This window comes from Patagioenas fasciata, chromosome 1 (genome assembly GCF_037038585.1).
Source record: "Patagioenas fasciata isolate bPatFas1 chromosome 1, bPatFas1.hap1, whole genome shotgun sequence".
In the NCBI taxonomy this organism is placed as follows: Eukaryota; Metazoa; Chordata; class Aves; order Columbiformes; family Columbidae; genus Patagioenas; species Patagioenas fasciata.
This window is the reverse complement of record NC_092520.1, coordinates 174932541-175060521: the sequence shown is the minus strand read 5'-3', so window position 1 is coordinate 175060521 and position 127981 is coordinate 174932541. Positions and strand designations below refer to the sequence as shown.

The window sequence follows — 127981 nt, the reverse complement described above, 5'->3', positions numbered from 1 at the left end:
CCTCTTTTCAGTAATTAATCCAAGAGAAGGGACTATGTTATGCAGCAAACTGAGCACACAGTGACGGTCAGCCTCTATTGCTCATTTTGAATTCATTGTTTCCTCTACCTTTGCAAGTCAGTCATGTTGTTATTTCACTCTCAGTGTGCCTTGTTCCGTTTTGAATTTGGCTCTGCTCAGGCTCCTCCATTCAGTCTCTCATAACCTGCTTGTACCACAAAGCATTATTCCGTGTTACCTGGAGGGAACTGAGCTGATCATAATATTTAATGTTTCAGGAAGTTTTTAGAGCTCACCAGTATCAAGGAAGAACAATTTGCATTCTCTCCTTTATTATGTGTATTACTTCTTTAAAAGAGTATTATTTACCTACCAAACGGCAAATAGGAGCGTTCTTGAAATTGATACTTCTTGCAGATGTCATATCCTCTTCCCCCAGCTTTGAAATTGTTACATAAATCAGATTATTGAAAACATTTTTGGATCATAAAGATCTGGGCAAAATGGAAGTTGATTCCTTATTTCTATTTTTTTAATTCAAGCAACACATTAGAATACAAATTGTATTTCATTTTATAACTGCTTAATATATAAAAGTTCTAAAGTATCCTTTTTCACTGCTCCCAGGTATAAAAACACCTAAGTAATTGAGATGAGACTGGTCTTGAAGTTACCTGGGACGTTCCAGTCTCTACAAGTATGATTTCTCTACAGTCTGCTATTGTGTATCATACGCTCAGCTGTATATTCATTAAAAGTCCAACTGAAGTATTGTTGAGCCTATGGAAATGGGAACAAGTGTTTTCAGTGGTATTCGAGCAATGTTCTGGTTGTTAGGACAGGGTTTCTGCTCCTATCGATTCCAGTCCTGGTGGAAGTGACTGATGTTCTCTGTCATACTCTAATGAATATTGGAAATGTTAAGTATTAACAATGCATTCAAATTATGGAAAAAATTTCCCCCAGCTCATCTGGCCACTCCTTTACTCAAAAGACTGTTCCCCGTGGTACTGCTGCTGTACCAGTTGGATATAGCGAGACTACAGACTCTGCGTGAGCTTTTGCATATAGGGCCAGAAAGAAACTCCCACTCCATGAGAAAATAAGTTATTTTTTGCCAATCTGCAGGCATGTGCAGCACTAATGGCAGAAGCTGCAGTTCCTCTTTTAATTAAAATACTCAATGTTATAAGAAAAAAATATACTTTCTTCATTTATTCGGCAATTTTGGAGTAAAAATAAACCAGTGCAATGGGTTTAGCCTCATGTAGGGAGCGGTCATGGAGAAACGCTTCATCCACTCGTTACTTGGGCAGTTTATATCTTCTTGGGAAAAAAGACTTGAAAGATTTGATCCTTAGCTACTTTGCAGCAGTTTTCTGTGCATCATAGTAAATAAATAGAAAATGGTTGCCTCTTTTTCATACTCTTCCCCTGACCATTTAGATAATGAAATGTCCTCTCTCTAGAGTCAAAGCCAACACACATACACATGCCGCCTTGTGCACCTAGTCTTTTCCATGTAATTTGAATAAAGCATGAATATTCAAACCACTACAAGCATCTGTGCAAAAATAATATAAAGACTGTTGTTCACAGCCAATCCAAAAGAGTTCTTTGAACTATCATGAGTGGTCCACTGTGTAGCCATAATGTTTAGAGGATGGAAAGGCAATTGTACTATCCACATTCAGGTTCCCTAAACTTAAACTCAGGGTCAGTTTATACCACGTGGGATGGACAACTCGCTTTCATCTCAGAGAAATACATCCTTGAAAATTCTGCGTATGCTTTGGTGACACATGCCTGTGAATCAGGAACAGAGAACAAATTTTAACCTTGCAAATTTGTCTACATCTGTTATTCCTGGTCCTGGAAACAGTTTGATTTTTTTTTTTTAAATATAGTTTTGGATTTGCAGAGACATGGTTTCTACAGAGTACCCTGGTGTTAGCTATATTGGCATTTTATAGGCTGCTCATGTAAACTCTTGAGCTTTCATGGCTCTCAATATTAGCTTTTTAATATAGCAGTTCATATTGGCTTTTATTGATTTAGGTTGGGTTTTTTATGTGTCTCCTAAGCTGCAGGGAATGTGGCCTACACTTGCTTGAAACTTTTCTTCTCTGTGTAAACCTGCTATTTATGTCCTTTTTTTCTTGCATATTCTAACAGTCTCTAAGAGCTAAACTTGCCTGTATTTGTTATGCAGATCAATTACTGCACTAGCAAACCCAGAGCTCATATTGCAGGTGGGAAGCCAGAAGTTTTAGATAGTAACTGAAAGTCTCTCCTACTTTTATACCATATTTTGGTTCTTCCACAGATATAGAAATCCGTAGCTGAATTGTATAAATAAATCATTCTTAGCAAATAATGCCTCTTATTCAAAGGACACATGCAAATAATTCCTAGCCAAATGTTAGTTATTGGCTTCTAAGTTAATATACTTTTTGAAGTGACCTAAATATCACTCTTCTCTTCTGGGCATCTGAAACTGTTTAAAGCAACATGTGGTCTCTCACCCTTCTATAAGAAAAAGGCAATTTCTAAATAGGGTAAAGAAAAATGTAATTTAAATAAAAGCATATGTTATTTTCAATATTCATGTTTATAACAGCAAGTTCTCTCTCAACAAAGAGAGAATTTTCTACCTAAAAAGATCTTTCTCAGTAGTTTTTATAGATAAATTTGTATGAATGATTCAGATAGTTTAAAAAATTCTGTATGAGATACTGAGAGAGCAAATCTTACGTATTCACAAGTCTTATGAAGAAAGGATGTTCTTTCTTGTGCATTAACGTGTTTCATCAGAATTCCTGGGAAGCTGTCCAGCTATACATAGTAAATATTTCACATACCAATAAAGTGATTCCTCAGCAATTCAGCCACTCAGCACAAATGAGATTGAGTTTATGTCGAATATCTGCACCTGTTAAACAGCGAAACAGGCTCCTGACATAAGTGATCCTTTTATGCTGTTATTTATATAATTTTTAAAGATCCTATCTTTCCAGATTATAATCTTTTGAAGATCATAATCATAATTTCAAGAACATTCCCAGGCTTGAATTTTAAACTTTCATATTGAAGAAGAAACGTATGTGCTTTTGAGCTAAAACATATGTATGTAGGGTTGAGATCAACACTATCAAGGGAAGGCATAAAATGTGCCTATTACTGAATTAGGTATTTGTTTTGTATATCTAATGACAAAATCAATACGTGGCTCCATCAGAGGAGAAATCTGCCAGCCTCTATCTTGCTAGCGTTCAATCAAGAGATTGAATTTGGAAGCTTTGAAAGGGAGAAATGTTTCCCCCTCTTTTGACAATCCATATTACACTAATTCAGACAGCTTTTACACAGAGCTGCACCAGTTCACTTGGGCGCTGCTTCCAATACATTTCATTAAATCAATGCAAAAGGTTGTGTTGACCTTTAAAATATATATTTAAATCTGATCAGTGGAGCTTAAATTGATTAGGAACTGATTTTAAGACAACTCTTAAGGCAAATAAGTGCGTCCACATGGGGTTCCTCAGCTGTTCAAAGAATTTATGTGAAATCCAATTTAAATTAAGCTGCTGTAAACAAACTACTGTTGTGTTGTATGCAAGTCCCAAGTGTGCTCTCCAGGTTCTTTGAGAACTTTCTTTTTAAGTTGAACAGAGAACCCCAGGGAGATACAGTTAATGGAGAGAAACCTGCTCATCTTCCATGCCAGGAAAGGAGGGGTGACTATAAACCCTGGTAAGAAGCTTCCAGACAAACATCCATGGTTCAACTGAAAGCTGCATTTATTTGTTCACTGTCAAAGGATGGGCATTTTAACCTCTTTTCTCTTGGCAGCTGTAACTGCCGTGAATGAGACAGGTGGCACCAGTAATGCCACCACTCACCAGGATCTGGCAGGAGGAGGCCTCCTCCATATCCCACAGGCTAACAAGATATGAGGTGAGTTGTCCTGGTTTTGTTAAAAAACAAGTTTCTCTTTTAGTGAATTTGCCTGTCAGCTAAAGCCTTCATATTAGCTGCATTTTCCTGGAGAACCAGACACATGTTTTGGTAAACATAGCAATGGAATGCAAACTTATTGATAAGGACAGATTCACATCTTACAAGAGGGGCAACAAGAAACAGGTGACCAAGAGACTGACCAACTGTGTATAACATTCCATTCACGTGAATACTTAATATAAAAGTGGGAGATCACAAGGATCTCGTCCCTTTTTCCTTATGGCCGACATTAGGAGAGGACCTTGATGGTCGTCCCTGTGAACAGAGGCCTAGTGAGAGACTGAATCCAGCTCCGGTGGCTGCAGAGTCCAATCCAGGGCTTTGGGTGCTGGCTCTGCAGTGGCTGAGACTTTCAAGATTGGTTTTGTATATTTTGTATTATTTTCTCTATTCTTATTAGTAGCATTAGTAAAACACTTTTAATTTTTCCAACTCTCTTCTCTCTGTCCTTCTTTTCTTCCCAATCACCTGTCCTGAGTGGGAAGGGTGAGAGAGAGGGGCAAATGGGGGAAGGAGGGGGAAGAGAAGGTTAACAATACATCTGCCAGGGTTTTATTGTCACCCCGCAATCTAAACCCTCGACATGAGTTTAAAGGAAATCCCCACACTTGTGCTTGCTGAGGATTAGGACACCTGAGGTATCCAAACTTTTATCTTGCCTTCACAGCAGCTCTGGTGTCTCTTCTCTCCTAGAACCTCACCAAAGACTTTTGCAGGACCAAAGAGAAGCCCCTTATCTTCATAGCCCATAAGTCTACAGCGGAATTGCAGAAACTTTGCTCTCGCAGAAAAGAAATGGGAGGTGCAAAATGAACCATACACCATTCTGATTCATAATGCAAATAAGATGGAATGAAACAGGTGTTTGTAGAAGGCAAAGATTACTTGATAATTTCTACACACCAACAAACCCACAATCTTGTTTTTAGTGGTTGAGTTTAAAAATACAGTCAAATCCAAACATAGAATCATACAATAAAATACACTGTGAGAGAAAATGGGTGAAAGGAGTAAATAGAAGGGAATAGTGAGATAAATTGAGTGGAAAACTGGTTTAGCATAAGCAGCTACCTTAATTATTAGTCAGGTAACATGGAAATGCAAGTTGCACTCATGAGCTTCTGGGGGATATTGGTCCTTCAACCTCCCCCATCCCACTCTTACCCAGATAAGTTGTCATCTGCTCTATTTTCCCCATTCTGAAACTAAAGAGAAAGTGAAGAGTTTTCCTTATATTATCCAAAATGTTTTAATCAATTCACAGTTTTTCTGTATGAAAGAAGGAAGAGTAACAAGGGCTCTTCCTCACTTCAGGTCCCTTTCTAACCAAAGGCTGAAGTTTGAAGGGTATTTGCAGAAGCTGCCCAGCAGGCCCATCAGGAGAAATGTATCTAAATGCAAAGGTAGGTACTTTGTCACTCATTGTACAAACAAAGGAAGGTAAGAGAATGGGGCACTGTTTTTCCTCCTCCAAGGAACAAAAAGGGTCTGGTAACTGCTGATGGTTTGTATGTGTGTGGTGTTGTCAGATTTTTAGCATCTTTTTCCAGCTTTCCCAGTTCTTCAAATTTATTTATAATATTCCCATTGAGACCTGTACAATCTGTTGTCTTGAATGACTACAGACTTGCAAAAGAGGGTTATGGGATGTGAGTGAACTTGAACAGAAGGATCTTCCATAATAAACTTATGAGTATTTCTATGTATTGAGGTAAAGAATCTAAGTCACATTCCTTCGTATCTTGCCAAGATTAAGTGGTATAAAGTTACTTATTTTTTTCTTTTTTTTTCCCCCCAAATCACATCTGAACTCCAGCCCCAGCCCTCTCCCAAAAAAACAACCAATGAACTAAAACGACATTGGATTTGGATTTTCACAATTTTCAATTCCCAAATGGTACCTTTGCTATGACTCTGCTGGGCAGGGGCTTCAACAAAATGCTTTTACTGGCAGCAGCATCTCTCCTATTGTGACGAAGAAATATAGCAAAGGCTAATTAATTTCATCTTATTGAGCAGGGCTGGCTGTTAGGGACTTGATTCAGCTAGCAGAGACCTCTGAAGGAATTTTGGGATACCATATTTTTTTGGAAAGAGGACAAAGAATGAATGGGGGAAGACAAATGCAAAGCTGTAGCTGCTTGATGGTTCCCACCTCCTCTCAAACAGCATCAAAGCACTTGACTCAGTGGAGGTAGCTTCTAGACTTCCCTTTGTTGATAATGCTTTTTTCTGATTTTAGTGCTTAATCCCTCTCGGTGACTCTCTCCCCACATTCAAGACTGTCAGGAAGAAGTTGTAGATAAGAATATCTGCAAACAGTGTTTTAGTGTCTCCCACACAACAGTCTGGAACTGCCTCTTCCTGTGTTACTGAAGGTTCATGGATTTCCCAAATCAGTAGGAGTTCATTGATTTATATGCAGGCAAGCTTCTGTTACTACTTTGCTTACTCTTGTGGGTTTTTGTGGCTACTGTTAATTAGCCTGGCAGCATCTTCCCATGTTGCTTACATGCAGTAGCAAAGGAATATGACTACTTCTATTGAGCTATCTTTTTTCTTTCCTCCTTTAAAGGATAAAAGGCACTTTGAAAACCCTTTTCTAAGCAATGAAGAAGATCCGGACTATGACCTGGTGCTCAAATGATGTCTCTAGTATGGTTAGTGGTGCTGTCTCCTGCACTTCAACTATCCCATAACCTCTTTCCTATTACCCTCTGAAAGACTTGCCCTCCTGCTGAATTACAATCTCAGCCTCTGCCTCTGACATCTCTTCAGGATCCGAGCTCAGGTTGAAGGATTCTTTCTCTCTCAAGCCCTCACTCTTTCCCACATGTCCATTTTTTATCTTGATTGTTGCAGGCAGTCTCACCCTCCCATCTCTTCTTCAGCTTTGCGAATAAAAGAGGAGGCCAGGCTGCAGCTGACCTACAGGTATGGTGATTCTTGGGCCCATCTCTTGTCTCCTCAGGGTACTGGAGACACGGAGCCCTCCCGGGGGACCTCTGCGCACGCTGGCTGCAGAACATGTCCTCTCCTCTGAGCAAAAGCTGAGATGCTGGTTTCTCTCGGGAGGTGGCAGCATAGCCAGATGCGATCAGCATCCGCAGTTCAGTCCCCAGAACTGCAAAGGAGATGGCAGGGAGGAGGTGGCGTTGGCGTCGGATTCCTTCTGAGGTGGAGTTCCTTAGCTGGGGGCAAGGATAAGGATTGGGAGCACGGGGGTGCTGATGCATAGGAGGGGTGGCTTCAAACCTGGTCCTGAGCCAGAGCAGAATCAGCCCAATATCCTCACTGTAATGCACCAGGCTCTGTCAATTCTCTGTATCATATCAGCTGCTGTTGATTGTCAGGTGTGCCGTGGGGCTGCGATGCCCACTGTGGGGACAGTGTCATTTATTGAGCCACACTCCAGCTGCTCTTTTTCACGTGTGGGGAAAGGCTCTCTGCAGGAGAGCGGGCACAGGCATTAACTATCACGGGTTTTGCAAGTACCTACCTACCTGCAGGCTGGTTTTGAGTCCTGATGGTTGTATGTTATTTTATCTGCAAGTTATCAAGCAGCTTTAGGTAAAATAGCATGAGAAAGGAAGAGCAACAATTAGTCACCATCCTGTGAAATGGTACAACCTGCTCCTCTCTTACTATCTCATCTGTTCTTCTTAGTCAGATTGTTGGGGACTGGAGGCCTCATTTCTCTCCTGAGGTTTTAGTAATGGATTGCAAAGCCAGGGGTACTATATGGGGTATAATGTGACCATCATCTGGAAAACATGTACAGAGGCAGGGGGTTGGGTTTCTGCAGAAACCAAACACAGACTGGTCCAAAAATCTACGGGATCTATTGCTTAATCTACCCCTCTGGCTCTGTTCTTTGAATTTGTCTTTCCTATGCCAAGCACACTGATTCAGCTGGGGATGCTACAGAGCCTTGGTGGGAGGTTGTTTTCTTACTTCACAGACTTTGAGAAGTTTTGTGGCAACATGGAAAGACAGTAGATTCAGTCTTGCCCCGATAGTCATTTGTGAATGCTGTCTGTGGGTTTGGGCATCCAAAAGCAAAGAGTGTTAGAAATCTTAACTTAGTCAATTCAAATGGTTTTAGTAGCGTCAGCAGCTGGAGGGCAACCTGCTAGCCCTATAGTTCTTTACAAAGTAATAAAATCTGCTTGATTTTTACTCTTTGGTTTGCAACCACTGAATAGAAACTAGTCTCATATACCAGGTAATTCCTGCTTGAAGCTGCTTAGGGCACCTACACCTTAAGCATGTAGCACTGAGAAGGTGAAGCACAGAAAGGCAGCAGAAAGACTTGAGGTTTGCAGGCACTTAGAATGGGGTCACCTCCCCTTTTTGCCCTGCTCTTTGCTCCTGGTGGTTTTGGAAGGCCCATCCCGACTCTCAGGACAGTACAGTAAAGGTGTTGCTCTGAAGACTGTTTGAAAGTGTCGCAATTCTCTCCTCTCTTTCAGGACAGTTTCATTCCTGAGAGTGACCCAAGTGCCCCAGAGAGATCCTGTGACATTGGCGTTTGCGCCGAGGACAAGCCGTGACAACGGAGGATGTGCCACTTGGCTTGTCTGCGGGGCTGGGAAGGGGAAAGCAGAAGGCTCAGACAGCAAGGACTGGAAAGCAAAGCCACTTTTCCTGTGTGCATTTTCTTTCTGACTCAGTTCTGGGGAATCCTCCTCCTGCCATGTGGATCCCTCTGTTGTGGTACCTTGGAGGATCGAGTTTTGTCAGTACTACCACGAGGCTCTCTGCCAGGCCCCTGTGTGGGTTCAGCTGTGGAGAGCCAGGGCTACAACCAGCTGCCCCTCCATGAGCGGTTCTACAGCACCACACACTTTCACAGGGTGCGTGTATGGGGAGGAATAAATCCCGTGCAGGAAAGTGTCGGTGGCTGCAGAAAAAAACACACCAAGAGAAGGTAAAGCAGAAAGACAATGACTGAAGTGCAAGATACTGGTTTTGGAAGGTAATTGCACTGGAGTCACCAGGTTGTAGGTACTTTGTGTGTTGGAACAGCTTTTGACAACTGGGAGAGGGAGTTACCTCATTTTAATTGGGACAGACCATATAGCAGTTGCCATGTGTCACCTCATCTGTCTGTCCCACTGCCTTTTCAGCTTGGCAGTCTCCTCTTTTTCACCTGCATGCTCTGGTAATTTGAAAAACAATCCATTCTTTGAAGCACCCCTGGTAATTTGGACCACAGTGTTATATTTATTTTGAGGCTGGTGCTTTTCAAAGCTGCAGCCTTTCTTTCTGCAGCAGGGACTGACACCTTGCTATAGCATACAGCCCTAGGAGGGGGAAGATAGGTCTGAGGGGATGCACTTTTCCTAGGAGGAAACAAATTAGAGGTGGTGTTAAAATAATCAGAAAGTGTATTATTTCATGCACCGCAACAATAAAGAGGGTAGCTCAGACCTTTTTATGAAGTGCAGGACTATTAGGGAATACTATCACTAATTTCACTTTGTGAAGCACATCAGAGATCTCTTGATGCACTTCTGGGTGTTGGTGTTATATATCTGCATCCATGTATCAGTAAATACTAATTAAATAAGCATTCAGATGTATCTTCTATTCTGCACTACGCTTTCTGAAAACACCATTGCCTTTTTAGCAAGACTTACCTCAAGATCTGCATTGCTATTTTCTTTTTGCTGCCAGATACAGAAAGATCATGTGATTGCTGGCTGCATGGCTTTTACCCACTGACAACCATCTCCTCGTGGTGACATCAGCTGAGGTGGGAAGACTATAATTTTATATTGCACTAGTCATTTAAAGTGAAAATTAATGTTCACATTTCTCCAATATGTATATGTTTATTGAATGTCCAGGATTCCTACTGAGTAATGCCCTACTGGGAACACCACCATACAAATTTAGGGTTAAAATTAATATTTCTATTAAAAATCTTACAAATTCTGCTTTGAAAAAGAGCTATTTTCATGAAGGGGAAAAGATCAGTTTTCTTAGGCACTCATCTCTCATTTTCAGAATACTCCTTTGCAGCGGCCTTCACACTGCAGTCCCAAATAATGAGCAAGAGGACAAAAACCTGAGCCTGTGCAGTTTCATTTTATTGCTGCCGATAAGAAATGCACCATCACTGAGCAGCATCTGGGGAAAGGGGCAGTTCATTGAAATGGAAGCTTTCCATGGAGATAACCAGGTGTTAAAGGGTGTATAAATGAGAGAGGGCATTTTTCTTCTTCAAACTTACCTTTACTGTGTGTGCAACTTTCAGGCTAAACCTGACCCTAGAAATGCTTAGGTATGTGCTTAACTCACGGCACAGGTGTTACACACCTTTCAAATATGAATCCCATTGAAAATAATTCCAAAGTATCCAATGGCAGCATCATCTTGTTCTTACTGCAGGCCCCTCCTTTTTAAAGTTTATTCAGACACTTGTAAACATCCTATTGCAGAGGTCAGTGGATTTCAGGTAAAAACTGGATGCATATAACAACATGGTTATGATGGTGTCAGACTGGAATGGTGCTGCTTGGCCCAAATGCTTATGATAGGCACAGTATAGATATTTCTTGCCTGTATATGTGCAAGATAATGCCCTTTCTATGCTTCTACAGCCTTCTCCTTCCTGCATCCATGCAGCAACACAGTATACAAATTGATTTAAAAGGGTTGATTCTGCAGAGAGATAGCACATCTGCAAGGACTTGTGAAGCTTGGTGACATTTCAAGACCTGCTGGGGAGCATTTTGCCCTTAGTTTCTGCATCTTGGGGAATACTACTACTGACTTTCTCAGTAAAGCACTCAGTGTGTTGTTGGATAGAAGTTGTTCCCAGTCCTGGCTCCCATGCCTGTTGTCTCCATCTCTGCAACAGAATAAACAGGGCTTGGGCAGCTCCAGCAGGACAAGTAAATCCCATGTTAATTATAACAATTGTTAGCCTAATTTGCCTGCTAAGAGGAGCAGTCTGGACAATATGAATTCTTGCTCTAGCAATTCTGACATTTCATTCAAAAAAAAAAGGTACTAGCAAACCAAAGGGCTACAATAGTAACACCAATGACCCTACCTCATTCTGCACTGGCTGGATATCAATCAGGATGCAAGAAAATGAGCAAAAAGATTAGGAAGGGCTCATGCCCTTCACAGTAGCACAAAGAGACAAATCCCAAGTGATTTTAGTGAAACACAAAACAAGAATGAGCGCCCAAATATGCCAAGCAGCTGTCGGGGTCTGGGGTTGTACTTAAAAGTGACCCTGCAGACAGGGAGCCAGACTCCCCGTAGGCTGCTGCCTCACCCAGCTGTGCAGGAGCCAACCTCGCCTGTGATTATCATAGAATAGTTTGAGTTGGAAGGGACATTCAAAGCTCATCTAGCCCAACCCCCTGCAATGAGCAGGGACATCTTCAACTAAATCAGGTTGCTCAGAGCCCCATCCAGCCTGGCCTTGAATGTCTCCAGGGATGGGGCAGCTACCACCTCTCTGGGCAACCTGTGCCAGTGTTTCACCATCCTCATTGTAAAAAATTTCTTCCTCATGTCAGGCCTGAATCTCCCCTCCTTTAGTTTAAATCCATTACCCCTTGTCCTATCGGAACAGGTCCTGCTACAAACTCTGTCCCCATTTTTTTTACAGGCCCCTTTTAAGTGCTGAGAGGCTACAATAAGCTCTCCCTGAAGCCTTCTCCAGGCCGAGATGGAGCACACGGGCACCGGGCAGCCCTCGCCGCAGGTCCCGCGGTGGATCAGGGCAGTTTCCCACACAAGCGCCCGTCACCTGCCCCATGTCCCTTCCTCCCCTGCCGCTTCCCGGGCACCGCTCACCCCTCCACGGCCCCGCACCTCTCCCGGTCTTTCTACCACCTCGCTCGGCCCTTGCGGAGGCCGGGGACCCCCCGCCTGAGGCGAAACCCGGCTCCCCTGCAGCCGAGCCTTCCCGGGGGTTACAGCCGGGGGTTACAGCCGGGGGTTACAGCCGGGGGTTACAGCCGGGGGTTACAGCCGGGGGTTACAGCCGGGGGTTACAGCCGGGGGTTACAGCCGGGGGTTACAGCCGGGCCAAGCAGCCCGGCCCGCGGCACCTCCTCCCAGGCTGCGGTCATGGAGCGAAGCGGGCGCAGAGCCCGCCCGGCCTCACTGTTCCTGCTCCCGCGACTCGGCTTCCGGGTGTCAGAGCAGCGGGCGGTAGCCCCGCGGGTGCGTGTGCCTTTAAGGGCCCCTCCCCCACTGGCCTGTGGCGCGGCCCCGCCCCTCGGGTTGTGCAACTCTGAGGTACTGCCGCGCGGCCACGCCCTGAGCGGCCCATGGACGCGCCCTCGTCACGTGACTGCGAACCCGCCCTCCCCCCGCGGCGCGCACCTGTTAGGGACGGGGGGGGCGAAAGAGGGGGCGTGACTCAGAGGGAGCCCCGCCCACTCCTTCCGCTCACCGCCCCCGCGTCCCTCTCTGTCGCGCATGCGCACGGGGCAACACGGGCGATTCGCGCATCCAAAATGGCGGCCGCGATGGATGTGGACACCCCTAGCGGCACCAACAGCGGCGCCGGCAAGAAGCGCTTCGAAGTGAAGAAAGTGAGGCCCGCCGGCGCGCTGCTACAGAGAGAGGGAGGGAGGGCGGGCCGGGGCTGGGCTGCTGGAGGCGAGCGGGGCGGGGGGCGACATCCTCCGATCCCCTCACGGAGCCGGGTGCCTGGTTCCGCACCGGCGCGGCGGGAGGTGAGGGGCGGTGACTGCGGGGATTCTTGGCGTGCGTCCGGGCCAATGATTGGGGCGGATCGCCGCACGTGGAGCGGAGGCTGACCATTCAGTGGGCGCGGCTGGCACAGGCCGCGCGGGCCAGCGGAGGGGGGCCTGAGCGGGCTGCCCCTGTCAGGGGCTCCGCTGCCCCGGGTGCTGCCCGTTTCCCGTCCGCAGCTGCTCTGTGCCTGCCCCGCCTGGGCCGCAGTATGGGGAGCTTCCGGGTAGCTCAGGCCGACGAGCTGCTGCCTCCTCTGCCCCGGCCACTCTGGCCAAGTCACCCGAGTTGCCCCCTGTGCTCTATAAGATGCTTTACACAAAGTTGAGTGCCCGCTTTTTTTTTTTTTTTAACTTTTACGTCAAGCCACAGTAACGTGTGTATACTCTTTGGTCACCCTGGCTTTGTTTGCATGCCAAAAACAGCCATAGTATTGCTCCTCTGTCCAGTGGCACCAGTTTGTCAGCCAGATCCTGGCAGCAGTCCTGACCTGTTGCAATGAGGGCACAGAAGAGAAGCTGTGTGGGCCTGCACTAAGGTAGAATTTGAGGAAAAATGACCCCTGCAGTCTGCGATGGGACATGGTGTCCATCTAAAATGGACACTACCTCATCAGGTTGTGCCAGGGGAGGTTTAGATTGGATATTAGGAAAAATTTCTTCACAGAAAGGGTTGTCAGGCATTGGAACAGGCTGCCCAGGGAAGTGGTGGAATCACTATCCCTGGAGGTGTTTAAGACGCATAGATGAGTTTCTTAGGAACATGGTTTAGTGCTGTTCTTGGGTTAACAATTGATGATCTTGAGGGTTTTTTCCAACCAGAATGATTCTATGATTTCCAAACAGTGATCTCACTTCAAGGTTGGTCTCCAGGCGTTGTGTGTTGGAAATGCAGCTGCTGTCAGTGCTGATGGAAACCTCTAGCTCTGTATAGGGCTGCAGGTCTGTGCAGAAGGAGGTGTTTGGATGACGTGATTGCCTGTTCTTTGGAAACAGGGACAGATATAATAGTGCATGAGAGAAGCAGGAAGCGGTACCTCTGGTGTATCAGTGGCATTCCTCCTCCCCAGCAAAGTACCAAGGTGCATTTGTTGCCTATATAACTCAATACAGGTCTGTGGGTTACAAGAGTAGCTTATGTTGGGACAATAGATTAAGTACCTGAGAGTGTGGGAGAGATAATGGTGCTGGGAACTTCTATCCTAGCTGCCTTAAAGTGTGGCTGAAGTCCTTGGGAGATGAGTACCTCAGCCAGGAGCTTGGCTAGGCTTCAAGTTAGAAGATGGGGAGAAAAAATGAAATCACTACTGACCCATTTCCTGAAAGATCTACTTTTTATACTGGTATTAATGAAAACTGAAGTGCCTATTAAAATTGACACTGCTTAACAATACTTGACAGCCTGCATTCCTCCTTCAGCATCCTGAAGTGAAGGGAGGCAATGTAAACATTGTGATGTAAATGGGATAGAGAAGATTTACTGTAGTATAGTAAATCATATGCTGAAAAAAATGGAAGGAGACAAAATACCTAGACTACTTAAGTAGTAGATTAAGATTATCCTGGCTAGCAATTTGCTGTCCAATTGCTTTGAATATTGAAGGCAAGCCCATTTATTGCATGAATTTACAGAAGACCTGCGTTTTCTTTTTTTGGAAAGAATTAAAATGTGCTATGCTTTTCTGCGTAACTTGTCCTAAAGTCCTCATTATGAATCGGTTTTCTAAAATTATAGTGGGAATCCTTCCCCTGAAGTAACATGGGACAGAGATATTCCTTTTTCATTGTCATTTTTCTTTTCTAAACAAAGTCTTTGAAAGGTTCATTTGGTACTACTTTCAAATTTTTATATTCAGCCTTGCTGACAGGCCATTGCCTAGTAACCTTTTTGCAGAGGAGATTGCTCAGGAGTTAGCCAAGGGCAGCGTTAGAGATTATTTTAGTTCTTTGCCCCAGCTGCTCTGGGGGTGATTGCTAGAAGAACTGCTGCAAATAATGGAAATTCCCCTTAACAAAATGGCATCTGGATTGCCCTTTCCCCAAGACACTGTCCTTTCCATCAGAACTCAGGTTGTGGCAGGACCTGCCTCTGAATCTTGAGTAAAAATGCAGATGTTTGCATTTGTTTGACAAAAAAGGGGACTGTGGTAGTTACCTTGATATTTCTGAAGCTGGAAGGAGACACTGGGTCTGAGAGGTATGGGAGAGGAATGTACCACTGCTCTCTAGTACAACTTATAAACTCACAATAAAGAATTGCTCTGGACTTGTAAGATTTTTTTTTTTCCCATTTAAAAAATACATGGGATCTTGAGGAATAAAAAGAATTTCTGTGTGCTGAAAACTGATTAAAAACTATGTTTTTCTTTTTTTCCCTCTCTCTAGTGGAATGCAGTAGCTCTGTGGGCATGGGACATTGTGGTTGATAACTGTGCCATTTGCAGAAACCATATTATGGATCTATGTAAGTAAACATTGGGGAAGACACTCGACAGGTTTGACTTGTATATGATGCACAGTTGAAATTTCCCCTGTTGAGGGAATAATTCAGCTTTCGGTTAGGAGCTAAGGCTTTACAGTGCAAATACTAATGCTGAGGTCTTATAATCTATTTTTGTGACTTCTGTCACCAGACTACTTTTCCCTCACCCTTTTCACTTGGTACCACATCTACAGATGAGAGGATGTTGCTGAGTGTGTTTTGGATGCAACAAAGAGGAGAAGGAGTGATCATAAGGAGCCATGAGGAACTGAAATTATTCAGGGTGGACAGGTATTGTTCACAAAAAGAGGTATTAGAGTTTAGGGTTGGGAATGTTGCTATAGGTATTAACTTTTTGATGACACTCAACGGGATGAAATCTTGAAACACTTTCTGTGTCTGACTAGCCAGTGACTTCATTTGACTCCTCACTCCACAGAAAAGGAAAATAATCAAATGCTGAAATAAAAGATGAAGTTTTGCTAGTGTAGGTTTGAGCTTTTACTGTGTAATGTACATGGTTCAATTAACAAATATGCTTGCTATGTAGGAAAATACAGTGATAATGAAATGAAGTGTACAAATTTCTGTTGTGAAATAGGTCACGTAAATGAAGTTAATGGTTTCTGTCCTGTAAAGGATTAGTGAGAGAAGCAAGTGAGAATAGAGGTTATGAAATATGCCGAGGTCTAACCTGTACCATCTTGAAAAGTTGTTGAGGTGGACACTGGATTACTACTGAGTCTCTCCGATTTATGATAGAGAGGAAAGAATGTTACTGACAGGTAAAAAGATTTTTAAAGATATGTCAGAATGTAATTTACATTAATAGAATTTACAAATATATAGAATAAATGGATAAAATCCTGTAACTCAAGACAATTAGTCACAAAAAGTGGGTTGTGTTGTAAGATAATGGATGCTGGTGTGTTTCATTCTGTTAATCCGCCTCAAAATTAAGAATGCCGTCCATGGGAGACCCAATACAGTCTCATACATTTTCTTTATCTCTTATAAGTAGCAAATAGGACATGTGAGGATGAAGGAGAGACGTGGAGGAGCTGGAAGAAGAACGGACAGGTGTTATTTTCCAGTAGTGACTTTTGTGTGTCAGTTCTTTAAAAAAAAATCTTACCAAAATGGGGATGGGGTTGAGGGTGTATAGGTAGATTAGGAAAAACAGTGAAGGAGAAGGGCATTGGTTACTACTTCTTTTTTTCCTTTTTTTGAGTTGCTCAAGCATGTCAGCTTACTAGTTTGGGTATGAGCAATGTTATGAAAAGCCTGGACTGCAAATGACAGACCAAAATTGACAGTATACAGAGTAGAAGAGGTATCTAAATTGGTGTTCCAAGATCAATGTTGGCTCTGGATTTACTTACTTCCTTGTTACAGATCATTAATGTTGTTAAACAACACTTTAATCAGATTTTCAAGCATAAGATGTGAAGTGATGGGAAATTGAGGAGAAATTAATAGAATGTGCAGGGAAGAACAACATGAGATTCAATTTGACAAAATGCAGGATACAAATGTAATGTCTCCCTCTTCTAGTGATGAAGAGAAATCTTGAAAGGAAAAACATTAAAAGAGTGATAAGTAACACCAGCCATGCTAATGGAAGGTTGTTAACATTATAAAGTTAGGCATCCAAAAACTAGTATATAACAATGTTAAGGTGTTGTGCAGTTCTTCTCATGCATGTACATTTTGACTCAGTAATAACATGGTCAAGGATTCCCACCACCCTCAGGATGGTTTGTATTCAGTGTACAGAAGGAAAGAGGAGATTTGAAGTGTTTTGGTTTTGTTCTTCTCTGGAAATACCCAGGTCCTGTTTAGATTTTACTTGAGCTGTGTTCTTGGTTTCTTCAAAGGCTTGTTCTCTGATGCCTTCGTTGCAACATGGTAAATTGGGGAGTGTTAAGAAATGTTGTGTTTATTACAGTGGGTTATCTTCTAGTCTAAAACGTGGAATGTAATATCATAGTAAGGTAGATGGTACAGTTCTGAACTGTGTAAAACTTGACATCAAAATGCCATCCTCTTTCTTTGATAGTAAAATGCAAAGTAATGCATTTGACATTCCAACTTCGCAGACACATAAATTGCAAAGAATCCAATGAGGAATCTCAGGGTGCTTAACAGGTTGAATGATTTTGTATTTATGAGAAGAATAGAAGAACAGAACCAACACAGACTATTCTATGATTCTGTATAGTTTTCTAAGTCATTAGTTGGAGTGGGAGTTGATAGCTGTGTACAAATATTTTAAGAGTGTAATACTACCAGCAAATATTGAGTGTCATACAAGGGGGTTGTAAGAAGTAGAAGGAATCGTATGACAATACGATGGGGGCGATCTTAGGAAGTACTTAGTAAAATCTGCAGGTAATTCCTAAGAAACTGGAGTGGGTTGCAAGGGGAAAATTCTGAAATCCCTCTGAAGTTTGAAAACTAAATCAGAAAGCTCATTCTACGTTTTAGGGTTAACAAATATGCCTCGAGTTTGTTAGCCTAGTTATTTGGTTTTTTCTGACTGTTTTCTGAGTGAGTACATGATGCATTTTGTTAGCCAAGCAATGTTTATTGAATTATCTTCTTCCCAATAAGTTGATCCCTTCATGACATCATTTCAGAAGGCAATGCATGAAGAGAAAGGGGAACCCATACAGTGGTTACCCTTGCTAAAGCAGAAGCCACTTTGAAGAGCTCTTATCATCGAGTTTACCAGTGCAGTGGGCTGTTACTCTAGCTGCAAACAGAAGACATGTACTTTACTTCTGTTACCTGCCATTATGGCTACTCAAATCTTAGGCTATTTTTCTTGCTTCATAAATGTGCAGAAAGTTTCTGCAATAGAAAATGTACAGGAAGAGGGACGGTTCTTAATAGATGCCAAAAGTCAGAAGTTACTATTATATAATATGCATTTCTGTAGCTCCCTGAGTTGAAACATTTCCGTTGCATATTTGACAATTATTTACAGGTGTTTCAGGTTTTAGATGTATCTTTCTGCCCTCATCTCCACATACTCTGTCAACAGCGAGACAAAAGAAGAGTCATTCAGTATTCCTCCAGTGCCTGTTACTCTCTGACTTACTGCTGCTTTTGGGTCAGCAGACGGTAAATAGCTTCTCTTTCTTTCAAGAGCCAGAATCATCAGCTTTCATTCTCTGACAGAGATCGTTCATTTGGTTTATTTTTGTTGGGATATTGTCCTTTTCTGAGATGCGGTGAGTAGGAGACCAAAAAGTGCTTCGGTTTTTGGGAGGCCTTTTTTTGGCATCCAAAGGTGGTGGTGCCAGCAGTCATCTCCAGCCTGTTTGATGGGGGAGTTAAATCTGGGTGTCTTATTGGAAGGGCCTTAAATCACCACCAGAAAACTCCTTCTCAGCCATTTCTGCAAAACTTCATCTGTCCTCTTACACTTTTGGGACTGTCACGTTTCAGACTGTATTTGCTTGTCAGCAAATGTTTGAGTAACACTAAAATGAATTTCAGTGCTGCTTTTGTTCCCCTTTCTTCCCTCTCACTCCCAGTAAAAATACGTGGTCCTTTAAAACCCAAAAAAAAAAATGGGATAATGTTTCGAAAGCATACAGCTCGCAGGTTAGGGCCACTTAGAGAGGAAAATAAAGGAAAAAAAAGAAAAAAAGAAGACAAGACATAGAAATGGGCTAGATGGACTTAAGATCCTGTTTCCAGCAGGGAAAGAGGAGAAGAAACAACTGAAGTATATTTTGTGCTGGAATATTTGCTTTGTTTTCAGCAGAGACTTCCTGAGTTATGCTTACCAGTTGACTTGTCTTCCTTCAAATGAATTTTCTCTCCTGTTCCTACTACTGATCTTCTCTCCATTTTCTGTTAGTGTACAGACTCATGCCAAATATTTAAAACTTAATATAATATGCCCCTTGATACTTGGCAAGACCATGAGTCTATACTGCAGTAACAATAAAATTGTTGCAGCAATCTCAAGTGTCAACTTTTATACAAATGTCCGAAGCAATTGAAGCTCTTCAAGGTTCTTGAGCATCTTCCATTTTCTTAATCAGATTCAGTTTTATTGCTGTATGTATTGAAGACTTAAGGAACTAAAACATCAGACATTTCAGCTGCACTGGATTTTGCTCTATTCTACAGGCATGACAAGGACTGAGCTTTGGACTTCTTGCTTTGTATACCATATCTTGATGTAAACCATGTAATAAATCCAGGTTCATTCAAACCTTGCAGAACAGTTGTTGATACTGAGCTTCTTCAGACCTCAGTTTTGCTTTTAGTAGTTCCTCATGACCAAGGTTAACTGATCTCTCTTGCAGGAAAAATGGGCCTTTCTCTTATTTTGTTCATCTCCACACCTGAGAGTGAAGAATGGAGGAAGGGATGAATAAGACGGAACAGTTAAAGATCAGATTTCTCAGCCGGATCTGTGGAGTTTGAAAGTTTTTGAATCTTTGCTTGGTGAATCAAATTGCTTCTCTGAGCATATTCAGACACATTAAAAGTGCACAGAGAATTGGAACTCCTTCAGACATTTTCTTTGCCAGGAAAAAAAGAGCTGCAAAACAAGCAAGCAACAAGCCCGTGTATCAAGTTCTAAGCTCATTATCTAGCAGCGCATCTCTTTAAACCACGTGGTCTTGACTTTTAAAGAAGGCATCCTTTAGAAGGAAGTAAAATGTTGGTCTCATAGGTCTGTGAAGGAGTAAGAAATACCTGTTTTCTCCTGAAGTTTCTTCTTGAGCTGGAGCAGAAGTTATTTTTTCAGGCTCTAGCATGAAGAACCAGGTTGCTGGATTTATCTTCTCAGTGCTGTTCTTCCTTCTTTTCTCTCTCTCGTCTCCTTCATCCATGCCATCTGACCCAAAAAGTAAAACATAAACCAAACCCATAAAAAAGTATTTATCTTCTTCAGGATCATCTTAGGTACTCAGCTCTAAGGTGTAAAAAGTAAAAAAAAAAAAAAAAACCCAAACATTTTAAACTCTATTTTCCGTTGTGTGTTTTTGGGCTGTGCTTACCTGTCACAAGACTATAGAAGAGATACTTGCAAACTCCAGGACTACATGAGCAAATTAATTTGTTAATATAACTGCTGGTACAAAATGTCTGACAAGACAATTTATTTTTAGAGGAACCTGGGTAAGAAATTTAAATAAACTTTTTTTCATGGCTCTGCTATGCAACTGATCATCAAAAGATATCTATTAAAAATACAAGAGAACAAATGTAAAATATCCTTATGATTTGGAAAACAGGCAAGTTACAGGTAGATGAGCTATGTGCTCTTTCCTTCTGGAAATTTGGGATAGTGAAAACTTAGAGGAAGGAGGAAAGCAGCATGAAGTATATTTTGATCTGGTACTTTTGGGAACACGGGACACATTAAACCCGCAGCCCTTGATACTAGTTAATGTAATAAACGTAACAAAACAAAGAGCTCTTCTCCCTCCACTCCTTGCTATTATGAGGAAATCTACCAGTTGGTGTTGCATGTACATCTTCTGCTCCTGTGTATATGTGTTTAATCTTTGTTTTCACAGGCATAGAATGTCAAGCAAACCAAGCATCAGCTACCTCCGAAGAGTGCACAGTTGCATGGGGCGTCTGCAATGTAAGGAAAACTGATTTATTGTGAAGCTAGTGTGTGGTGATGCTATGCCCCTTTTATCATGACTCAGGACAAAATGCATTCTATAAAATGTTTCAGATAATCCACCAGAGAAAAAGAATTTTAAACATCAAATGATTAGTAGAGTGTAGAAAGGAGAGAGACGGAAAAAAAAAGAGTGAAAATTGGAGAGGTGTAATACAGAAGACACAGAAGAGAAGGGAGGGAGACAGGCCTTTATGCTTTTACCCTTTATTATTCTAAAAAAAAAAATACATCTTTCATTCTGAGCATGATTTGCCTGATCAAGGTTCTGCCTAGAAGCTCTGCCTTTTTTTCCTTGGTGATAGGATTACTTGTATGTCAGCATGCTTGATTTGTCTTTGTGCAGCCTGATTCAAGGAGTCAATACGGGGTAACGAGGTGATTTGCTTCGCCTTTTGGAGGAAGATCAAGTCAATTCTTGTGTGTAATCTCCAGCTCTTCAATTTGTTGCCCAGTGTGCTCCTTTGTACATGGTCCTGCTAGCATGTGAACTCAAACGTGCACATCTCTTTCTTAGCTAGCCTGGACCTGAGCTGGAAGGTACAGCTTTCCATAATGGAATAACTACCTGTTCCTCAGTCCCATCTTTACTGTGGTGTGGGATCAACCTACAGCATGGTAATGCTGGAACAGGATTATAAATGTTGCAATTCTGTATGTAGAGGACAAGAGCAATTTTTTAAACCATGTTAGAATATTCCTATGTCAAGATTATGATTCTGTGTGCAAGAGTTACTGCAAGTGAAACCTTGTTTTTAAGTAGCTGTACAGGGTATGGAAAAAGGTGTCCTTATTAAATGTGGAATTGAGGTTTGTTGGTTTTTTTTTAGTTTCTTTCTCATTTTGCAAGTTCGTTTTTATTCAGGCTTTGGTTTGTCCAGAAGACCGGCAGAAAGCCTGGGCATGTATACACACATATCATCCGTGCTACTCACTCTGAAATTCTCTTTCTTTTTTTGATTATGCTTCTTATCAGCATCTGATCTGCCAATTTTAGCAGCTGCTAAACTGCGTTCTCTCCTTCATCAGAAGTCAGTCACTTGCCTCTGCACGCACTAGGGAACAGACTCCCGGATGCCATTTCCCCAGTGTCCCTTTCCTCTCTGAAAATGTGCATTGACTCCTTGGTGTTTACCGGTGAGCTGGCTGCTTAGTCCTCCCCACCTTCGTCTGCAAACACTTACTGCTCTTTTCTTACTGTGATGCTTTCAATGGTATTTTCACATTGAGATATGCTCATGTATTCTGAAATGATGTGATCCGAACTTTCTCTTTCAGCATGCTTTCCACTTCCACTGCATCTCCCGCTGGCTCAAAACTCGCCAAGTATGCCCGCTGGACAACAGGGAATGGGAGTTCCAAAAGTAGGTGTCCTGCACAGGTTTTGAGATGAAAAATCCAGTCGTCCTTCTGTTAATAGAAATGATCAATGTCAGATGTGTGGGCAAGCTCTCTCATTTGTGGGTCTGAGGGCATAGTTGCTGTTGGGAAAGGTTTTTTTCTCCACCTTGCTCTATAAGGACCTTTCCTTAGTGACACAGTGCTAAATGAGCTCTGAAGGAAGTCCAAATAGCCACAGGGTAAGTGGGAGTTGTTAAAAACTAGTGATTTCTATTGACGTTCTCTCTGAAGAATGGAGAGCAAAAGAGAAATGGAATTCACTGAAAGTGGAGCCTCAGGTGAATACTATGCTGCCGCATGAGCAATTTGGGTTTAGAAAATGACCTGAATTTAGCTGCAGTGTTCCAGAGCATTTCTACCAAGGTGCCAGAAGCCTTATTGGGTCCCTCTGTGTCTTGGTGATTTGTTTTGTAACTCTAATAGGCTCAGAGATTAATACAGCTTATTTCCTAGCATCTGGAAAGCAAATGTCCATGTAGCCATCGCCACAGCCTTGGCCCATTTATTCATAATTCTGCATTCTTTATTTTGTTTTGTGTTCTTCAAAGATCTGTTGTTAAAATAATAGGAGATACATGGATGGGTTTTTGAGGGATAATTGTATTTTGAAGGGTAATTGTACAATGACAGTAGTTAGGAAGTTTGCCTTTCACATGCTTCATTCTGCACCGTTAATCTTTTCTTAACTGTAGATTTCCCTTCCTCCTCCCTTTTTATTTAAAAAAACCCCACATGAATTCTAACCAGATTCCAGATTGAAACAAAGCAAAGAAGATATTATAACTACTCAAGATTGTCTTTGGGATCTGGGTCACAATCAGTTGTGTAAATCGTCGTTCACTGACAATTTGAGTGCCGTAGTTTTGCTATTAAGGTGGTTTAATGAGCACTTAGTGGGAACTGAGTCCATGTTGCTTGGATGGTGACTTAATTTGCATGTGCAGCATGATAAGAAATGGAGATGTGGATTAATATCTTCTAGGGGTGCTCAGTTATATGTCTGGGGCTATGACAGGCTTTGGCAGGGTGTATTTGAAGTGGGGTGTGATACTGAGGGTCTCTTGCGTACGATATTGTGGATTGCTTAGTCTCTCTTCTCACTAGTACTGGATGGACTTTTGGGGGAAGTGAAACATGGAGAACTTCCTAAGGTTTCCATCACATAGCATTTCACCTTCATGTGGCTTATATGTTAATTCAATGTGGTAGGATAAAAATAAATCAGCCCAAATCAGCACTACTATAAAACATAATTTTCAAAAAATGCATTAACATATTATATTTTTGCAGGTATGGACACTAGAGAGATGGTCACCACACTTCTTGTTATGTCATCAGCCTCAGTTGTTCTTGTCATTATGGGTTTGTTTTAGCAACTTGAAAAATAAGTAATGTATGCAACTCTTCTTTAAACTTAATTTCTCCCTGTTGTATACCACTGAATAAAACCTTGCTGGAGCTTCCTGTCTAAGTTTTTTGTCTTGTATTCATGAGTGGGCAGTCAGTGAATGAAGGAGGAGAATTATCTGTAGACCAGGGACTTAAGCTAGGCAACTCTTAAACTGGGTAGCTCTTGGGACTTAACCTAGGCAACTCTTACGCTGGGCAACTCTTTGCCCAGTTTTTCATTGTGGGTTTTGTCTTACTCCCATGCAGTTGAGAACCGCACCTCTGACTCACTGAGGTCAGCATTAAGCTCCATAGTGTAGGGCAATGGCTGCAGGACTTGGCCTGGCTGAGTATAATTTATGCAAACAGCATGTCACATGGATATACTTTCTTGCAGCTGAGTTGAAATGATGATCTATATAATTAGGGTTTATGTCATTGTTAGAAACTACTTTCTCTTGCTTCTGCTCTTGAGTTTGAGTAGACCAGTTCCCCTGCAGAGGAAAATTTCACTAACTGTTCCCAGTTCCATCTGTTTAGCTTGGGGGACATTAACTGAATGTTATTTTTTATCAGTGCTCATAAGGCACTTCCATGTGTCAGGTGAAAGTAAACTGAGGAAATTCATGTGATAGATTGGCTGGAAAGCTAAATTAAGCAGTGTATGAGCAAACTAATTCTTGGTTGCCTTGCTGCTGGTATTTTCCTGGTTCAAATCAAGCTGTAGTCCTTACTGCCCCAAGATTGTTACTCTGAAAACTACATAATGTCTTGTTTGGTGTCTCCTGGTATCCTCCTCAGTGCATCAAATTTTGCCCCCTATGTCGACAGCCGCAGCAAATGCTGGGAACTCAAACAAGGTCAAAGAAATTCCTTCTGCTACAGGAGGGTGTGTCACTTCATGTCAGCAATGGTAGATACAGCACATTTCTTTCATTGGTTTTTCATGATGTCACCTTTGCATCAACACTTTTTTGCTAGTTATTGAGCATGGGAAATCTGGTAGGTGATGTTAAACATCAGTGTACTACAGTGATAGGGAATAAAGATGGTCATTGGCAGAGCCCAAACTTGCAGGTTTTTCAGTAATTGCTGAGGCTTTCTTTAATCTGCAGCAAGCAAATGTCAGAATTATTTAGTCAGCTGGTGTCAGTGCTCTGAAATGATATGGTTTGCAGTTTTTCCACCCTGAAGAAGAAGAGAGGAACAACTAGAATCAGGAGAGTTTATAGCCGGTTTATTTACTGGGTTTAGTTGATAGAAAGCTTACCCTGAATTTGGAAGGTGATGGAGGCAGGAATAGAAGAAGAGGGGGAAGATGATCTCAGAAGTGGTCAAAGCATTTGTCCAGGCAGCAGGATATCCAGGTTAAATGCTGTTCACTGAAACTTGAACTCCCATTTAATGTCCTGTCCAGCTGAGATGTCCCCGTTTATGATTATCCATTCTGTTTGCGGTGTTTGATTTTTCAGGACCTGGAACCCAGATGCTCACTGATTGTGGAATTTATTTCCTTGAACTTTGTTTTGGGTCCAGTTACATCATTCTGGTTCATCTCCCTTTAGTCTGTGCATATTGCCCTGAGCATATTTTTTTGGTTGGGGACAGGCACATCAATGCAGGCATTTCCCCCTCCTTTGTGACTTCGTGTACATTTGCTTGAGGCTGTGCCTGCAAGGAGACAGAGGGATTTTAGGTTTTTTTTATTGCTTTTTCAAAAATTGATCCCTCCAAATGGCGGCCTAGAGGCACTCTCCCCAAACACCCTCTGAACTTGTTTTCTGCTGCAGTGCGTAAAGCCCTGTTACATTTGATTCCAGGTTGCTGTTGTAGTGTCTATCCCAAACCTGTCTTTCCCAAATGGGCAAATATGGACTGTAAAGCAGCAATTGCTTACAGACCCAGGAAAGAAAAATCCCTTTTCAGCTGCTGCCCATCAAAATGGCCCTGCTGCTCTTACCTGCCACAAAGGGCCGGAGCTCCGTGACGACCCACAGTATCTTCAGCACACAGCTGCTGGCAGCCCCATTTTCCATGCCACATAAAGGGTTGTGTTTGGTGGGAGGAGGAAAAGCCTCAGCAACTGACCTAAGAGAGAAGCTCCCATAGCACAGGGAGCACCAAGTGAAGGTAAGAGGGATTTATTTTGTCCAAAGGCACAGAGCCCTCTTTCCCTAGGACATGTTACTTGCTCAGGCTGGCATCGCTCTGTCCTGACTTGTATGACTCGGCCTCCATCTCTGCTGGATGTAGTGATGGTAGGAGAGGGAAGCCCCATTCCTTCTCACCGCCTTTTCATTCTTTTCCTGAAGCCACAATTGTTTTCGACTACAGCATCCCCTTATTGCAAAATACAGAGAGCTTTTTGGGGTGGAAGGAGGAATTGGACACATTTCTAAGCGTTGAGGGGGGAAGGTATGTGTGCAGGGGAGAAATGATGACCACTTCAGTGCCGTTTGTCAGTCATATAAATGGAGGATGCATCGGAACTGCGGACCCAAAAATAAAATCAGGAGAACATGACGGTAAGAACTGCAGAGAGTAGCTTATCCTGCAGCTGCCTGGCTTAGAGAAAAACAAATCACTTCTAGACCTGCTGTGGAGCAGAAAGCAATTTTACATTTCTGATGCTTTCCACAAGTTTGTCAGCGGAGGCGAGCTGCATCGCTGAGCAGGCGCTGGCCGAGACCGCTCTGGGCAGGCCAAAATGGCCAGACAGCAGCCTCCTTCTCATCATTTTGGAAAGGGGGCCATGAGCTCCAGGTGCTGTGCAGCATCGGCTGTACCTCTTGTGCCAGATCCCTCGCTGCTCTTGTGTTGAAATCCCAGAATCGGGATGACGTGGCACTGAAGATGCCATGTTGGGCTGTGTGGAAATAGGAGGGGACAGATGAGAGTTTCCCTGTCAAAATCATGCTACAGGCCATACATTAAAAAAATGGCAGGAGTCTGCTGGTTGAAAGGTGTTTGTTGTCTGAGAGAAACAGCTGAAGTCTCAACCAGTTTGCCAGGCTTGTAGCAACACACCATGGAGTGAATTTCATGATCGTGTCTTCCTGCCTCAGACAGGGAGGGAATATCTGCGGAGATGCAGATGTTTGGATTGGAATGAGGAAGCTTTGCAACTGCTTTGTGTGGCCCTGTGCATGTACCTCTTGTAGGGGAGCCCCAGGAGCTGCTCCCACTGTTGTGTGGTTAGGCAGGGAGAACCCACGCGGGGAGATCTGCACTGCTTCTGGAAAACTCCCTTCTCCAAAGACGTCAGGGCAGAGAATGGCAGCAACACCACCTCCCTGGCTGACAAGACCATGGGTTTCATTCCCTCAGCTAGAGAGGAGTAGCCAAGAAGAATGGGAGGGGACGTTAACTCAAAGAAGAAATGGGCAGACGCAGAGACCAAGACTAATTAGTTGTCTGTGCTTGTCCAAGGCACTGCTCTCGTGAACAGGCAGGTGAGATGTCCTGGCGTCTGGGAACCACCCTTGGTGGAGAGCACAAGCTCTTCTCCTCAGCAGTGTGAAAATGCTCCCATGTGGTTCTTGGGCAGCAGGAATGTGGTGTTGCCATGGCTCAGCAGAGAGGCACTTGCAAGGTGCAGAGCTGATGCCCATGAGTGGCGCTTGGCCAGCCCGCTGCCAGTCCTTTCCCTGTCCCATCATGGACTCCAATGCTTCTGCGCTGCTGCAGCTGCTTTGCCATCCAGCCAAAGGATGAGCCCCTCGGTGGGCTCAATGGGTACTGCCACCCAGGTTCCTTATGCCAGCCCAGCTGGAAACCACCGCTGTCTGCAGGCCACAGCTGGAGAGAAGGGGGAGGAGGTGGCACTGCTGAGGGTATTCTCCTACCACAGGGTCTCCAGGGGGCTGGAGGGGAGCAGGAGGAGGATGTGTGTGGAGAAGCATCCCTTGTCTCCCTGCTTTGCTCAGCCTATTCCTCTCCCGACAAAACCTATGCAAAGAGCAAGCTCTTCTTGCCTGCTTTTGCTTTTCTCCACAGGCTTGCTCTGCCGATATTATTACCAGCTTTAATTTGCTGTGAGGAAACAGGCTGTCCCCCCTGCCACATGCTCTCTATGTTGCTTCGTTTCTTCACGAATGCAGGAAGTTTTGCAGCAAGCCTATTATTGCACACCGCAGGGCGTCTCAGCCGCACGGACAGATTCCACACACAGCTTGTCCCACCACTGCCACCTCCCCATTCCCCTCTGCTCCCTCTGGTCTGCTCTCTGCTCCCCTGTTTCACTGTGCCCCTCTCTGATCCAGTTCCCATGGAGATTCGGAGGCATAAACGGTGCTGCTCCTCGCCTTGTGGGGCGGGCATTGGCGGGATGATCTTTGGTTCACCTGGGATGAAGTTGCATCCAATCTGCAAAGTCAAGCGACAAGTTTCTGGAAGGTCTGGATTGTCTCTCTGTCACTTCACTCCTTCACAACAGTAGGTCCTTGGCCTGTTGCCTCAGTTTCTTTCAACTGCTTTCCAGCTTCTTCCCATCAGATGCAGAATGGAATGCTGCCCAAAGCTCAGCCCTGTGATTGCACAGCTTGCTAGGCCTTCACATCATGCCATCACTGATTCTGGCTATAGAAGAAAAAAAATGTATTTGAGGTTGCAATTTAAAAATCTGTTGAAAATTAGTACCAGCTGATTATGGAAAGGCCAGATCCAGAGGTGGGGATGCACCACTGCCTGCTGCCTTGCTGAATTTACCTGCTCCATTGCAGCAGTATGGAGTTTGCCTGTTCGTTGCCTTTTCTTTCCATGTGGCTGTGAACATGGCTCAGTCACCTGATTTCTTAGTCCTTGCATGAAAGGTGAGTCCTGGCCTCACTGCTCCAGCACATAAGCCAGGAGGAGGGCGGGGCAGTTGCCTCTGAAAAGGTACCAGAGGTACCAGTGTGGTAGGCATCAAAGCTCAAGATGGGACCGCAAAGCAGAATGACCATGGAGCATCAGGATTTTCTGTCCATGTGGCATCAGGGAGGTATTTTCAGTTGATCTGCTGTTACGGGTAGATGATCCTAGATGGCAACACACTTGTGATGCCTTTGAGAACATGACCTCTTCTGATTGTGCTGTTCTTCTTCAGTCACTCTCATCTCCTCCTTGTATTCCTGTGCTGATCTCAAATGGATGTTTATATGCTGGAGAAGGGGATTAGAGAAGGTTTTCTTCTCTGGAGATGCAGCCTGCTCAGTATGCTTTTTTGTCTCCTGTCCTCTTGCTGAGAGAGGTGGCGTGCTGTTGGAGCAATCTTTTCATCCCAGTTGTATCAGAAGCATTTAAATGATTCTTTTTGACATTTTAGACATGAAACATTATGATTTTTTAATGAAAAACATGAATGTGGATGTTTTGCGTGCTTTTCCCCGCCCTCAAATGTCAGTATTATGGATTTTTTGAAGGGTGTATGTTTGCCAAAAATCATCTCTAAGCTGCAGCTTTTTCTGTAAAACGTGAGTTCAGTTTTGTACCATTTCAGTGTGTAAATCATTATGCTTGTCACAGAACCTTTTCACTCGTGTTTGCTTTTGGGGTGAGAGCTGGCTCCAGGTGCCATGTCTCTTGCATCCTGCTGCTCCATGTGGAATGAGTGGCCATACATCTCCCTGCTCAGCTAAGTGTAGACTGAACATTTAAATTACTCATAAATCACAGATCTCCTAACCGTACAGAGATTAAGGTCTACAAAAAAGGAAAATAGCTCTGTGAGGATCGTCTCTGAGCCTCTGGTTTCTCCAGAAACCTTCCAACAAGGTAAACAACTCCCTAAAGGGATTGGTGTGAGGAGCAACCCAGACTTGTCCTCCCAGGAAGTTATTTTGGGTGTCTCTTGGTGCCACTATGTACCTTTCCTACGGGGGGGTGAGATGACAAGGAGATGTTGCTTCCAGGTAGGAGGCAGGATGATTTACCCGCCCTTTTTCAGGCATTTTAGGACAGATTTAATTTCATCCATGTGAGATCTTCTTGAGAGAGTTAAGGTAAATGTGAATCCCACCAGACATAACTTTCAGGGAGTAAAATTCAGACAGACCTATGCTGAATTTGCTTCAAGAGGTTTTTACCTGTTTCCGAGGCCTTGTCCCCATCCACTATGTCACCCATGAGCATCAGCATCTTTTTAGACAGTCATCAGCTGTTGATAAACCTAGAAAACAGTCTCTTTTTGGTCAGATGCTACCTGCCTTTAAAACCTGAGACTGGCACCCAGAGGTGTTCCTTTTGCTGATGGAGAAACAGAGCTCATCCTTATTCTGTTCCCATATTACATATGACATCTGCAACCACTGTGCTCATGTGACATTTCTGTCCTGACTTGAGACCACCTCCACCATCTCGCTGATGTGGCTTGTTCTGCTTACAGCTGGAGACCTCCAATGGCAAGGACAATATCCACGAGATTGCACAGCAAAACCTCAAGAACACATGCAGCAGTATTTGTGCTGAAAATCAATGTCAGAGCCCTGGACATTGCTCGTTTTGTGGTTGTTTCCTCAGCCCAGTGCTGCAGGTTGTGTTGGCAGAACAGAGTTATGGGTGATGATGGTGTCCTCTCTTATACATGGGGCTGCGGCCACTGATGATGAACAATACACTGAAGCACCAAAAGCAGCTCCTGGAAGATGAAGCAGCCTTGTTTCCTTTCTCATTTCCCACTTGTCTCTTCTGGGGTCAGTACACCATTTGGGGCTTGTTCCTTTGGGCTCTTTGTCAAGCCCTTTGAGTTTTCTGTAAATGTAGTACCTTCATTAGCATTTAATTAGCGCTATGTAGGGCCATCTCTGAGCAGCAGCCCATGAAGATGCCATGCTCCAGGTGGGAGGCACCTGTGGTTGGTCATATCTGCTGGGTGACACATGCTCATCAGAGCTTTGCACGGAGAGTGGATGTTCCTGGGGCGAAGATGATGACCTCAAGCCAGCTCCTATCTGCTGCCCATAAATCAGATTAGAGTATATCAAAGCCCTGAACTGTCAGCGCTACCTAGATGTAAATACTGTAATTATACTAAGTGAAATTAGCAGTTTATCAGACTTCCTGTGTTGAATCTTTTTATCACAGGCTTTTTTTTTTTTTCATCACAGATTTGATTTGCCATAGACTTTATGTGACCCTGGATTATAAATGTCTGGCTTTCAAACACTACCTGACATCTTGAGCTGTTGCAGCAGCTAATTGGCAACTGCTCAGAGGCTTCTTTTGCTGAGGAGAAGGTTTTTTTCCTGGCTGCCCTGAAATTTGTGGGTCCCTTTCAGAAAAGGTTTGCACATTTTTTACAATGATGGTGGTGAAACGCTGGCACTGATTGCCCAGAGAGGTGGTAGATGCCCCATCCCTGGAGACATTCAAGGCCAGGCTGGACAGGGCTCTGAGCAACCTGATCTAGTTGAAGATGTCCCTGCTCATGGCAGGGGGTTGGACTGGATGACCTTTGAAAGTCCCTTCCAACCCAAACTATTCTATGATTCTATATAACGAGTGATGCTGGTACATACTGAGGTCCTATAAGATCCAGGTGTGAACGGAACCCTACACAGCTAAGGAAACAAGCCCGTATTAAGGACAGTGCAGGGCGGAGGGTGTGGGGAAAGGAGAGGGCTTGAGCCCTCATTCCCAGTGAAGCAGAAGGTGACAGCTTCATGCAGTGAATGCAAAGGTGACCTCTTCAGCCCACCATGCCCACCAGCAACTGCAATCACAGATGCTACCATGTCAGGTGAGGCTGCTGATGGCAGCTGCCAAGGTAGCAGCTTCAGAGACGAGCCTGCACAAAGCTGTGCTAGCATAAAAAGTTATTTATAACACAGTCAAAGCTTTCTAACGATCGTATCAGGCTGCAGAGTTCAAGTCATGTGAAATAATCTAACAGTGTTTTTTTTTCCCTTTTTTTTTTCCTCTCCTACCAGAACAGAAGCCACTGAGTGAAATGGCTGTGGTAGCAGGGAAACACCGGCAAAGCCCAGTGCTGCATTTTCCACTGCCCACCTCCCTGCAGCAAAAGCCAGCAGACAGTCTGCACAGGCATTTCACCATGAGTTACAAATGGCACATGAGGAAACAAAAACCCAACAAAAAAAGAGCTGTACTTCAAACACACACACAAAAAGAGGTTTTTCTCACAGGCGTCTTTGCGCAGCATCAGGAGACAAGCGACGTTATTGCTTTTGTCCCAGCAGAGCCTGGAGCAGCGGGTTCGTCTCAGATGTTTTTCCTGCCTCTGATTCTCATCCTGTTCAGTACCTTTCCACCAGCTCCACACCTCCTGAAGGTGATTCAGAAACTGAAACAAAACAAAACTCATTTTAATAGCTTGTCTTGACCAAGGCCAACTAGGAGTACAGCTATGTCATTATCATGAGCTGGAACACAAAGCTCTTACTTCATTAGCAGGAGCGACAACAAAATAGCAGTCCATGTTGTTGGCAACGGTAGAGCCAGAACTAAAATATTGCATACAAAACAGCAAAATATCTGGAATAAATTCCTTATTATAGATTTAAAATATTTTTTCTTGGACAAAATAGGCTCAGAAAGCTCCAACGGCTTGTGTGAGAGATCCTGAAAAGTGGGTTTTATCTGTCTGACTGTGTGAATTTCTGACATCCTGAGGAGATGCCTCCAGATGAGTCAATGCTTAAAGGCTGGAGAGTGAAGAAGGGACAGGGCTAAAACTGTTAACCAAAGTGCTTTTACATTTTGGACTGACTACAGTTCTAGAAGCAGGACTGGCATCCGATTTGTATTTCCATTCCCAACCTTTCTAAAAGCAGAGCTGAAGGGCTACAGGTGGAATAAAGTAAGAGCAGGCTGAATTCCTTATCATGGGACTAACATAACCAGGTTGTTTTTTGGGTTTTTTTTATGTTTTTATTAAAAGGCTCTCTATACAATTTTGAGAAGCCTTTTCACTGACTATGGATAACTTCTTCCAAGGAGGAGATTTCATTCCCCAGACAGACTTGGAGCAGCTCCCTCTGGCAATGTGGACATGGGGGGGTTGCCTTCTCTTGAGAGAACAGTTCCTCAGAAGTACAAAACATGAGGATAAAAAGTAGAAAGATCTGCAGTAAAATCTGCTTATCTTTGAAAGAGGAACAGTGTTTTTCTGGTTGTAACAACATAATGTCCTTCGGCTTTGTTCCAAATTTTCAGTCTATCTTGGACTATCTTTTGCATCTTAAGTAGATCAAGCTGTCCCTAAATTCCCCATGAACATACCTGAAAGGAACATGTGCTGTACCTTGAGCATCCAAAATGTCATCCTCTTCCTCCTCAGTCTGCTGGAGAAATCTTTTAAAGCAGCCCTTCAAACAGCCTTCCACATGGGGAACTCATCCCATTGTGAGATTTCGATTTTCTCTCCATGTGCTTGACACTTGGTCCATCAGCCGTGCTCTGCACCTCCCCATTTCCCCAGCCGTGCCTCTGCTCACTTGCAGGCATGTCCTAAGGAGCCCCTGTGCCCATCTGCCCTGGTGGGCTGGGAGGTGGCTATAAGAGGTGAGCACCAAAGATCTCCAACAGCTTCAGGGATTGGTGTGGAGAGCATCCCGATGGTGACCATGGCATGCCAGGCTGCACCACCAACCCTCCAACACAGCGCACCCAAAAACTTTGCTCACTTTTGAGGCAACAGGTCCTCCTACCCCCATTCAAAACTGCCGTGAGCAAGGAACGTGGCTGCATGTGCTTCCTCTAAGCCATATTATGCTCGTGCCCACTTTAGAAAGAGATACAAAAGCTGGCAGAGCTGCTCTGGCTTCATCCTTTCCTCAAATTATTTCTGTCACCATTTTTCCCCACACCAGTGCTTTGTGTTCAGCTGCAGCACAAGCCATACAGAAGCCTCAAGAAGACAAGGTAATGTATGTGTCCCAGAAAGGATAAGCTTTGAGATATTTAATCCATGGGCATGTTTGCATGCAGAATGGTGTTCAGAGGGGCAGCAGGAAGAGATGTACAGGCAGCAAGGCCTGGTTCTGCCTTTGTAAGTAGGCTGCATGCTGCAGGGAGAGCTGAAAATCTCAGCGACACCCGTGTGCTCTCGGTCTGACTCTGCGGCCTTTCCAGGACATCAGGCTCTAACTCCGCCTTGGCTTTCTCATCATCGGGCCTGGGAAAGGAACGTGAACATCAGTAGCACAGGGTTAGAAATGATTACTCAGAGTCTACAGTGCTCCAAATTGGAAAAGTGCAGCGCAAGCGCTTTTATTATTTAGGTGCTAAACATGTAGGGTAATTATGCAGTGCTCATGTGTTTGGGTTGCTTTCTAAGTTTGGTTTTTAAAAAAACCACACACACACCATGAATCAGTCATCAGCAAAGATGTCTCAAAAAGATGAGCTAAGGTAGGGAAGTTTCTGTAGTGAGTCACAGCAAGATCAGAAGTAATTTATTGGTGACTTCCCCATCCTGGGTGTCTGTCCTGAGCCGCTGCTTCCCGTCCCACTGGGTGGCTCCAGGCAGCCGTCAGTGTTAGCATCCAGCATCCCCACACACGGCTCTGGTCCTCACCTGCCCTTTGCCAGCTGCAGCACACAGGTCCTCTGTGTGCGCAGCTTTTTTTGTGCCCAAAATGTATTCTTTGGGTTTAATTTTAATGGACTACCCAGAATGTAAGAGAGATTTACACTGGAGCTAAAATGTAAGCTCTTCTTTTAACAAGTAGTACTGTTTGGATAACAGGGTAAAACAAAAATCAATTTGCTTCACACTTTGTTCCTGTCCACTCCTCCTGCTCACACACAGTTAGAAACAGAGACTAAATTAATTGCAGGAACATCAGGCACAGAGGGGTAGAGGAGAAAAAAAAATCCAAAGCCTTGTAGTACAACTGTAACAGTGTTTCATGTTCTCTGGGGTTTTCACTCACAGTGACTCTACATCAAGGTTTTAGTCACACGGAATTTAATGCCAGTTTTTATTCTGCTCATTCCATATTGGCGACGCTGTGCTTGACCTTTGAAAAAAAAAACCCGACACTCTGAGGCCTCAATGCATCAGTGCTTTTTGAGTTTCAGGTAGGGGCAGGGCCCCAAAACTATTTCTTTCTTTGGTTTGCTACAAAACGACTAACTTTTTCTTCCTTTCTTCTCTCCGGTGTTGGATTAACAGATAGGCACCATCTATCTGTGCCATGGCCCCAGCTCCTGGAGCGAGGTGATGAAATTGAAATCTCATCTTCAGGACCCGAGATTATTTCTTTTAATAAATTGAACTTCCAGTCTTTCATCATACTGAGAAGAAATCTGAAAACATCACCTAGAAGATGTCAGCTGGAGTCTGTGGAGATGCTGGAGCTGTAGCTCAAACAAGATGCACTGCATTGTGCATCTCAACCGGGACTTAATGACAAGGCTTACTTCTACAAGGGGTCCTTGGTTTATGGCTGGAGAAGAGTGTGGAAGGTCCAGCCTTTCACCAGCCCATAAATCTGGCTGCTGTGGTGGGAGTATTGGCAGCAGTCTCTTACTGTCAGAGGTGAGGGAGCCTCGCAGCCCCACGTAGGGTTTGATGTCATGCTGGGGATGGTGGACTCCGCACCACCGACTTGCCTATGAAGGTGTTTGGGGTCACCTTTGGAGATGATTTGGAGGCTACAGAAAATGGCAGTGTGTAGCTCGCTGCCAGCATGGGGGAGTGAGCCCTGTGAACATGCCGCACTGTGCGCGGGTTGCTGATGCTGCAGCCTCTTTCAGGGGCTGACTACAGTGTAGGAAGTCCTGTATAGGAAGACCTGGCTATTTTCAAGACCACCTGCCTGGTGCTTCCCATCAGGAGTGCTATGAGCACTGCAACATCTACCTGTTTCGTTCTTGGGGTGCACTTTCCAGGATCAGTGACTGAGGTGGTGGTGCAAGAAGCAAAACACTCTGATAAAGCTCTCCAGGCACCCGTAGGCAAAATGCCTGGCATGGAAAACAAATCCACCAACATTTTAGGGAACCAAACATTTTAAAACACATGATGCTGAATGTTCTTGATAGAAGATCTCTATAGGATTGTCTTCCTCTCAGAGCATGTTGGAGCTTGGATTTGTCAGTCCTCCAGGCCCATGGAGGCTTGCTGGGGAAAGCCAGCCCCGGGGCAGCTGTTTTCTCAGCTCTGAGCGAGGAGCCCTGTTGGATTAAACTGCAGCAAGCAGTTAGAAAACTTCTGATTACTTGTTTTGCCACCAGTACGTGTGCCTTTGTCCATGGAAAGATTTCCCTGCTGTCACTTGGGCACTTGCAATCTCCATACCATGCTGGTAGATGATTCAAGCTTTTCTGTAATAAAGGAACTCACTTTGGATCCTGCTGCTTTAAATTATTCACTTGCTCTTACTATACTTTTTTTCTTTTTTTTTCCTCAAGCAAGTGAAAGTAACTTGCTTGTTCTTCCAACACCTGTTTTGCCTGCTCCTTTTCCAGGACTGACACACTGCTGCATGGACCAGGAGGTGACTAAGGGCTTTGCTACAGCACAAACACCGAGGAGAGCACTTTGCAAAGTTGCATGTCATATAGTGGGAAACACTAAATATGATGAAACAAATTTCTGGGCTTGGCATTTCAGCAGCCAACACCAATTACTCCCAGTCTGGGATGAATCACCCTGGAGCTGCTGCAACCTCAGGCAGCTGCAGCAGAGCAGAGAGCAGGTGGCTCTGCCACTGCCAGAGCCCTCCCACCACCTTCGCCCTGACCTTTCTCAGCTCATGGAGATCATAAAATCATATAATAGTTTGGGTTGGAAGAGGCCTTCGAAGGTCATCTAGTCCAACCCCTTGCAAAGAGCAGGGGCATCTTCAACTAGATCAGGTTGCTCAGAGCCCCGTCCAGCCTGGCATTGAATGTCTCCAGGGATGGGGCATCTACCACCTCTCTGGGCAACCTGTGCCAGTGTTTCACCAACCTCATTGTAAAAAACTTCTCCTTCATGCCCAACCTGAATCTCCCCTCCTTTAGTTTAAATTCATTACCCCTTGTCCTATCGTAACAGGCCCTGCTAAAAACTCTGTCCCCATCTTTCTTATAGGCTCCTTTTAAATACTGAAAGACCTCAGTAAGGTCTCCCCAGAGTCTTCTCTTCTCCAGGCTGAACAACCCCAGCTCTCTCAGCCTGTCCTCACAGCAGAGCTGTTCCAGCCCTCTGATCCTCTTGATGGCCTCCTCTGGACCCTCTACAACAGGACCCTCAATGTCTTTGTTGTGTTGAGGCCTCCAGAGCTGGACACAGTACTCCAGGTGAGGTCTCACCAGAGTGCAATAGAGGGTGCAGGACAGAGAGATGTTTTATGCAGCAGCAGCAGCGCGGGTATCACAGAGCCACAAGTGCTCTGCTCTCCCCGCAGCTCCATCACAATGCCCAGAGCCTGTCTGGCACAGTGGGACATCGTCATGGGCTTGCTAGACAGCCCTAGCTCAATAAAAGAGATAATGTCTAGCTGGGAGGTCTTACAGGGAGGTCTCTAGAATAGCTCTGGGTCACTGGGTCATTTCTGGCTGCCGGCCAGTGCTTGGGTTTAAAAAGTCCATGGAGTATTTCGGAGGAGCTGAGCCTAGATATTTGCTCAGGGACCAGACTGCAGCATCCCAACTGATCCCTGCTTTGTCCTGATCCCATAAGTGACCCCAAAATCAAGACATCTCTGGGCAGTAAGAGGCCAAACATGCTCATTGTTGAGGTCTCCCACTGGCAGCATTCTGCAAATGGTTTTCCTGCCTGACCATGCGCTGCTGAACAGGAGGAAGATGTGTCTTCCTTTGCTCTGCACAGCAGATCCCTGTCTCCCCAGGACTGTTCCATGCCCCAGTGTGCCACAAAACCTGGGACTAGTAACAGCCATGGAGCCTGGCCCACCCAAAGCCATCAGCGTGTGCTCCTAGACATCCTGCTCACACTACTCTGGAACCTCCAGAAAACAAGCATCCAAGGGGCTGCTGCAGGGTGAGCTGTTGTCTCAGCCTGATTAAACAGTGGTTTGATGTTTGGCCACTAATAGTTTGAAACTGGGTCCTTCAGCAAAGATGGATGACTGGAAGATGGTTGCTTTTATAGTTTGAGATAAGCAGTTTATAAGAAGAAAGAAAAAAACCTCAGTTACGTGATAATTCATTGTTTTGTCCAGAATTCCACTGCTGCTCTTTCAATTCACTAAGATGAAAATGCAGTAAAACAGGGATTTTTCAAACTGTCTCCTTTTCTTTATAGTAGAGAATCAGGGCAATGCTGAACCAATGAGCTCTCCCATGAGATCATGGGAGAAGGGGATGAGGGGAGGTAATTCTAGTATGGGACCCTGGACTGCAATGAGTTCAATACCTCTCATATTTATGGTTATTCAGATATCCCAAATATCTCAGAGCTCACAAAATGCCATGTTTGCTTATGACTTTTGTTATAAGTATATTTAAATATGGAAGTGATGCTCTGAGCAAAACTGATGGGGATTAGAGGCTGGCTTTGGGGTGAGGTGACCTCTAAACCTGTATGCAGGCATTTTTAATGTGAAATGCTGCATTTAGACTTCGGCTTTTTCCCTGTTGTTTGTTCCCGAACAGCCTTCAGGACCTCTTGCTTCAGAGCGGGATGGTTCTGAGCGGAAGCCAGCTGTGCAGCAATGGCCTGAGAGTGGGGTTTTTTTTTTAATTTCCTTTTTTTTTTTTCCCCCCCCTCTTTCCTGGATTCTGAATGAAGCAGCTCTTTTGTGAACAGCAGTTGTTTACATTCTTCCTAACAAAAGTTGGGATTTCTTCTGATGCTAATAATCTTGTCACTAATGCATACAGCCAGCCAGAGCATTTGGAACAGCTTTTTAATCATGTCTGGGCCAAGCCGAGCATGCTTGTTGCTGATAGAAACAGCTTCCCAAAACTCAACACAATGCTGCCAGAACAGCGAGATGACTCTTCATCGCTGCCTTTTTCCATGAGGGCAAATACCTTGTGTTGGTCCCCACGAACCTTGGGCTGAGGGCTGGGTCACATTTGCAGGTTTTCAAAGCACCCACCATCACCTTTTGACTTGCTAACACCTGTTGGGACCCCCAATGTGTGGAGGGTGATCGGCCCAAGCACCTCAGACCTGTCTTGGTTATCCTGGGCATCCAGCCAGCTTTTCCACATTAGTATTTGTACTGTCTAGTAACGTAAGATGATGTTGTCTCTCTGTTTGAGCTTTTCTGTGCCATCTCAGTATTCTATTTTTTTCTCTCTGAGGGGCAGCGCTCATCCTTGGTCTCAAACATGTGGCACGGTGAGAAAAATGACATTTTTCCACTTTGCCATTTGCAGATGGGGGTCCTATCCCGAGGAGGGGCACAGCCGTTGGGGCTGGTGTCTGCTAGGTATTTGCTGCTGTAAATAGGGAAGAGAATTCCTTCAAGGAGCCAGTCTTGGCAGCCACCACCCCGCAGCTGAGCATCATTCTACAGGATCACAACTGGAGGATGATGTGGGCTTGGGGCAGTGCTGCCATTGCCAGCAAGCTCAGCAGCATGAAGTTAAAGGGTTGGCCATGACCAAAAACAGTGAATGCCACTGATTTGTCTTTTTGTCCCCAGCATATCCTTCAGAAAAAGCTACTCAGCAGCAAGAGCTGCTGTGACCCTCTGCTCCCATCATGGCTTTGCCCTGTACCCAGGAGCATCCCCGTGATTATCCTGGCTCCTGGGGCACTGGGTGCCAACCTGTCCCTCCATCCCTTGTCCCAGACATCTTCCCACTGCCACACTGAGGGCTCAGTGAAAAATAAAGGTCCTTTCCAGAAGAACTCAAGAAAAGATATTCTGAATGTTTTGGTTCTGTCCGTAAAACTGAAAGGTTTATCAAAACCTGCTGTTGAAATACCTAGAAGCCCTTTGCTATTTAAGTAGTTTTATTTAAGAGTGCAGTTGTTTTAGAAGACCAAATCCAAGAGCGTTGTGCCACACTCTGTAAGTAAAAATGTTAGGAAATCTAAAAATAAAGTACTTTATTTTTACTGCCCAGAACAAATGAACACCAGTAACCACAGCTATTAATAAAAACTTAGTCCTTATTTTCTTTATTTGAAAGTGTTCTGAGCAGAGCCCAGTTTTTTCTCCTCAATAATCTCTTGATTTCACATCTGTATATTTTTGTTATTAGTTACCTGGTATCTCTTATTAAACTACATGTTGAGAAATAGGATTTCCTCATTATAATTTCAAACCTATAGAGCAAACCACAAGTTTCCAACTAAAGAGCTCTTCCCATGTCAGCACCTGGATGCAAAAGTTTAAAATGCAACACAGGCAGAGAGGAATATTTCAGTGCTTTTGAAAGCAAATGCCTCCCTAAATATTACTGTTAAATGCAGAAATACTACCGTTCATCAAAGTTGAACAGTTCTTCACCCCTGAAGACATACTGAAAACTAGGAAATATTGGGGTGTATCAGGGGATTGCTGTGGCTGGCGGGTTGGAGCAGCTGGAGGAACACGCAGAAGGCAAAGAATAAAAACCCTCTGCCAAAGAGAGGCAGAAACCCTGGCAGGGGACAGGCCAAGAAGAACGCAGATGGAAGATGTTTTCCTTCATTAAAATAATCATCAGACAGGAAATGCTACAATCTGGCAGGTAAAAGCATTGACTCCATAGGCAGGAGGAGCAAGCGCTGGGGTCTGAAATGTCCCTCTGTGACAAACAAGCACCTGCAGGAGAGCAAGTGGGTGAAGGTGCCACGTGCACCCTTCAAGGCTTCACCTTCATTGCTTCTCCCTTCCATCTGTCCCCTGGCTGAGCTGGGAACACCAAGAGGGGGTTCCTGGCCTGTCCTGCTGGGATCCTGATGGTGCCCCCAGGAATCAGGGCAGGGGAGCACCCAGGCAGCCCCACTACTCCTCTCCCAGCCCCAGGCCACCCTGGCTGGGTCGTAATGAATGATTTCATGGGTTTTGCTTCCGAACCAGGGGGCAAAGACTTTTTCTCTCCGGTGTTCTCAGAGCACTGTGACAACGACACAAAGTGGATATAAAATTGATAAAAAGTCTCTTTCAGTCATTAAAGAAATAAATGAATGTAACAATGGACCACAAAGGTTTCCGAAAGTTTTTCCTCACAGTGTATCATTTCCCTTTTGAATTCAAAGCCACCCACTAGCAATCTGAATCCCTGAAAACCTAAAAGCTCCAGAAACGTTTTTGATTGAAATAGGTGGACAACAAACAGACCATAAAGCTGCACACAGTCGCCATAGCGACGGGGCTTCCAAAAGGATGCAGGAGAGCCTCAGCCTCCCGGAGCATCACCAGCATCCACAGCGCTGGGAGAAGCACGAGCATCCCAAAAAGGGGGTCGGGGTTGTCCTTTGCAAGGAGCCGTTTGGGAGGCAGGCAGGAGGTTGCGTAGAAAGGGTCATCCCTGCCAGCCCTCTTGCCAAAAGGGTAACTGGGCAGATGGGAGGGTTTTTGAATCATGGGAAGGGACCTTCAGAAACATGGCCTTAGGAAAGTCACAGAGTTGTATGGGCTTACTGGGGGTGCTGAGGATGGGAGGTGACCTTGGTGTCTTCACCAGCTCAAATTTCTATTTAGGAATAAGTCCTGAAGTACTTTGATGAAAAACATTTAAAACCCAACACAGACCAGAATGAACCAGCTTGGCTCCACACAATCTTCCCTGTGGTGCACTGATAACAAAAGGAGAATTGGACACTCCTGACTCTAGCATGGGGCACAGAGGACTTAATCTCATATCATAATAGAAAGATGAGGAAGGAAGACTGTTGCTCTACCACCCAATAAATAGCAAATACTATTGATAAATAATGTCAATAAACTCAAAGTGCTTAATGCTTTTTTTTTATTTTTTAATCAGTCTTCAGTGAATATCTTGCTGCTCAGTGGGCAGCCAAGAAAGGGAATGAGACGCAAGCCTGGAAGAAAGAAGTGGTTAGAGAGTACCTGGGTGAGGTAAATATTTTCAATCTCATTGTGTAGGAGAATCTCATTGTGTACATTCCTCAGAATGGTAGGTGGTTAATTTGGGGAATTTGTGATGGACGCATCAGGGCACCCCAAGATTAAAAAAGGGCAAAGCAGTTCCTATCAACAGAAAAGGGAAGACGAGAGAAACCAAGGGAATTACAGACCACTCTGTTTAACTTTAACTCTCTGGAACCAATAATTTACTTGCAAAGATCCGAGACATGGCAACAAGATAAAAAGCAGCCAACTTGGATTTGTCAAGAGCAAGCCATATCAAACCAACCCGTGTTCCTCCTAACGCAGACCAGCAGTGGGATCTGGGGTGAAAGGAGAAGCTCCAGCCAGGCTTTGACATGGTCTCACACAATGTTCTCCTAAACCAGGCAGGGAAACCCACTGGATGAAACTAGTAAAGGACTAGTGGCAAAACCCTGTGCTATTCTAGTCTTCAGCAGTGACTAATTTTCAAAATGAAAGGATGCACTGAGTGAGGGAGAGCCAGGATCCAGCCCAGGCGCAGGCCTGTATACGGCTTTCATATAAATCATCTGCCTAAAAGAAGAAAGATTAGATTTGTTAAACCTGCAGATGATCCAAAGCTGTGTCGAGCTGCAAGTAACACAGGTAACTTTCCCTAAAAATAATAGAAAAGGGTCTTTATGAAATAAAATAAGACATTCAAATTTCAGGTATGCTTACTAATAGCATTTTGGAAAGACTGAATATACATATAGATGAGATCAGTCAAAATCCTTAGCTACATTTCACCCTAAATCAGGAAATTGCTTTCTACCAGAGCACTGTGCAGAGCTCACCTCCTGATTTGTGCTGTCTCTGCAAAAGGGGAACCAGAGCATCTTTTATTTTACATTTTCATTTTTTATTTTTAAGGCCCCCATTTCACCTCAGGTATTCCATAATTCACATCAGTGACAAAGAAATGTGAAAAGCCTTCACTGCATTACCAGCAAGCCTGGAGCCTCCGTGGATTAGGTATTCAAATACATTTTGATTCTTGTGTGGACTGGAGGTTGTGGGATGAAAATAGGGCCAAATTAGAGTCAATCCTGACTTTAATGGTCGAATACTGATTAATAGAACAACATTTTGCGATTTCAGGTTAGAAGCCATGAGAGTAAGCAAATATACCCCAAGTTACCTCCCCAATTCTTTTCCATTAAAAAGTTCACAGTATTTTAGCAACTGCTCAGAACAGTGGAAGAGGAACTGGCATGAGGAAAACGTACTTGGGAGAAAGCGTGTTGAGCAGGATGCCAGGTATTTTTCTGAAAGCTGATTTCTGCTGACAGCATGTTATACTCCCTTTACCTCTGCAGCAAGACTGGCATCTGCCTTGCTGACAAGGCTTCCTCCCATACATGGCTGTGTTTTGTATTACCAGTGAAGGGATGATCAGGTAAAATTAAAGGTCACTTGCTGATGGGACTTTCCATCACAACTTGTGAGGCACCTGGGTGACAGCTATCATCCGAAACACCAGGGTTTGCAACTACCCCACCAGCCACACAGCCTGAAGGCTGATTTATGCAGAGGTTACCCCTGTACAAATGATAATGATTCAGGAAACCTTGCTCTTTTGTGTCATCTATTCTCAAAACAAACAAACAAACAAACACAAAACAAAAATGTCCACCAACATCACATCTCTGCCTTGCACTGGGTAACCCACACAGAACAAGATGAACAGGACCAGAGCGAGGGTTCTCATGGGGCTCAGCAGGCTGCAGCCTGCTCCAGGACCACATCAGGCTCCAGGCTGTGCAGCCCAAAAGAGCCCTCAGTGCTCTGCTCGGCATGACAAAGAAACTCAGACAAGAACTAAAAACCCCAAGGAATGATGTAGATGAAAGTACATTGTTTATTTTTACCTTTATTTTAATGAAGGGATTCCCTCACTTGTGTTTTTTCTGATTTTCTCTTGGTATAAATGAATGAACAGGCGTGTTGGTGGGAAAAATACTCCTGGAGGACTACTAAAATTAAGTTGTAAATGAATTCAGGTGGCAGTCTTTAGAGTTGAAAACAAGATTATTCAGAAGTATAATAGCTGGGTTGCCCTAACCACCCCCTCTGCTTTAGCAGTGGAGGAAAATTGGGCCATTTGTGAAATGGGGAATACGCAGGCAATAAATGTTAATATGTTTAAAAATAAGCTTAAGGTTTAAAGAAGGATGTGTTAAAGGAAAGTTACCGTGGACATACCTATCACGTTACTTTCCCAAACAGAACTAAAACGATTACTGCATGACCTGGGTCATGTAGTTTGGCAAAAAATCCAAAGACTGGACATCCTCCTTTAAAGCGGGGGGACCTATATCCTTCAAAGGGGGGATATATATCCTTATATCCTTTGAAGACCTATGCTCTTCACCAGTGGGGTCACTGCATCTGCTGAGAAGCTCACTGGGGTTTTAGCCTGAAAAGACTCTGCCTCCTTCTTGAAATCTCCCTAGGCAAGATTAAATCTCAGTAATTCCCTCAATGGCAACTTCACAAATCACTTTGATAGACGGATATATAATGTGACGCCCAATCGTTTGAATTTATTGATTTATTGATTTGATCTTAATCATGATCTCAGTGTGATCACTTCATTGGTCTGCCTTTAATTGGCTTAGTAAAAATAATGAATTAGTTTAGCGATATCCTTGCTGAGATGTGCCTTCATCCGCTCATCCTTTTTAATCACCTCTGCACAGAATACACAAGGTAGGTTTACCCTATCGAATCATCACTGAGGTTACAAACCTGAGGGCAGCAGTAAATTTGGGTAAGGCACATGCAGGCAGCTCAGCTCTGCAGCTCTCCAGCCAACGTCTCACACACTGTGAATAAACTCATGTCCGAGTACGTTTGATCTCCAACATCTCCCAAAGACACCGTGTAGCTCTGCTGAATGAATGGTGTGAAGGGCTCCATCTCAGAAGCACTCTGACTTTTTGAGGACATCTTTCTCCACGCCACACAACCAAGGAGGAGAGGACAAGGCATCCTGGGCCCCACACAGGGTGATTTATCTTCCCTCAGCCTTCACTCACTAGCATGCAGAGCTCTGACTCTTGTGAAGTCCTTAGAGTAAGAGCTGCGACTGAAGTAGACTGAAAGAGAAGGTGAGATCTTGAATAACACATTACTGGGATCATAGGCATCCCATCCCATTCTTTATTTTTTGCATTATTGTAGTTCTTGGATATCGGGAGAGACCATGCCCTCCATGGGGTAGGCACCACACCAAGAGCAACTCTCGATGGACTTTCATGTGGCCCCCTCTAAAGTCCCAGAAAAAGTCTCTCCATTGGGTATTTGCATCCAGATGGTTAGAAATTTCAAGGAGAAGGGCTGAGGCTGTATGTGTGGTGCTGGATGGGAACAAACAGAGAGAGAAGGAACCAGGCTGGTGCCCATGGAGTCGCTCACTGTCAGAGCAGGTGCGACTGTGGCTTTCAAGGTCCAGGTGACTCTTCTTTTGGGATGGATGCTTTGAAATCCAGGTCAACTGCATAACCACAACTGAATCAGCAGCAAAAATACATACTACAGAGACCATCACACGGCGAGTGAATACGGGATGTGGCTTTCCTGACCACTCAGTTAGTTAATCTTGTTTTTTATGGATATTGCTATCTGTTAGCTTTGTGAGTAAGTCAGAAGACATTGCCTGAACTGGCTTAAAAAATTATAAACAAGCATTTTTATTTTTTTTACGGGAGAAGATGTTAGAGGCCTGGTTTGAAGCCAATTTAAGTCAATGGCAAGATGTAATTGGGCTTTGTTTCCAGGCTTGGAGGCAGCCTCTTTTAAAACCATCCCTCTGCTTATAATCAAGACTTGGCCCCATCAGATTTTAATCACTTCTTCCTAGGTTAGACACCAGTACGGGTGCATGACGGTCACTGCTGCAGCTGCGTACTGCTCGTGCATTCCTGGCGCTGGAAGCCAGGCTGCTTCACTCTTTCCGCCGCTGACTGTTTGCAAATGCAGGAGAGGAGCTAGGAAAGAACAGAGCGATGCAGAGCCGGGGAGGGAGGGGTTTGATGGCTGGGCTGGAGTTAGTCACCGCCAACTTCCATTTCCAGATTGTAAGGAAGGACTCAAGCCATTTTAGGCATTTTCTTGGACTTCTTCCCTGGCTTTTAATTGAAATACCCAGGAGGAACGGAGGAATCCACGGGCCTGTTTTGCACTGATGTGGGATACTCATGTGTAAGCACAGATGCGTTTGTCTCTCATGTCGTAGTGTCAGGCCACCGTCGCTCTAGCCCTTGGCTCGGCTCCTTTGCATGGGAACAGGGAATCTTCCACACGTGTCTCACCTTCTGACAGCTGGTGCACTTCTCTGTGAACAGAGGGACACTCACCTCAGTGCAAATAATTTTTAAAGGCTTTTTTCTTGCAGGGGCTAAATATTCTGGGATGACTTGAATATTCTGAGCAAAAAGCATTTAATTTCTATACCCTGAGATACAGAAATATACATATATATTTATAAATCTGTGTCAGTACCACACAGAGAAAGACACATCATCCAGGAAGCTGCAGAATCACAAGAGGCCTTGGGCATCTCTGTTTCTTTTCAGGAGGAATTCAGATGCCTACATCTAGCAGAGCAAATGAGAAAAAAACCCTGCTTAGCTGCCAAGTCAACCGGCACATCCAGCCACCAGACTTTTCGCTATGCTACTCACTCCAATGCTTTAAGTTTTGCATCTCCACATGCCCAACATCATTCTCCTGTTCACCAGAGCAGGTGTTTGGGACAACCACAATGTCCTGGGGGAGGCGGGCAGCAGGCTCACCAGGAGCACACCCAGCATGGTATGTGGACGATGTCCCCTCTGTCCATTCCCAAGCATGTGGCCAACACTCACCACACAGGGCAGCAGCAGCAGATGATGGGGCTCGTTGGTGTTGCAAGGATTTGTTGTGGGGCGCATGTTACAACCCTTTTTGCTCCTGCTGAGACAACTAATTTTCCTCAGCCCCAGGGATCTCAGTGCCCTGGTCACCCAGAGAAGGTTCTCCTGGCGCTTGGCCCTGCAGCACCATGCAGGATGGCCATGGCCAAGCCCCTTCCTACAGGGCTTGAATGCCTGCACAAAATGTTTACTCATCACGTATATGATGGTGAAAGACTGAAACAAATGTTCTGTCATTTTGTGATGTTGATCGTGCATCTCCCACTTCACATCTTATTTTCTTGAAGCTGGCTCTTAAAGAGCAACAAATTCGCAGTCATGTGAAAGGAGTAACATCAACCTTGAAATTGTTACTTTTCTGATCACTAGAAAAGCCCTCTACATTACCTAAAAAGTTGTCTAAATGTTTCTTCACCTCTAACGAAAGATAAAGCTTTTTATCTTCAAATGTTGAAAACCACATAGAAAGTTGGCTGAGATTTGCTGCCTGACAGGATTCAGCACAGTTTTTCTTCTCTCAAAAGCACTAAAAATTCCTATCTGCAATGCTTTCCGTACCTCCTTGCACCCGCAGCTCTGCAAGACCTCTGTATTTAATGCACTCTGTCACAAGTGGGTGGGATAGAGACCTCCCTGTGTGGCCTGCCAGGCAGCACTCTCCTTCTCCGAGCCACAGACATCGGCTTTATTCTCAGGCAGCCAGACAATATTGTGTCCTTGCTGCCAAAGTATCGTGCCAGCCACGACTTCCACCTCCCATTGGGGCCTGACAGTGGCTGAAAGCTCTTTTTTTTCTTTTTTTTTTATGGCTGGTTCAGCCCTCTCAAAAGTTTTCAGCTTTCTTCCCAGGTGGCTGCATCCTTGTTGTGGTGCCTGTGCTGGACCAGGGCTGCTTGTGTCCACCTCTGCGTGCTAAATCCACTGCACGCTGCGGCATCCTGAGAGAAACAAAAACCTCATGGATGTTGAAACGTGAGGGTTTGTGAGGGAACTTCTGGGAAGAGAAGTGATAAGCCTACATAAATTAGGAAGGTAAGGAACTAAGGATTAACCCTATTGTTTTAGATAGAGTTGTCACATTAGAATCAATTGGCTTTTGGTGTTTGTTGTTAATGATTGACTTTTATCTGGCTGTAGAAAGAACACACTCTTGAAGAAGGCATTCCCTTTTCTAGCCAAGAAAGTACAAGATCTTTTTTAGACAAAAGCAGAAAACAAAACAAAACCAAACCAAAAATCCAGACCTATATTTCCTGTGGAAGTTTTTTCTTCTATGGCAATTAAAAAAACAGTTCAGATTGTGTTGATTAACTAAGGGTATTAGACCATGAGCAGCCGGGTCTGTCAGAAGGCCAATACCCTCTGTACTGAAAACCTCTCGATTCAGTATATTTCTATGCTGCAGAGTAAATTCCTGCTTGGCCCCATCAAAGAAATCACTTTGTATCTCAAAGCACAAAAAACTAATAAATCAGAAAAAAAAATTATTCTTTTCCTCTTTGCATTTTGATTGCAGACATTAAACAACACATTGTACTTCAGCATATAGAAGAATGTTGTAGCATGTAAAAAAACTCACCACAATCCGAATCAAGGAACACTACATGAAGAAAAAAAAACAGCAAAAGAATGAGAGGTATAAGATAAATAACTGTATTTTGTTCTTTGTAAGCATGTGTGGACAGAGGATTTGTATCTGTGGAACAATTCAGGAAACAAATGAAAAGATAAGTGTGGGGTTTAAGCTTGGCAGATTTCAAAGCACATTGTTTATACCTTCTGCAGTGCAATAAAGCTTATCAAGAACTTTCCCATTGGATACCAGAGTCAAAAGAAGTAAGAGGAATGTGAACAGCATGCTTCCTCCGGGTCGTTACAATAACTGTAATTCTTTCAGCACAGATTTCCCCTGTTAGCTTGAGCTCCATCACACAATGATCATTTTTAATAGATCATTGTAAATATAGTGATGAGCGGACAAAGTTGTTAAGAAATTTGCCATCCTTTCACCTTTCACAAACTCAAAGGACACAGCAAGTTCAAGGACTCTTAATTAAAAATATTCTACTTTCACTCTAGAACCTCTTGCTTGACTGCCCATAATACTTGGATAAATCAACTACTGATGTAAATGCATTAATTTCAGTGTAATTTAATTTAGAAGATACAAGAGTACTACATTTTAATTTAATGATTCAGGTGTACTTTATGTAAGCGGGGAGTAGCATCACCTCCCTGTTACATGGGGGAAAGCTTAGCCTGGGAAGTGAAAGGTGGCGAATTGGCCAGGCCTTGGTAACGCTGGGGGAGTGCAAAAGCCTCTTGCTCCTATTCCGCATTTGAGCCTACATCATGAACAGGAATATGAAAACAATGTATAAAGTCATATACATTTCAGAGCATGAGATTCGGCTCTAGATGACCAGACCTCAAAGCTGTGGTATCTCTGCCCCACTGTTAAATTGAGAGGTCAATTTTTGTCCTCATTTTCTATTTCACTCTTGCAAGAGGAAACTGCACAGCATATTTGTTAGGACTATAATGTTGCATTTGCTAATGAAATAAAGTGGGAGGTTTTTTGAGAACTTCTTTTAAACAAAACCATGTGTTCCAGGGAGGAAACATTTTTTCTGGTAAACAGCTGAGCCCTTAACATTTAGCAACATAACTGTGTTTGCAGTTATTGAAAACTGAGTGACCGAGGAAGACTGTTTCTGGGGCTGAGGACTGAAAGCATTTTGCTTGCCGTCAGAAAGCCAGCCCTTTCTTTGATGTATGTCCTAGATGTAAGAACCAACTATTGGATGGTCCCTTCTTATGGTTTTAATAAAATTTGTCTCATATCAAAATGCTGCTGAGTTTTAATGTTGACGTTGCGCTGAGCAATGCTCTCTGCTCCGGCAATGCTGCCTCCTGCTTTCCAGAAATACAGCTGTGCCCTGGCATTACTTGCAAAAATTGCAGCCTTAAATAATTTCCTTGCCCCTCTGACCTGTGCCAGGAAGGACCCTTCACGCATAGATTTCCTTGCTGGTAAGGAGAAGGGGGTCATTCCTCCGTTGGTCCCCGGGAGCGGTACAGTGCGAGCAGAGAGCGGTGGCAGCAGGAGGTAGCTGAGGAACAGGAGAAATTACCTGCCAGACATGAGCAGCAGCCATGGAAAGTTCAGGAAAAAAAAAAAAAAGATAATCAAGCTGGAAACTGCAAGCAGCAACAGGGACTAAGAAGATGGGAGACCCCCACCTGCAGCTCCTGTCCCCCATTCCACGAGCCCCCCTCTTTTGGAGGCACTTGCGCAGCTGCAGGGCTGCAGGGCAAATCCAGCCGAAGGAGAGCAGGGCAGTTTTATTTAGGACAAGTGATTTTCCAAGTGGCATGAGGGAGGGGAAGGCGTTGGGTGGCTTTGAGATCACACACCACTTCCTAGTCCAGCAGCTGGAAGGGAAAGGCCACAGCCCCAGCTCCCTCCAAGCTGAGGGAGATGATTATTCCTCTGCCTGCTCCTCTCACTGATGCTGATGCTGAACTCTGGGCACCACGTTGACCCTTGGAGTACGAGGGGATCTGATCTTGTTCTTTTGTAGCCCTCAAAACAGCTGGGCATGCCTGCAAACTTCAGTACCTACCAGCTAAGGCCAAAATGAGATCCCATGATAAAAGTTCAAGGCCCTGCATTCCTCTTCTTATTGCTTTCCTGAGAGGATTCTCATTTTAATCGGACTTACAGTACTTTCATCCGGTTATCTCAAAGTACATAATGACTGCTGTAATTACTGGCAATAATGAGCTAATTAATTCTGCTGGGTATTATTTTCAACAGATAAACACTATTAATATCTTTGCTGTAAGAAAGGGGAAACTGAGGCAAGGAGGACCAGTTGTTGAGTAAATAGGTTTGATTTACTGCTAGTAGTATAATCCTTTCCTAATTATATTTGTACACATTTATATATTTGCTTCTTAGTATGCTTTGTGTTATATTTTATTTCAGTAATTTTGTATGTTATTGTTTGGGCAGATAGCATTTAGCAACAGTTGGTTGTGTGTATGTACTAAGGTTCATTTAAGAAAACTGTGTTGTTTTTGGAAAAATTAACAGATGCTGCATGGATTTCATTTTGTTTGTTTATAGATATATTGGATTTATCTTAACCTTGGGTTTTCCTTTTTCTTCCTCCTTTTTTTGTTTCAGATGATCTTCTTTGTCAGAAAACAAACCAACATTCAAATCACAAACAAAATTATCAACAACAAACAAAAACAAACAAAGAAACAAAAAAACCCCACCAACCAAAACACAAGTAGCAGTTTTTTCTATTTATTTTCTGTATGCTTCAGCTTGCATTTAAGTCTCTAACAGGAAAAGGTAACTGAATGGGACCTAATATGTAAAGAACTAGGGTATTCTAGTGTCTGTGTAGCTTGTAAGGCAGAGGTATGGTTTTACTACTGTATCAGTTAATTACCTATATCTGTAGTTCCTATTCAGAAGATATATGCTAGTGTGGTAGCATTCACCAAAGGGTATAATGTTTCCCGCAGTTCAGGTACTCTTCCCTAAACTCATTCAAAGGGTAAACAGGTAAAGGGGAAGCTATACCAAAAAGAAAAAAAAAAGACTTAATTTTGTCAGATTTTTCTGATACTTAACAAAACTAACCGATCTGGAGTAGCAAATAACTACCCAATTCTTTAGCTTTTATCTCTAAGGCTGTGCTCCAGCAAGCACACGTGCTTAGTTTTACTATGACATGTAATATAGCACAACTTCAGTGGAACCATGTGCTACATGAAACTAAGGACATATGCAACTACTGGTAGGATCAAGTCTCTAGATAGGAACTAGTGTCACAAAACTCTTATTTGAACAACTGCTCTGCTCCAAACTTCTTGTTTAGTAATGGCCTGACTTCTAAAAGCATTTAGGCGTTTATGTGCACCCTGATATTTTTATAAAGCTGGCACTAATTCCTTACTGAACTATGGATTAAGGGTCTCCAGAGAGTCTGAAAACCTTATATAGGCTTTATTTCAGTCAACTTAATTCTAAGGAGACTTAAAAAAAAGAAAAAGTTAAAATTAGTCTCAGCCATGCCAAAAAAAGTGCTTCACAAAGAAGGGAAATAGTCAATATGACAAAACTAGTTGAAGTAATACAAGACTTGGAATGTTTTCAGGAATTTAGTTGCAAGAAGAGGCAAAAAACCTCTGAAAACCATAACATACTTTCTAAGTTGATGCTGTTAGGTTTGACGCTGTTAGCCGTGACAGCTTTAGTTCTGAGACTTCCTGCTTTTCAGACTATTTTCCTATCACTTATTTGTCCTTGCAAGGCTCCTTCCACCTCTCTTCTAAAACATATAGATTTGTGCACTGCCTACAGTTCCCGGACTTTTCCAGAAGGCTAATATATGTGTAATCTTTAAGCATTTTTGGACTGGTTTGAGCATAACCCTATTTGCGTTTTCCCTTTTGTTCAGAGGGAGACAACAGCGATCTTGCTTGCAATAAAGCCCAAACAAGGGAAGCCGAAGTGTGGGAGTACACGAGGGAGCTGGTGGATAACTGTTACAGGGCTGTGAATCTCCACTCATGCCTTCTCTCATGGCCTGTGGTATTAATCCCAGAGTTTAGGCTGGGTTTACCAAATACCCGCTTCAGTTCTTACACACAAGACTGTGGAGAGCTCAGCCCTGAGGGTGGGTGGCAAGAGAAATGCTTGCGAGCATCCCGTTCAGATCAAACAAAAGTGCTTTTTCCATTAAAAACACACGCATGCCTGCGTTTCCCTTCCACTCCCACCCCGGGATAGTGCGTGGCCTGAAAGAGCCCAAGCGCACCCCAGGGGAAAGCCGGGACGGGGTATTTCCTTGCTAGCGATGGCTGACGAACCCTTGAAGATTTGAGGAAAGCTCTTGGTGGGTCAGCAATCCCGAGCTCTGGAGCGGCTGAGGGGCCAGCAAGGGCGACATAAACCGCAGCTGTCCCCACCTACAGCCCCAGGGTCACCTCCTGCCCGGCCCCAGGAGAGCGGGGAGCAGGGGGGTCTTTGCTGGACGCTGCTGTACCGCGCAACGCCTCCTGCCTCCCTTCCCAGCGCACGCAGGGAGTTTTTGGATGAAACGTGGGTTTTGTCAGTTTATTTTCTCTTCGGCATAAAGCTTTTTGGTTTTTTTTTTTTATTATTATTATTATATTTTGTACCATCGAGGGAAAACTGCGGTGGCTCTCGCGCCTCCGAGTTAAGCAGTGCGTAAAGCGCCTCCCAGTCTCACACAACCACTGCCCGCCGGGCCCCGGTGGGGCTGCGCGGCCACTGCCCGCGGACGGGGGTGCTCCTCACATCCCCGCTTCCCGCAGGTCGGGGGGGCTGTACCACCGCCCGGGCGCCGCGCCGCCCCGGGGCCTCCCTCCCGGCCCGGGCTGCCATGTCTGTGGCGCAGCAAGGCCCGGGACCGGCGGCAGGAGCGCCCCGCCCGCCGGCGCCGCGGGGAACCGACCGGGCGCCGACACCCATAAGGGAGAGAAGGAGGGCAGCGGTGGGACAGACCCGCTCGTCCCGCCGGCCCCTCAGCCCACCGGGCCACGGGCACCGGGGCGGAGCGGCCGCCTGCCCTGGGCCGCAGGTTACGAGCGGCCTCTCCCGGGCGGCCGACAGAAAAGAGCGTGAGTGAAGACGGGAGGAGGAGCCTTTTTTTTTTTAATAAAAATTCCCTTTGCCTTTAAGGGGCGGAGCCAGGGGAGTTTGCGGAAGAGCCTGGCGAGAGACAGCCGCTGATTGGGCGAACGTGGTCTCGTGACGACGGCCGGGCGGGTCCACGCTGCTCGCCCCCCCGCAGCACGCCAGCCCCCCGCGTTCCATTGTGTGCGCCAACGAAGCCGGGCCCCGCCCCCAGGCCTGGCCCCGCCCCTTTTTTCTCTTGGCTCATTTCCGGCCGCCGCCGCCGCCGCTCGCTTCCCTCCGAGGACTCGGGAGAGTGAAGAAACAACAGCCGCCATTTTGTTTGTGTGTGAGCGACTGAGGGAGGGAGCGAGAGGCCGAGCCGGACGGGGCGAGCCAGGGGGAGGGCAGCGCAGAGAGACCCAGGGGCCCGGCCAGGGGACGGGGAGAGAAGCGAGGAGCCCAGACGCAACCCCCCCCCACCCCGCGCCAGCCTGCCCGACCTCTCTCTCTCTTCTCTCTCTCTCTCCCTTTTTTCTTCTCCTTCTCCCCGACTTCTTTCTCTCCCCCGCTCCCCTCAGCCCCCGCTCCGCCACACACGCCCCAGGAGCGGCCGCAGCCGGGCCGGCGCTGAACGCCAGGCAGGGGCAGTAGGGAGCCTGCGCTCGGGCCCCGCGCTGCCTGCGCTGTCCCGCCCCACCCCCCCGCCGGGGAGCGCCGGGACCCCCTCCCCCTCCCGGCCATTTAACCCACCGCGAGGCGAGTCCCCCGCCTTTCCCCCGGCGTAATTTTTTCTTCTATTTTGTTATTTTTAATTTTACCCTCCTTCTCCTCTTGGAGGGGTCGCTGAGCGGCCTCCTTCTCTTCCCCCTCAACTACCAACCTCTTCGCTTCCTTCCCCACCCTCGCAGAGGCGAAGAGCGAGTCCCCGCCGCGCCCGAACAGCGCCCGAGGTTTTTCTCCCTCGCTTTCTGCGCCCAGCGTAGCGGAGCCTGGGAGCCCCCTCCCTGCCCGGCGCCAGCGCCCGCAACCATCCTCGGCCGCCCGGGAGAGGGGAAGGTAGGCAGAGAGGGGGGGAGGGGCCGGCTTCTTCCTCCTCCTCCTCCTCGCTCCTGCCCCTCTGCCTGCACCGGAGGGGGGGGCAGCCTGCAACTGAGAGCGAGAGAAAGAGGAAGGGGAAAGAAGAAGGGGGTGGGGGGGCAGAGAGGGTGTTGAAACCCGCCCCCCACCTTCCCATCCCGCGATCGGTGCTGCCTCCATCAGGACAACAACCCCTCCTCCTTCCCTGCACAACAAGATGTGAAGCGGAGACTCCTGGGACTTATCCTCACCCTCCTCATCCTTACAGCTCCCCTTTCTGCAGCCATTAGCGACGGGCGAGGAAGAAGCGAGTGGAGCTGGGGACCCCGCGCACGCCTGGCCGCTCCCCCCGCCGCCTCCCCCCCAGCCCTGTCGCTGGCGGTGGGTGTTTTTTTGCAGGGTGGTGTTGGAGGGGGAAGGAGCCGCTGCTAGAGGACGGTGATCTTTTTTTCTTTTTTCCTCCTCCTCTCCCCTCCTTCGCCCGCCTCCTTGTGGCGATGAGGAGGAGGAGGACGGCGCCGAGGAGGAAGAGGCTGATGGCGGCAGTGAGGAGGCAGCAGGAGGAGGAGACCCCCCGAAGGATGAAGAAGATGACGGTGGCAGTGGCGAGGAAGCACCAGCAGCACAACAGCCGGGATTAATTTTACTGAAAAAACAAAACAAAAACAAACAACACAAACCACCAGCTTTTTTTTTTTTTTTTTTTTTTTTGGCGGGGGCTCTACCTGCTCTTCTCATCTTCGATCAGCCCTTTCGCTTGGAGGAAGAGGCCGCTTCGCTCCCCCCACCCCAGCTCCTACCTTCTCCCCGCTGCTCCGCTGCCGCCCTCCCGGAGCCTGAGGGGCAGAAAAAGGGGAACTTGGCCCCCTCCTCCGCCGGATCCTCCTTGCTCGCTCTCGGCCTTATTGTTGTTCTTCAGCCGACTCGGGGCCCGAGAAGAAGGTGAAGATTTCGGGGTTCCCCCCCATCGTCTCTCTGCTCCGAGTGATTGTCTAAAAAAGAATTAAAAATGGCCGAGAATGTGGTGGAGCCGGGCCCGCCTTCAGCCAAGCGGCCTAAACTCTCCTCACCGGCGCTCTCCGTGTCTGCCAGCGACGGCACAGGTCAGTCTCGGGGTCCGGGCCCTCCTCACCTCTCCGTGCTGCAATTATTGCCCCTTTTCTCCCCTCTTCTGCCTAAATCTCCTTCTCGCTGCTGTAACTCGTGCCTGCCTTCGTCCTTTCTGTCTGTTTCTCCCGTTTTCGCTCGATTTGAACCTATTGGCATTAATGGCACAGGGAGGGTGTTCGGGTGTTTTTGCCCTTCTGGTGATTGAAAGCAAAGCCTTTCAGTTTATATTGTGCTTTTGAGCAACTGCAGATAAGACTTAAAAATTTGGCATTTTCATGTCTTTCACAATAGGAGCTATTACTGAGCTCTTAGCTAAGCATATGCGTTTAATGCCAGATGCAGAAATACGAAATAGTGCTGAAGATGATGCTTTTGTACACTTTATCGTTGAATTGCATGTGTACATTTGTACACACAAATGTGTCTTGTGTCTTAATTATTTTGCATATGCAAGGGTTTTTTACAGCTCGTTTAGAAATGAGATTTCTCTATTTTTCCCTTTTTCTTCTTACATGCAGTCTGCTTATTTGATTTATTTTTTACAATCCTTCTTACTCTTCCTTGCAGAAGGGTATCTAAAAACTGCTGTTCTGATTCAAATAGACCATCGACTTTAGGAAAAAACAGTTAAAAATCCAGATCCCAGGCTTGGAGCATAGGGTTTATCAAGACTTTTCTTAGAAATGAGATGTTGTTTCACCTTATTTGCATTAAGAATCAATATGGAGTGCAGTTCATCTTGCGTCTCCCATTTCTTTGCTGCGAGACCAAAATGTCTGAAATTTCCCTGTAGACGTAAGGGCTGTGAAGATAAAGGGGCTTCTCTGCAGTCCTGCAAGTCTTTGGTGATGCTGTGAAAGCAGATGGGAGGCTGGAAATCTTAGGTGTCCCGATCCCTAGCAAATACCCACTGGTTGTACTGGGAGGGGAAAGGGAATAACAAAGGGCTGTTTAGCTTTTCAATGCTTCTTGCGAAGCAGATGAGTATTTGGTGTTATTTAGCTATGAGAGTACCTGATTACCTGTCCCACAGGAGTTTCTTTGAACTCGCTTTGCATCTTTTTAGCCTCTGCTTTGGGAAACATAGGGAAAAGAAACTTCCGTAGCACTATGAGATGCAGAGGAGGCCTCCTGCCAGTCTGGTGAGTGGTGACATTTCTGATGCCACCGGTGGTCTTGTTCAGTGTGGTTACCGCTGGCAAGAAAGAGTTGGTGGAGTTAAAAAAAACCAAACCTCATTTGACAGTAAACAGAAGGTTTTAGTAGGTGGTGTTTGGTCAATCAGTGGATGTGATTCTACTTGGAATCATCTTCAGAATTTTGGTTTTTTGCTTTCTTTAGGTGAATGTCATGTTAGTTTTGAACAGTTTGTTTGTACCTTGTAGAGATGTTAGATAGAGGCAATATTACGTTGTAACTGGAGGACATGACTGTTCCTAATATCAACAGGTCTTTAGTAAGAGAGAAGAAGAGGGCTGGAAAAGCTGCTCTTTAGCTAGACCTAGTTGTTGGGTTTGTTTGCTGGACTTAGAAACCAGTACTTTATTCAGTAGTAACTGTTTTTATGTTGTCTTGATGGTCGTTATCTTGTTCTGTTTAGGGAGGTAAAATAAAAATGTATTTTGAGAGAGAAGTCCTAATACTTCAAAATATGGAAGTTAAAGGTATATTTTCATTCAGATGAACATGTATCTAAGTTAAGATGTTTGTGATCAAATAAGGTTCGAATCATTTGTGAATGCATTTCAGCTTAACAGGTGTAGATTTTAACAGAACAGTCTATTTTAATTGTTACTTTATGGAGCCATTTAATAAATGAACTTTTAAAAGTTATGATGGGAGACTAGGGATTGTTGGACAGTTTCAGGAGTACACAATGGAGATAATTTTTCTGAAAGTGATTGAGGTTGTCATCACTTGGTAACTATGCAGAGGTTCATAGTGGTGTGAACAGTTTATGCTGCTTAAAAACTGTTAAAGAATTCTTATTCCTCTGGGGTTTTTTTTGTTGACAACTTACATGGATCTGGGACAGTTTAATTTTCTGTGTTTTTTAACATGATATCATTTCTATTACTTTAAATAAAGAAAATCAAACCTTTTAACTAATAAGCTTGTTTTCAGAGTTATATTTTTTCATTTGCTGCTTGAGAGACTGCAGCTTTTCTTGTCCCACTTTTGCTGTTGTGGGAAGCTGCTTTGAAGTTTGCATTTTTTTTAACCTATCTGCTCCTAAAATTTGCTTTGGAATAGTGCAAGCAACTTTCATTAAGTAGATTCCACTTATAGAATCTGTTGTATTGCTCCCACTCCTTAGTTAATTATAGAAAATAAATAACATGGTGCTTATGTACTTACTCAAGCGCTCTTTTTAAAACTGTCAGATTCACAGCATCATTAGAGGGAAGAAAGTAAGAAATTTGCACTGTTGATGAATCTTTTTCAGCACATGTGCATAGTGGATCTTTTAGTGTGTTTTGCTGTTAACTTTTGGACTCCTTTCTTAATCTGAAATAGTGCTTCAGCTTGTTAGATACCTAGAAACAATGAATGACTCTAGTTAACTTATTCCCAAACTTGCAGAAGTGTATTTATATTGAAGATGAAGTAGAATCTCTTAATTCACTCATGTTTTTGCTGTAGACTGGGATGATACTGATGTCCTGGGCTTGGAATATGCTAGACTCAAATGCTGGTGGTTTTCTTCTAAAAAAAGTAGTGGGTAAAGATTGTGCTAATACACTTGATTTATTGGCAGCAGTCAAATACAGCTGCATTTCCCACTGTTGTTGCAGTGCCACATCTTCTTCTGTCTTAAATGGTTCGTGTGTTCCCTGCTCAGAATTTGCATTGCCATAGAACACACTGTATTAGTGTAGTTTTGAGTTGCTTTATTAATGTCAATTGCTTCTTTCGGAGGGAATAATAAGATAGACTTAAAAGGAGACTGAAATGTTTGTAGCACATTTTGTAATAAAGTTTATTTTGAAGTAATTTAGAAAGTCTTGGTATTGTCAGTGTTGTGTAGTAAATTAGTAATGAATTTTTGAATGGTGTCATCTTTTTCTTAAATGTTGTGTAGTTGCAGAATAAGCTTCAGGAGCAGGACTGTGTGGATTCTCTTAAACTGCCAGAGGTTTTCTACAACTTTTTTTTTTTCTATTTAAATGTTAAATTTGTTGCAAAGAAGAATGGTAATTATAGATGTATCTTGCCCAGATGTTAAGTTTTCTAAAGCTATTACAGCTGTATGGTGGGGTCACCTCTTGTTGGTACAGTATCCTTAGTGTGGGATGTGAGTTTCTGACACTGGGTGCTGGCACAGCTCTTCTGTCCCAGCGTGGTTACATTGATGTAAGTACATTACATTGATACATTGATTTGCCAGTGTAGCTCGTTTTGCTTACCTTTCCTTATTGGTAGAAACACTGTTTTGATATGTTGCACCTAGATTAACAAGACTTTCTTAAACATTGTATTAGTAAAGTGGGGTACACCAGTCTATTTTTCCCCCAGTAACTCCAACAGAATAATTTTACTACAATCTGAAGAGTTATGTCCTTGAGTAAATTAGTGGAAGTCTTTCATAAAGATACATTTTTAGCTGGATGCCTTAAACTAGTGATTTTTTGATGTATATATTTTTTTGTGAACCCCTTGATTTTTTTTTTTTCCTGCAGGTGCACTGAAATTGCCATGTACTGATTTCAGGAAGGGAGGGTTTAATTATCTTTTACAGCCCCCCTTTAGAAAAAACATGTTTACTGCAAACTAGGAAAGCTTTTTGGGCTGTGAGTTCAGAACTGCTGTGTTTCATCAAGGAATAAAAATGGAGTATACCCTCTGCTGCAGCATGGCTGTACGGCATCATGTCTTTGAGTTGTTGAATCTGAAAATAGGATTTTTAAGTGCTTAGTGTTTCTGGCTTGCTGTAATATTGGAAGCCAGTTTTCTTCAATTAGTTGTCATGTGTTATATCAGAGATCGACTTACGTATTTGTGGTATGTTTCTTAACATCCTACAGTTTACTATATCCAGAAGTTGAGTTTTTCTGAGTAATAGCATATCTTCAATCTCCCTTTCAGTACCTGTCTTTTTGTAAAGTCTATACGTTCCTTTTTTTTTTTTTTCCCTTCAGGAACTGCTTCTGACCTTTAAAACTTTACTCTCCCTTACATCAAAGGTGTAAGACTTGTAACAAAACTTCTCACCAGGACTACTGCAATTTTGACTGATACTCATCTTTTGTTTGTTCCAAATGTATCGGGATGTTTCTTTGCTCAGAATGAATCATATTATATTAATCTTATCTCACTGTGTTTTCCAGAGGCATATGCAGGGTTTTCATTTGTTTTCAGACAGCTATGCTGTTTTCCGTACTGTTTGTTTGTACTGCTTTTAAAATTAAACAGTTTTCACAAATCTGCTTTCTGACTAATGTTTAAGACAAAGTTATTAGCTACATTTAACTTAGAGCCATCAGTTAAAATATTTTTATCCCTATTGAAAACCACATTTTTTCCCCCCAAGTATTAGTAATGAGAGATGCATTAAAACATGGTTAAATGGATGGCATATACTGTAAATTGAGTATTGCAGTGGTGGATGCTTGTGTGGCAAAAATGGGCATCTTTGCCTTGTAGCTGAATAGGTACTAGAAGTAACTGCATTAGGAGTAAATGTAAATTAAGACAGTTTAAATCTACAAGATTTCCTTTTTTTAAAAGTAAACCAATCATTCATATGGTGCTTAGTAACTTTTTAAAAGAAAGTCTTGCAGACTTTTGAACCTCACAGATTTTCAAACTACTGTATCTCTGCTTTTTTCCTCTACTCTTTCACCAAGTGGATTGTGTGTGTATGTACTTTTTCTGAGCAGTGTTATGAACCTTTTTTTTTAAGGAAATATCCGCCACAACACAAAACCCATACGTATTGTGATGTAAAACTGAATCTGAGCACTTAGAAATAAAAAACCTTTGAGACTTGAAAATGAGTTTACAGCTGCAACTTAAAAATACAGATTCAAAAGTTTGATATTGCAAGGAAAAGCTGTGTGCTGAACTTGGGAATTTAAATCCTAGATTAAAAAACCCTACTAACCTATGTGTCTTGTCCCTCATGGTCCTAAAGCAGGGTTTGGATTTAGTCTAGAGAGTCCCTAGTTCAGGTTATTGGTCATTTGTTTATTTGTAGAAAACCAAAGTATATCTGGGAATGGTCTAGTGAACTGTAAGGTTTAGTGTATATTTTTAGGGGATGTGGGTTTTATAAGGTACTACAGATAAAGGCTGAACTCCTACAGTAGGAATTGTGCTTTCTTGTACCATTACAACTTGGAGAAAATGGCCTTATTAGATTTTAATTTTGTATGATTTAGTGAGTATTTCTTGCAAAATCTCTGTAGAATGCTTTATTATCTCCAGTGTGTCACCTCAGTGTCTTGCTTAGCTGCTTTAGCAGGAACAGCCTTTCAGTGCCTGTTCTAACCATGTAATTATACTACGTTAACCTTTCTCTTCACCCAAACTAGTGCCCCCTCTGAGAGGGCTTAGCGAAAAGTCATTTACATTTATTATTTGACAAATGGAATAATTTTGCTGTGTAGATTTCACTGACAGATAAACAATGCGCACCTGTCTCCAAGGATTTGGCTTTTCTGTCTTTACTTTAAAGTGTAGCAGCATGCTGAAATAAAATACATCTGTCTCTGCATATGGATGTATGCACTGACAAAACATCTGCGGTTACATAGAACTTCAAGTAGAACTTGAATTAGGGCAGTTCACAGAAATCCTCTCCCTGAGCAGTAAGTGACGTATCTGAAAACATGACTTTGTTCTCTTCCTAAATAGCAACAAGTTTCCTTAAAATGGATTGGCATATGAATGTAGTTAAAGTTATCTTAAAAACGTGACATACTATATTCTTCTTCAAACATGCATTTCTTCCAACACTTCTTGAAGAAAATGAGAGAAAGGGGTGTTGAATTCTGATGATTTCAAAGCATAGTAACTTGTGGTTTTGTTGACAACATCATTGTGTTTGTAGGAATAGCAAAGAGATAAAATAGCGGTCCGAACTAGGATTTGTACAAAAAAAGTGCAAGACCTTTCTATTATTGGTGCCTGTGAGATGGGTCAGAGAAAGATTTTGGTTTTTTGTATTTGATGTGCGAAGCACCTCTACTGCACTTTTTGTTGCATCTCTGTAAGAGATGTAGGTAGAGTTTTGAACTGTATGTGTTTGCTTGCAGAATCATGATTTATTTTATTTTTTTAGGTTTTTTTCTGGTTTTGTAGAACTCCCAACTACAAGTGAATATGTAATTTCTCTTACAACATACTCTTACTGTGTTAATGAACTAAAATAATCTAATTCTCAGGGGTTTTTTAATAGTAATGAAAAAAAAAATTCTGGGAAAATGCTGGCATATGTCTTGCTCAGTACAAATTCTGCTGAAGCTAAGCTGCCTTTTATGTATTCATAATTTCAAGAGCTGTAGGCAATCAAGATCTGCTGAGTTCTGTTTTTTGTTTACTTTTATATATATTTTTGTACGTAAATTCAGCATTGTTTTATTTTACTTGGGAGTAATGTCAGCTGGATTCAAGTCAGTAATACTTGGAAAATGGACTTGACTTTTTGGTAATTGTATATACAGATTGCATCATTTCAAACTTGTTGTTAACTTGACAGTAAGGTGAACTTTACTCTTTTCTTGAAACTGACTTGTAATCACTTCTAAAATGAAGCTGATTCAGTGTGTTTGTGCACAAGTGCACTTTTCCTAGCTGCATGTACCCAGTTTGTGTCGACCAGCATAGCAGACCATCAAGGCATCTCTAACTTCCCAGCACTGTGCACACAGCGATCCCGAATTTATCAGATTCCTGACTGAAATACCATTCTCACTGTTTAATGATACCACAGACCAACAGTAGTTAACTTAAGGTGGTCTTATGGGAATTTTGGTGGCATACATGGGGTATGGGGTACATGGGGAATACTAATTTACAGACTTTTTGATAAAGATGAAGATAGCCCAATGAAATTTATGCAAATAGCAGCATGTTCACAAGGGAATTATTAAATGTGTGACTTGAGCGTTTTGGAGTTAAAACTTCTAAACTTTTTTGTTTTATTTGAGTCTCCAGTGATGCTGAAACTAGTACCTTTGCATTGCGTTAGTTGAAAGTGTGAATAGGCAGGTACACAAACAACAGTGTCTCTGAAATTCCCCTTTAAGTTAAAATATTAAACGTACTCTGTGTTGATTCTTGTACCTAGTCTTTTCCATATGATTACACCACTTCTGTTTCTCTACAACAGCTACAATTCCATATTCCATTTAATTTTCACTATTATTTTCAGTGGTAAACACATGCTATCATCTGTACCTGTAAACAGTGTTTTTTAAAGAACTTTGAATATAATTATGAAAGCGAAAACAGTTTGTTATGAATACAATTTTCTTCTGAAGTTGCAAAAAACAGAGATCAACCAAAGTCTACTAAAATTGGCATTTGTCTTTATCTTAGTTTGGGACAAGTAGGACTTAAACTTGCAGATTATTGAGACTTTGCAAAATTAGGAGCTGATGGTTTTGACACCAGTGTTTGAATAGGGGTTAGGATATCTTAAAATATTAAATGTGATGGGTCCTAAAATAGTCTTCGATAGAACACTTACGTTTATATTCGGATGTTACAATTAATGATGAAACCGTGTACATTCTAGGTGGTGAATTTGAACCTTTTTGACCAGCAAGCCCTTGCTTGTTTTTAAAAATCGGTGCCTGAAGTCAGTGCACTACAATGATGTGCTAACGTGTTTTGTACCTCTGTGCTTGCTGTCTTCCAGCAGTTTTGAGTGTGTCCTTTTTAGATGTGTTTTCTGCTTGTATCATTTGCAGTCTGTCTTCAAATTACCAAGTTTCTTGATGTGGTGAGCAAATTCAGGTCTTTTCTGGATCAGCGGGGAAACAACCAGTGCTTCCGCAGTTTCTTGCAGGGAATAGAATTAGTATGAAATTCCAGTGCTGAAGACTTTGTTACCCAAATAGGACACTACAAAATAAGAATTTCCAGTTGCTGTTGTGTAAGTAATAGTGAAGACCTCTGCATCACACCTCCACTTTGGGAGTGGGTGATGCGTAGGGTTATACAGGGACTGCTGTCCTGGGGTTTTGGAAGCAGTAGCTGCAACAGTGAATCTTGACTTCAGTATTTTAAACTGATGTTGAAATTTTACCCCTTTGTCTTGCATCAAGTTACTAGATGAATTTAAATTAACTCTACATTTTAAGGTAGAAAAAACTGTTTGGCAGAGTTTTTGCTACCATTGGGTAATTGTGGCTTCACAGAGGAGCTACATGAAAAGTCTTCTCCTGTAATGGGCTTTAATGGTAAGAAGACATCTGATCTCCAAAATGCTGTGTAGCAAAATTCTCTCACACCCACCTGGTAGGAATCTTAGAGTTTTTGCCTTTCTCAGACATGTTTTCTTCCCCTGATAAAATTGCCTAAACATGTCTAGCTTAATTTTTTGCCATTGCAGAGGCCTTGGGAACTGATGACTTTCTTTATTAGCACTTTGTTTCATGTCTGTGCTTCTCCTTTGCTTTTGCATTTTCATGGATACCTGAAAATTGTCTTGTGAGAATGTGTCTCCTTGTGCTGCCTTTTTTATTTTTAAGTTTTGAGTTCTGGCTTTTTTTTTTTTTTTTTTTTTTTAGAGCATTTCAGGCAATACATTTTAGGGCCTGTGATGCTGATGCTTGACTGCTTGAATGGCTGGTTTCTCTGGGATATTGGTTGTATCTTCTAGGCACTTTCTCTGTTACATTCAGGCCCTGTTCAATTCCTGGGTAGCTTTCCTGTCACCATGCAGGGAAGACACTGACCTCAGCAGCTTTTTGTTATTCTTTATCTGAAAGCACACCAAAGGTACCATGTTTTCTGTGAAGTCCAACATCAACTGTGGCTCCTGTCAACCCTGTCACATGCATGCTTTGTATTCAGTGTCCTGTATTAAGCCTTGTCCACTTGGTTCATTGTGAACCTAATGACTGTGGTATTATTTGATCCACTGATGTATTTCTGGAGCCCAGAAACATTTGTGCAGAAAGATGACTGTTCAGCAGCTTTCTGATTTGATATGTCTGTGTCCAGAACATAATATAAATAGGGTGCAGGGACAGGACCTGTAAAGCCTCCTACCTCTGTAAGATCAGTAATGAGGTAACTGCTGGAGTAAGTTGTTGTCTTACATGTCTGCTATGTCAAGTTCTTCAGGTGTCACTGTTCGCATGACGCTGTTTCTTCAGATTCAATCTCCAGGAAGAGTTGGTGTATGCTTGAACATATTGAGTCTGAGGGTACAGTACACATGAGAGTAAAAGTGTTCTTGATATTTTGTAGCATGTGGGCAAGTTCTTAGAAAACTAGTGTTATTCACTGCTGTGTATTTACTAGAACCGGATAATCTCCATATTGATAGAAATGCTTATGTTATTCTGAAAGGTGAATAGAGGTCTGTTGTCTCAATCCAGAAATGAGAAAACAACTGAATCATGGCTATAGGCTAGAAAGCACGCAGAAGAAACTAGCATGTGCCACTTGAACCCACATGTGGCTTTCTTTGCGAAGTAGTTAGTGTGGGTATATTTTCCTTGCATTGTCAGAAATCTCTGCCTTGCCTTGCATGCTTTGAGGGCTGTTATATCACCGGTGCTGCCAGGTGATCTCGCAGTAAAACAAGCTTGAAATAACTACGTAGTAATTTGTTTGAAAGTTGGCTGCTCATAAGGCACTGATGTCTTACTGACTTAAGAATCTTGATTGCACACTTGGGCTTTAAACTAGTACGGATTCAATTTTGGTGCCAGGTGGGTTTCCAACCCAGGCTCTCGGTTTCTGTGCATGTTGGAGATCAGACACTGTCAAAGGCAGACTTCTTAGAAGTCAGTTCTTTGTAGGGTCCAAAGCTAAGAAGATAATCTATAGCATGCAATACAGGTTAGGATACTGATTTTTGAAGTTGCTTTCTCACAGTTTAGGGTGCAATTCATGTTACTTAATCCAGTCTAACTGGACTACCATTGAAAGAAACGGACCTGCTCCATCAACTGTCTTTTCTGACCCACTTTCTCACTACAGATCTAACGTAGTAAGGGCAAGTCAGGCCAGTTTCTTGACTCTATAAAAAAGACTTGCTTAAGTGTTCAGTAGTGGTGCATTTCCTCAATGGAATTATTATATGCCTCTGCATGTTGAGACTACCTCAGGTAAAGACTTTCTAATTACCTGCTTAGATGTTGTTTTGTAGGGCAACTTTCCTTCTCTTTGCTTTGAATCGTAGGTGGCAGTAGCAATCTATTCTGTATCTTCTTGTTACCTATGGGAAGTAATACACTAATAATACTGTGAATAACATAATGTGGAATCACTCTGTGCTACTCTGTTGAGATCAGGATATAGCTCTGCCTCTTAATGCCTGCATGTTACTGGATGGTTTGGGGCTCTTAGGCTAGATGCTGTCTGTTCTGTTGCATCCTGATTTTTCTGTGTCTGATCATACTCTAAGGTCTTGAGGGATTATGAATTGGGTAGACAAACCATTGCAGGACTAATCTGCCTCCTTCACCTTCCCACAAGCTTTTTTTAGGAAGAATTTTTTTGTGGATATCCTTAATGAAACAGGCTGCAAGGCTTGCAGTGGACTCTGTACTTCCCATGCTACTGGGAAGTCAATCAGTTCTATGAATGTTTATCACCATTGTCTTAAGCTATGCCTTCGGCTCTTGTTTGAGTGTATGTGCCATTGTTTTCATGTGACCTGAGCTGTCTGGACCAGCCTTGTCACTTTTTGGCCACAGGTGGAACTCTATACACTGATCATTAGGATATGTATTACATGTAAAAGACTCTGAAATGGATTACAACTCTTGCCAGATACACACAAAGTCTTATTGATCGTTATGGTCTTTTGAGACTATTCGTGTTTCAGTCCTGTGTCTGAAAACTTCTGCCCCCTGGCAGCTGACTAAAAATGTAATTTTCATAGTTGACCAAACAACTCTCAATTTTTGTGGGGTTTTTTTGTTGGTGTTTTTTTTTTTTTTCTTTTTTTTTCTGGTTTTATTGTTTATCAACTGACTGAAGAAGACTTCAAAGTTTTGGTTTTGGAAAAGACTTACAAGAAGACCAAACTTGCACCAGAATATTGCATTGTTGGTATTTACTACTCATGATTTTTGCTTGTAGCTGATAGTATTTTGTGATGAATCTTGTGTTGTATATTCTCTAGGATTAAAAAATCTGAACAAATTTGTTTCATATGGAAAGAACAATTTACGTTTTTTGATGTAAAGAACTAATCTGATTGGGATTATCTCACAAATATTTAGTTCTGCATTGGTGGTTTTTTTTTTTTTAAAGTAGCTGTTGATTTTTTGTGGTTTGAGGTGTTAATGAAAATAATTAAAAACACTTTGAGTTTTTATGATATTTTTCTTCCTGTTCACGGGTCTCACAGAATGACCAGGCCAAGGAGCTCAGGTAGCTCGTACCTGAATACTCCAGTTGGATATGAACGGGTGAGCCTTAAAGCTGGTATTAGCTTCTCATTTATGAGGAGAGAGAATTTGAAAAAGAATGAGATCTTCAGAGAAGCAGATTAATATTTTGTTGTGAAGAAAGATAAACAAATCTTTGTCTCTCAAAAACAAGAGTTGCGCTGCCCTTTTACAGTGCTATAACTGAAATAATCTCAATGGGTCTTTCTGAGAAAATGCTCTTTGATGGTGTGAAAAAAAAATTAGTTCTTCCTATTTAGACATTTACTGAACACTTGCCAGGTGGTTTTGTGAAAGGCTTGATATACAATGGTCTGATCTTAAGAAAGGCAAAGTGGGGATTTTTGTTTTGGGACTCATCCTGTCTTGGGGATGTCCTGTCTGTTCAAGAGCACAAGCTTTTTCCCCAGGTACAATCACCAGACTAGCCTTTGAGCTTTGTGGGCATCTTTGCCCATACAGCTGTTTCCTGGTGTGCAGATGGGAGGTTGCTGTGTGTGCCGTTATGGTTATGTTGTACTTACAGGGTTTGTGCTGGTTCCTGTTCTTTCCAGACACTTAACTTTCAATTTCAGTTTTGTTCATCGTTAAGGAGAACTTTCTTTTTTTCTGGACAGCAGACTAACTTGTGAATTACTGATTGTATGTTTTACTCCTTTCTCACTCATGGGCTGTTTGTCAGGGTATTAGCCAGAGTGTTTTCTGGATGTAGTGCTTCGACATTTGCCTGTTAGTCATCCTAAGAGGCATCTTAAGGTGCTGTTGAAGCTGTTGTAAACTGTCGTGTATTTTTTGGCTGCTTGCTCCGTTTCCTTGATCTCCCCTCTAATTTGAGGATCTCTTCCACTGTAACTCTTCCCATGATCATCCATATTTAATTCTTCAGCTAACCACTAAGCATTGTAAGTTGTTTTGGGGGAGTGTGTGTTTTGAGAGTCTACTGACACAAAACTCTAAACTCATAATTTTAAATGAAGGAAAACTTGGACAAAGCTTTGTTCTTCTGATTCTTCCCTTGCTTCTGAATCTTCAAAAGTGACAGTCATGCTGAAGAATACCAGTGATGCAAATGAAAGATTAGTCCTTAGTATGTGTAGCAAAGCATAACTTTTAGCATGAGACTTACGTTAATGAGGAATGGGCTAACCGATTTTAACAGTTTAAAATATAGCTCTTTAGTGGAAATTTTCTATCTGTCTCTGGTGCTTTGCAGTAATGAAGAATATATAAATGGAGTTATAAAATACCCTCTGTTGTGGTATGCCTGCACTCTTGCCAACCTCATACCATGTTTTCAGAATTCTTAAGTCATGATCTTATCTGTGATAACAGTTGCAAAGTTGTAGAAACTCTGTTAGTACTGGAGTTTGTCAGTTTGGGTATGGTATCATGTGAAAAATGTAGAGATAGGTAATGCTGATGAGCTTTTGTGACTTACGTGCTGTTTAGCAGTAGTCTTTTTCCATTTATGTTTAGACAAAGTCCTCTTGCCAGCCTCTCTAGAATTCAGTGTAATTGACATTTCCTCTTAAATGCAGTTGCTGAGATAATGAGTAGTATTTTGGGTAATTGTCTAGATCTAAGTTTTTGAAAATACAGTGCAATACCTCCTACAGAGCATCTACAAAATGACCTTTCTGGGAGAAGTGGTGCTGAAATGTTCTAATAATTAAAAACCCCCTTCCTTTACTAGGTATTCTCAGATTCCAAATATTAAGCTTTACAGCCTAGCTGTACGTAGATACATCACACAGGGCCTCAACTTTTAACCATAAACTTTCTAGGTTATTTTTGTGTTATCGACAATAGACTAAACACTCAGGTGAAGGTGCGTGCTGCTTTTGAAAACATAAGAACTTACTGTTTTCTTGAGCAAATGGTTTCTGGGTACTGTGTAATATTCTTGTGTCTATATATCCCAAATAGTAATTTTTCTCCACTTAGCTACCTTGGGGATTACTTTGAATGGGCTTTTGAGATGTGAATTTGGTTTTTTCATCCTAGTGTTTTTTTCACAGCTTTGTGGCCTGGAGGGTTACTTTGATTGTTTTCTGACAGTGTTGTGGGAAGATATTGGTTGTCCAGTGAAGTTCAATGGAATTTTGCAGTTTTGTACTGGGAATGACTGGATGTGGAAACTTTAAAAAAAAAAAAAAAATCAAACAAACTCCAAAACTCAACTCTATTTTATAAATAGTAAACTTTTTAAAAACTGTGTTACTTATATTAGTTATGTCTGTACCAAAAGTGACAGAGTTAATTGAAAGTTAAAAATGAAGACAGTGCTTTCCCATCAACCTTTTAATTCTTTGTAGTAATTGCTGTCTAATTCCATTGGCTAACTGTGGTGGGATTTTTTAAATACAATTTTTTTTTCCTTCCTGGTCAATCTTAAATTGCAAGATTATAGTCTGAAATATGCAGTGATCTTTCAGCACAAACTGTTGTGGGAGAGTGAAGTAGAATGATCTTCTCTAGTTTAGACTCTGTAAAGTTTAGAAATCACTTTTATCACGGCAAATTGGATAATTTTCAGTAACGACTAATATGGGAATTTTGCTGGAACACGAAGTTTTGCTAGTTACTTGAAATTAAAAAATTTGCAACTAATGAACAAGATTTTTCTTCAAGATGCTACTGATTGCTCTGACCTCATATAAAATTTTTGTTTTTCAGATTTTGGATCACTCTTTGATCTGGAACATGACTTGCCAGATGAACTGATCAGCTCCACAGAACTGGGACTCACCAATGGTGGTGACATTAATCAGCTGCAAACCAGCCTTGGCTTGGCACAAGATGCTGCCTCTAAACACAAGCAGCTGTCTGAACTTTTACGGGCTGGTAGCTCCCCAAATCTCAATATGGGAGTTGGCGGCCCTGGCCAGGGCATGGCCAATCAAACCCAACAAAATAGTCCTGGAATGGGAATGTTAAACAGCATGGTGAAAAGCCCCATGGCACAGGCCGGGTTGACTTCTCCCAGTATGGGAATGGGTGCAAGTGGACCAAACCAGGGTCCTTCAGCCCAATCTGCAGCAGGAATGATGCCAACAGTGAACAGCCCAGTTAATCAGCCTGGCATGGGCATGAACACGGGGATGAATGCTGGCATGAATCCTGGGATGCTGGCAGCCGGCAATGGACAGGGGATGATGCAGGGGCAAGTCATGAACGGTTCAATTGGAGCAGGCAGAGGACGACCTAATATGCCTTACCCAAATCCGGGAATGGGTAGTGCTGGTAACTTGTTGGCTGAGACACTGCAACAAGGCTCTCCGCAGATGGGAGGACAGGCTGGACTGAGAGGGCCACAGCCTGGAGCCCTGAACAAGGTAAGACAAGCTCAACTTGCCTTTGTTACCTTCCTTCTTCTTGTTGGCTTTGTTGTGTAAGATTTATTCCTCTGCAGTATGCATTGTATAGAATAGGATTTTTTTCTTTTAAGAATCCTGGATAATGTAGTAAATAGTTTATATGCTGCTTAAGCGGAATTTGTGGTAGTCATGGGAGGCAAAAACTGAGTCTTGCACAACAAGTGAGATGACTGCTGAATTAAAAATCCTATTGTAGGTTGTATTTTATTCTGTTTTACTTTTGTCCACAAATGTATTTTTCTATCTAATGTGATGCAGGTATTGTGAGTATGATGGGAATCCATGAGGACCCTTTAGGTGTTGTGGTGTTTTTTTCCAGTGTGACACTTAATGAAAGTATTTGTTGTCTGAGATCAGCTGAGTGTTCATGCTGTAGCAGATGCCAAGAGGCATATATAGAGGTTTGAATGGATTGATACACTGCATGTGCTAAGACATACATTGGCCTTGTTACAAAATAGGTATTTGAGTTAATGGTGGAGAACGAATGCTTGCATAAACACCTGAAGACAAATGTTGGGTTCTTAAAAGACTGTTAATCCAACTCGGTTCTAGCTGTAAAATTTACGAAGGCTTTGTCTATAGGAGAGTAAACTAGAAAGCAGAAAAAAAAAACCCTCTTATGCTGAAGGGTGAAATAGATAGTAACTCATGACAACTTTTTTCAAATATCTAAAAAGATGAGAGAAGACCTAGCGGTTCAAGTGACAAAAAGAGATGTCTACATTTAATTTTTGTCTTGTACAATTAGCTTTTTTTTAGATTAGGGAGCCACTTAAGTATTTCTTAAGTTTTTAGTGTTTTGATCAACAGCCTAGAAAATAAATGTTTCAATTCACTTTAGGTGTGTATTTTATGTTTCTTGAGTGATGAGGGAAAAGTTTTTTCTGAGGTGATTTGTGATACTTGAATAGATCTATCTGGGAATGCCTCAAGTCAATCCACTTGGAGGGCTTGGAATGATAAGTAACATAGTCCATAAATGTATTTGAAACGTAAATGGACATTATGCTGTGTATTCATGGTTTTGCTGTGCTTTAATGTATTAAGTAAAATTACTTTAGTGTCTTGTGAATGTTATTAATTATGAAGTTTTTTGATTTTAGCTATTTACTTAAACACAGTGCTGCTAACAATAGTTCTTATATATATATGTGTGTCTAGTAATCAGTTAATTTTGTGGTCTGGTAATTTCAGATATTTTTGCCTGTTAAAGTTGTTGCAAACCTTCATTTCTACAGTAGAAAATTTGTATGCAGTTTACAGTGGAAAGAAATATGGAACTACTTTAAAAGTATTCTTGTATTGGAATTATATAATACCTCATTCATTATTCCTTGGCTAAAATAATAATAATAATAATAAATTTATCTTTAGAAAGCTGTATTCAGAAGTCAAAAACAGATTTATTGGGTATTTGGGTAAAATGCGATTTCTTAATCCTTACTTACCAGAGCTAAAGTAGGGTTATGCCCTATAATAAACTCATTTATCTAGGAGAAGTAGAGAAAAGACACAAACTTTTTGCTGATGTAGTCCAAAATTAAATTGTCTTCCTCACTTGCTTAAATTTTGAAAGATGCTGTACATCTAAGAAGATTTTATGCTTTTGGGAATATTCAGGCCAAATACTTTTTTTTATTTTTAATTTGTAGTCCCAGACTGGTTAAAAATACCTGGAGTTCTTTAATTGCTGATAAAAAGCCTTGAGACTTTTAGTGTAAGTGTAGCGGGTATTGCCGTCATAAAGGACTTGAAACTGCCGGATGAGAAAGAACAGTCTGAAATGGAGGCTGAAATTCCAGAATGTCTTTAGTTGGTTTGGTTGTTGGCAGGGAGCCTGTGTTTCACTTCATGCAGTGGAGTTCGCAAAATCTGACAACATTAATGCCTGACTGTTTTATCTCTCCACCCATCTGCTTTTGTTTTTCCCACCTACAAATCTTCAAAAAGTAGATGAAAACAGAGGACACTAAGCAGTTGTTTTTAAAAGCTATCTTTTTAATTGGGAAATTTAATACTGTGTTGCTGTTAATGTGGGAGTTTGTGTAATAACTTCTGTAGGTTTCCTTTATCACTGCAAAAAAATGTGCCTTATCCAGGAGCTGTCCTTCAATAGGAGAAAAAACAGATCAGACACTTTGGTTGTGTTCGACTTGGTCATGTTGGCTGGCCAGAGTCAGGCCCTTTAGGTGATGGGAGGGCTGCATCTGGGAGTTCTCTCTCAGTAAAACAGAGGCATGTTGTCTGCAGTAGTTTGGATGGAGGAATAGCTTTGGTTTCCTATGATGATAATTAATTTATGGAGAGGATGTTATGCTCTTCTAATGGTAAAGATGAGCTCCAAGTGTCTAGTCAATTTGGAAACTAAAATTGGTTATGTTTCTGCGTTGGTTTGTTGTTGCATGGAGTTCCTGAAGTGTTTTCTTCTCCTCTCAAAACATTGGCTTGTGGAGTGGAGCACTTGCTTTAGACATTAGCCATGTACTTCTCAACTTTTTTAGTTGTGCATGTTACTTTTCAGGACTCAGAATCTCAGATGTGAATGATTTATTTGGGTTCACCTGGTATTCATAAACTTATACTGTTAGAATCTGCCGTGTACATCCTGTGATCTAATGCTGTAGTTTTATGTATAGTACATAGTTCTATGTAAGCAGTCACTGACATACAAAGAAGCAGTGATGTCAGCACACCATCTCTCTGCCAGTTACATGACAGGCTGTGTTGAGGAACTAAATCATGCTTGAAACTCATGTCGTTATTTAAAAAAACCTTTTAATTTGAATTGTTTTTCTAGTTCAATTTATACTCATCAGATGGAAAGCTAGTGCTGATATTAGGGAGAGGACCTATTAAAGGAGTTGATATTGCCAGTTAGAGAAGGGTGTGGACCCTGCTTTGGTGACAGTACCAGCTTAAAAATGCTTGTGGAAGTCTAGCCTGAAAGGAACTGTTACAAGTTTGGAGGGGAAGGGGATTGTAACCAGTTTTGCTTTCTTGAATAGCTTTTTGTTTTCTATGTGCTTGGTTGTGTGCAAGTTAGGAGGATGACAGACATGCCTATTACTCTTAAAATAGAGTTTTGGAAATTGTAATGCTTTGATTCTTTCTGTGTTTAAGCATTTTTTGGGCTTTTTGTTTCACTAGGTAGTTTTACAGCTTTGATTAATTTAAAAGTAAATGGATAGCAAAGTAAAGCTCTATAATAAGAACAAATTCATGTTTCATGGTTTGAGCCATTTTTCATTCAGAATTATATCCAGTTAAAATGTTCAGTTTGTTGTTCCACTGGGATCTGTCAAGAGTGCCCAGTTACGGTCTTACTGTCCAGGCTGTTATTAGGAGAGGAGGGTATTTTGTGGATAAGTTGGTGTGTGCATTTCTGGGATAGTGCTGCTCATCACAAAGCGATGAAGTTCACCTGGCCTTCGAGTCATTTAGACTTCATGTCTTACTGATTCAAGAAGTGTTTTGTTACTGAAGTAATGAAGTGAATGTGAAGGCAGTTCAGATTAGTAAGGGCATTACTCTACCCCTGCTATGTAAGTATTTCTCTTGCGTGTGAAATCACTTGAAACGTTTAGGGTTCCAATAGCAATTCTGTGTCGTTTGTGTTACTGTTTGAGTATATACAGGGTTCTCTCATAATAAATATACTTGATTTTGACAGTTTAACCTCCTTTAAGAAGAACCAATGGCAGTATTTTACAAAGACAAATGTAATTCTTCAAAAATTTCTAATGTCCTTTAAAACAATAAGAAATTTCGTTCTGTTCAAAGTTGCAGAGAGATTGAAGATGATGTTACTTTCAAACTGTAAAATTAGATAAAGAAAACAAAGCACCTTATGTTCCTTAGTGTTCACATATTCAGCATCGTATTTTAAGTAGAAGGTCAGTGTTCTTGGGTGCCTTATTATTTTCATTAGCTGTTTGATTCAACGGTTAAATTTGTCCCCATTCTTTAGACTCTCTGACTAAGTGAAGCATACAACGAAGTACCATTAAAATCCATTAAAAGTGTAGTTGTGTGTTCTGATCCTTTGCTGCTGCTTCTTTGGTGAATGAAGGTAAAAAAATGGATATCTTACTTTATCCCAGTGCAAGGAGGGGGAATGTTTGTTTATGAGAGAGAAATGGAGCAGTAAAGGCTCATCTTTGAGTCATAATTTCTTCCATAATTGGCAGTGAAATAATACTAGTGTCTTACAATAGGTGTCTTAAAATATTACACAGTCAAGTGCAAAGAATAACAATCAATAACAGTCCTTGGCAAGGAATGCAGTGGATACCACTGGCAAAATTGTGTTGTTAGGTTATGCCTGAGTTCAGTAATGCTCTACCAGTTGATGGAGTAGCATGAGAAAGTCATGTACAATAAATTGTTTTTAAAGAGCCAGCTGGAATTTACCAAAACTAACTCTCTGGTTTTAGGAAAGTTAATCACCTTCTACTTGTGAACATGTGCATATGGAAAGGTACTAGATACCCATTAGTATGAACTTAAACTAGTACATGCACTGCAGTTACCCTGATAGAGGTAGATAGTTCATATTGCAAATGTTCAATTATTTGGAAGAATGCTGTTGAAACTTAATTCTCTTTCTTCTCCATGCTTACATTTATCTTTGCAAATCTTTAAACTGGTCATTGTTCAATACTATTACTGACATCTACTTGTCTTTCAAATATTGGACTGTCAGTGAAGCAGGTTTTTGGTTGGGTTTTTTTGGTTGTTTTTGTTTTTTTACAGAGAAACAATATTTGTAATGTCTATGTACATAGTTGTAACAGCTATTCCTCCTCAATTTGCACTCTGTGGTATCAACAGTAAAACTAGAAGCAGAGTTAATTAATTTACCTTCTTCGAAACTGAATATGCATGTGTTTCATGACATTAAATCAAAATTTCGGGGGATTTTCTCCACTTTCATAGTTGCTTTTCTCAGATCAGAGTAGTGTCTGAACAGCCCTGTCTGATGGTGCTGATGCTTGTGAACTGGGATGTTTCTTGGACTCATGTCATCCATGCTGTTTACATGATGAGAAGTGCACATTTTCCTCCATTCTGGTAATGACAGCCCCTGCTGTTGGAGGCACAAAAGTAATTTTCCACTGTGTGTGAAAAAGGTAGTACCATATGAGATTACCTTTGCTATGAGCCATACATCATCTTTTACTGTTTTCCTTGTTTCCTCCTCTTCTCCTTTACTGTGAGGTAGGTTTTTGTCTGCTCTTCCTTGTGTGTAAGTTCTTGCATGTGTGATGAAAGTAAGCTGTGAGGCAAGGAGAGGAAGAAAAATAGCAGATTACATGGATAAGAGAAATGGGAAGAGCAGCTGAAGGAGGTGGTGGCCAGGAAGGAATGAGTAGTTGTTGCACTCGCTGACTTACAGCTATGACTCGGCCATGTATGTTTTTGCATGGTATTGCAGATGAAGCCTTGTACTTGTCTCATGCCATGGTACTCACCACACATTTCTTTGACTGATTCTTCTGCACTCAAATGTTTTATTGACCCCTCACTCCCAATAGACCATTAATATGATGAGCAGCTATATGTCAGTCTTTCTGGTTGTTTCCTACTGATAAAATTATACAGGATTATTTTTTATTCTTCTGTAGTCATTAGGTCATCCATTTCTTCCTGTTTTTCTACTTTAATGTTTTTCAACATGTCACATCAAATTACTTGAGCATGTTCCTAGTTGTTGTGCGAGGGTCACAAGGCCACCTTGTGTGAGGTGAAGGATCTTCTGAATGATCCTTTTCTTGAGTCAGTCCAGAATTGCCTGCAGGTTCTTGGTGTCAGGTTAGTTGGGTCTGTGATGGCAGGGCTGGGGGGCACTGCTGTGAGCTTCACCTGTGGATCTGGCAGGTGTCAGTCTCACCTGGACCAGGTGATGGCTGCTGATTCATTCCAGGAGACCTTGTTTTTTTAGCATGCTTCTTAGGTGTTTCTTGACTGTGGCTTTTGGAGCCCGTTTGGCATACTTGCTCTCCAACCTGGCCTCTTCTCTGGTCTTTGCTTTCCCTGCAGGCTGAGGCAGGGAACTGAGGATAACCCCTGTCAGGAGCAGCTGGGCTAAGATGGGCATGTTGTCATCTACTGCCAGGTCCCTGGGTACTGTGGGGTGAACAGAGTCCCCTTGGTGGGATGGGTGGTGATTCTCAGCCCTAGGAAGTGTGGATCTTGTGTTTCTGTCATGGAGACAACCTTGTTTGAGGGTGCTGGTTTTGCATCCTGAAGAGTGCCAGTGGCTCGTGTTTGAAAAGCATCAGACATCTTTGTGCTGAGCCAACTTGATTAGTATATTTTAAAAAGCCATATGTTTCACATCAAGTTTGTGTCTAGCTGTGATTCAGATACAAAGGTTGATTGACATGGTCAAACCTCACTCCTGAGTTCTATCAGAAAGCTTCTATTCTGGGTGACATAGCAAAGGTGCTTTTTTAACTCTAGGTTTGGGTTTTTCCCCCTGCAGTCAGGACAGAGTTGGCTTACCTGGCCACTGTTACTTTGAATCCTTTAGTATCAATGTGTGAAGTCCCTAATTGTCTGAGTTGGGAATAATGGTTTTCTCCCTGTGACACCAGGGTATGAAAACGTGCCTTCAGCTTACAATTCTGAATTGTTTGGTTAGGGTTTATTTAACACTGATAGCATAAGTTGCAGAAGTTGTATGGGGGCAGTGTTAGTGATGGCCACCGTAGTCTCTGTATACTATCAGGTGTCAGCTAAATTTGGGAGCTATGATTGTTAATGAACTTGAAAACTTTGTGTAGAAGTTTCTGGTTTGGGGGGGATGTACCTGCTTTCAAAATCCTTTCTGGAGCCAAAGGGATCAGGCTATCTCGCAGGAAGACATATTTTGTTTTCTCAAGGAAATAATCCCCACTGTCAGTCCTTCACTGAGCATGAATATGTGAGTCAATTGGGGGCAGCGATGATGATGGAGAAGAGCCCTGAAAGTGTTTGCTGATCCCTTAAGTTTCTTCTTCTCCCTTTCCCTTCTGCTCAGCTTGCATGTAGTATCTTATTTAGTCTTCTGAGGTAGAGGCAGAAAGGGTTTGAGTCTTACCTGTTCTGTTTTTGGCAGCAGCTGCCTCATCAATCATGATGTGTATGTTCATCACAGTTGAGACACAGCAGGGGTGGTGCCAAAGGAGACAGAGGAAAGGAAGGAGGTTGTTTTTAGCTCTGCCTGATCATTGCAGTTTGTTGATCTCATATGTGTAGAGATTCTTCTTGTTGCTCTCTGATGAATTACTGCTGTGTGATTATGGTTATTGCTTGTGTGTGGAGGAGGGGGGCTGTCCTCAAGGGAACTCACTTGCACATATCAGGTGTCTAAAGTAGCAGGTTCTTTCTTTAGTGAATTTTGTGTAGTTTGGGTTTGATCTTGCTTTATTTTGCAAATGCAAACTGAAGGCTATTATAGGGGAATGGCAGATGACACAACCTGAAAAAGGAAAGTGTTTGACTAATTGCAGGTAATCTCTGTTACTCAGGTTACTTCTCTGTGCAGACCAGAGAAGCTTGATAAGAGGCAGAAACAAGGTGTTTCTACTAGGGGAGGTTGCTTTGAGAAAAAATGTAGGAATGATTGGAAACAGACCTGCCATAGGAGCTTGAATGCATTTTTTTGGATGCAGGAAAATGCCCAGACTTGAACCAAAAAGCATCAAGGAGACTACGTTGTCTAGTCAATTGCTAATGTGAGTTGAAACAGTACAGCTCTTTAAAGTATTTTTGTGCCTTTATTCTGATTTATGGCTCATTGAGGATCTTACCTGTGTAATAGTGAGAACTTGGTAATCTTAAATATCTCCAGTTTTCCTGGTCCTGTATGGCTAGTTGTTGTCCTAGCAGGCCAGATTTCCCATGAAAAGTTTATGGGAATGCAAGGAATGAAAAAGAAAAAAGAGAGGACAAACAACTTTATTGGCAAGATTGCTTCTAACTGTTCTTTAGTTTCTGGGGCATTCCAAGCCAACAAACGGTATTTTCTGGTATGCTAAAACTGTTGAATATACGTATAGCTTATACGAAAGACGAATTTACTTCTGCTGTGGATGAATGCTTCAACAGATTTGTTTTGCTTGCAGAGTTCCTTCATAGCTTCTCCTTTGACCTCTAGTACTGCTCACTGCAAACAAGTTACTATGCCTGTGTGTGGTGTTACCTATGCTTATGGTATATTCCTAAACTGAAAACGGTTGTGTACTGAAATTGCAGACGTGCATTGTTACGGCTGCCTGGAGAGGAGCTGTGAGAGTGCTGACAGTTGGGTAGGAGGTTTTGGGGATAAACCCTGCTGATATGAATGAAGGTGGTATTTGCCTCCATTTGGAGTCTGCACAGATGCAGGGTGCAGAAAATCTCTTCCAGGCTTGTGAATTCTATAGTCAGTGGCACAAATTTGTGATTGGGAAAGCTGAAATGAGAAATCTATTCAACAAAATGCTTTATAAATGAATAATCAGGCCAGTTCTGACCAGGCTGACTTCAAAGGCTGGTGAGTTGGCTTCACTGTGTTTATAGGAACTGTCTAGTTGAGGAGTTAGTGTTGTGGATGGGTAGATACATGTATGTAAAGGAGCAAGGGAAGAATGTGGATCATTATTGGCATTGCAGCTGGTTTATGGCTGTAATCAAACCTGCTTCTCTGAAGTATTTATTTGTCTTTTATGTTGTGAAGTTAAGATATCTTACTTGAACATGTTACTATTTTAATTCCTAGATGGGAATGATGAGCAATCCCAACCCTTATGGCCAGCCATATAGTCAGAACACCGGGCAGCCGATTGGAGCCAGTGGACTTGGGCCTCAGATGCAGAATAAAGCTGGACTGCAGAATAGCTTACCACAGTTTCCAATGGACAAGAAGCCAGTTCCTGGGGCAGGAATGCCTAACATGGTAAGTAGAATGAAAGGTATCTCCAGAAGATGTCATAGCAGACCAAAGTGGAGCAATATGCTCTGGTGTTGCCATGTTATAAGTTTTTGCAGCTGTCATACCCAGTGCGAGTGCATGCTCTGAATCCATACATAATGTACTTGCTTCAATTCCTAAAAGGGCTGATATGGAGGAGGGGACTGAGTTGTGCTTTCTCTGTTCATAAGCTGCACTTCCAGTCTTCATCCTTCAAACCCTGTTAGCAGAGAAAATTAAATCAAGCTCTTTAACCAAAGTGAGCTTTGCCACCTTTTGGACACCTCTGCTCTCCTCTCTCATCCCTTCTCTTGTGGTTGCTGTATTTGACCCTTTCTCCTCAGTGTAGCTTTGTCTTGAGGATTGTATTCCTGCTAGTACTCACTGATGTTTTTGGGGGAAAGAAGTGTCCCTTCTCAAACAGGTATTACCTGTCATAGGGCTTAGAAACCCCAGTTGTGGGTTCATTCCTGTTCTGAATTACATGAGCACACACAACAGTCCTGATGCTAGAGGTTGTTGCTGTAGTAGCCCTGTTGCTCCTGACTTTTTCCCCCACACTGTTATTGCAGCAGGACTGAAGGAAAGGGGAATTCAGAGTGGTGAGAAAAGTGGATGACCCAAGCTTATAAATGACAGGCTTTAACATTAGGTTTCCTAGCTTGAGCTTAACACTGGTGGCTGAATGTGTTTGCCTCAGTATTTTAGAAGCTTGAACTGGTTAGGCATATGGCATGCAATATGTCCTGCCTTTTTTCCCTATACATATATTTTTTTTTAATTTGGGAAACAACTTCACATTTCTGAATATAACTTGTATTTCTCACTGCTTCGCATTCCATCCCTCCACTCTCTGGGAGAGTCAGTCTCTTCATCTTAGCAACTGTTGTTGAAATACGATTTTCAGATAAGTTTTGTACCTTTGAATTAAAAAGAGCTCAATCCTTTCAGTTTTATTTAATGCTTTTTAAGTCAAGCATGAAACAATGGAAGTCTAGCAAACCAGTTGGTTGTATGAACCAAAAAAGAGCAGCCACAACTTGCTCTTCAGAACTGCAGCTGTCAAACATGTGTTCAGTGCAGAGTATAAAACTTTTGAAGTTGAACTGCTACCCAGCTGAACCTGGGAATGAAAAGTTGCTGCTATCTCAGTTGTCATTTAGAATGATAGGCTACAAACAAGGCAGTGATGGTCATATTGGAACATACAAACCCTGAAGGGTCTGAGTAATGGGTGAAGTCTCCTTGTAAAATGAAAGGTTAGTACTAGCATTGAAGAGCTACTGAAGAAGTGGCGTTTAGAAATGCAGGTAGCTGAGCTCTAAAAATCTGGAGATCTCCAGGAACATCCTCTAAAACCCTCTGTGAAGAGTCTACTAGAAACTGTAAGCTGTTGAATGGAAGTGATATAAGCAACACGGAGTCCCTGAGCTTCTCATTGCTGAATACTCCTCAAGTGTCACCTGGAAGAAAGTATGAAAAAGTCTGAAGAAATAAACAGAAGTACTAGATGTTGCCATATTTGAAATTATTTCTGTGGCATCTGTTGTCCTGAAGTTGTCGTTAATCTCTAGCAGAGACTAGGAGATGATTGTTTTGAATGCCTACATGCGAGTTTCCTGGTTGGAAAATGATCCCCAGAGCATTCCCCTCATTCTCCTTTTCTAGGAACAGTCAAATTGAGGCACCTTATACGGAAACAGAAGGAAAACTCTTCACTCTAACATGTGTTTTCTTCTGTTAATGCAAGTATTGTGGATGCAACTTTCTAGCCTCCAAAATGAGGAGGAGATTTGAGGTCTAAGTGTTTATTCTGATTGGTCTAGCATGCAAATTATCCTGTGAGCATGTGCAAAGTTCTGCTGGTCTTTGATAAGGCAAGAGCTAGGACTGGGAGAGTGATATGGGGATGAAATTGTGGCTGGCAAGCCAGTTATTGCCTGGACTGTTGCTAAGGAGTATATTTAATGAGTCATCCAGAACTACAGATGGGTGGGCTATTCCCTTAATCACAGAATGTAGTAGTTGTTTCTCTTGTTTGATTTTTCTGTTGTTGTTGTTTGCTAGCTAAATGGATTGTTCTCAAAATCAGATTCATTTCTGGGAATTTCCTTTCCACCTTCTGCAGGGCCAGCAGCAGGCTCCCCAGGTTCAGCAAGCTGGGATGGGGCCAGCAGCTTCACAGGGAATGGGGTCTGGAGCACCAACAGCCGATCCAGAGAAACGCAAACTCATTCAGCAGCAACTAGTTCTCCTCTTACATGCTCACAAGTGTCAGCGGCGAGAACAGGCCAATGGGGAGGTGCGACAATGCAACCTCCCTCATTGCCGAACCATGAAGAATGTCCTGAACCACATGACGCATTGTCAGGCTGGCAAATCTTGCCAAGGTAAGTGGAGTGGTTATATAGATGCGGTTAACACTTGCAGAACAAGAGGCGCTCCTAGAAAGAGATGGAGAACTAGTGGGTGGCTTGGGAAGTAGAATTTTTTGTAACCCATCTGTGACCTTAAGAATGGAAATCGGAAGCTTTCGAGCCTTTAAAGTTTAGGCAAGTTAGAGGGGACAAGATGACGCAAAGAGGTGAGTGAAGATCTTTTGCTGAACTTTGTTAGCTCACTGTGAGATCTTTAGGATGCTGCCTTCTGGTGAAGGATGACACAAAGTAGGAATCTGCAAATAGGAGCCTACCTGTCTCCCTTAAATGGAAGAGACAAATCTCGAGCAATAGGTAGCCAGAAATTCAGCTGCTTCTGGCACTGGTGAACTCTTAATCTATCTTAGTAGCCAAGCAAAATGTATGCTGCCTTTTTGGTAGTCCAGGCTTGTCTAGGTTTTGACAACTGCTGGCATCTCAATTGCTTGCTAGTCTGCCTGATGTATGTGGTGTTATCCTTAGAGTCAGGGAGACAAAGGCTTGCGTGTCTTAACATAGAGCTTTCAAGTAAGCTTTAGTTGAGCCAATAGTGCTTGAAGAAATCTAGCTGTGTTTTTAGGGCTAAGTAGTGCTGAACTACTGCAAATAATACTTTACTGACCTGTGTTGATATAGGTGTGTGCCATGAGAGAAGTAGTTTCTCCCTACCCAGTTTGTGTTGACTGTATGGAAATGCTGGTGCTAGTTTGTAAAAGTTTTTCATTGCGCTCCCTTCCTCAGTGGCACATTGTGCGTCTTCCCGACAAATCATCTCGCACTGGAAGAACTGTACGAGACATGACTGTCCTGTATGTTTGCCTCTCAAAAATGCTGGGGACAAAAGAAATCAACAATGTAAGTCTTCTGGGGAAATCTGTGTGTTGGATAAACCATAAAATGCATGTTGGGAGTTAAACCTTCTTGCACTCAAGTGATGGTAGTGGTACTCTTGAACCTGGGAACACATAATATGATTTTCCCTTTGCTTTAGCGTCCAGAGTGTGTTTCTGTGTCTGATAGAGTCCTTATGGAAGCTTTCTAACTTTATTGGATTTTCCTAGCAGGAGAGTGGTAAAGGGTGAACACTTTAACGCTCTCAACCAAATGATTGGCTTTTCACTATCACCTCTTCCAGCTGGCCAGGTTCTGGAGACAGATGTGCACACACATAGAGGGTTGCGTCAGTTCAGCCTTGATAATATTTGGTTCTTTCTTCATCATTTATTTGCATCAGGTGTCTCTTCCCCCTTTTCTTTGTGTCCCCTTGGTCGTCTTGCCAGAATCTTTGGCAAGATACTTGTCATTGTGTTACCTCTCAGAGTTTTTTTTTTTTTCCTTTCTTTCTTGATGTTACTTCTGGCTGTTCTCATGAGTAACGTGAGCTATTTCTTGTTTTAAGAATTTTTTTTTTAAGGCAGTACAATATCTTCTTAGAGCTGTATGTACCCTTCTGCTTTTGGCCTCTGTGACAAGGTGTGCCTCTGTTTTCAGTGTGAAGCAAACAGATGTGTCCTAAATACTTGGAATGGGATTTCCCCTCAGCAGTTCAAAGGGAAAACACCACCACATTGTTGGAATGGCTGGTTGGGTCAAAACTTGTCTCCCTGTTTTATGACAGGTTTTCCAGACCTGGCATCTTCTCTGCACACTTTTAGAAGGAGATGTTTTAGTTCTGAACAGCCAGTGCACTCTTTATGTTCTTTCCCTGTTTTCATGTACCTCTTTGGCTACCCCCTGCTGGCCTTACTAACTTGCTATGTCTCTTGCAGCACTCCTGGGCGGAGCTGCAGTAGGACTTGCAAATACTGGCTCTGTGGGCGTGGGGCAGCAGACAACGCCCAGCATAAACACTACCAGTCAAATAGACCCCAGCTCCATCGAGAGAGCCTATGCAGCCCTTGGACTCACCTATCAAGGGAACCAGATGCAGACACAGCCCCAGGCTCAAGTGAAGAATCAACAACAGGGACAGTCACCCCAGGGTCTGCGCCCTATGAATCCTATGAGTAAGTTTATCTGTTTCTGTTAAAATACGAACTACAGGCAACTTTCCTGTGCTATATCTAATGCAAATTTTCTTAACATACTAGCTTAATAGTGTTAGTTAATTTGCAAAAGCTGCATGGTATTGCAGTTATCCTGCCTATGTACCCTGTGACAAGCATGTTTATGGGCTGAGCACTGTGAATGCAGAGGAATTCCATGGGGAAGGACTTGGGAGATTGCAGAGCAGAGTAGCAGTTGGCTGCAGGCTGCAGTTTGGTGGGCTGTTTCTGCACCAGAGGACATGCCACTCCTGAGTTACTCAGGAAAAGGCTGTTGGGTAGAATACACTTGTTAATGAGATGACTGGTCCTCAGAGGTTGCATGTGACTTCTACACTGCTAAAGCTTTGCCTTCCAGTGTGTAAAGCGTTTTTTAAAAAAAGAGGGTGAGGGAAGGGTCCTGAGAACTTAGTCTTTTAACAATTAGATTAAAATAATATGGTTTTCTACTGCGTAGTAAGAGTGTATTGCAAATAGATTAATTTTCAGAAACTAGAAAATGTTATAGTGAGGGCCTTGAAAGGTCGAAAGGAATGTGTCACCATTTTACTGAAGCAAAATGGTTCTTTTTTCTTTATAGACATGGGATTTAGGCTGTATGTTCTTACTGGGCAGTTCTCGTAGAACTGATAAGAAAATCAAAGTGAAGAGCTGAAGGTTAATATAGAAGGGATAAGCATGGAGGGTGTAGATTTTGACTATTGTTTCATTATTAGAAGCAAGTGGCCAAGGAGGGAATTACAACACACAAGATAGGAATGATCAGGTCATGGCCTACATGACAACAGAGCTAGTTTAGGAGAAACAGCAGGATTTGTTGTGGACTGCGATGTGAAAAGATTTAGTCCTAAGTAGATCAAACAAATGGTCATTTTTGGCAGTGGAAAAGGGAGAGTTAAGGTGAAGGTTGACAGTTGTCTTCTACACCAGCTTGTTCTCAGATGACAAAGTGAATTTGGGAAGGAGAAGAAAGTGACTAAGGGAAGGGAGGCTGGAGGCAGCTTTATGAAAAGACTGCTAAGCACTTGGTTGTGATATTAGAGGTATGTATTAGGCTTGATATACTTAATTTCAGTGGATTTCTCTTGTGCGGAGGTCTGATTTTTCTTGAAATACAGATTCTGTAGGATTCAGATATCCTAAATATGTGTGAAGTTTGGTAATGGTTTTCACGCTACCCTCAACTTCACAAAGTGATCGATTTTGAAGCTTCAAACAGAAATGTACTGCATTTTTCTTCACTATTTGAATCTTAACTGTAGTGCGTGAAGAAAGTAGAGGTGATTTTTCTGGTGATTGAGATCTGCTGTGATTCAGAAAAGCAGATTTTGGTAGAAATTACTAGGGATTCTTCCTACAAAGGATTGTCAGATTTTCCTTTTTAGTATGGAATTGAGTTAATTATAGAATCCTTAAATATGGAATGGGTGAGAGGGGAGTACCTCATCAGAGGTAGGTGGCAGCTGATGTTTCAAGTTTTTTAAGCCTTTGTGAATATATATCCTGAGCCCCTGCATGACAAAAAAGCTCCAACCACTTATAAAGAAAAAGAAAAAAAAAAAAAAAAAAAAACAAAAACAGAAGTGGTTGGTAATGCGCAATCTTTAGTTAGGGAGTCACAGGAAAGGGCTCTGGTACATAACATTTGCAGTAAATTGAAAGTGCTTGTTCATTAAGAAGTATGAGAAGATGTGCAGAGGAGTAACGTGGCGTGATGCTTCACTTGGAGGTTACGAGTGTTAAACCTCAGACTTCTAAGTTTGTAAAAGGAGGAGCTCCCTTCACAGAAATCAAAATACTTGAAAGTCTGGACCCTTGTTACTACTGAGCAATTACTGATTTTTGTACAGTAAGTGAGCTGTATATTTAAGAATACTTATTCCTCTGTTTTATAGGTGCAAATCCAATGGGAGTGAATGGAGGAGTAGGGGTTCAAACCCCTAATCTGCTGCCTGACTCAATGTTACATTCAACCATGAATTCTCAAAAGTAAGTTGACGTATTCTTTGCACCTCAGTGATTTTGTTTTGATCTCATGGCACTTCTTGCATAAACAGCGGGGTAAATGCCATTGATGACTATCTCTCCCTTTGGATTTTGTAGCTTTTGTTGCAGTTTTCCAAATCCTTGGGTAGGACAGCATGTACTCTTTCATGGTATTGTTTTGGTGTCTGTGCAGCTGTTTCTGTAGAGTTTGTCCATTGATTAGGGAATGGCTGAACTAGCACTTTGTCCTAACATTATTCTAAAAGAGGCTATGACTGTAAGATGACTAAGCTTGGGCTAGACTTTTGCCCTCAATTCTTTCTCTGTTTTTGAAGCCCCATGATGAGTGAAAGCACCAATGTTGCCAGTTTGGGAGCCATGCCAACAGCTCAACCATCCAATACTGGAATTCGAAAGCAGTGGCATGAAGACATTACTCAGGATCTCCGAAACCACCTTGTTCATAAACTGTGAGTAGCTAATAGCAAAACAATCCCCTGTTAGGTGAGTCGCTGCTTCTGAAGTGTACATGTGGGGCAGGCAGAAGCCTGTCTTCCAAAACCAAGGGACCAGGGAGTGAGATTTTTCAGGGTACATGAGGAAGCAGAAACCTGACAGATGGAGCCGCATCTGCCATTTTGGGATTCTTATATTGGCATGTCCCACTCCGTACTCAAGCCATCTACACGGGGGCACTGTCCCCTGGCAGCAGTAGCAGTACTGCAGTCTGTCAGAAGAATTGCTTGCTGCTTTGTGTTCAGAGCACTGGGGTTAGTGCTGATGTCCCCTGCTCTGGGGACATCCTAATCACTTGCATGCTTTTTTTTCCGCCCCCCTCCTGCAGAGTCCAAGCCATATTTCCTACTCCTGACCCTGCGGCACTGAAGGATCGGCGTATGGAAAATCTGGTGGCTTACGCTCGGAAAGTGGAAGGGGATATGTATGAATCGGCAAACAGCAGGGTGAGATGCCATCCTCTGTCGTCTAGTCGTGTATCTCTGCTGTGATCCCATAGTGCTGGGGAGGGAGAGGGGTGCAAGCACAGTCGAGGCTCCCAGGCTGAGGAAGCGCGTGTTCAGGGCTGCTGGATGGGATCTGGGAACCAGCCAGTTGCCGGCTTCTGCCTGGGTGTGCCGGGAGTCAGGGTGGTGCCTGGCAGGCTGTGCTGTTCCTGAGACTCCTCAGAGTTCCCTAGAGGCAGCGTGAAGCTCTTCAGTGTGGTTCTCCCAAAAAACCGTTGGACATGAGAAGAGAAATGTCTGGTGTTGGCCTAATGGTTGCCAGCAATGCCCTGAACATTTTTTGTCCTCCTGTCTGCCTGGCATCTCCTGCAAAGGGAAAGCCACCCCCACCCAAGCCAAAATGTGTGTGTGAGAGACTGTTTTACAAGGTTGGATCACTGGGACCTGTTGCCTTTACTTATTGTGTGTGTGTCATCTCCCTTCCTGACTTGTATTCCTCCCAACAGGCAGAGTACTATCACTTGCTAGCGGAGAAGATCTATAAGATTCAGAAGGAGTTGGAGGAGAAACGAAGAACCCGGCTGCAGAAGCAAAACATGATCCCAAATGCTCCGGGCATGCCACAGGCTCCCATGAATCAAGGGCCCAACATGGGACAGCCCCAGCCAGGGATGTCTGCAAGTAAGAACAGTTGGGTTACTGACTGTTGGGTGCAGGCGAATCTTGTAGTGTCATTTTCGTAGGCTGGTGACCATTTTGCACTTCTTGTTTCACAGGTACCTAGCTTGCTCAAAGTTAAACAGAACTTTCTCCTCTTTGTTTTGAAGTACTTGCAAAATCTTTGCTTTCCTTTTGTGTTAATTAATGCCCATAGATTAGATAAAAGCATGTAGTCTTGTGAATAAACAGAATATTGTGGATGGTTACGCATAGTTTGAGGGTGGAGGGAACGGAGATTTTTGCATCCTTTAAGTTGTAGAGCTTCAGTCTCATTAGATTGATCTCTAGAATTAATTGATAGCTTCAATTACTGTAAGAGAAATATATTTTTATAATATTTGGTTGTGTGCTGTTTAAAATGATCATCACTATTACTGTTGCTAAGCAGAGAGTATGATGATTGGAGTGCTTGAGTATTTATGCCTTTGAAAGTTTAGAAAGTGCTTGTTCTGTGCCACGTTTGGTTTTTTGGACAAACGACCTTTCCAGCATGCAGTGAAAACCACATTTCGCTTTTTTTTTTTTTTGCTATGCAGCTGTCTTCAACTTCACAGTAGTTCTGTTACTTGAATTGACCTTCCTAATGCTAAACAGATTAATATTATTGTTGTTGTTATTATTATTGTTATTATCATCATCATTATTAATAATAATTATTATGATTACTGTTAAGTATGCTTTAGTATACTGCAATAAAATTGACTTTGAAGTGGAGTTGATTAAAACTATCATGCTGCTCAAGAGTGTGACGTCTCTTGCAACATTAGGAAGGGACAAGGTGCTGTAGGTTGTCTGGTATCTGGTATATTTTTATTTGGATAACAGATAAAAACAGGTAACACAAATTACTGTGGTTGATATTTCTAGTTAGAAGGTAGGGAGAGGCATATGCTGACATTGTGATCTTGTATTTCCAGTTAAATCCTGTAAATAATTGAAATACAGGCTTTTAAACTGTACATTTGTAAATAAAATTGCATCCCCTATGTTGATTTAACTGTTTGGGTTGGTTTTTTTTAATTATTTGAGCCACAATCTGCTTTAAGCTAAGTTTTTGGTGTTTTTTTTTTTTTTTTTTTTTTCCTACTTGTGATTCTGGACTGACAGCTCTAGAAACTGAAGTAGTCTGTCTTAAAACTGAGTGCAACTGTTCTGCAAATATGCTTTCTAGAGGGCTGCCCTTCCACCCACACGATTCTCCCAACAGCTTCCTTTTCAGAATGAAAGGATTTTTCTCCTCGATTGTTTCAGTCATGCATGTTCTTAGACGTTTTACGGTTGAGAATGGAATTCTTAAGACACCTCATGGAAAGACATGTATAGCTGTTAGTGGCTATTACACCTGTAATAAGTTGTCTAAGAAGATGGGGTCAAAATCTGAATTAGTCAGCTAGGAGACAAACATGTTCCTGTTTTCTTATTTTCCTAATGCTGCAGAAAAGTCCAGTAGATGCAGGCATATGCTACAAGAATCTTTGTCTGAGTTCTTTTTTTTTTTTCCTGCTTAAATTTGAATGCATCTTGGTAAATCCAGTTCTGGGTCTTTTTGTGTTTAAAGTCAGAACAGGATTTACTGAGATGCATTACCAAGATCAAGAAAGATTATTAAAGGTTGGTGCTGTGACTTTGTTTGCTGCAACTTCTGTAGGAAGTGATCTTCAGCAGTAGATATGACGCTTTTGGTTATTTATTGTATATTCCAGTAGTTCTCAAACTCCAGAATTGTGATGAATACTCTGAACCATATAGTTTTCATAGTTTTTAAACCTAGAGGTGCAATAACAGTTTAGAGTGATCAGTAGAAGTTCTTGTGGTCTGGAATGTTTATAAGTTACTGAGTTTGTACTTTGATAACATGCTTCAAATTTGTCCATTTTCTGAAAGGTGACCTCAGTCAGAGGAGATGCCTGTCAATGGGACATGCTTGTATTTTGAAGGAAGTTTTTGGTTTTGCTTCACATGTTGAGGATTCTTGAAGTGTTTAGAGTTACTGAGCTGTGTCATTAATTCCTTGGTTTTTTACACATGGGTTTTAGTGTATAATTCTCACTAAAATACTTGGTGGATAAAACCTGGTGATCTTCTAAATGTCATGACTTATTCCAGTGTCTTTCTTCCAGATGGTCCACTTCCTGACCCAACCCTGATACGTGCCAATGTGCCAAACCAGATGATGAACCGCATGCAGGCACAGCCAGGTAAATATTTGAAGAAAAATTGCTATTGTGATTTTTGAAGGAATCTTGGAATTGGGCAGCTCATGTTGAAGTGTCATAGCCCTGGTTTCATCTGCAGTTTTCCCATTTGATTAAGAAAATAGCAATCTCTTTTGTATAATACTTAACGTAACTATATATATATAATGCATGTATAAAACTGTATTTCTCTCTCCAATAGCATTTAATGATTTTGTGAATTTAAGAGCTGCATGTTAGCTGCTTGCTTTGTTAAATAAAGAACTTGATGGCTTTGGAACTTCTGATTGTGTGAACATAGGATGGTGGGCTCAGTCAAACATGATAGCCAGCTTAGATGAGGACATGGTGGTGGTAGAGGGAAGATGGTGAGAATTATTGCTCAAAAGGAAGAGGCAGAACCTTTGTTACATAATCAAGTATTGTAGCCAACACACAAAGTACTTAAAGAATTGAAGATACAGTTTGAGATTCAACAAGTGAATTTCTGATATATAATTAGAATAATGCAAGTTTCTGTAGAAAGTAGATCTTTAGCAGTAGATGTGACACTTGTGGTTACTGATCATGGATTCCAGTAGTTTTCAAACTTCAGAGCTTTGATAACAGTGGGAACAAGTCTTTGGGTGGAGAAAAATCTAGTATATATTCTGAAGGGGCTGGTAGCTTGGACACTTCATTTTTAAAATTATTCCACGTAACTGGTTGATAAAGGGAAATATTTCCTATATAGCATTGCATACTTGAAAACTGGTTGCTAGAAAATGAGGTTGGGAAGAATCTGACAGTGTTTCTTCTCCAAATGTTGAACGGTGGCCAAAGGAGAATTTAAGTATTTGCTTATATGTGGTTTTTTTTTGGCACAAACGCACAGGAATGAATCAGTTTGGTCAGATGAACATGCAGCTGTCACCGATGGGACCCCGGCAAACCCCTCCTCTTCAGCACCCTGGACAGCTAAGCCAGGCTGGGGCCATGAACCAGGTCAGCAGTGCTTCGGCCAGTGTCAAACTGGCGGGTTTGCTTCTGTTGGCTGGGGGTTCCTTAGAATAAATAAAAAAAATCAGGCATTATTTCTTCATTCTCTTCATCCTTTGGTTTGTCCTTTTGCATCTCTGCTGAAAGACTTGTCTGGTCTAAGCTTTTGGATCTTGGTGGTAAAAATTGCCTAAAATTTAAGTGTAGGTGGCTTCTTGTGTTGTTTCTCCTTTTGCATCTCTGCTGAAAGACTTGTCTGGTCTAAGCTTTTAGATCTTGGTGGTAAAAATTGCCTAAAATTTAAGTTTAGGTGGCTTTTTGTGTTGTTGCATCCCTAAAACAAGGAATAAAAATAAGTCTTAAGTCACAGTCCCCATCTGAAATCTGTATCCTTTTCCTTAGCTTACAAGGGAAATCATCATAATTTCTGTCTTTTGAGAGGAGCTATTACATAAGCAGGCTTTCCATATTGTATCCTGCAGATAAGCAGCAAACATCAGTTTTTGCAACAAAATAAGTGCGTTGTATTGTAAAATCTTATGGAATTCTATGCACATTGTGTGAAATGAGTTTCTTTTCCAACAGATGGGATTTCCTCCACGTATGCAGCAACCAGGAGTTGGCCAGCCTTCTGGTCAGAATCAGTTTCTACAACAGACCCAGTTCCCTGCTTCTTCCCCGGGAATGAACACAGCAAGCATGCCTATGACTCAACCTGGCAATCAGACACCAGTTTCTCAAGTAGGTTTCTGATTTCTGGAAGTGATGTCAGTGGGCTCTGTCATATACTGTTTTCATTGTTCAGTCTGTAGTAATGGCGGACAGCTTGTTTTCTCAAGATGCTTTTGGAATTATGGTCAACTGAATTCCTTTATTGAGACTCTGGATTTTCCTGATGTGTAGCACTGGGAATGGTAAGGGTGGCACATTGTTGGCTTGTTCTCAGGCTTTAAGTGTGACAGGATTTTTTTAAAGTTTGTTTTTATGGAGCGAAGAAGAAATCATTACTCAGCATGCAGTAGTTAAGCATTTCTTGCTGAACAGCAAAGTATCAGAGCCTGAGAAATTAAGAGATGGTGGAATAAGTCAAAAAGGCATGTCTATCCAGGACCAATGTGTGTTGCTGGCTTTGGGGAATAGGAGGGTTGTCACTACTAAAGATCTGAACTTACAGTCTAGCAGTTTCCTTTCTGTCCTTTCCCTCTCCCTTTTCAGCAAGAACCTTTCAGGCCAGGAAGAAGTAGGGAACGTCAGTTTGCTTCTCGTTGATGCTTCTTCCTAGTTTGCAGGCAAGATTATTGTGGAGTGACAGCTTTTTTCCTTGACCAATACATTTTTTCTTTTGTAATCTTGTAATGGTACAGATAGAGTGGTACTTATTTCTGATAATAAATTCAGTTTCTAGTCTTGGGGGTGGGGTCATGGGCACACTATGAGTGTATTTGAATGCAATTTCTCACTGTAGTGCTTTGTCCCATATTCTGAATGTACAAATCTGCAGTTTTAGAAGGAAATGTTTTGCCAACTGGGAGTGTAGGTGTGCTGTTCTTTGAATATATCAACAAGTAGAAGTTACTCTATTGAAACTTCTATCTTAAAGCTGAATAAATTAAAAACAAGCTTTATGTTCATGTGGAGCAAAATGAATCAAATAGATGATTTCTCCTCTTGAAATAGAGTTTTTAAAAATGAGACAGATAGTTTGTCACATTTTTAAAAGTATGCCAGTAACCGTGGGAAAGCAGCCGTTTGACAGTGATTTCTGTCGCTTTTCTATTTCAAGTCATTGCAAATGTGTACTTGTTTTCCCACAGGCACAAATGACCAGTGCTTCCTGTCCTGTGAATTCTCCTGCAATGGCTCCAGGTTCTCAAGGGAGCCATATTCACTGCCCACCTCTTCCGCAGCCTCCCATGCACCGAAATTCTCCTTCTCCAGTACCTAGCCGAACCCCAACACCTCACCACACACCCCCAGGCTTGGGATCACAGCAACAGCAGGCAGCAGCAGCTGCTGCCCCCACACCTACTCCTCAGGCAATGCCACCTGGACCACAGTCGCAAACTATGCACCCCCCTCAAAGGCAGACTCCAACGCCTCCACAGGCACAGCTGCCTCCACAGGTCCAGCCTCCAGTGCCAGTTACCCCTTCTGCGGAACAGCAGCAGCAACCCTTGTCCCAGCAAAGCACGACTGCATCTGTTCCCACCCCAACAGCACCACTGCAGCCTCAGCACCCCACAACACCTGTAAGGAAATACTTTAATTGTGCCTTCCCTGCAAATGTTTCAAGTGTAAAATTTAATTTTCGGTTGGTCTTTATTTCGGTGTGAGCCTGTGATGATGGAGGTAGCTTCTGGCATATTTGTGTCAAAATAGGTTTTACTGCATTTGGGAAGTAACCTTTTTACATCAAGACAAGTCTAGAGATCATCTGGTGTTTCCAGAGAGGGAATATTTTTCAGAATTCTAGTGCATGTTTTGAAACTTACTGTGAAAAATGGATGAGGTCTGTAGTTACGTCTACATACGCATGGTTCTGTATGATAGGGAAACAATATGTAATTTTCTGCATACTAGGCCTTCCAGTGCATGTTTCTGTTGCGTGTTTTTCTATAATTGGAGTTATGTAGCGGTATGTTCTTCATGTGAAGCAACTAGAAGGACTAGAGTGCTTTTGAACTTAGTGGAAATGCGGTATAGGTAAAAGGTAGATTAGAGAAAGGAAAATAAATTAATTAGAAACCAGTTTGCAATGTGTGTTTTATTCCCTCAGCTTTCACAGCCAGCTGTAAGCATTGACGGGCAGGTGTCCAACCCGCCCTCCACCAGCAGCACAGAGGTGAACTCTCAGCAGACTGTTCCAGAGCAGCAACAGCCACCCTTGCAGGAAGTGAAAATGGATATTAAAACAGATGAAGGGGAACCAGAGCAAGCAGAGCTGCAAATGGAGGAAAAACCTGAGGTGAGATTGTCGATCAGTTGTTGGATAGAATATCTAGTGCTGCTAGATGCTGTCTCCATGCAAAACATTCCTTCCAGAGTTCGATGAGACCTGTAGGTGCTACCTGCTGCTGCTGCTGCTATTTTGACTGTTGTCTTTCTCTACCTCTTCCTAAAGGAGCGTGCCTGTTTTGTGGCAAAAATGTTGGTAAAAGCCAATGGCCACAGGAATGACTGTGATATGTGGTTGCAGTGTTCAGTCTTTTTGGTAAATGTCAATAGAAGGGGACACTCAGGTCAGTCCTTTGGATGTTATTGGCAGCTGTTAAATGTTAGAACAGTGGATGTGTATATGATGGGCTGCTTTACTGGGCTCTGACAGCTTGTTGTGGAGGACAACTGGGAGTGTGGCTGCCAGCAGCATCATCCTAGAAGCCCCAGTGTAAGAGAGACTGTCAGACCTGCCTGAAGAGCTGTGTGTTGTCTTTCAGCTCAGAACTGGTTAGCAACTTGTTGGTACTACTGCAATGTTAAGAGGTGTGTTCTAGCACATCTCAAGTTGTAGGCAAGTTTTGACTACAAAGTAGATACCCTTAATCCTTGGGAAGAGTGGTGGGTGGGATGGCAGACAGGTTTAAAGGGCAGAAATGTGGATGGGTGACTTCACAGGAGACTGACAGGCTCCAAACTACTTTTCAGGTGAAAGTAGAACCAGTCATGGAGGAATGTAAACCAGAGCCAATGGAACAAGAAGAGAAGAAATCTGAAGTCAAGACCGAAATACCAGAGGGGGAAGAAAGACCTACTACTCCAGCTACTCAATCTTCTCCAGCAGCTGGGCAATCTAAGAAAAAAAGTAAGTAGGAACACTATTTTGACTGAAATTCACTGTATCTCCCTAGAGAAATTTTCTGAGGAGAAGAAAACCAAAAACAAACAAACAAACAAACAAAAAACAACACAAACAAACAAACAACAAACAAAAAACCACACATGAGCTTTCTTCATCGGTACTCAGTAGGATTATATGCATTGTTCTTTGTGGCTTTTTGACAAAAATTAATAGTAACACATGTGCTTTGGGCAAGTTCTTTAAGGCATTAGTATTAGAGATTAAGCCTTCGTAAAATTGTTGGTATGATAGAGATCTGAAATACTCCTCAGTTACAGATTTTCTAGACGAGTTTTTTCTTGGAACTTCAGAGAGGGGCTGTATTTGGAATGTAAACCAGCTCTGTTAAATTTAGCAGTGTCTTCCTGTGATAAAAACAAAATTCTCCTTATTTTGGCCATTTCCTTGTGTCCAGGTGGTCATTTTGGTATCCTCCTCAAAACTGAGTGTTTCAGAGGATAAACAAGCTGTATTAAGTAACTTAAACCCATTGTCTGTGGTCTTTTTCCACAGACCACATTTTTCCAGTAGGTTTCTTTCTCACAGCTGTTTTTGCTATCTTTCTAATGTTGATTGTTTTTCGAAAGTTTTCAAGCCAGAAGAGTTGCGACAGGCACTTATGCCAACACTGGAGGCACTTTACCGTCAGGATCCAGAGTCTCTTCCATTTCGACAGCCTGTGGATCCCCAACTACTAGGAATTCCTGTGAGTGTCTTAGCAAGATACTTTCATAGCTTTAATTCAGAACTACTATACTATCACATACCTGTTTGAGAACACCTTAAGTCTGTCTTGTTAACATTTTTATATGAAGGTATTTGAAGAGGTTTGGCTTTAGGCAGTGGAACATAAAATATCTGCCTTAGGAAGGCTTGTTTTTTTTGAAAGTTTGTTTGGTTCTGTGTTCCTTTTGAAAAATAAGCAGGTATACTGTACATTGAAGTGATTACCAATAGATCCCTGGTGCTGTGTCTTTTTATTGATGTTGCTTCACATTGTGATGCTGCTATTGCTGAATTCCATAGGTGTTTCTCATATACAAAACTTGGCTGAATATGTGGGAAATAGAGCAGATCAAGACCGCTTAAATCTATCAATAGTTATTAATCTGTTAAAAGCAAGGAGAAGACTATTCAACTTCTAGTTTTTGTTTAGATCAAATTTTCTGCTTGTTTTAGAATTGCCTTCAGAAGATATTACTATCATTCAAGGATCTCTGTGTTAAACTCTCTGGATTGACCCCACGAGTTTACTGTTTGCACACTATGTGTATATAGAAGTCCTACGTAGGTGCTTTGGGCTACATTTTTTGCCTGAAAGGGGTTTTTTTTGTTTGGTTTAGGTGTGAATGTTTTTTCTTTAGGATAGATACTGCAAAAATTACAAGCCTGCTGTCCTGTAAGCAGGCATAAATGTTAATAATAATGCTTAACAAGCTCTCAGTTGGCTGTCATATTCTGAGGACTTTTGTACAAGTCCTATAACTGATGGGGGGATTGGAAAAAAAAAACATTCTTTAGGCAAGACATGATATCTTTTATCATCTAAAAGTTATTTATTTGTATTTAATAGGCTGTCTAGTCTACTAAAGACAGTCACTTTCTATTAATGCTCTTGTGCATATCCTCAGATCACAGGGGCTGCAAAAACGTTGCTTTTTCTTACTTTTTGTAATACTTGTTTTGCTAACTAAAATTAGAGTGGGTTTATTTCATCAGGAGTGGAAGAGCAGTAGAGTCTGAGAATCAGAATTGTAGAATGGTTTGCGTTGGAAGGGACTTTAAATATGGGCAGGGACACCTTCCACTAGACCAGGTTGCTCAAAGCCCCATCCAACTTGAACTCTTCCAGGGATGGGGCATCCACAGCTTCTCTGGGCAGCCTGTTCCAATGCATCACCATCTGCATGGTGAAGAATTTCTTCCTTATGTAACTCATCTCTATCTACCCTCTTTCAGTTAAAAGCCATTAGCCCTTGTCCTATCACTACATGCCATTGTAAAAAGTCTCTCTAGCTTTCCTGTAGGTCCTTTTTAGGTACTGGAAGGCAGAAAGGAATAATGAAAAAGAAACACTGGGGAGTGATGCTTGTAGGTCACAAGCAGTTCGACAATTAAGCCAGGGAGGAAGCTGTTTTTCTTGATGTACTCCAGAAGAGTGTATATGCTGAGAATGCACATGCTGTCACGTCACAACATAGTTCAGTAGTAGTGTTATGATACACTGTGTATTCTTGCAGGATTATTTTGACATAGTGAAGAACCCCATGGACCTTTCTACCATTAAGAGGAAGCTGGACACAGGGCAGTACCAGGAACCATGGCAATATGTAGATGACATCTGGCTCATGTTCAATAATGCCTGGCTGTACAACCGCAAAACATCACGGGTATATAAGTACTGTTCCAAACTGGCAGAGGTGTTTGAGCAAGAAATTGACCCGGTTATGCAGAGCCTTGGTTATTGCTGTGGAAGAAAGGTAAGAAAATTATTATTTTTAGTCTGCTGCTTGCTTCCTGGTATTGAAGGGGGAAAAATACAGCAGTTGCAGTTGTTAGCAGTTGCAGTGTTTCAAAAATTTGGGAAATTTATCAGGATTTAGCAATCCTGAGTCATCTGATTTTGAGGGTTTTATGGATCTTCTGATTTTATTTAGTGTTTAATTTATTTGTATATAAGCCTTTGAGGGTAAAAGGTCCATAACTGAAGACTTATTTTGATTAGGGCAAACCCATTCGCTATTGCAAATTAAATGGGTGTGGTTTTGTTGCTGCAGAAGTAGTGCTGTCTATTCTATTGTAGTTTGAGACTGTATTTCCATTTGTCTTGTTTTGATATGCTTTCCATCTTTGAAGAAGAGCTAAATTGAGAATAACAGCCCACTGAACATTTTTCATGACACTAGCACTTCATACACGTGCTGTACTGTGAGATTGGTGCGCAGAATAAAACGGAAATGATTGTTGTTTGGGTCACGCTTGCTTCTCATGGAGAGCAAGTGAAAACGCGTATGAGTACTAAGGCGACCCATTCCTCTTTGCAGTTGGAATTCTCACCGCAGACTTTGTGTTGCTATGGCAAACAGCTGTGCACAATCCCTCGAGATGCCACTTACTACAGTTACCAGAACAGGTAAGGAAAATTCACTTGGTGTGGTTTTGTGCATGCTGCGATCGATCTGTTAAAGGCATGCATGTATTTGCATATATACCCTCTTCATATGTGTACACCTTTGTGTTTTAAGGTAAAAATGTACTGAAAGTGCCCTTGAATAGTTTACCTTGTGTGTTAATGATTTCTTTTTGCACAAGTTCACTGCAGCCTTTGCTCTTCCTCTTTCATTTGCAGAAACATGATGTTTCGCTAACTTTTTATCATGCAGATAATTAAACCTTTGGTTATCTAGGTGTCATGTATACAAGCCTTTGCTTCCTACCATGCAGCACTTTAATGCAGAACACTGACTAAACTATATAGCAAATATATTAATGCCTGTAATATATATATTATACAGGGCAAGACTTTGTTTTTTCTCGTGATGTTAACACTGAAGAGCAAACTTGCTTTTGTGGTGAAAATCTTCATTGGAAGATTTGTGTATTCAGATTTGAGTAGATTGATGCTTGTTCTTTCTCCCTAAGTTTCCTTAGGGGATTTGTCTTGAAGTAGCTGTCAGCAGCAGCTCTGTGAAGTGCTGTCACTTCTACAGCTCTTTTGATTTTTTTTTTAAACATTTTTTTATTTGGGTTTTATTAAAGGATTTAAATTTATTTCATTTCTGAAAGGTTTCTTGCTTAGGCATCTCTTTGCCAGTTGGAAAAGTGAGGCAGGAAGAAGCAGAGAAATAGATGCTTCAACACTCCTACATTCCCTGGCCTGTCCTCTGAATGCATCTGTTAGAGCAGAGGGCTGGTTACCTCCAAATTATGTCATCTCCATTTATTTAGTTGCTGGTCTCCATTCTTTCCAACACCTTAAAGCAAACAAAAAAAACCCCAAACCTCAAAACAAGGACACAGATGTGAACATACATGCGAAACTAACAAAACCACTTTGGCTTTTACCTGAAAGCCAAGATGATTTTGAAAGAATTATGGTTTTCTTAAGCACCTTCTCAGGTGAAAGAGCTACAGGAGTTATATCTTAACTTTCTTATGCTTCATAAAGCTTTACAGCAGTGAATGGAGGTTTTAATGAGTGAAGTAGAAAATAAGCTTTAGTATCCCACAATAATTATTGTAGCTTTAGACTTGCATGGTGTAGAGCTTTTTGTGTCATAAGTCAGTATCTTCTACTCATGTTTATCTCTAGGCAAGCATTAGATGCACCAAAAGACTATTATTCAAAAATCTGACATGATTTACACGTTTTCAAACATTAGAGAATGCTTGGTGCATACATGTGACTTGTAAATTATGTTATCTGCACACATGCATATATGTCTGTAGACTGAAATGTACAATTCCAGAAGTACTATTCTCTGCAGTATCTCAGATGAAAACTGGGAAAAAGGGTTGAGAGATCTAGTTTTTTAACTTAACAGCTGCTGTAGTTGTAGTTTGTGTCTTGACAACAAACTTGTTTGAATTGTCATTTTTTGATGCCTTGTGCCCTCAATTAACATACCTTAGTAATGGAGAGGCCACAGTTTTAGAACATATTGGAGGGCTCAGATAGAGTCTTGGATTAATCACTGTTGTATTCAAGTGAAAATGGAGTCTTTCTCTGTAATACTTGCTGTATTGATACCTGGACTTTGCTACACTCAAACTGGGTGAGAATTTTATCAGTTTAGAGCATTATGTGTGTTGTCAACGTCAGGTATTTAGTTAACATACAGTTTGGTGGTTCTAAAATTATTGTAAGATTTTGAGGACAGATACTCTTGTTCTTTAAGCTTCTGATGTTTAGCTTTCCCTTTCAACTGGGGGAGAATCCTGTGGCCTTTCAGCATGTATACATTTAAGATGGAGGACTGTCCCTCTTCCATTGATCTCCTGCCAACAGAAGTGCTGTGCTGATGTACAAGTCAGAGTAGCAGTTCTTGCTTCCTTCTGCTCTTTCCCCTTTCTCATTTTAATTCTTTGCTGTATGTGGCATGGATTATTACAATGAAGAGGGTATAGACATGCTAGAATGGAATACTCTTGTTTAATTTGCTTTAATCATGTGCTGCTTGTGAACCTGTTAGAGAGATTTAATGCTAATCTATGCTTTGCCTTGGCTTTCTGCTGTGTGTTGTCATGTCCTGCTTCTGTGTTTTTGTTTTTGTCCTGCAAACCCTGTTTCTTTTTTTTGTGTGTTATTTTTTATTTCTCCTTCATGCTTGTCATTGTCTGCACTTGGCTTTGATTGCGAAAAAAAATCAAACAAAAAAAAAAAAAAAACCAAACCAACCAAACACAATGTGGGGGCCCATAAATCTGCATCATTGAATATACTTGTCACCTCTCTGCTCCTGTCCCTTCCTTGACCTGCTGTGATTGGTGGCTCCGTTGCTTGACTTGGGCTGTGTTGTGTGGATGGAGCAGTTCACCCAAATATGGCCTTCTTGCTGACAGGTATCATTTCTGTGAGAAGTGCTTCAACGAAATCCAAGGGGAGAGCGTTTCTCTGGGAGATGACCCATCACAGCCTCAAACGTGAGTTATTTGTGTTTGCATTCATAAGCTGTATCATGGTCTGCAGTACTTTCTCAGAGGGAAGGAGTCTAGTTTCAGGTTCCCCTTGCTGTATGCCAGGCCAGTAGAAGGTGGACCAGATATTATTTGTAAGAGCCTGGACTTACGCTGTAGATTTGAGGTTTTTTTTCAAAATCTGGACTGACTGAACTATATCAGAAAAAGCTCCTAGTGCTTAAAAATGCAACTATACCAATGGAGGGGAAAGAAGAGAATCACTTTTTTCTGAATAAAATGTGCAAGTATTCTACTGCAGAAAAATAACTGTGCCTGGAGGCAGGTAGGTGACAGACATAGTTTGAAATGTACCATTCTGTTTATAGACTGGCTATGCTATTAAACCTGCATTCAACTTCAGATTGTTTTTATCCAAATCAGAACCAGGCAACCTCCTTTTGCCATACAAATATCTTACTGTTGGAGTTGCCATCTGCTTATGAGAAATGCTGTGTAGTTGTTAAGGAGATCACAGTAAAAGGCTGTGCATGGATTTATTTGCTTTCTCCACGCTGGTGGCAAACTGGTGGGACAGTCTTTCATTCTGCTGTGTACCTTCCTCACACCTCCCAAAAAAATCCTGAAACAGAACAGGAAAGCCTTTGAGGGACAAATGAGTGCCAAGCTGCTGTTCTCTGAGCTGTTGGAGGAAGATCTTTGGGGGATGGCATTGCAGGAGAACGGCACAGAGGAGGAAGTAGGGAACTTGTGAAAGTCTGAAGCTAGGGGGAGAGTTGTCAAAGGTACTTAGACAAACTGAGTTGACTTTCACTGGAAGCAGAACTTGTCTTTATCAATGTGTTACCACATCCTGGTTGCACTGATGGATGTATCTAGAACAGTAGTGAAAGAATCCCTTTGGGCTTGGGAAGATGTAAGAGTATATCTGCCTTTCTGGAAGGAAGAAGGAAGAAATAATATTCTTATGGTGGTCAGAACAATGGACCATGTCCCTGTGGATAGTATGCATTACTACTCCAGTAGAAGCAAAGACCCAACATTTTAATCAATATTGTCCAGTTCTGTTATTATGAGATGTGGGATATGAAGTGCTTACATATGAGAAGTATCTATATAAATATAAATCCGTGTATAAATAAACTGCAAATATATTCTAGACTGTATTTTTATTTAGCTGCTAAGTGTACAACCTTTCTTGTACACCAGGTTGGAACGTTTTGCTGCAAACCTTTGAGTTGGGGTAGAAAGTATCATAGAGTGCTTTTGATTTTTATGCTAGATCTGGAAACACACATGCTGGATGCATTTTTAAATTTTTTTTAACTACTTTTTTTTCAAAACTATCAAAAGCTCCTTGGACATAAGCAATGGTAAGAAGATACTTCCAGCTCCTGGTGTCCTTTTTCAGAGCTGGTTAAATGCTCGATAATGAAAATGAAGGCTATAGGCTGCACATGAAGAGCAATTACTCTTCTGATTGTTCTCTCAGCTGCTTACAGGCTTTCTCTTAGGAAATTATTTTACTGGGGCATACAGATCCTGTTCCCTTCCTCTCTTGCTACAATCTGTAGGTAAAATGAACAAAGGCAAAAAAAGATTAGGAACACATATGTCAGGTCCTGCTTACAGTTCTACTCGCCATATTGTAGTAATAGCCTGAGGTAACTGAGAGATTGAACTTCCCTCATTTATCTGATAAGGAGCTTGAAGTATTCTGCAGGTGGCAATATTTAGAATAAATACTGAAATAAAAGGATAGGAAGGTTAATGCACCTCATGCAAGTTGGATTGAGTCTCTCATTGCTTCTCAGAGCCGTGTACGTGATCTTCTCACATTATACAGCACCCTCTTCAGGGTGAATTCTCAGAGATTTGAGTATTCTTGTATGATTGTTCTGGACTATTTTGAACCAGGTTGGTGTAAATATACCTGGGACCTAACTGTCAAAAAGATGGAATATCTAGCCTTACAGATGTTGTAGGGAATATAGTGTAGAGTAATTGCTGGGCTGGAGTTACAGGGTTTGGAAGCTGAAATTTAACCTTTGAAGTTAATCTAGGAGGGAGGGTTAGGGGAATCTGAAATAAGACAACCTACCTTTTTTGATAATCAAAGATAATGGGAATTTCCTGCCTTCAGAATATCAGAGAGGTATATCAAATAGTTCTTTCACTATGAAATACTGATCAGGCTGATCAAAACTTGAATGTCAGCAAGTCATATCAATTATCCTGTAGTAAAACTGAATAAGGAAGCAATGTGGTTCTCTACAAGCTAATGTCCCATTGAAAATGTTATTTTCCATGGGTGGAGTCAAGGGTGGCATATACTTTAGTTGTCTGTCACTTTGGGAAATACAACTCTCTTCCTTGTAGTGCCCAGTGAGTGTTTAAAAGATCTGCCTGCAAGTTTGGTCGTGGTGTGTGGATATCTGTGATATGGCATGAATGTATGTTGTCTTGTGTTAAAACTGAGTTTTATTGCCTGTTTCTCTGTAGCACAATAAATAAAGAACAGTTTTCAAAAAGGAAGAATGATACACTGGACCCTGAACTGTAAGTAATGCTGCCACACTTTGAATGATCCCCATTTTATTATAATTATTTTGTAAAAGACATAATTCATTCACCATCAGCTTTGTTTTTAAATGTTTTCCGAATTTCACGTAGCTCTGTTAGCTGGCAGGGGCTGCTCTGTAAGCAGCATATCTGACATTCTGTGCTGAGAATCCAAACCCACCACAGCTGTACTTGCGAAATATGTAACAATCTATGTATGGGCTAAAATTATTGCATTTAGTTGTCTTGAATGTGGATTTGACAGCAGGATAAGTGTAGATAACTCTGCTTTGAAACCCTGCTGTGGCAAATACTCAGAACTGATTTGAGTCATTTGGCAGTAGTTCTTTGGGTGCTGTTCACTTTTCTAGTTGTCGTATTAGAACAGGCGGCTGTAGTAGAAAAAGTTGTTAAATTTGAATCAGCTGGTTCTTCTACACTGCTCTGGAAGCAGAGCTGTGGAAATTCAATAAGATTAAGATGATGGTCACTCAGTTCCTTTTCTAAATATTCCTGAGGGTATTTTTGAAGCCTCTTTATGTGGTCCTGCAATATACACCTATGCTGCTACCCTGCAAGCATTACCTTTGCTCTCAAATGAATAAGCAAAAAGGATATGTATTCTTCCCACACCATCCTTCTAAAGCCATGAGGGGTCAGCCAGTTGTGCAAGTGCTGTGAGAAGGAGAGAATAGTAACTTGATTCATAACTGTTCTTTCCCTTTGTTATAGTGAAGATACAGCCTAATGCTAGAATGCAACATAACTCACAGTAGGATACCATATGCCCCACATTAAATGACAGCTATTCATTCGAAGTCTGAGACTCCTACAGACACTTGCAAAAGGAGTCAGATTGTCCTGATACATGAAACAACTTTTTTAATATTTTGCCAAATGATATTCACCAACATCTGTGAAGCAGACCATAGCGCTTACCTCAGTTGTCCCTAAATCTCTACTAGTCTTCTGAAAGTGACTTTGTTGCTTCTGTTTTCTTCCTTTCCGCCTTTCTGCAGTTATTCACAGCGTACCCCGGGCTTCAAGCCAGCTATTTTTCCGGGTTCTTTGCTTCTGACACCTGTGAATCCATTTTCCTCTCTTTATTATAGCAACATGCAGTGTACAGATTTTATCCTTAGAAGGGCTTCACTTGAAAAAATGAGTGAAGTGGATGGCAGTGAGGAAAGCAAACTGTAATAGTATTGTGTCCCTGCATAGTCAACATGACTTTAGCTGACATTCTTAATTCATTCTGGAGGCTCTTTTCAGCATAGATGTGCCCTCTATGTTAAATAGTCTCAAAAGCCTGAATTCTAGAGCTCCACTGATACAATATTACAAAATATATGAGCAAGTAATGATACTATTAACCTTGCTTCCTTTCCTCTTTTTTTGCCTTCTACAGGTTTGTTGAATGTATAGAGTGTGGAAGAAAAATGCACCAGATCTGTGTTCTTCATAATGAGATAATCTGGCCTTCTGGGTGAGGAATTTCTACTTCTTAATTAGTATGTGGTAGATTTACTAGAGTTAGTGCATAGACTTTGTTATATTTCCTTAGATATTGGTAACGTTTAAAACTGTCTAATGGAAGAAGTTGCATTCCCACCCGAAAATATTGCAGAATCTATAGGATAACATCAAATTTAGATGTTATACTGTGTGTGTGAAGTTGTTCCTAATCTTGAATGTTTCTAACATTTTTTTTGTGGAAGAGGACCCTTCAGCCTTATGTTTCAGCCTTTTATGTTTAAGGATACTAGTCTTTCATGAAAATCTGTTTTTAGTTCTGGTAACAATGTCATACTGATCTATTTTTTGTATGAATTATATTGCTTTGTCATCATAAAAAAAATTATAACTGAAGAATTTAACAGGTGGATTTGCTTTTTTACCTCAGTGATCAGATTAAATCTGAAAAACAATCTAGTCATCTTTAGATACTCCATAGTTTTTGATCAACATACTGGGCTTTCTTCTGATTGCTTTAAAAGCTTTTTTAAAAAGCTTATAAATTACTTGTATATAAAGCTCTGTAAGAGCTTAAATGTTCCCTTTCTTGACAAGAAAGCCATGACTTTTACCATACTCTTGTATTCACATTCCTGCAGGTGATGGTAGACATCTGTAACTGAGGAAGAATCTGCCCATCATTTCATGCTACAGTGTACTCGGGCGTTTAGAACAAAATCAGCCTTTTGCTTTATGTGTTGCAGTATCTCATAGTGATCAGAGACAGCAGCTTGAGACTATTGGTTCAAGAATGCTTTAAGCAAATATTGTTAGACCTGCCAGTGGAGACCCCATTTCCTGGACTTGCAGGTGGTGACATGGGTGACTGACAGGAGATGCACCCCCTGGAGCTCAGATCCTCCTCTGCAGCTCTGAAACACTTGGGTCATTTCTGCTGGCACTGTTCTTTGTGCTGTCTTTTATTTCAAATTTCGGTTAAAGGTATTTTCCATACCAGATAAAGTCTGGTGAATGATTTTGCTTCTAAGGGTAAGATGCTAAGGAACTTTATGGTCTGACTTGGGGTAGGTTTTCACTTTATCCTGTTCTTGCTTCAGCTTTGTCTGTGATGGCTGCCTAAAGAAAACAGGACGAACCAGGAAAGAGAACAAATTCTCTGCTAAAAGTAAGACTCTGATGCTTGCTCCAACAGATCTTAAATAGTTTAAGAATGGGGAAGAGGTGGCTTTTATACTCGTTTTGCATTTATTTCTGTTTTTTTCAAGATAAAGGAGGGTACTTGGGTCAGTTCTGAACATCAGTTGTGTGATGTTGAGAATGTTTGCCTTCACAGGTGTCGTCGTGGGTAATAGTCTGTTGTAGAGGGTTAACGTACTGTGTTAGAGCACCGCTAACATGAGATACTGCAATTGAGACAAAAGGATGTGTATTAATAGCATTGGGAAGTAGTTGCTGTGTGACTGCAGTCTAACTTAAATTTGTGATAACATGTTTCAGCTACTGTGACTATTGCTGCTTTTAAAAGCTTTGATGGAGGTAAAGATTGCATCACCTGGTGCCAAAACTCTCTATAAACATTTCCTCTTGATCAAGGCAGCTGATTTGAAGGCAGTGTAGGAGGAAATTTGTGCAGTCGTTATCCATCTGTTCTATAGACAAAACAAGTCTTTCAGAAGCTTCTTTGGTTGGTGTACTTCATACAAACAGTGAGTGTTTACATTTCTGCTAAAAAAAAAAAAAGTAAATTAAAAAATAAAAAATCCCCAGCCAACCAGTAGCATCAAGACTCAGCAAACCATTCAATGAATGGTTTCAACATCTCACTTTTTTTCCAAAATCCCCAAAATGAAAACTCCCTAGATTCACCAAGAATACAAGAAGAATACAAGGGTTCTTTTACAGTTTTTATTGGTTTTTGTTTCTAGCAATCTTTATGTGTTGCATACTTTACTTAGAATAGTGGTGCTTTACTGAAAAGTATCGAACTGGAAAAATGAAAAGCTGATTGCAGATACATAACTCTACCAGAAGCAATGGACAGCAATGAGACAGGCCCTGTTGCACCAGAAGGCTTAAATCCCTTTAAGTTTTAGGTGTTTGTCCACTCATGTTATGCTTGTACTTCTTTCGTATGAAGATTGTTTGAAAATGAGAGACTTGTAAACTAACTACATTATTTGCAGATACAGTTGTATTCAGTTGTTCTATTTTTTGAATGTGTTCTTCTGCTTAAGTGGAGAGACTGAGCTAGTGTGACTTTATAGATAGAAAATACTTCCAAATGCAACATCTGCTCCTGAAGATATGTCTACAAGCAGTGTTTTGTAATCCAGTTTAAGTAATTTAATAGCTTCTATTCAGGAGAAGACTTAATTGTGATTGACTTTTAAGACAGAAATTGGGTTAAAATACTGATTCTTTCTTCATTTAAATAATGTATAAACCATAAATGTGCCTGCAGGTGAAAAGCAGCTCACCCTGTCTAGAAGTGTTAAAGATAAAGCTTTAATTTATGATAACATGCTGCATGCATTAAGAGTCAATTTTCATTTAACATCTGAATAGAGAAATCACTTTTGAACCGTTTGGTTTTGTAGATACATATAGAGAGCGAGCTGTATTTTTCTTCTGCAGGGTTACCAGCTACAAGACTTGGTACCTTCTTGGAGAACAGAGTCAATGATTTCCTAAGACGACAGAATCACCCGGAGGCAGGAGAGGTTACAGTCAGGGTGGTACATGCGTCTGACAAGACTGTTGAAGTAAAGCCGGGAATGAAAGCGAGGTATGTTCTTTCCATTTCTGATTTTACGTTCTTGAATTTAAGCCTCAAAAACCTCATCACTGACCAATTCTTGACAAACAGGTGTTATAGAAGCATCTTGTTGTGATGAGTGTTAGCCTTTTCATGATAAAAAGTGGATTACTTATGTTTAGCTGTCTGTCAGCATTTAACTTTAAGATTACACTTACAGCAGCCCTCATCATTGTTGTCTTTACCTGGTGACATATATTCTCTAGCATGTGAATATCTTCGTTATTCCCCTTTACCTTCTGTAATCTGCAGGTTTGTAGACAGCGGCGAGATGGCTGAGTCTTTCCCTTATCGAACAAAAGCGCTTTTTGCCTTTGAGGAGATTGATGGTGTAGACTTGTGCTTCTTTGGGATGCATGTACAGGAGTATGGCTCTGACTGTCCTCCGCCCAATCAAAGGTGAGGAGCTGCATGAAAGTTTGTTTTGATACTGTCTTGGTTGGGTGAACCTTCTGAAGTTCTGTTGTCAGTGTTGCATATGTGAGGACTCTTAGTGCTGTCAGCTTCTAGAAACAAAGAAGCTTCTGTAGGGAATGTGTGGGTTGGTCTGGCTTTTTACTGGGGATGCTGGCTGGCAGACGGCGATGCCCTAAGGATCAGTTGTCTGTATTCTACAGGAAGGGGCTGGATAGTTGTAGAGATAAGGCTGGGATATCAAAAGTTGAATTTCTAGAGGTAAATTAGGGTCGGAGGCTTTGAAGATTGCTATTGTAATGTATAAAATAACATGAGTAAACTTGTAGAACTACTTTGAAATCTCTGCTTCTCACAATTTTTTTCTTTTTTAGGCGAGTGTATATATCTTACCTTGACAGTGTTCATTTCTTCCGCCCGAAATGTTTGAGGACTGCTGTCTATCATGAAATACTAATTGGATATCTAGAATATGTCAAGAAGCTAGGGTAAGTCTTTTTAAATGGTTTTTTCTGTGCAGTATTTGTGCTAGGTTGAAATTACTGCATCTTATTGTGCAGAATACAGTGCCTAAGTATCAACTGGTGATAGTATAAATTGGCAACAATGTGCATAGTTGAGAAGAAAAAGAGACAAAAAGATTGCAGGCTTTTCAGGCCAGACTTATGCTTCAGATATTTTAGGTTTCCAAACTTATGTAAAACTTCTGTAAGTCTAAGTAGAAAAAGTGAAGCTTTTTAGCTGCACAGTAAAATTTTGCTGACCTTGTTGATAGTGCTTTCCTTGTGTAATGCCACTGCTTTAATCAGGTCATTCCTTTGGGCTGGCAAGTAAGTTCTTAGCCATGTTTATGAGAAGAAAGGTGTGTTCTCTCTGTACTGATTAACGCTGTAACAGCTGTGTAGGGCCACTAAGAAATTTCTAATAGAAAAAGTAGTTTAAATTGTGAAAAACTGGAAAGTTAGACTAGAAAAAGGAGAATATACTTGGGACAGCACAAAAGAGAATACAGAACAACTGAAGAAAGATAGAAATTAAATGACCATGATTACTGAAGTAGGAAAGGCAGTAAACACCTATTGTCAAAGGTATCTGGTGCAGCTTGGCAGAGAGTTATTAGTCCAGAAATTGTTAGGCATTGTGTTTAGAGTAGGTGCATGAGAAAAATTAGGGGAGTCAAGAATGGAGGTGGGTGGTACTGTCTTCAGTACCTCAATGCGATGATAGATTCGTAGTACTTCAAAGGCATATGTTTGACTTCTCTCTGCTTTTTTTGTTGTGTATTTTCTAGCCTGTGAGTCTGTAGAATTGGTGCAGAGGCCTCAAGCCTCAGTTTTATTTGATGCTGTTTTTTGTGTTAATGGCTAACATCAGGTTCTCATTTTGGGAAAACAATATTGGTCACGCAGTATCATCTCTCGCTTCTCAGGCAGAAGGAATGACAACTGGCTGTAGTTCCCAGAGTTTGGGGAGGGTTCTGCAGAGCTGTTTCTCAACATGGCAAAGATGGTTATTTTTCTCTAACTTGAGATCCGATTATTCCTCCTACTGGAGTTCTTTTCAAAAACTAATAGAGAACTAAGGATGGAGAAGTGATATTGTGGTATTATATTCTCTGCAGCTGCTGTCATCTGTCTTCATAGTACTTAGATTGTACACCCAGTAGCGCAGGTTGACAGTGACTTTATTCTCGGATATAATTGTGAAAACTTTTAAAACTGATCCTCAGAGTTAAAAAACAGAGGATTTGCAGTAGGATAGTGAATTGTGTGTTTAGGTAAATCTGGTTTTAAAATGTTGCTAGATAATGAATGACTGCACTATCTCAAGGAAGAATAATTCTGGCTTTTACTACTGAAACACCTACTCTCCATCTTTCTCTTCTTAGTTAATTGGGAGGTGGCATTTGCAGGTCTATATCAGGCTTTGATTTTTATCTAGACTGGAAAACATGCACAGTTTATATAAACTACTCTGCATATAGTACTCAATTAAAAAAAATAGTGAACTATGGTAATGCTATTGCATGAATGAGGATGGAATGAACACTAGAATTAAAATCTTGAAGAGCTATAATTATTGTCCATCTGGCAACATCAGCCAACTTTGTGGTGGCTCCATCTTGTGGCAGAGAGAAGAGCAAGCTTGAGTATGAATCATCAGAATCCACATGTACTTTTTTTGTCTAATGGCGCTAGGTATACTACTGGACATATCTGGGCATGCCCACCTAGTGAAGGAGATGACTACATCTTCCATTGCCATCCTCCTGACCAAAAGATACCCAAGCCCAAACGACTGCAAGAATGGTACAAAAAGATGTTGGACAAATCTGTGTCGGAGCGTATTGTCCACGACTACAAGGTTGGTTAAGCATATATTTGTATTGGAGTAAGGTGTGTTGACTGGTCTTGTCTTGGTTTCTTCCTTTCCTAATGCATTGTGCCTGATTCTTGGAGTTTACTCTGTTAGTTTTAAGTGAAATGAATAATAAAAGTTTAGAGTGTTAATGTATCCTTTTCAAAGCATGTAGCTTCTGAATCATTCTACCAAGAGATTTGAAATGATTCCTTAGAACAAACTAAGTTCTTGAGGAATACTGTAAAAGAGAGCAAGTCGCATTTCATTATACAAAGAAAATATATGGAATCCCAAGTCTTCTGGTGTCAAATTAGGCTGCTGACACAGTTAGAAGTATGTAGAATCTTAGGAATTATCAGGGCTTCAGCTAGTGTCGACAATATAGTGATGATATTGTCCCACTTGGTAAGTATGCATGTTGAAGTCTAGCACATGGTAATGATTTATTTCTTCGGAGTGGGAATATTTGAAGTTTTGGTGAACTGTCTGTAGCTGATGTGTTAAATATGCACTTATAATATGCCCTTATAAAATGAATTGGAATACTAAGCTCTCTTTTGTTTGATCTGCTGGTGCCTTTATCACTCACTGAAAAGGTTGACTTGACTTATGTGACTTGTAATAGTGGTAACCAAGTGTTTTGCTCTTTTTCAGGATATATTTAAGCAGGCAACAGAAGATCGTCTAACAAGTGCGAAAGAGCTACCGTATTTTGAAGGGGATTTCTGGCCAAATGTTCTAGAGGAGAGCATTAAGGAACTGGAGCAAGAGGAAGAAGAACGGAAGAGAGAAGAAAACACTAGTAATGAAAGCACGGATGTAAGAATGCTTCTGTTGTTTCACGATCTAATGTAAAATTTGTGATTATTTGTGGCTAATTTTAAAAAAGGAGGGGAAGCCTAGGCACTTCAGTTAACTGGCTTTTTCACTTTTCTAGCTTCATTCTAATATACATTTGAATTTTATATTTTATAAAGTAGAGCTGTTAAAATACAATTATGCTGCATGTGTATGAGCTGGGGTTGTTCATATTGCTATAAACCTAATTACCAAAGTCAGTTGGATTGAAACTGCTGCTCATTAAATATTTTGCTCCTGAAGTCCAACTATTATCCATGTTCATGCTGCAATCCCAGCCTGACTTCTAAGCTTTTTCCTTAAGCTGTAGCTTTCAGACAGTGGCTATCTTCTTTCCACCTTAGATGTTGTAATACCAATCTTAGCAGAACATTCTGAGGAAGTAACAGAGCGCTGTGATTTAGTAGTTTACTCAGTATACATTTTTAGTAGAAGGCTTCAAGATATTTAGGATCTGAAGCACAAAATACTGAGTTGTTGTGGAGCTACTTAAACTAGAGAAATTTCCTGGTATTGTGCAGTTTTTTGGAGATCGTGCAGCAACTGTGCTTTCACATTCCACAAGGAACAAAAAAGGTATGCCTCTTAATTCAATGATAAATTTGAAAATGAACAGATGTGGAATTTATGACATCTGCCCATCCTTTGATCTTATGAGCTTCTATGGAAGAGGTGGTGAATCCACGATGAAGTTAATAGCTTTGCTTGCACAGTGGTACTTGTTAGTTAACACTGTTTAAACACTACTGCTTTGTCACTTTATCAGATACTAGATTTTTGTTTGGATTAAGAATTAATCTTTGGATCAAAAAAACTAGGTTTAACATTAAAACTAGAATTTGTGGTTCTCCTATGCTGTTCTTTGCAACATATCCTTTCAAAGATTTTGAATAAACTAAGTGCAACTGTGACCTGGGAATTGGGCAATTTGATATCAAACTTGCATTAACTAACATTTTACTTACAGTATTATTTAAAGCTTTGGGTTTCATTTGGCATAGCTGCAAGTTCTCATCTCTCTAGTATACCAGAAGCCAGTTGTGAGGAATCATGTAGCTCTGTGTGTGAGGTTGGTCAACACCTAGTTGTTCCTTCACAGCAGTGTGGCCCCAAAATCCAGCAGTGGGGGAAGCTTGCAGCATATTACTATTTAACCTTTATTATTAAAAATAGTTTTAATTCTTTACTGACATCATGTTTCACTTCTTGAAAATGAGGTAATAACAAACTACTATCAAATGAAGTGATAGTCATTCATGTTCACTGGACATTTCCATCCTGACAAAGTTAAGATTAGGAAATGTTAAGCTTAGGAAAAATGCTTATTTGGGTAAGAAGTTCTTTGATCTTTGACCATCATATTCTGTAGTGGTTTGAGGGTCCCTCTGAAAAGCACAGAGAGAAATAAACTGTTCATTGCTAGTTTATTTTGATTGAAATTAAGCTGCCCCATTTTGTTTGACTGTTGAAGGATATGTGATGGGACGAAAGTGCATCTAGCAATTGCACTGCTAATCCCTTTTGGACTCAGAAGAACAGCTTCGTATGTTGTCCATTAAAAAATAAAAATAAATCTGTCACATCTGTAACAAACTAAATCTAGATGAATTAAGTGTTTCTTACCTCTTGTTAGTGCAGTATCCGTTGTACTTTTCAGTTATTTTTAGTTCTGAATGGCATTGAGAAGCCGTCTGCGGAACCCCTTTGTGATTATCCAAGAGGTTCTTCAGTGTTCAACTATAGCAGACAAACAAGCTTTGATAAACATTTCCCTTGCACCTCCTGAGAACTTATGCTTTTAATATTCTTAAAACTATGTATTGCTAATGTTGCTATCTTCTGGAGTGTTTCTAATGGAACTAAGTTAATGCTTCAGGGGACCCTGAGAAGTGTCTTCAGAGTAAATTATTGTGAAGTGTGTTTTGTCCTGCAGTTCTATAACATATGAAAGTAGTAGAATGCTGATGTTTGTGACTTAGGTACCTGACATAAAATGCCTTTAAAATTAATAGGTGAGCAAGGGAGACAGCAAAAATGCCAAAAAGAAGAACAACAAGAAAACAAGTAAGAACAAGAGCAGCTTGAGTCGTGGCAATAAGAAAAAGCCTGGCATGCCCAATGTATCCAATGACCTCTCCCAAAAGCTGTATGCCACTATGGAGAAGCACAAGGAGGTAAGAGTTGATAGAATGACAAATATGTTTTATTTAAGTAGAGAGGTGTACAAAGCATTGATACTTCAAACAGAGTTGTGCCCTGTACGTTATACAGGTTTAGCTGGAGAATTGAGTGGCACACCAGACAAGTACCAGTAAGTCTGGGTGCTCTTTGCTGTGAAGGCAGTGGGGATAAATACAACTGTGCTCATACAGAAGTTCAGGAGTCTAAATTGTCACAACAGTTTTACTGTTCAGTCCAGTGCTCCTTATGTAACGCTTTTGAAGAAGGTAAATGTGCGGTGTACCCAGAGGTTTGAAATTCCTCAGTCCTTACAAGCACACCACCCCGGCAGCACATTATTCAAGTGTCACTTGATCCTGGAGTTGTAGACTCTGTATGATGAAGTTTGGCAACCAAAACATCCTGATAAGTTCTGGCATATTAAATATTTTTACTTTTCAGGTCTTCTTTGTCATCCGTCTCATTGCTGGCCCTGCAGCCAACTCCCTGCCCCCAATCGTTGAGCCTGACCCTCTCATTCCTTGTGACCTGATGGATGGGCGTGATGCTTTCCTAACCCTTGCTAGAGACAAGCACCTGGAGTTCTCCTCGCTACGAAGGGCTCAGTGGTCAACCATGTGCATGCTGGTGGAACTACATACCCAGAGCCAAGACCGCTTTGTTTACACGTGCAACGAGTGCAAGCATCATGTGGAGACCAGATGGCACTGCACTGTTTGTGAGGTATGCTTGGTTGTACTTTTGTCTCCAGTTGTGTCCCTATATCTTTGTCCAGAGTGCTTTACCTGACCTAACTTCTCATTATTAACTGATGGAAAAAGATCGGTACAGCTCATTCTCTGGCAGTTCAGAAAAAAAGGAGAGAAAATGTTTTCTTTAGCAACTGATTCTACTAATGTGCTGCTTGGTGTAATTTTTGTCTTCTGCTTTCAAGCTGTGGAGAACTGAAGTACATTTGTGTTTGCTGTAGTTCATTTAAGGTGCTGGTACCTGAGCAGTGGGGAACTGTAGCGATTGCTTGAGCTATAATGGTAGGATCAGCTAATTTTCCTGAAAAGCAATGCATCCTTTTTTTATTCAAGGGTCAGAAGTGTTGCGCTGCAGTATTTCTGTATATAAGGCTCTCGGTTTACTGGCATAGAGGTTTTGCTATGCTAGAAGTCAGATTCCTGTACTTGGGTGACTTTCCCACTACCCTGTTGTCTCTCTGTAGAATGCTGCAAACAGCATTTTTGTCTTCAGAAGTGTTTGCAATCCCAGTGTGTTTGAAGATCAAGTCCAGTGGTCTGCATCAATGCTGAGCCCTCCAGAAGCTGAACTAACCTTGACTTGACTTGTAACTTAATTTTTTAGCTTGCTGGAAGTAAATGACTATGTTGTATTCAGTTCTGAAAAGTTCTGCTTAAAATACAATGCTCCCATTTCCTCATATATACTAGAAAATAAATTCTAGATTTCTTATAGATTAATGAATTCTGGGGGCTTGGATCAATTGAGTCCAAGCTCTTGTGCTGTTACTTTTACAGAATGTAAATGCTGTTCTGTTCTTCTACCCAGGACACTTTGCTGCTTTAACTCTCCTGAAAACTGAAAATGCAGCTTTCATTCTCTTTTTTTTTTTTTTTTAAATTGGTATCTCTCCTGCAGCTCTTGCCCTCTTTTTGAAGCAGTAGCAGATGGGCAGCTGTTTGTTCCTTGCCTTTTTCTTTTCCATTCCTATTAGGAAAGAAAGAGATTTTTCTGTCCCAGCTGAATCATGTGTGACTTGTTAGCTCAGAGCTAACTTGTTTTTCAAGCTAAAAGTATTTGTGTAGATTTCAGACACCCTTGTGCCCACACACTTTCCCTGTCTATAATTTGGATTTATTCCTTCTCTGGTACCTCAATATGGCATGAAAGATTTAATTTTTCCCTTGAGCAAAAATTTCCTGGAACAGACTGGGAGTAACTTGCCGAGGTGGCAAGCCACCATTCATTTATCGTATGGAGTTTCAGGAACCCTGATAACTTTTCCTTCGTTGTGTTTCCAGGATTATGACCTGTGCATCACCTGCTATAACACTAAAAACCATGACCACAAGATGGAAAAACTAGGCCTTGGTCTAGATGATGAGAGCAACAACCAGCAGACTGCAACCACCCAGAGCCCTGGTGATTCCCGGCGCCTGAGCATTCAGCGCTGCATCCAGTCCCTGGTCCATGCCTGCCAGTGTCGCAATGCCAACTGCTCACTGCCATCCTGTCAGAAGATGAAACGGGTTGTCCAGCACACCAAAGGCTGCAAACGCAAAACCAACGGAGGGTGCCCTATCTGCAAGCAACTCATTGCTCTCTGCTGCTACCATGCAAAGCACTGCCAGGAGAACAAGTGTCCCGTGCCCTTCTGCCTCAACATTAAACACAAGCTTCGTCAACAGCAGCTTCAGCACCGCCTGCAACAGGCACAGATGCTCCGAAGGAGGATGGCGAGTATGCAGCGGACCGGTGTGGTAGGCCAGCAGCAAGGATTACCCTCACCCACGCCTGCCACCCCAACAACTCCGACAGGCCAGCAGCCCGCAACACCGCAAACCCCCCAGCCCCAGCCTCCGCCCCAACCTGCCTCACAGCCTCAACCTGCACCTCCCAACAGTATGCCCCCCTACACCATGCCAAGGACTCAGCCCCCCAGCGCTGTGTCCCAGGGCAAGGCAGGTGGCCAGGTGACTCCTCCAACTCCACCCCAGCCACCTCAGCCACCAGTTCAGGGTCCTCCTCCAGCAGCAGTGGAAATGGCCATGCAGATCCAGCGGGCAGCAGAGACCCAGCGTCAGATGGCACAGGTTCAGATATTCCAAAGGCCGATTCAGCACCAGATGCCCCAGATGCCACCGATGGGAATGAACCCTCCGCAGATGGGCAGAGGTCCTGGTGGTCATATAGATCAAGGAATGGGGCCAGCAGGGATCCAGCAGCAGCCACCGTGGGTGCAGGGAGGCCTCCCCCAAACTCAGCTGCAGCCAGGAATGCAGAGGCCATCCATGATGTCAGTAGCCCAGCCGGGTCAGCCGATGAATATGGCACCTCAGCCAGGGATGGGTCAGGTACCTGGCGCTGCGCAGCCCAAACAACCACCTCTGCCCCAGGCGGCCTTACAAAACCTGCTGCGGACTCTCAGGTCTCCCAGCTCACCCATGCAGCAGCAGCAGGTGCTTAACATCCTTCACTCCAACCCTCAGTTGCTGGCCGCTTTCATCAAGCAACGGGCTGCCAAGTACGCAGGGTCCCAGAACCCCCAGGGGATGGCAGGTCAGCCTGGCATCCCCCAGGGTCAGCCGGGCCTCCAGCCGCAGCAGGCCATGCAAGGGCAGCAAGGAGGGGTGCACCCCAACCCAGCCATGCAGAACATGAACCCCATGCAAGCAGGGGTGCAGAGGCCCAGCATGCCCCAGCAGCAGCCGCAGCAGCAGCCGCAGCAGGCCATGGCCGGGATGAATCCCCAGGCGCAGCAGATGAATATGAATCACTCGGGGATGGCTCCTCAGTTCCGAGACCTCCTGATGAGACGGCACCAGATGATTGAGCAGCAGCGCCACCAGCAGCAACAGCAGCAGCAGGGAGCAGGACCAGCACTGGGACCGGGGATGGCCAACCACAACCAGTTTCAGCAGCCCCAGGGTGTCGGGTATCCCCAACAGCAGCAGCAGCAGCAACAGCAGCAGCGAATGCAGCATCATATGCAGCAGATGCAGCAAGGAAACATGGGACAGATAAGCCAGCTCCCACAGGCCATGAGCGCAGAGACAGGAGCCAGTTTGCAGCAGGCTTTCCAGCAGAGGCTACTTCAGCAGCAGATGGGGTCCCCAGCTCAGCCCAATCCTATGAGCCCCCAACAGCACATGCTCCCCAATCAGGCCCAGTCCCCACACCTCCAGGGCCAGCAGCTCCCTTCATCGCTCACCAATCAAGTGCGTTCTCCGCAGCCCGTCCCCTCACCGCGGCCCCAGTCCCAACCCCCCCATTCCAGCCCGTCCCCTCGGATGCAACCTCAGCCTTCTCCGCACCACGTCTCCCCGCAGACCAGCTCCCCACATCCAGGACTGGTAGCTGCACAGGCGAACCCCATGGATCAGGGGCACTTTGCCAGCCCGGAGCAGAGTGCAATGCTTTCCCAGCTTGCCAGCAACCCTGGCATGGCAGGCCTCCATGGTACAAGCGCCACGGAACTGGGGCTCAGCTCTGAGAACTCAGACTTGAATTCAAACCTTTCACAGAGTACACTAGACATACACTAGAAACATTGTAGCATTTTGGGAGCAAAAAATAAAATTTAAAAAAAAAAAGAAAAGAAAAAAACTTATTTTCTCAAGACTTTTTGTACTGAAGACAATTTTTTTTGAATCTTTCTTAGCTAAAACAACATTTTTCCCTGGAACACATCTGAACTCTGCAGCAGTAGTTTGTGGTTTTAAAAACAAACCAACAACAAACCTGAGGGACAGTAGAGTACAAAGAATATATTTTTGTTATGGCTGGAATCATAACCAGTCCTTTTTCTTATTTTGTTTTGTTTTTTCCTCGTGTGCGTTGGGGAGGTGGGGGGAAGACGGTGGTCTTTTGGCTGTTAACCAAAGGATGCCCTCCTCATGCCTCCACTAGGTTTTATTTTTCTTTAAATTAATGAAAATATGTAATATTGATAGTTATTATTTACTGAGGCAGATGGTAAACATTTTCCCTATTCTGGTTTTTCTTCATGTCACTGCAAAAAAACAACCAACAAAAACCAACACAACACAGGAGAACCTTTTCCTAAAACTGGAGGACAAAAGGGGTTAATGTTGCTTTAAAAATACATTACATATATAAATATATATATATAAAAATAAATACCAGTCTTTTCCTCTTTGGTTGGAAATATGTCAATTCTTTGAAAAAATGTAAAAATATTAAATAACTCAGTCCCCTCCTGAAGTCTACTTTTGTCCTCCAAGATTTTCTATACAAGAGTCTGAGCTTAAAAGAAACTTCAAGTATTAAAATAATTTGTACATGTAGAGAGAAGACAACATTTTTGCAAATACACAGGGGCAGCTGCCAAATGGATGTAGTATATATATTGTGGTTTCTGTTTTCTTGAAAGAATTTTTTTCGTTATTTTTACATCTAACAAAGGAAAAAAAAAATAAAAAGAGGGTAAGAAACAATTCCAGCGGGATGATTTTAACCTGAGAAAAAGTCCCTGGGGTTTCTTCTTTATGCTTGCTTTCTCTCTCCCATGCCCCTTTCCCACCCTCTTCCACTTTCTGTAAAACTTGAAAATAGAAAGCAAAAAACCCTCAAATGTTGTAAATCATGCAATTAAAGTTGATTACTTATAAATATGAACTTTCGATCACTGTATAGACTGTTAAAAATTGATTTCTTATTACCTATTGTTAAATAAACTGTGTGAGACAGACAGCCTGTTTTTAATGTTTCCCTTCTCTCCCACGTCTTGCTTGTTCTTAAAATGGGGGTAGCAGAAGATACGCTATTTAGACGTCGGAGAACTATTTAATGTGTATGACTGTTTTAAAATGCAAATCTCTAATAAGGGACGTGGAGTAATAATTAGTCTTCTAAATGGACACTTTTGGTACAACTCTGCATTCGCGTTTGTTCCCAGCATGTGTCTTACCAAAGAAACAAGGTCTGACCTCAACAGTTGTGCCAGTCTGCTCTACCCACCCTGCTCACACAGCCCGTGAGCAGCTCATCTCCAAAGGACCTGTTTTTGCGTTTTGAAATGAGAACTATTGTTTGGATATGTGATATTAAAAGATCCTATTTCACTTGGAATATATTGTACACCTTTTGGCGCTGAAGCGTGAGCATGAGGTAAGCTTGCGGGGATGTCCTACAGAACCTGCATGGGTGCTCTGTCACCCTGTGTAGAATCTGGTGATCTGCTGGATGTAGGGTGCATGGGGTCGGTTACTGTATATTATATATATATTTGGGGGATTTCCTGAACATAAATGCGTCAGCTGTGGAGCACGTGTAGTAAACACAGTTGTGTTCTGCCCATGACCACGTGCACATGGAGCTGATCCCGTCATGTAAGAATGTGTTGTGTGCTGGCTGGGCAGCATATATGCAGCTGGTCCATTGGGGGCTTCCCAAAATACAGCCTGTTCTGTGCATATATATATACAGTGCTGGCTGCCTAGGGATGAACTTGGTACCAGGGTATTACACAGCTGGAAGACCCAGATGTGACCAGAGCACAACATCTGCATAACACCAGCTGTGGTGTGGCATCAGCATATCCACAAATCTTGGCCAAAAACCCACGTGAGTGACCTGCCCTCAGGAAACGGCTGGCAGAAGATGATGGAGGGGGGAACCTGGGTGGACGGCAGCCTCAGCCAAGTGCCAAAAAACACTCACGGCGCGTTGCAATGTGAACCCATGTTAGAAAACAGGAGAGTAAAGTGCTTCATATTTTGATAGAAACACAAGTAGCGCAATGAATCTTGGATTTTAAAAGGGTGTTTGGTAGCAAGCCCTCAACAAGATGGTGGAAAATTCCTGGGAGGCTGAAGGAAAGCAGCTTTGTGCTTTGGTGTTCTCCTGTGGATAGACCCCGTATCCATCGCCCCTGTGTGGTGCAGGCCAGCTCTGCACCAAGCTCATGCTTACCTTGTTTGCTTTGGGAGGGACTGCTGCTGACCTGCGCTAGAGGAGAGCAGAAAACAAAAGCACCATGTGCTGAGTGTCAGGGCAGCAGCCTGGGGTGGTTTAGATTTGCGTTTTCTGTGCTAGTCACAGCAAGCTTTCCTCTTCCTTTCCCCAGCCAAGCAAAGCCTACTTTTACTTTCAGCCTTGTGGGACTTCTCAGGATGGAGTCTACATAAAATAGAGTATAAATAAAATTCCTTGTGACCGCGTGCTGGTTAGTGCAGTGTAAAGTGTGCCTGGCTTTCTGACCTGCACGCTTTCTGTACGTCCTGGGTTAGCAAACAGCTTTTATTCGTGCCTTTATGTTAGCACACAAAACGTGTTTTGGATTTGTCCAGGCCTACATGGGCACATCTGACCCACGCTGAAGTGGGGAAGCCTCAAGACCTTGCAGAGCAGCTTTGATTCAAAGAACTACAGATCTTCCAACTTTGAATGCCAACATAGCAACTTGCTTAAAAGATGCCAGGAGGCATTTTATGTGACAGCACAGCTGCTCTGTCCCTTTTTGTAGATGCTGTCCCTGAGGCAGGTTCAAACACTTCATTGAGGTGGTGTGGGTGGTCAATGGTCTTGAATTTGCATGGGGTCATTTTTCCCCTACATCCCATCCTTCTTCTTTTCCTGATTCTACTGGAGAACCAGAACGCACCAGCTGGGAAAATACTATGGCTGACTGTGGGAGTGATAGAGCTTCAGGATGGCAAAAAAATTAGGATGTCATCTGTATCACTGTCCTGTGCTTTAACCACTTGTATCCGAGTTATGGTAGGTTGTTTCCCTTCCCATCTATTTGTTAGACTCTTGGACCAGCAAAAAGAACTCACACCTGAAGTTTTAGCAATCTAATAAAAGATTTATTGTCCAGTTACAATGATGCTAATGCTTATAGTCAAATAATATGCAGTTCAGTGATGTAAACTTCCTAACGTCTACCGCTTCCTTTGAGTCCTAGGGTCAATGACTGAAGTTGCAGGTGAAGAGGTCTTACAATGGGTTTGTCATGGGGAGGAGTATATTTATGTTTTTTCTCTCAGTCTTGGGCTCATCTGTTTGCAAAAAGTATACTTTGCTCTTTGATGGTTCATCATTTCATATTATGTACAAGTTTACTGTTTATGGAGTGTTTTACTTATGTTGCACGCTTGTTTTTTGTTACCCCTAAAACTGTTTTTACCCAGCTCCTGGTTACTCTGATGACTTGGTCACTGATGAATTGCTTGTAGCCCTAGACCTGCAGTATTGTGCTGTATGTGTCTACACTGCTGCTGCTTTTTTTTTTCTAATTCTGTCATCATAGATACCCTGTTTTACACGGAGCCACTTGTGTTTACAGAGGCACAGAATGGCTGAGGTGAACAGACACCTCTGGCCATCATTTAGTCCACCTCTCTGCTCAAAGTAGGATCACCTAAAGCAGGCTGCATGGGGCTAATTCCAGATGAATATCTCCAGTGTGGAGGTGCCACAGCCTCTCTGTGTTCTCCCCCAACCAGGACATGTGTACTCCCCCACATATAGATAAGATCTCCCTCATCTGAACAGTCCCAGCTCTCTCAGCCTCTCCTCCTATGACAGATACTTCACTCCCCTTACCATCTTCCTGGCCCTTTGCTAGACTCACTCCACAATGTCCAAGTCTTTCTTGTACTTGGGAGCCCAAATCTGGACACAGCACTCCAGGTGTGCCTCACCAGTGCTGAGGGGAAGGATCACCACCTTCCTCCACCTGCTGGCAATATTCACAGTATCACAGTATCACAGTATGTTTGGGATTGGAAGGGACCTCAAAAGATCATCTAGTCCAATCCCCCTGCTGGAGCAGGAACGCCTAGGTGAGGTCGCACAGGAATGTGTCCAGGCGGGCTTTGAATGTCTCCAGGGAAGGAGACTCCACAACCTCCCTGGGTAGCCTGTTCCAGTGCTCTGTTACCCTCACTGAGAAGAAGTTCTTTCTCAAATCTAAGTGTTCCAGCTTGATCCCATTGCCCCTTGTCCTATCATTGTTTGCCACTGAGAAGAGCCTGACTCCATCCTCGTGGCACTCACCCTTTATATATTTATAAACATTAATAAGGTCACCCCTCAGTCTCCTCTTCTCCAAATGCAGCTGAGGGTGCTGCTGGCTGCCTTTGCCCCAAGGGCACACTGTTGGTATATTGTTCAGCTTGTCCACCAGGACCCCCAGACCCTTTTCTACCAAGCTGCCTTCCAGCACTTGCTGGTGCATGGGGTTGTTCCTCTCAGGTGCAAAACTTTGTTTCCCTTTGCTGAACTCCATGAAGTTCATGACTGCCCATTCTTTTGAACTGTTGAGGTCCCTCTGGATGGCAGCACAACCCCTTGGTGTATCAGCCATTCCTCCCAGTTTTATACCATCTGTGAACTTCCTGAGGATGTACTCTGCCCCATCATTCAGGTCACTAATGAAGATTATGTGAAACAGCATTGTCCCTAGTACCAGCTGCTGGGGTACATCACTAATGACTTGCCTCTGCTGGACTTTGTGCCAGTGATCCCAACCTTTCGATCCACCTTGCTATGTTTATCTAACCCATACTGCCTCAGTTTGTGAAGAAGTTATCAGAGATGGTGTCAAAAACCTTAAGTAAATTAAAGATAAACAACATTCACTGCTCTCCTCTCATTCACCAAGCCAGTCATCACATAAGGGTGCCAGGTTGCTTAAGCATGATTTCGCCTTCATAAATCCACGGTGACTAGTGACTACTCCCATTCACCTTCTAGTTCTTAGTGTGTTTGGAAATGGTTTCTGGGAAGATTTGCTCTGTCACCTCCCAAAGGATTAAGGTGAGGATGACTGGCCTGTAGTTCCTCAGTTTCTCCTCCTTTGAGATAGGGGTCTCTTTCTTCCACTCCTCAGGAACTTCCCTCAACCACCATGACCTTTCAAAGTTAACAGAGAGTGGCCTTGCGATGACATCAGCCAGCTACCTCGGCACTTGGGTGTGCAACCATACAGGCCCACGGACTGGAGCATGTCTAGTTTGTTTAAATGTTCTCTAATCTGATTGTACTTCACTGAGACCATCTCTCTTGCTCCAGACATTCCCACTGGTCTCAGGGAGCTGGGATTGCTGATAGCAGGGAACTTCAGGGATGCTGATTTCGCAGAAGAGTTATGAGAGCTTTCTGCAGGATGCTGTCCTGCCAGCACATCCTTGTTTTCATGCGTACATGTGGGCTGGGCCCCCATCTGCCCTGTGTCAAGATGTCTCCTGTCCACATTACACTGCAACCTTTGCTTGCCAAGATAGTCCATCACTTCCTGACTTGATAGTCAGTTCTCCTGTCCCTCACCTGTTGTCCCTAGTTTAAAGCTCTTCTCCACAGGCTGGGCAGCCTTTGTCTGTTTAGCAATGATATTTTTGTCCCCTTGATCAGGTGGATCCCACCACTCCATAAAAGTCCTTGATCCTTGAAGAGGGTCCGATGGTCATAAAAGTTGAATCCCTATTGACAGTAGCTGCACAACCAGTTGTTGACCTCCGGGCTGCATCTGTTTTCCTTCAAGTACTTTCCCCTCACCAGCAGAAGACCACTCAGCCCCCATACTTATGACCATTGTATCCAGAGCCACGAAGTCACATTTGATATGCCCTGTGTCTCCCCTGGCAGCATTGTTGATGCCCACACGGAAAAGCAGCAGTGGAGGGGTAACAGTGTGAGGACTAGACAAGCCTTGTCAGCCTGCCCATAACATCCCAGACCCGGGATCCCAGCACATCTCCTTAGGCAGATGGGGACCTCCGTCCCCTCCAGCAGGGAGTCTCTCACCACCAGCAGCCACCACTTCTGTGTGGTGCTGCTCCCAGGCTCAGGCAGTCCAGACGTCTCACTGGACACAGCTCCCATCCTCACATCTGCTGTGAAGGCACTGAACTGATTCTGTTGTGGTCCTGTCTATGTGCAGGTGGAGCAGGAGGCATCCCCCTGGTGCCACAGGTCACAGGCTTCCAGCCTTTATCATCACGGGAGTCACTGATTCCCAACCCAATGAGTGCAGACTCTGCCTTCAGTACAGATGTGGGCTTCTGGCTCTTGAAACTGCAGGTTCTCCAAGAAGATGATGTTCTTCCCCAGCGCCAACCAGAGCAAGAAGCCTCACATACTGCCTGCAGCACAAGACTTGCAAAGCCATATCCTCCCACAGGAGAGCTCAGCCTGGGTGGAGGCTCTGACGTTACAGGGGGAACTGTTCCAGTGGCTATGGGAGACCATGGCTGATTGTGGGGATCCTGGCCCCTCCATGCACCGCACTGTGCAAACCCCTGTGTCTGTTGGCTGCTCTCTGGGAGCTGTGCTCTAGGCCCAGCAGTTACATAGGCATCTCCCTAGTACCTGCTATCTGTTAGTTACAATAATATATAGGCAGTAAATTTCACGTGAGATAATTGTACAGAAACTAAAACAATGTTGGTAACAGTCATTTGGTCATTAGGCAATTATTGAAACAATGAAACAACAGCACAAGTCCTGGCAGGCCAAGACAAGTCCAGACAAAACTTGACAGGGCCCAAGTGACTCACATAATGCAGAGCTTGTAGGCTCTTACAAGCAGTGGCAGCTCCACAACAAGGCTGATGTACACGATGTGACAGTGACAGCCATTCCAGCTTCTGCTTCCTTTTCCTGTGCTTTTTCCAGTGTTTGATACACACTTAGTGCCTCTGCAAGAAACTCCACCTCCTGTTTCCAAGGTGGTCTTTCTGTGGCCTTGATTGTGCTGCTCCCGGTTCCAACCAAACTCAAGGAGAGCCTGGAGCAGGTCCTGTATTGGAAGACACCAATGGTCAGAAGCATCTGCTCCTAGTGACTGGTTCTGCCTAAGTCTGTGAAGAGGCTTCCTACACATTTTAAAATCACCTTTTCTTTGAAGAACAGCCATACACTGCCCTGGCTGAGGAATGTTTGTGTTTACAAAGCCTCTTAGCAGCTGCCTTGCTACCACACAACCCTTAGGTAACTGTCAGTTTGCACAAGATGCAGTTTCCTCCCTCAGCTTGTCAAAACAGACCATGTGCTATAGATCCCAGCCTGAGACAGAGCCTAGCCCAGGGCCTGAAAGTGTGACAGCACAACAGGCTCTCTCTGCAGTGGTTTCAGCACCATCTTTGCCTCCATCACAGCTGAAAAAACACCGAGCTGCTCTGTCAGCCTTGCAGGTAAGTTGTATGCATAGGCATTTGCCTGCCCAATTTCAACCTGGCACTTTGTTTCGAAAAATGGGGATTTGATGATTTGCTTGAGTTGCACTCTCTTAGAACAGGGTCCTGGTTGTAACTCCCCAGCAGGGATCCTGCATGCGGTGGATGCTGGAAAGGGAAACCTGTTCTGTAACCAGTGCTGTGGGTAGCTGATGGGCAATCAGCCATGGCCCCGGTCTGCATTCCCTGTTGTCGAGAGTGTGGTGGATTTAGGGAGGGTGGAGAAATTACTGTTGACACCATCTCCCTTAGCCATCTTTGAAGCCCTTCACAGCTCCTGGTGAAGTTGGCGCAGCTCAGACTGTTGTTTTCCCCAGGTGTGCTGGGTGGTGGCAGGCTTTGGCGTATCTTGGGAACACAGAGCTCTGTGGGATGCAACCACAAGCTCTGTCAGTGGGTGTTTTGCTTCTCCCCATGTCCTCACAGTCCCCAAGGCAATAGCAGGAATTGGAAGGCAGTGACAGTGGCATTACAAGAAGAATGCTCTTTGCCAACCCTGCTCCTCTGGCTGAAAGGTCATTGTTTCTGCTGCCCAGAGAAGTGAGGAGTCCTTCGCTTATGTTTGATTCCTTCTTCACTTTTGCTTTATGTTGTCTTTATTGCCCCACACCATTGCTGTAGCCTCTCTAAAATGCGGAAAGAACGTAGGTATGGCTGCGTACCCTGTGGAGGAAGAAACAGAGCAGCATGGGACTCTGGAGCTGGTGAAGCAAAGGCTCAGATGTAGGGGCATCCCTGGGCTGATATAGAAAGGATATGCAAGGGCTAGAAGGCAGGACTTTAAATTTTGGCTGGGACATTAGGCCTAGTAAGCCAGGGCACAGCCTTCTGCACTGCTGCCAGAGGTAGGGGCCACAGGGGCAGGGGCTGTGGGGCAGGAGTGGGGTCTGCAAACACAGCACTGGAAGCCAGGGCCCCATGTGCTGCTCGTAGCAACCACAGCTCCCTAAGCTGAAGGTCCTTCAGGCATTTGCTTTACCTGTGCTTTCTTGAGATTGCAGCAAAAGCAACAGCAGCAGTCGGGAATCCCATATTCTTCCTGTGCAAATGTGTTCTCTTCTGGGAACAGGTTGGTAATGTCAAGTTCCTCTAAAGAAAACCCTTGGGAAAGGTATTTTGTACGTATGTTTTTTTAGTCCACCTACTGTAACCCATGCTACTCCTCTCCTGGACTGCAGACCACGTGCTATGTCTTGCCTGAAAAAGTATTATAGCGGTATGTGGGGTATGTGAGGGAGGAAAAGAATGCCTGGCCCCACACGACACACTCAGCCTGCTTGGTTCATGGAGAGCACGTTTTTTTTTCTGTTGTAAGATCTGAAAGGTTCCTCTGGGGGAAGGAGAGCTGACAACAGGTCATAGCATGGAGACCAGCTGCCCATTATGGTGCTAGATCAGTATTGTGCTGAAGCAAAGAATTTCATTTGCTTTGATCACAGCTGCAGTGGAGATTACATTTCTGTCCAGCCAAAGATTGCGACTTGCTTTTTAAGTTAGTATCCCAAACAGCTTCCAGTCTGTGCTCTACACCAAGTCATGCAAACCCACGGGCAAGACAAGTGTCTGCCCTTGCTTGGTGTTGCCACTGAAACCCACAGCACACACTGCCCAGCCCAGCTGGTGTTCTGCAAACCTGCGAGATGATCACAAAATCACAGAATTGACTGGGTTGGAAAAGACCTCAGAGATCATCAAGTCCAACCCTTGGTCCAACTCCAGTCCATTTACTAGATCATGGCACTAAGTGCCATGTCCAGTCTCAGTTTAAAAACCTCCAGGGACGGTGAGTCCACCACCTCCCTGGGCAGGCCATTCCAATGCCTGATCACTCTCTCTGTAAAGAATTTATTTCTAATATCCAGCCTAAATTTCCCCTGGCAGAGTTTAAGCCCATGCCCCCTTGTCCTATTGTTAATTGCCTGGGAGAAGAGACCAATCCACACCTGGCTATAACTACCTTCAGGTAGTTATAAAGAGTGATGAGGTGACCTCTAAGCCTCCTCTTCTCCAGACTAGACAACCCCAGCTCCCTCAACCTCTCCCCATAGGTCTTGTGTTCACGTCCCTTCACCAGTCTTGTTGCTCTTCTCTGGACCTGCTCCAGCACTTCGATGTCTTTCCTGAACTGAGGGGCCCAGAACTGAACATAATACTCCAGGTGTGGCCTCACCAACGCAGAATAAAGGGGAAATATCACTTCCCTTGTCCTGCTGACCACGCTATTTTTGATACAGGAATGAGATGATGATGAGATGATGAGATGAGATGAGATGAGATGAGATGAGATGAGATGAGATGAGATGAGATGAGATGAGATGAGCTAACCCACTTGTGCTCATCTGTAGTCACCAGGAGCCACCCTGCAGCTTCAACTGCACCGTACAAGGTGGGACCCAGCCATTAAAGCAGCAGATGAGAATGGTATGAATGTCCTGCAGCATGGTACTGGGGCAATGGGAATTCACCGTTGCCTTTCTGGCAGTTTTGAAGGAAAATTCAGGAATCTGGTCTCTACATCCATCCTGTGATGATCAGCTGTGGGGAAAAAAAAAAAAGTGCGTTCTTTTAAAGCCAGATTCTTCCTTGGATCATGCATTGCTCTGCCATGATGGAGGCTTCGAGACCACTCTCTGGTAATTGTGATGCTTCTTGTCAGGCACCTTTTAGCCTTACAGAGGTTTTTAATGTGTTTGCACTGCTGGGACATGGGCGGGTGGGGGTGACAGAAGAGTGAGACTAATGTATTGCCCTTCTGTATTGGACTCAGCCAGTTTCCAATTACAGAAGCTCATGGCTGTTTCTCCTGCAGTTCAGTTGCCTCCAAGGAATCAAGGAGACAAGATTTTTTTGTATCAAAGCAAGGATGGTTTTGCGGGTTTTTCCCTCCTTCTTTTTCCATCAATAAGGTGTGAAGATTAGAGTGTGGCACTAAATGAGTTCCCAGTACAATGTCTCGCTGGTGAGCAGAGGTTTGGGTGCCATACAACAGAAATCTCACCAGGTCTGTGGAGTGAAAGCCAGGGCAGCCCAGGGCCTGAGGTGTGACCTGGATCTAATGGGACCCATGCTGCCAGGGCTTGTAACCACATTCACTGGCTGGGTTAGAGCCACCAGAAGTTAGAACCTCAAAATCATGAGTTTAAAAACAAAGACCTCAGGTGCTCTTCCATTTAGTTGCTGTTTTCTGATCTTGTATTGAAGGATTTCAAGCTTTTTTTCTGTCACCTGAGCCTTATTCCCTTGTGTCACCACAAACAGTGAGAAAGGGCCCTTAACTGTGACTTGGAAAAGCATATGTAAAGGGTTTTCAC

The 127981-nt window shown here is 42.6% G+C and overlaps 2 protein-coding genes across 3 annotated transcripts; both read left to right on the top strand.

Annotated features, from left to right (window-relative positions):
• Positions 1–12435: 12435 nt before the first annotated feature.
• Positions 12436–23765, top strand: RBX1 (ring-box 1). Its single transcript, XM_065858055.2, has 5 exons — positions 12436–12587; positions 15135–15213; positions 20781–20851; positions 22172–22257; positions 23585–23765. The coding sequence occupies exons 1-5, from the start codon at positions 12510–12512 to the stop codon at positions 23595–23597; spliced, it is 327 nt and encodes a 108-aa protein (XP_065714127.1). The 5' UTR covers positions 12436–12509; the 3' UTR covers positions 23598–23765.
• Positions 23766–53475: 29710 nt separating this feature from the next.
• Positions 53476–118182, top strand: EP300 (E1A binding protein p300). Of its 2 annotated transcripts, XM_065835725.2 has the most exons (32): positions 53476–54273; positions 54563–55397; positions 69660–70318; positions 79107–79283; positions 81427–81688; positions 82457–82570; positions 83485–83721; positions 85656–85749; positions 86082–86216; positions 86591–86708; positions 87215–87389; positions 89549–89626; positions 90498–90607; positions 91187–91342; positions 92416–92850; positions 93378–93566; positions 94244–94400; positions 95024–95142; positions 96677–96916; positions 97481–97569; positions 99999–100079; positions 102576–102632; positions 104044–104121; positions 105209–105276; positions 106746–106896; positions 107179–107325; positions 107715–107828; positions 109539–109704; positions 110356–110520; positions 112572–112733; positions 113182–113463; positions 114771–118182. In XM_065835725.2, exons 2-32 carry the CDS (start codon positions 55304–55306, stop codon positions 117012–117014), a joined length of 7353 nt encoding a protein of 2450 aa, XP_065691797.1. In that variant the 5' UTR covers positions 53476–54273; positions 54563–55303; the 3' UTR covers positions 117015–118182. The 2 variants fall into 2 exon arrangements, with proteins under 2 accessions (XP_065691797.1, XP_065691806.1); XM_065835734.2 differs by lacking the exons at positions 53476–54273; positions 92416–92850 and having other exon boundaries at positions 54972–55397.
• The last annotated feature ends 9799 nt before the right edge of the window (positions 118183–127981 follow it).

Excerpts from the sequence above, each read along its gene's own strand:
- RBX1 (XM_065858055.2), top strand. The coding sequence starts at position 12,510 with ATGGCGGCCGCGATGGATGTGGACACCCCTAGCGGCACCAACAGCGGC. Across the intron at positions 12,588-15,134 it reads AGCGCTTCGAAGTGAAGAAA|TGGAATGCAGTAGCTCTGTG; the intron begins GTGAGGCCCGCC and ends CCCTCTCTCTAG. Across the intron at positions 20,852-22,171 it reads TTGCATGGGGCGTCTGCAAT|CATGCTTTCCACTTCCACTG; the intron begins GTAAGGAAAACT and ends TTTCTCTTTCAG.
- EP300 (XM_065835725.2), top strand. The coding sequence starts at position 55,304 with ATGGCCGAGAATGTGGTGGAGCCGGGCCCGCCTTCAGCCAAGCGGCCT. Across the intron at positions 82,571-83,484 it reads GGACAAAAGAAATCAACAAT|CACTCCTGGGCGGAGCTGCA; the intron begins GTAAGTCTTCTG and ends TGTCTCTTGCAG. Across the intron at positions 95,143-96,676 it reads CCCAACTACTAGGAATTCCT|GATTATTTTGACATAGTGAA; the intron begins GTGAGTGTCTTA and ends GTATTCTTGCAG.